Source organism: Pseudogymnoascus destructans (genome assembly GCF_001641265.1).
Source record: "Pseudogymnoascus destructans isolate 20631-21 unplaced genomic scaffold scaffold_24, whole genome shotgun sequence".
In the NCBI taxonomy this organism is placed as follows: domain Eukaryota; kingdom Fungi; phylum Ascomycota; class Leotiomycetes; order Thelebolales; family Thelebolaceae; genus Pseudogymnoascus; species Pseudogymnoascus destructans.
The window spans coordinates 249,661-359,450 of NW_020167543.1; the positions used below are offsets into that span (position 1 = coordinate 249,661).

Consider the following 109,790-nt stretch of genomic DNA (forward strand, 5'->3'; position numbering starts at 1 on the left):
CTAAATGCTCGAGGCCTCGTAAATAGTCCGATTGAAGAGCCTCTTGTTGTTTGGTAAACTCAATCAGAACCTAGAGTGCTTGACGAGCGCTCTTTACAGAATGTAAAGAGCACTCTAATTGCAGCTCTTCTTCATCATCATCTTGATGCTCATCAAAAAACTTCGTCCTCGCTTAGTATCCCATCTTGTATATCCTCTTCTTCGTCACTCGGATTTAGAAAGTTAGAGATTGTAATAACGTCGTAAATATTACCAGCCTGTATAACTTGGTTGTAGAGTTCGTTAATACCTAGAGGAGCGATTGGAATAGGAAGAGCAATCGGAATGCTAACAAGCGTAGATTTTCAAAAACAGTTGTAGATTGTTGTCTTTGTAACATATTGAGTCCAGCTCTATAGAACCCATCGGACTACAAAGTGTAGATTCATTAACGTAATGTAACGCTAACTTCTATTTAATAGAAGACACTGAGGTTTCTTGTGTAAGGTTGACTTGACAGAGGAGGCATAGGATTAAACACAAAGGCTTTCTAAGTAACATGTTACAGTATTGTAAAGAATACTATATTGAGTTGAGCACGAAGCTCCTATCTAAGGAAATACTATCTACTTATATAGTGGCATCGTGCCAAAGGGATATCAAGGATATTTTGGATAACAAATATCCATGATATCCTCTGCTATCCATCACGTGGGGTTGCGGAGGGGGGGGAGAAGGTGGTTGATGTGGAGAGGATGGAGGAGGTGCGGCTGGGGCAGTTGAAGTGCATGTAGGTTCAGAATGAGGAGCGGGGGTTGTATGGTGCTTGTGTAGGTTGGGTTGGGGCTGAGGGATGTTGGGAGGCTGCGATGACAGAGTTCATGCGAGAGAAGGCAGCAGGCGCGCAGATTACCCAATCCTGACACGGGGAGGTAGTGACAATAAATACTGATACAGGGCTCAGGCTCCCTCTCCGGAATAGAACCCTAATTCCCCGTTACCCGTTGAAACCATGGTAGGCCACTATCCTACCATCGAAAGTTGATAGGGCAGAAATTTGAATAAACCATCGCTGGCACAAGGCCATGCAATTCGTTAAGTTATTATGAATCACCAAGAAGCCCCGAAGAGCATTGGTATTTTATCTAATAAATACACCCCTTCTGAAGTCGGGTTTTTTAGCTTGTATTAGCTCTAGAATTACCACGGTTATTACCTAGGGCTTAGAGCAACTAGGAATATGATATTTGCTGCTGTCTGTAAGCTGTGGAGCCCACAGCTGCCCCCGTCACAAAGCTGGCTTACAAAATTTATACAGAATGAGCTTAAGGAATATCACTTTATTACTATGAAGCCAATTGCGTAGCAGCGTATGAAGGCCTAAGCCCTGAAATCGTATGTCTATTACTATACTTAAGGCTGTGTCTACAACTAGAAAAGTCATACTGCCTGTACTTATCATTCTAGGCAAAATACACATGGATTCTTAGTACCACACCAACCTTTAAGGCACAGAGCTCATGCTCTCTAACACTGGATTTTTAAACAGCTAGCTTGCCTTACGGTAGCTAGAGCACTTTGCAGAGCATACTCCCTCTAAGAAAACGAAGGTTTTACTACTTAACTCTCATGTGAGCCATACAAGCGATGATTTCATCATTATGGCAGAAAAACACAATATTATCATATACACATTCCTATCCCATCTTACTTATATTTTACAGCCACTAGATGTAGGGATCTTCCAGCTGTATAAGCACTGGCACAGAGAGGCTGTGCTTGCTGCCATACGTGATATAGATGTTACATATGACTGTTACAGCTATGGTAACGTGACGTCATGGTTACAGGGCTAGCAGGGCTAGGCTCTAGTAACGTGACCTGTGAGTCACAAGGCTAGCGCTTATAGCCACAACCACACGTGATGGATAGCAGAGGATATCATGGATATTTGTTATCCAAAATATCCTTGATATTGTAAGGATGCCTTCGCCATCAGTTACGGAAGGGATCTGAGTCGGACTAGTTATGGTCACGTGATAAGAGTTAAGGCAGGTTAGCCAAGTCGGACACGTTTCGGGTACTTAAGGGGATTGGCCCAACGGGGTTCCCCATCATCTTTTTTGTATCCTTCGTAGTAGACCTATAGGATAGCATCCGTTTAGCTCCGACTCGTGCTCCCATATGCTATTACTGTGAGCTGGGTGCCCTGTGTACTTACAGATATACTAAACCTATGAGTCACAAGGCTAGCGCTTACAGCCACAACAAGGATCTATTTCTTTATGGCCTGTGTCTATGCAGTAGAGAGTACAGTCGAGTTGCGCTAAGTCGATTCGCAATTAGTCGATTATTGCGATAACTCAGTATTTTTCTTTGGCCCAAATTAATTCCTCATACAAATCGCGATTCACTCGATATTGACCTCATTCACCAAATTATAGACTTATCGGATGAATCGATGCCTCCAATTCGACTGTACACAATGATGACTGAGCAGTGTCACGCGCTCAGAAGTTGGTTCTCTTGACAGTATCCTCGACCTACCCAGAGAGCCTGTATCGAATGGTTTCAACAGCAGTATAATCACTGTCTTTGTAATGGTGGGTGCACCAGATGTGAGAATCTAGCCACCCAAGGAAGGGATGAATTTACTAAGACAACACACTGTCTTAGGAAACAAAGCCAAAGGGTTCTAGCTTAGACTATTCCACAATGCAGCAATCAGGTGTGTGATGTAGTGAAGTGGTTCAGACAAGTTGTAACAAATGTTGAGTCTGAGAACTCAGGATAAGTCAGAGGTTAACACCTCACTGACTTTTCAGAAACAAGGAGTAACAAGATCAATTCTTGGAAGCTTGGAAAAGACGTGGAAGTATGTGATAGTCGATTTACTGTATTGTCTGCTTGACCTTTCTTAAGGAAAGGGCAATCCTATTTATGCTAAAGGAGTGTAGTTCTCTCATTTTCCAAGACTTTCCATGACTAACCAGGCTTGGTAACTGTAGTCGACGTAAGAGAACCCCATAGAACCATCTCTTAGGTTCGTAGCCTATAGGAAGTAAAAGGAGGTCCAAGGTCAGAGTACCCCTATAGACAAATTATGTCATAGACAAATTATGTCACAGACAAATTATGTCATAACTTAACCAATCTTGTGGGTAACTAAAGAGCGATGACATGTAATGAATCATAGAGGTTCGTAGGAGCTTTTAGAGCTATTGTTCATGCTCCTAGGCCTCTAGTTGGTAGAGATATGTCATGTGGTAGTATGAGTGATGTCATGTAATGAATCATAGAGGGTTGTAGAGATATGCTATGTGGTAATATCGGCCCAGTAACTAAGGAGCGATGACGTGTAATGAATCATAGATGGTTGTAGCAATCGTTGAGTAGTATTGCTCTTGTTGTTGGTGTGATAAGCCAAAATATGTATAGTGACTTGTAGGTTTGAGGAGGAGATTTCCAAGTTTGCTCTTGAGTTTGATAGCAAACTGAGTGCAACGAATGTCAGTATGACAGTCTTACCCAGTCAACGGTCTCTGATTTCTTAAGCTCTCGATTTACTAGCCTAGACAGCCCTGTTTCGAGCACCCCTCTTACTGCCAAACGACGTAAAGTGTCATACTGACATTCGTTGCAGTCAGTTTGCTATGAAACTCAAGAGCAAACTTAGAAATCTCCTCCTCAAACCTACAAGTCACTATACATATTTTGGCTTGTCACACCAACAACAAGAGCAATACTACTCAACGATTGCTACAACCCTCTATGATTTATTACACGTCATTGCTCCTTAGTTACTGGGCCGATATGACCACATAGCATATCTCTACAACCCTCTATGATTCATTACATGTCATCACTCCTTCGTTACTGGCTAATACTACACATGACATATCTCTATCAACTAGAGGCCTAGGAACATGAACGATAGCTCCAAAAGCTTCTACAACCGTCTATGATTCATTACACATCATCGCTCCTTAGTTACCCACAAGATTGGTTAAGTTATGACATAGTTTGTCTATAGGGGTACTCTGACCTTGGACCTCCTTTCACTTCCTATAGGCTAAGAACCTAGGAGATGGTTCTATGGGATTCTCTTATGTCGACTACAGTTACCAAGCCTGGTTAGTAATGGAAAGTCTTGGAAAATGAGAGAACTACACTCCTTTAGCATAAATAGGATTGCCCTTTCCTTAAGAAAGGGCAAGTAGACAATACAGTAAATTGACAATCACATACTTCCACATCTTTTCCAAGCTTCCAAGCATTGATCTTGTTACTCCTTGTTTCTGAAAAGTCAGTGAGGTGCTAACCTCTTGACTTATCCCTGAGTTCTCAGACTCAACATTTGTTACAACTTGTCTAAACCACTCCACTATATCATACACCTGATTGCTGCGTTGTGGAATAGTCTAAGCTATGACCCTTTGGCTCTTTTTCTAAGACAGTGTGTTGTCTTAGTAAATTCATCCCTTCCTTGGGTGGCTAGATTCTCACATCTGGTGCACCCACCATTACATAAAGCTCCTGCTTGGCCAGAGCTCGAGGCTGCTATTTTCGAGTGGCAAAAGCGCATTGAAGAAAAAGGAGGGATAACAACTGGGGATATACTGCAAGTGAAAGCGAAACAAATCTGGCAGTTGTTACCACAATACACAGATAAGCCTATACCTAATTTTAGTATAGGTTGGCTCGACAATTTTAAGAAACGACATCAGATGAAAAACCACGTTAGACATGGCGAAGCAGGTTCAGTTCCTACAACAGCAGAAGACGAGATGAAGGCAATTCAAACACTAGCAGGAGATTTCAAAGAGGAAGATATATATAACATGGATGAAACAGGGCTTTACTGGAGGATGACGCTGTCAAGGGGACTCTCATCACAAGGAAGGCCTGGATTGAAGAAAGAGAAGGCACGCATTACTGTTGCAGTTTGTACCAATGCTATAGGTTCAGACCGATTCCGACCTTGGTTTATTGGCAATGCAAAGGTGCCACACGCCTTACGACGAGTTAATGTTTCAACAATGGGAGGTGAGTGGAGATGGAACAAGAAGGCATGGATGAATCAATATATCATGGCGGAGTGGTTACAGGCCTTTTACCTCCATATAGGAAGTTCTAGATCTATACTCCTTACCATGGACAACTTCTCTGCACACATTGCAGCTATTAAAGATAATCCTCCTCCTCCGAACATACAGATTATTTGGCTACCTCCAAACTTGACAAGTCGATTCCAACCACTCGACCAAGGCATTATAGCTTCTCTAAAAGCTCATTACCGTCGACAATGGCTTGAATTCATGCTTACATCATTTGAGAACAACACCAACCCTCTTGATCTTATGTCTCTTCACCTTGCACTTTGCTGGCTAATTCGCGCTTGGTATCACGATGTTACGAATACAACTATCTATAACTGTTTCTGCAAAAGCACTATAGTTGTTCAACCGTTACAGCTGCCTCTTGAACCTCTCCCTACGCTAAGCAACCTATACAATCAAGTTAACAATGCTGGGCATATTCGCGACGCTATGGACCTTGCAAACTTCTTAAATCCAGCTGATGAATCAGTACAAGAGGAGGCAAGTAATAGTGATGATATATTACAAGACGTTGTTTCACAATATATTCAGGATACTCAAGATGATGAAGACGGAGAGCAACCTGAACAGCCAATATACTCTATAGAAGCTGCTCAACAGGCTCTGCAAGTTCTGATTAGGTATACTGAGTCTAAAGATGGGGTTGATACAGCATATCTACGCTCATTTGAGCGATTTGAGCAGTTGTTAAGGTCTGAGGGGGCCGCTCAGCTGTCACAGGGCACATTGGACCAGTGGATGATGTAATAGCTTGGCAAATTTGATATCTCGGTTTTCTTGATAAGTCTATATATTTTAGCTGCCTACAATGTATCGACTTAGCGCGACTCGACTGTAGCTTATTCTAGCCCCCTCGGTATGGGAGCTGCTAGGCTAGTCGGCTGATACTTAACTGTATCGTTGATTTAGGCACTTTGAAATCCAACTGGCAGTAGTTGCTGTTTCAGAGGGGTTCTCTAGGAGCCATTCACGAGCATTTGATAGAGGAGTCCCTTCCATTAAATGAATTGCATATAATTACTATCTAAATACTATGGACAACTATGGTGGAGGTTTTGTTAAGGAGTGGCGGTGAACAGACGCATGTTCCGACGAGCCGCATATTGCTTCCTCTCGGGTTGGGCAGCCGTGTGTTGCTTACTCCAACCTTTGAGCGAAGCGAAAAGTTTGGTCACGACGATTACCCACTATTCGCCTATTAACTCACCATGGAAAATCGGATCCATGAGCACCGTCGAATGGATTGTGTCTAGAGTTGTCATTGGGAAGCAGATTGACATGCGATAAACCAGCTGGTTGCATCTTGTACCACCCTGCCATGAGCTCGTATCAACGCCATATCTCAACTTCTTCAGCCCCGCCTCACTCCTTTATACCATCCTCACTACCTAGTGGTCTTACAGATAGGCTTCTGACCTTTCACAGCGCGCTGACTGGCTGTTGGCCTCACAAAGAGGCATCTAGACCATCTGAAACGCTAGATGATTACTGTATCTACAGAAAACATGTCGTAGAACCTTCAGCAAGGGATATACTATGATGTCGCGAATATGATTGGACTTAGCTTCAATTTGGTCGTTCCACGAGGTGGTACGGTGCTACGGATAAGGTCATACGTGCCTGACAAAAGGGCATGGGTTCCCCGAACATTTGCAGGTCGGATCACGTATCTCTCGTCTTCCAATATCTGTTGCTAATCTCGTATATCCAACGTTATATTTATCCGGCAACACTACTCGAATTGGGGATTCATTGAAATATGATAACGGATCAACCCCACAGTCCCATCAGCACACCACCAACGCACCTCTCAGAAAAACGCCTGCGCATTCGCATGACTCCCCACACCCCCCGGCACATTCGCCGGCGCACTACTAAAGAAGAAAGTCCACCTCCCCTTCCGCCGACACACCTCCGCCAACTTCTCCAAATCAAACAGCTCTCCCAGCGGCATCCCCCACAGCGCAAGAACATACTCATGCAGCATCCCCCCATCCGCCCTCTGACTCGGCCACGCCTCAAAACTCGGCGCATCCCCCGCTATAGCTGCAAAGTACGAATCGTGCAGCCAATCCAACATCTCATCCTCGGAGCTGACCCCGGCCCACCGCATCCCGTCCTCGGGGCCGTGGCTGTGTGGGCGAAGCGCCGCGGCGGCCCGCTCAGAGGGACCTAGCGAGTTGTAGGTTGACACGAAACCGGAGCGGATGAGCAGGATGTCGCCGATTTGGATGTCGCCGCCCTGTGCGGCGGGGCGAATGTCGATGCCTTGTGCTTTGCCGCACGCGACGAGCGAGGAGAGGGGGATGGCGTGGTATTCGTATGGGTCTGTAGGTCAGCATTGTCGTCTGTCTGGGGTATTTCGAGGTGGGCTCACCGTATTTAATCCCATTCTCCTGTGCGTATGTCCAGTAATCAAGCAGCACCCCTCTTCCACCAATTCCATGGTCAGACCAGTGGTGGATTGAGCAGCGGTGATTATTCGCCTCCGCACCATCGATATGTGCTCCCGTGGCGCCGTTATAGAACTGGCCCGTCTTGACGTAGGATATGTGTCGGAAGCCATCCCACTGCGTGCCACTCTGCGTGTTCAGCGAGTAGGTGTCATCGTAGACGAAGCCAGGGAATAGAGGCTTGATTGTATGCTGGAAGGGCTCACGGTTGAAGGCGGGAATGGCGGGAACGTTGAGAGGGAGGCTGGGGGAGAGGTTAGTAAGGGGTTGTTTGGGAGGAGGGCGGCGTACTTGAGGCTGACGATGTCGCCGTCAGTGATAAGCTTCCCGGCAGCTGCGACTCTGGCGGGGGAGAGGAGGTTGAGCCGGCCCAGCTGTATATCGTCAGACAGAGTTCTACCCCGAGCGTTCCTGGTCCTACCTGATCGTCACTGCCCCAAACCCATGCTCTGTTTCTGTCAGCGTATAATCGGGATATTTACCAAGAATTTCAAGTTGCAAGCAGGGCTGGCAGTAATATGTATCCAACTTACGCTCCATCTGGCGCATTCTCAATCTTTGGGAGGTCACTTCTGGATGGGAAGCTCGTAGCCTTCGGATCCCACGGAATACCGTTTATGGCACCGTCCTTCTTCACCGTAGCAGCTATCTGAGAGAGACTTTGCGAGGCAGATCCGGACATAATAGCGGGTAATAGTACAAATAATTTGTTGGGTTAGGTGCAATAAGTTTACACTGAGCGCGGTGTTATACAAATTTCAGTTTGTAGAAAGAGATGTCATGATAATAAGCGAGAGAGCAGCTCCTCTTACCTTTGAACAGATTTCCCACCCTCCGAGGCGGATATGTTTTATTGACGGCGCCCCAACTGTAATGATGTACGGTTACGCTCGCGCTACATTCCACTGAGCCAAAAATACTACAGTATTCCGGCTCGCCCGGAATACGCGTAACACGCTTTATATACCACATGTACTGTCACGCTGTAACGGCGGCACCCCGTTACACCAACGGCGTTCAAAGTAAAAGTGTGCTTTGACTACCCCAGTGTGGGGAAGAGGGGTTCGGTGGTCTTGGATCGCCATGCCGAGGGGGGGCAATTATATCGGTATTTAAGAAGCGACGACGTATTGCCTATCAACGATATTATATTGCTATATTATTTGGTGCAATTTTGCAGTTATGTATGATTTATAGCGTCTGTAGGGATATGTTAGCTGTTGAGGTTCGATTTACCTTTTCTTGGCGTAATATATTAGCAGATGGTTTAAACACGGTTTCAAATCGTCACCTTGACGTCAAATGGCGCGACATAAATAAGCTTCATATTTGATTAACACCAAACATCTATAGAGCTTAAACCTCGAATCTCAGATCCAAACCTTCTTCTCACCTCCAGTCTTCACGAGTCCCACTTTCGGACCATTTAGCGACGAAATCACGTTGGAAAACCCACGTCACCGCCATCTCACCTCGCCCACATCTTAAATCGCCACCTGTCACAGTGAACCTGCCATTGCATTCTCACACCACAGAAATAAACTTTCAAAACGCGACGGCCCAGCCCGGCCCAGCTAAAGACCACCATGTCAGTCCCCGCAGATGTCCGCCCAGACAGCCTCCAGGCCGACCTCCTCCGCCATGGCCTCCCCCATGACCTTATCCACCAAGTCACCGCCTATGTCAAGTCCTACATGGCCCCCTACGATCGCTCCCACGACTTTGCACACGTCCTCCGTGTCCTGGGGCTTTCGCAAATTCTGTGCGCCCAGGACCCCGCTCGCTACGACCGCGTCACCACCATCCTCGCTGCCCTCCTCCACGACGTAGGCGACAGGAAGTACCTTCTCCCCCACCAGGACAGCGCCACGATGGTACGTGATGTGCTCCTCTCTTTCGGCTCCACAGACGAGTTCGCCGATAAGGTCCAGACTATCGCATCAGCTGTGTCGTATTCCTCGGAGGTCAAGGATCCGCAGGTCGTGCGGGATGTTATTGCTAAATACCCGGAGCTGGAGGTCGTGCAGGATGCGGATCGCTTGGATGCTATTGGTGCGATCGGGATTGGGAGGGTGTTTACGTTTGGGGCCGCGAAGGGGAGGGGGATGGAGACTTCGCTGGATCATTTCGAGGATAAGCTGGTGAAGGTGGCGGGGATGATGAAGTCGGAGTTGGGGGGGAAGATGGCTAGGGAGAGGACGAAGATACTTCTGGCGTTTAGGAAGATGTGGGAGGGGGAGGTGAGCGAGGCGGAGGCGGGTTTGGAGGGTTTGAAGGAGATTATTGGGTGAGGGAGTTCGAGTCTGGGGACAGGGTGAGGTTAATGCATGACGTATGGCTAGGGGGGATGGTAGATGTATGCGGCGTGTTGATGCGGCAAAGTGTGGAATATTCGCCCCGTCTCCCGATAATAGGTAGTGAGAGGCAATTTGCATTTGGGCTAGAGCACCCATGTAGATTTCTGCACCTTCTGACACTATCTAATGAAAAAAGGAATGCTTCTCGGCGTCCTCATATTATATTCTGACAGGAAACTATCAGCGTATGCGGGAACCTAGTTATTTTGCACTAATATAATCACATTGAACAGGGGGTATGGCCCTTACGTATGCACCGCTTTCGAGGTAGGACTCAGCTACCCGGTTACAAGCAACAACAGCCCATCGTATTTATCTAGACCACATTCCTGGCATCATCGAGCTAGCCTCAACAACTTATCCTCATTGCACAAATAGATAGGCCGTGCTAATAGATAGGCGGTGCTCAAATTCTACGCTGGATCTATGCCCCTTTGTTAAAGGCTACAGCACTGCTCTTGTGAATTTCTAAACCTAATGGTATGACGAGCTAAGACCTAATTGTTGTAGAAAAGGTTGTGTCCTACGGCTAACAAACAAGCCGCGGATTGAGAATGGTATACAACTTGTGCCCTAGGGAGGTTAATGAGGGGTATAAACTCTTACCGCATCATGGGAGGAATGTGGGGTTCTCCATTTAGTACGGGATGGGGGGATGTGATTTGGATGGGTCGTTAGGTTTTGTGTTGGGCCATTGGCTAAATGGTTAATATACTCCATGCAATCCTGGAGTCTAACGAAACTGTAACTTAAGCAGTTAAAAACCGCACAATACCCCCTGCAGAAATGAGATCCACTGATGTGGCGCATTAGTGTTAGAACTACGTTCCTAGAAGTACGTACGCTACGTAAATCTCCAGCGCGTTGCGAAAGAAAACAGCAAAATAGTTTGGCATTTGGTCTGGAATTCAACATTATTGAGTTGGCACAAACAGGGTCTTGTGGAAGGGAGATCGATGGGCCGATTGAAGGGATGGATAAACAAAGCTATATTTCAACAATTAACTATTTTCAATATCTGATGTGCCGAGCGTAATATATAGATCAGAGCAATGCTCTGACTTGAAGATAATTATTTTGATCTATATTTAGTAAAATACAGGCTTGATCTTCCCATTCGCCCTGTCCATCAGGCGGATAGGCAACAACTCGTCGTACCTGGATCACCATTAGTAAACCACCCAGATCTGACATTCCTCGGATGCAAGGAAACTTACACATGCTTCACCCATGCACTCGTAATCCGCCTCGTCAGTGCTGGATCCACAATCTCCTCCGCCGCAAACGCATTCGCGCTCCTCACCGGATTCATCAGCCGGCGATACTCCTCGTCAAGCTCCTTATACCGCAGCTCCCTAGCCTCTTTCCCCTTCTCCTTCTCGATCTTCTTCAGCTCCGCCGCATGTCCGACTTCAATGCCACCTTCGAGCGGCAGGCTTCCCCACTCTCCACTGGGCCACGCAATACGCATCCTCGGGTCTCGACAATCGAGCATGAGCCCTCCGGCGACACCGTATACCCGCCGCGTTACCACGGAGAACACCGGCATAGTGGTGCTGAAATACGTCGTCCCAAGCGCAACACCATGTCGCATCGTTGCGGACCGTTCAGCCACCGTGCCGATCGCATAACCTGGCACATCCACAAACTGAACGAGCGGAATATTAAATGTATCCAAGAACTTTAGGTGCCGCGTTAGCTTCTGGCTTCCTAACGCATCGAGCGCCCCGGCGTTGACCTCGCAGTTCAGACTTATGATTCCGACGGGCCGGCCATCGAGCCTCGCAAGCCCGGTGATAGCAGTCGTGCCCCACAGGGCGCCGATCTCGAACCAGCTCCCTGCATCAACGACTGTCTCAATGATCGTGCGCGGATTATACATTCTCGTTCTCCTACGCGGGATGATAGTTCTCAAGCTCTCACAGCTCCTCTCCACCGGATCCTCGCTCTTGATCACCGGCGGTAGCGCTAGTCCATGGTTTGGAAGGTAGCTCAACACAGTACGCAGCTGCTCAAAGCACCCCTCTTCGTCCGCGGCAAGGTTGTCGATTGTCCCGTTCGTGCAGTGCATCCCCGGCCCGCCGAGGTCCGTGAATGAGAGGCCTTCTTCAAACGTCGCCCCTGCAACTACCTTTGGGCCTGCATTGAAGAGGGAGCCGATGTCCCCTGCCATGACGGAGAAGTGGCAGGAGACGACGCGTGCGGCCCCGAGCCCGATTGCGGGACCTAGAACGGCGCCGAGATTAGGGATGCCGAGCTCGAGCTGTTTTGCTACCTGCGAGAAGCTAGGTAGGGGCGGGATGTAACTGTATCCCTGTGTTCTGATCGTAGTCACGCTTCCACCACCAGACGAACCATCTACAAGCTTAACAATCGGGAGACGGAGCTCAATCGCCATCTTCTCCATATAAATCGTCTTCTCAACCAACGCGCCATCCGCATGGCCCGCACGAATTGAAAAGTCATCCGCGGTGAAGACTACCTTCCTCCCACGCAGCGCGCCAAAGCCCTGCACATTATTGCTCGGTGTGAAAGCCACCGGCTCCTCCTTGATCCCGGCGAGTTTCTTCCACTCCACAGTTCCAGCCACGGAACCTACCTCGTAGAACGTTCCTGGGTCAAAGAGCCGGTTCACCCGCTCGCGTACCCAGAGCTTCCCAGCTGCTTTCTGACGCGCGTAGCCCACATGGTTGGGATCGGGATTCGCAGAAAGATTTTGAAGAGTGGAAATCTGTGCGAGGATATCTGAGTAATCTGCTGGGAGGGCGGAGGCGGACTTTTGGCGGCGCTTTCGGGGGGTGTTGGGCGGGTTGATGTGGTTTGTGACTTGTGAGAGACGATCAGACGGACTTGACGAAATAGACTTCTCAGGTTTGGAACTCATGGTCAGTGTATGGCTAACTGCTGTTTGGGATTGAGATGTTGGTTCGGGTGGTGAGGCGGCGTTCACTACTGTGGGAGTCTCTATATCTATCCGTACAAGAATCCGATACAATGCCTGTGTAACAAAAGCAAAATAAAATAGCAAGAATCAATCACAGCGAAGCCGGCATTGTGTTAGGTAGATATAGGATATAGATTGCCGACTTGATATCCGTAGTTTGCTACCAGGAGTCCGTCCCGGCACCGAATAGATAGCCAGCGAACGTTGCGTTGTGGGTACCAGGAGGCTGAGCCTCGGCCCAACCCCGGATTGCGAGGCAGTTGGGTAATGGTGGGTGGGGTAATGAGAATAACCTCATCCGGCAACGGCGGCAGCTGCTAATCTATTGAATAACGGAGAGCATAACAAAATACATAACAGAAGGAATATATATATATATATATATAATCGAATGCGTAGTACTTATATACCGCGTATATAATTCCACATCAACATGGCAGAATCACACCCTCCCCTTCGCCCCATCAGGCGGCTTCTTATTGTTAATAGGCAAGTATGACCCAACCCTACTCCACCTACTACCAGCAATTGACTGGCTTCAGAGGCGAAATTGCAATCAGAATTCTATCTTCTGCCCGCGAACTCAACCTCGAAACGTATACCCTGTACACCGCAGATGACACCTCCCATACCCTTCACTCGACGCACGCCGTCTCGATTCCATCTCCCTCAACATACCTTGATATCACTGCCCTTATCGCCATTATCAAATCCCACAACATCGATTCCGTCCACCCTGGGTATGGCTTTCTCTCCGAGTCGGCCGAGTTTGCGCACCGAGCATGGACAGAGGCGGGTACAGTTGTCATCGGCCCGGGATGGGAAACTCTCGCCCGGACTGGAGATAAGCTTGCCGCACGTCAATTGGCGGAGGAATGCAAAGTCCCTGTGCTGCCTGCGCTACAGACGCCGACTAATAATGTCGAGGATGTAAGGCGGTTTGCAGCCCAAATAGGCTGGCCTATCATCATTAAAGCCGTTGACGGCGGAGGCGGAAGAGGCATACGCATTGTGAGAGAGGAAGGCGACTTGGCGGGGCTAATGGAAAGGGCGCTGCGAGAGAGCCCACAGGGACTTGTATTTGCTGAGAAAGCAGCTGTTGACGGTTACCGGCACGTGGAAGTGCAAATTGTAGGCGATGGAACAGGAAATGTCCGACATCTATGGGAGCGAGAGTGCTCCATCCAGCGGCGCTTCCAAAAGGTCGTCGAGTTCGCACCGAGCTCCATTAGGGACCGAGCAGTGGTTGGACGCGTCATCGAAGCCGCGATGCACATGGCAAGAAAGGTGTCCTACCTTTCCCTCGGCACCTTCGAGTTCCTCGTTCACAGCTCCAATCCCGAGCTCTACTTCCTCGAAGTCAACCCGAGATTACAAGTCGAGCACACCATCACGGAATCCCTCTGTCCCGGCCTGGATCTTGTAAAGGTTCAACTGTGTCTCGCCGCAGGACAGGAACTCGACACTCTCCTCCCGAATATCTCTCGCGATCCCCTAATCCCTCCCCCACTTCACTCCATCCAGCTCCGCATCACCGCCGAAGACGCTACCGCAAACTGGGCACTTAACACCGGAACCATCACTTCCCTTTCCCTCCCCTCCGGAAACGGTATTCGCGTCGACCATCACCTCACTCCCGGCCTCGTCGTCAAAACCGACTTCGACAGCCTCCTCGCCAAGATCGTCATCACCGCATCCACCTGGACAGACCTCGTCGCCAAAGCCATCCGCGCCCTTAATGACACCCACATCATAGGAGTCAAGACCTCTCTCCCAGCCCTCCGCGGCATCCTCGCACACCCCGCCTTCACAGCCCAGGCGTGCGATACCCAGTGGCTCGAGAGCAGCCTCCCTGCCCTCCTTGCGGCAGGTACATCCATCACCGCCTCCCTCCCTAGCCCGGCCACCCTATCCGCAACTCCCGCATTTGCGCCATCCTCTTCGAGCGCCCCTCTCCGTAAAGGCGATGCCTGGTCCCTAACTCTCACCCCCACAACAACCTCAACATCTGCCTCCACGCCACCACCAGCCCCTGCGCACCTCCTCCTCACCAAACTCCATCGCAATGATTTCCCCTCGTCGCTCACTGCCGATATCCTCTTCACACCACCCTCTGCACCACCGATGTCGTACACCCTTGCCCTGACATCCACCGCCGCTTCTGCTGGCGCCCTAACCTCCACACACCGCCGCGGCGAGGCAGGTAACGCGCGACACATTGTGTTCCCATTCCCCGGGCAGCTCGTGGAGCTTCTGGTTGACGTTGGAGATCGTGTGGGGAAAGGGGATGTGGTGGCGGTGGTTAAACAGATGAAGATGGAGCTGGAAATTCGGGCAGGGAGGGAGGGGGTGGTGGGATGGGTATTTGAGGGGGAAGACGGTGATGAGGTTGGAGAGGGGGTATTGGCTGTGGAGTTGGTTGAGGAGGAGGAGAGGGCAAAGTTGTGAGGTTGGAAGAAGTAGATGGTGATGCAGAATGGGGTTTCATAGCTGTTTGCGACATTTAGAACTGAATGGGGTTTCATAGCTGTTTGCGACATTTAGAACTGAGGATAAATAGCATGATAGATTTACACATAGATAAAATCACACAGAACCAAAGATATCTTTCAATCGTATGCTGTGTGCCATGTTAAGGCTGATCATTGATGAATTTCATGACTTCTCGTATAGGGATCCATACCCAAACTAACTTAAAACGTGACCATCGGCGCCAAGAGGGGACGACAAGGAGAGGAAAGAGAGTGTAGAGGGGCCCTTCGATCCTGGTGATTGATCTACACCAAATGATTCATCATATTCTGTGCTTTGATCACCTCGCCTACTTGAGTTAGTATATGTAACTTGTCCGCGGATGGGTTCAATTACCTCTCTCGGCATAGTCCACCAAAATGAAGTTAGGAGTGGCGCCATGCGCCTCTTGGCAGAGCCCTACCTGCGCCATGATCGATGCCACGCTATTAGTCTTCTCTGCCTCCAGGATATCTGGAACTAAGACGCCATCCTTGCCGGGGGTGAGAGCAAAGTCGAGGACGTGGTTGATGATCGAAAAGCGACCAGCTGATGATGCATTAGGCGGCCTATCGACAGAGCATCTATAACTGTCAGTACAGAATGTCAATACAGGTACATGGTATAGTCTTACTGTGGAAATTTTGGATCTGTTTGGGAGAAGGGCGTCTCAAAGCAGTATGCGAACTCGTCGAGGATATACGGGACCTTGGCGGTATCTGCGTGGTAATCTAACAAGCATTAGAAAGTGGTCGTCTGGAGGGCAAAACTTGAGCTCACCAAGGAACATAACGAGCCTCTTATTGGAATTAATCATCTCCTGCAGCGTCGGCCACTCGTTCGAGGCGAGTTTTTTCGGCGGCGTATATGCCAACTTTGCGAGCCCGCTGTTGATCATTGCCTTGCCAAAGATGGATACATCCGCATTATCCTGGTTGGTGAGGAGAAGGGTGACAACTTCATTTGGATGAGCCACCATCCACTTATTGATGCGCTCCAGATACTTCACGAGTGGGCCAGTGTTGAGGAGAAAGCACGACGTATGACACATGTACATTTCACCCAGTCCGAAGAGATTATGTGTCTGTCGAGTGTGAGGCCCCGAGGTAAATATTCTGAAAGGGGCTGTATGTTACCTGAGCTTGTAGGAAGCGGATCCCCATATCCAATTGCCCCTCGACCTCGAGCCCTTGATTCTGGGTAGGCAGCTCCCCTACGAAGGCGCTGCTCAGGGTTCAGTTTCAGCATTTCTCGTATTCTGTGGGGGCCCTTACCTGTTATGGGCGCCTATCTGAGTGACATTTGAGTATTTGCGGCCGCAGAGTCGGGCATCGCCATTGCATCCAAGAGCAGAAGAAGCAAGCGATGCGAGCAAAAGTAGAGATTGAATGTTAATCCGCATAATGATAAGAGTGTGCGACTGATTAGTCTGTAGTCAATGCAAGTGAGAGGGATCTAAAGGTGGCGGCTATTGCCAGAGGTATGAGATGCGTAGGTCAACTGTAGGCAGTATAGAGAATGGATTAAAGGAAAGGAATGATAATATGATAAAGGATACTGTGGCAGGTGGATATACTTATGTAGTTCATGAGATCTAGAATATTGACGCCGATGAGCCTCCAGTGAGCCACTAGAAGGAGCCACATCCTAGAATATTTAGGAAAGAACGACCGGGCAGCTGCCTCCTCATCCTGCACCTCATTGCACCTGCCAGTATAGGCCGGCCACTATAAGGTGGGCCCGCCAAATATGACCTTGCAGGGGGGGTGGTGACGGCGAAGCCAACAACATCGTAACAAGACAAAAACAAAGCACAGAAGGTAGAAAGGGAGGCAGAATGTGGTGGCACAGGTTGAGTGATATATACGCAGATGACCGCCTGGCTAGGCTTCACCTAGGCGCTTGATGAACCTTGGTCATAATATAAAGTTAAATGAGAGCATGGGATGAAGATCTTAAGATCTTGGGGATCTGTATACTCTCATGTGCCGGCATGTCTTGAGATTAAGAAATCGAAATGTCCATATTGGGCTTATGATTGGTGGTGGTGATAGTTTCATGATCCTTCGGACGGACCAATCATCTGCCTAGCCTGGATGTGGCTGTATCCACAGATCTAGCACGTGAACGAGTTCCAGTATACGTGTACGGACACCGGCGTCCGAATACTAAGCGAACGACATCGCGGACACCCCTGGATTTGTAAGCGGTTACCTAAGCAAACCCCAGCAAAGTAATTCATAGTAGAGTAGAATAGCTAGTTATCAGTGTTGCCCGAGTACAGTAAAGCACCGTTATAACGATGTATTTGCTGCCAGCAGAATATATCGTTATAATGATAATATCGCTATATTGATTCTTATGTAATCCAACTATCTAATGTACTCTGCACCCGTGACTCTTGATCTAATTGTAATGGTGGGTGCACCAGATATGAGAATCTAGCCACCCAAGGAAGGGATGAATTTACTAAGACAACACACTGTCTTAGGAAACAGAGCCAAAGGGTTGTAGCTTAGACTATTCCACAACGCAGCAATCAGGTGTATGATGTGGTGAAGTGGTTTAGACAAGTTGCAACAAATGTTGAGTCTGAGAACTCAGGGGTAAGTCAGAGGTTAGCACCTCACTGACTTTTCAAAAAACAGAGAATAACAAGATCAATGCTTGGAAGCTTGGAAAAGACGTAGAAGTATGTGCTAGTCGATTTACTGTATTGCCTGCTTGCCCTTTCTTAAGGAAAGGGCAATCCTATTTATGCCAAAGGAGTGTAGTTCTCTCATTTTCCATGACTTTCCATGACTAACCAGGCTTGGTAAATGTATTAGAAATCAAGTGCGACCCACAACTAGCTTGCTAATCATGTAGTGAACGTAAGAGAATCCCATAGAACCATCTCTTGGGTTCCTAGCCTATAGGAAGTGAAAAGGAGGTCCAAGGTCAGAGTACCTATAGACAAATTATGTCATAACTTAACCAATCTTGTGGGTAACTAAGGAGCGATGACGTGTAATGAATCATAGAGGGTTGTAGAAGCTTCTAGAGCTATCGTTCATGTTCCTAGGCCTCTAGTTGGTAGAGATATGCCATGTGGTAGTATTGGCCCACCCCCTTAAGGAGGAGATTTTCTTAATAACTTGTTCAATGAGTGTCCAAATGATATGCCGTGATGTATGTAGCATAAACAGATGTAGTAGAAGAGTTTGCAGCAATCGTTGAGTAGTATTGCTTCTGTTGTTGGTGTGATAAGCCAAGATATGTATGGTGACTTGTAGGTTTGAGGAGGAGATTTCTAAGTTTGCTCTTGAGTTTGATAGCAAACTGAGTGCAACGAATGTCAGTATGACAGATATTCAGGAAGGGAGCTGCGATATCGTGATAATCGGTAATTGTATGGTGGTGTTGTCGGGACCAGGAAAAATATCGCAATAATGAAGTTATCGCTTTATCGAGAATCGTTATAACGATGCTTTACTGTACTACTCAGAGTACTACTCAGAGATCTTTGAGTAGAGTACTGTTTTTTGGGCTCGAGTAGAGTAGTACTCGAGTATAAAAATGAAAACATGATTGATAGCTATATAGACTATGGAAATACAGTAACTATGCATCCTCATCTTCCTCTGAATCCTCACCTGCTGATACCACGCCCCCAATTCCTAAGACATATAAGATATCGTAGTGTAGATGGTGCTAATCTGTTCGTTTCTTTATAATAATATCACTACCAACACTAAACACTCGCTCAGATTCCGCTGATATACCAGGAATTGCTAAATGATCTTTGGCAATTGCGGCAAGTATTGGATATTGGTATTGCTTACTTGCCCAAAACTTGAGTATATCAATTTTAGGCCCAAGAGTTGGCTCGTTCATCCAGCGCTTCCATTCTGGATCTAAATCTAGCTGCCATTGTGAGACATATAGCTCATCCTCAGAATCAGACTCTGTCTTCTTAGAATTCTCATCTTCTAATTCCTCATCTTGGATACTTTCCATAACCTTTGCTGCTTGGATGTCTAATGCCTTGCCTGAATATTTATAATAACAGTCTTGCCATTGTGCTTTTGCCTGCCTTTTTCGTATACCTTGAATGCTTTTTGGCCAAATAATATCAAATACGTTAAAGTTATAACGTCGCATATTGTAGCTATAGTTGAATGACTCTGCTGTTGATTTGTTGCAAGTGTATAATACTCATTAAGCTTTTTTAATGCTGCTAAACAAGCATCGTATATTGTGCTATTCTCTGTATATCCAGCTTTAAAGACTTCAAGCTTTTGTGTCATTCTCATATACTGTATAACAGCATAATTTAAAGTAGGATAAGAAGAGCCTTGTAGCTTCTCTGTTGGGCGTATAAAGATATAGAAAAAATCTAATAACGCCTTCATTGTTTGCCAATCTTTTTCTGTTAAAGCTATATATTTTATACTTAAATCAAGCTGTTGAGATGCACAGAGAGCTGTTATTGGACCTTGTAATCGTAACGCTAAATGAAGCATATAATATGTTGAGCTCCATCGTACTGGCATATCGAGGCTAAGCTGCTTAAACTCAATATTTGCAGCTTCACATTGCTTTTTTAAGGCATCCTTCCATTGTCGTCGGTTGCGAAACACATATATATGATGCTGAAGTTTGCTAAGAACAGCTACTGACTCATTTTCTGGTAGTGATGGAACTCGGGCAGCTCCATACTCAAGGCGGTATGCGTTTGGCTCATCTGCTGGTACTGCCTTTAATGATGTTAGGTGTAATGGTGGGTGCACCAGATGTGAGAATCTAGCCACCCAAGGAAGGGATGATTCTACTAAGACAACACACTGTCTTAGGAAACAGAGCCAAAGGGTTGTAGCTTAGACTATTCCACAACGCAGCAATCAATGTCATACTGACATTCGTTGCACTCAGTTTGCTATCAAACTCAAGAGCAAACTTAGAAATCTCCTCCTCAAACCTACAAGTCACTATATATATTTTGGCTTGTCACACCAACAACAAGAGCAATACTACTCAACGATTGCTACAACCCTCTATGATTTATTACACGTCATTGCTCCTTAGTTACTGGGCCGATATGACCACATAGCATATCTCTACAACCCTCTATGATTCATTACATGTCATCACTCCTTCGTTACTGGCTAATACTACACATGACATATCTCTATCAACTAGAGGCCTAGGAACATGAACGATAGCTCCAAAAGCTTCTACAACCGTCTATGATTCATTACACATCATCGCTCCTTAGTTACCCACAAGATTGGTTAAGTTATGACATAGTTTGTCTATAGGGGTACTCTGACCTTGGACCTCCTTTCACTTCCTATAGGCTAGGAACCTAGGAGATGGTTCTATGGGATTCTCTTATGTCGACTACAGTTACCAAGCCTGGTTAGTAATGGAAAGTCTTGGAAAATGAGAGAACTACACTCCTTTAGCATAAATAGGATTGCCCTTTCCTTAAGAAAGGGCAAGGAGACAATACAGTAAATTGACTATCACATACTTCTACGTCTTTTCCAAGCTTCCAAGCATTGATCTTGTTACTCCTTGTTTCTGAAAAGTCAGTGAGGTGCTAACCTCTGACTTATCCCTGAGTTCTCAGACTCAACATTTGTTACAACTTGTCTAAACCACTCCACTATATCACACACCTGATTGCTGCATTGTGGAATAGTTTAAGCTATGACCCTTTGGCTCTTTTACCTAAGACAGTGTGTTGTCTTAGTAAAATCATGCCTTCCTTGGGTGGCTAGATTCTCACATCTGGTGCACCCACCATTACAATCAAGTGTATGATGCAGTGGAGTGGTTTAGACAAGTTGTACAAATGTTGAGTCTGAGAACTCAGGGATAAGTCAGATGTCATGATCGACTCAGTGTACAACCACGTTATAGTCATTAAGATATTAAAACTTAGGTCTAAAGTGGGGGCCAAAACTTAGTATCTTAATGACTATAAGCCTAATTGCTTTAAAATTCAAATAAGGCACTTTAAATGACTATAACGTGCGTGCATAACGAATGATACAACATAACGAATGATACACTACCTTGAATCCACACAACTCCTCTAGTAAACAGTAAATCCCTTCACAACAAAAGATGCCGCAGAAAAACGATGAACGCCAAGTTATATTAGCTCTTCAGGCGATGCAAAATGACCCTAAGCTAAGTGCTCGAGCTGCTGGAAAGCTCTATTTTGTCGATCATCAGAAGCTTAGTCGTCGTAAGCATGGTATGCATTCACGACGCGATATTTCTGCCAATTTGCGGAAAATGACTGACTTAGAGGAATCAATCCTTGTCCAGTATATTCTCGACCTAGCTGCTAAAGAATTTCCTCCCCGATTGTCTGTTGTGGGAGATATTGCAAATCGACTTCTCGCGACACGCGACACGTTACCTGTCAAGACGCGCTGGGCTTCCAACTTTGTTAAACGTCGCATAGAACTCAAAACAAGGTTCCAGCGCAAATACGACTATCAGAGGGCTAAATGCGAAGACCCAGTAATTATTCATAGCTGGTTTGAGCTTGTGCGAAACACAATTGTGAAGTACGGCATCCACGATGCGGATATTTACAACTTCGATGAGACAGGGTTTATGATGGGCATTATTTCAACTGCAACAGTGGTAACAAGCTCTGATGGACGTACGAAGGCAAAGAAAGTACAGCCTGGCAATCGTGAATGGGCTACAGTAATACAGGGTGTTAATTCCCAAGGCTGGGCGATTCCACCATTTATTATTGTTGCAGGCAAAAACCACCTCACGTCTTGGTATGAAAACAGCGGATTTCCACCAAACTGGGTAATTGCTGTTACAGATAATGGTTGGACAACAAATGAGAAAGGCATGGATTGGATCCGACATTTCGAGAAGCATACAAAACCTCGAACTGTAGGTGGTTATCGTTTGTTGATCGTTGATGGTCATGAAAGCCATCACTCAGACAAATTTGAGGAATACTGCAAGGAAAACAATATTATCACTCTATGTATGCCGGCTCATTCTTCTCATATCCTCCAACCACTCGATGTTGGGTGTTTTGGCCCACTGAAAATGGCTTATGGGCAGCAAATCGAAAACATGATGCAGGCTCACATCACGCATATTACGAAGGATGACTTCTTTCCCGCATTTCACGCTGCTTTCTTTATTGCAATGACTGAAAACAACATCCGAGGAGGCTTCCGAGGCACTGGGCTTTTCCCATTTGATCCTGATAGTGTGGTTTCTATGCTTGATCTCAGATTTAGAACCCCGACACCACAAAACTCCCGCCCTAGCACCGCTCAACCTTGGGTTTCCCAGACACCAAATAACCAAAATGAAGCCTTATCACAGACAGCTTTCATTAAAAATCGAATTGCACATCATCAAAATAGCTCACCAACCTCTATTTACAATGCTGTTGACCAATTTTCAAAGGGAGCATCACAAATGATGTATCAATTAGCATTGTTAAAAGCAGAGAACGAAATTCTTCAGCAAGGGATGGAACAACTTAGCAAACGCAGAAGGGCTAAAAAAACACGCCTACAGCAAGGAGGATCACTTACACAACACGAAGCACAAGAGTTACAAGATGAGAGGGGCCTTGCGCAACAAGTAAAGCAAGAAACACAGGCAGGGAGTGGTCGGAAGCCAAGGAAAGAAACACGCGCAAGGCGCTGTGGCAACTGTGGTGGCACAAAACACAATGCACGCACCTGTCAGATGGTAATAGAGGTATCTGAGGATGAGTATTCTACATAGCTTTAATTGATTTATAGCGTTGTAGTGGAATTATCATAGTATTTGTTAAGTGAGCACATTGGACTGCATCATTCGTTATGTTGTATCATTCGTTATGCACGCACGTTAAGCCTAATTGCTTTAAATTTCAAATAAGACACTTTAAATGCTTATAAAAGGCTAAATATACATTTTTATAGTTTACTACTAAATAGTTGTTGAGATGTATTTAGTTACAAAATTCATCGTTTTGGGTGTAAAATGGGGTGGGCAACTCGTTCGTGTGGGCAACTTGTACGTGAAATACGTTATTTGAATGAACTACTATTACAGTCCTTAACACCGTCCTTTGAAACGCTTAATAAATGGAACTATTATACAACATTGTCGATTTTATGCAAATCACACCTCAATGACACGCCTTGCCATACTTCCGCAGTCTGTGGTAATTATACGGCAATGGTGTCAAGAACCCGGCTGCTATCGATACAATAGCAGCGCCCCAGAACTGCGGCGAGTCAAGCTGGATGACCCCTCCGGTTAAATGGTAATCAACAAGGTTCTCGGCCAGTTCCATCGATACCATTGATAGCAGACTCATTCCTGCAGCCGTCTTGGCCGCCAACCTCCAGCCAAGTTGATCACGGCCGAGGCGGAGAAGAACAGTCTCCAGAAGTAGAGAAGTCGTGACACCGCTCGCCACTAAATCTCGTTAGCTGAGAAAATGCAAATCGATGACCAGGCTCTTACTGGAAATTGCCATGATTGCCCCAGTCCCAAGATCCGGATGGAAAGCTTGGAGATACCACATGGATGAGAAGTCGCCGAGAGTACAGCCAACTAGACATCGTAGTGTGTTTACACCAGCTCGATTCCAGACTGTCCTCGACGCCCAGAACTGCAATGAAAATACCGAAGGAGGCAGCTTCTTTCCGTCATTTTTGCTGCATGGAGTCTTTGGGGAACTTTGGGTGCATTTTGGCCGAAGCTGAAATGCGGTTGCACGGGTTATCTTTCTCAAGGAACTCGAGTAGATACGGCCCGGAGGGGGCAAACGAGTCGAGAATCTGAACATAATTGATTGTATGACTGACACTGTTGATAATACGAGTGCAATGTATGAATTTGAGAGCGAAACTCTGTGAGATGTTTATAACGATCAGAAAATGATAATAATGACGACGGGTCTGGTCGCCTTTTAATATCGGTGGGACAGGCTCCACTTTGGACCGTTCACCACCGCACAAATCACTCACACCTCACAGGCTACGAATCCGACTAATGATTAATGATGCGCATCAGACCTTGAAAATTTAAGAATCAGCGTAAAAGTCTCACTGGGTTATTGTAAATATTTTCAAGAAGTCTAAATGTCCCTTGTTGGGGAAAGTTCCAAGAGTACGGTGAACCACAGCCAATTTGTGTGGTAAGTTCGGTCCGATAAATCTTCCTTTGGCAACTTCTGGTGCGGCGAGGGCTTCGTGAGACTCCAAGCCATCCCCGAAATATCCCACTTTAAACGCGTATTATAACAAATTCCCACGACATAAGAGGAGAATGCCGCCACCAGCTACTGCTTCTGACCTCATCTTCTCGGAACAAGCGAACCATAACTTCTCCAAGACCCTGGGGGATATTAAACGCCATACTCTCTCCATCCACAACCGCCTCCAGTCGATCCTCGTTGATGCCTCTTTCGTTCAAAGTGTGTCAGAGGCCTACTGCCGCCCTCTAGTCGCCAATGAACGCTGTGGAAGCTGGTATATTAACCCAGAGGCTAAATCAGGGAGCGCATACTTCAAAAGCACCGATGGACATACAGGTGTTTGGAAATTTAGCACCCGGAGGTTGAACACACATCTCCTGGAGTTGATTGGAAGGGGTGATGGGTAGGCGCATAGGGAATACTTGGGTTTGGATACGATACTAAATCTTTGTAGATGCATCATTGTAGATTCTACTCGACGAGGAAAGAGTTCGTCAGTTCCTTCCATTCATTCAAGGGCGAGCTAACATTACGACAGGAATGCCAGATGCCCTGAGCAAGACAATTCCAATTTGGTGTAGCGTCATTAACCGCACCCTCTTCTCAGACAAGCCCGAATACCACAACCTCTACACGCTGCCACAGGCTGTCTCGAGCTCTGAGCATGCCCAGATAGCGGCACGATTAGATGGCTTTGCAGAGTCCTTCGCTGGCCTGGGCATCGACATGAAACCGCTCAGAGAGCACATATCTAAACCGATAAGACCGTTATGGGTAACACCAGAGTCGGCGCTCCCTGTTGAGGAACAAGTGTTCAGCGATTATCACCCCGTCATATGCTGCACCGCATCTCGGCGAGTTGCCGGTGGTGAAGTTAGTGAGGGGGGATACATTCAAGGCTCTGGGGATGATACTGAGAACTGGGCCTATGGATTGACTCCTACCGTGTTTTGGTCAAACAGTGAACTCCTACTTTCCACGCCGGAATCTGAGCTCACGAGCTTGATCACTGAGTTGGTATCAAGATTTTCCAACGCCAATACTGGCAAGCCTAGCCCTACCCTTCTGCCACCGACTTCATATCTTTATGTCACATCATTGACATCTCTCGCAGCGCAACCCGCTAGCAGTAGCGACATTATTATCACAATTTGCCCCGAAATTACAACCCCTGCAAGCTGGCAGAAAGATAAACATAGGCTGGAGATTGGAATTGGCTCTGGCAAAATTGGAAGCCGCAATCTACGATCTGCTTTGCATCATATGGTTGACTTCGTCAAGAGGTCACTCTCAACGGCCCCTGCTGAAACCAATTCTCCCAGGATTGTGGTGGCATGCCCCGATGGCAAAGATCTCTCCATTGGAGTGGCACTTGCTATACTTTGCATCCTGTATGATGACAGCGGTGGTTTGCTTGAACTGGGGCAGGAAGGTACAGAAATAGACAAAGCCTATATTCGGCGGCGCCTAGGGTGGATCATGACAGCTATGCCAGGTTCAAACCCAAGTCGCTCGACGCTCCAAAGTGTCAATAGCTATTTAATGACAAGACCAAGTTAAACTAGAAAGGCAGATAAACATTGTAAATATTTACATCTAGCTAGACTAGACTTCGATTATTATGTGCTTTAGTAGTATTATGTTACTTCCTAATATTAGGCAGAATCGTAGATCGGCCTATTTCAGCTTCATAGCCCGACAGCATGGCTATGCTGCTCAGCCTAGAAATCTGCCTAATAAAGGCAGTCCTTTTACAAGGCAGTTAATCCCTGCAAGAGGATCAAAATGACGTTTCGACAGTGACCACCACTCTTTCTAATCATTCGGCGATAAGTTAACAATAAACATAAATACTACGGAAGCCCCCGACTTGCAACCATCATCATCATCCACCCTGCACTTCTTCTGCGGAAACGGTTCTCACGATGGCCTCACAACCGCACCAAGAGCCGCCTTCGTACACCGAAGAGCCAGCGCCAGCCTCTACACAGATACCAATCGAGCCACCGACATACGACGATGTCGCTGAATCGCAACCACGCGACCAGCTAATGACAGAGGAGCTGCCATGCCTCATCATGGACGATTGCTTCATCTATGCGGAATCACAACCAACAAATTCACTCCACGAGTTGAGCAACCCTCCTACAACCGACAAGTCCGCAGCATTCGCTGTCGAGAAATTCATCTACCGTCTGACCACCAACGACGGCGAGGGTGCACTTCGCCAACGCAAGTGACATCTGTACGATTTCCGCGCCGGTCTCTCCGAGTTCGGTGATGTTGTCTCTCGCTTTAGAGTCCCAGTGGGCATACAGACGTTATATCACCTCCGTAGACGGTCTTTGCAGGAAAGACGCGCCAGCCGACAGCGCTTTTGGACTGATCGTGGTCTCGTCAGGAGATGGACAAATGCGTTCAATCAGACGACCAATGTGACAGTGATTTGTGAACAAGTGAACAGTGAACACCGCTTCCTTGACGACTATGCCAGCTGTTGTCACCGTACGTACTGGTGTTAGCTTGCGCTTTAAAAAGTGGCAATCTACTTCTGGTGCCTGTTACACTGTAATCCCACCGCTGCTCGAGCTTTCGCCTCATCTCGTCGCTGCATACTCAAAACTCGCAGTAGTCTACAACCGTATTTATCCACATGAACTCCCGCAACCTGAGCTACTCCTCCATATCTGGTATCCGTATTCGGCCCCACGGCACGCGGCTATACCCTTCTTTATCAAGGCTCTGTTATTTCATTGTCTCTCTGGTCGAATACCGCACTCGTTGCCACAAAAAATAACAAAGGATGATCGAGGCGCCTTATTGTGTTACCTTCAGTTTTCTCGACAGAATGCCCTTCTTATTCTATTTTGTTGTCTTGCCTTCTCTGAAAGAGGTGTTTCAATTTTCGCAACCAACCTCACAGCAACTCGGTTTAAATACGCATGGCGATTGACGATGATCCACTCACTGCCGGTTTTGGCAGCCAGCTCCATAAGAAACGCAAAACCACCAACCCCCCAGAACCAACCGGCGCGTGGCCTGGGGGAAAGAAGCGCAAAAAGAAAGCCAGGTCAACACGACCCAGATTCGCACCGAAAAGAAAATACAAGAAGTCCGCATTGGCTAAAGTATTTGGCGCTGCGCCCGTCTTGAATAATGGAGAAAGCGGGTGGACGCCGATAAACCTCCAGCATCGGCCTCCCTGGCGCCAATTCAGAACGGAGGAGGCAAAGAGAAATGAGCAGCGACGCAGGCTCTTTGGTTTCGATTCGAACCAGCTTCAAGCTATCGACGCGGTCCCAGCTCTTATCAACGAAGAGACGCCATTGCTGAAACTAGACAACCCAATCCATCCAATCCTTGCGCTTCGACATTGGAGGACTCGTGAATTAATGCCAGCAAATCGTGCGTTTTGGAGAATTGGCAATGGGAGGCCTGGGTACTGGGAGGTAATGTGCTGATGATATATACCGAGTTTCACAGAATTAATGCTTTGAATTACAGGCACAGAACCCGTTGGTTTGGGAAATATTGGAACCCATCCTCAAGTTGGCATCACAGTTTCTCACAAATTCTCACATTAGCCACTGGTATGGCAGCCATTGTTTTCGTAATCGTTATATTGAGTCTAACTGATGTAGGTGGGATTCACTACTACATGGAGAGCGCAGGGTCTTCAAGTCGCCATTTATGAACGGCCTGAGAACCATTCACAGGCGCCCTGCAGAGGTGTTCTACGCGAATCGAGCGAAAGTACGCCGTGAACTGGCTGAAGCAAGTGGTCTCATCAGCTTTGGAATAGAAAGTGGGGTTGTAAATACAGTCACTGGCCTGGGCCCTTCGCGGCATGATCCTACAGACAATGATCAATACTATCACGCCTTTACTGTGAAGCATGATATACTCGGCGTTGATCCGGTTGAGATTTCGCTGGCCCATCACTTATTTAAACCTTTTCTTCGAGCGAATTTGACAGTATGTTTGTTTCTATTACCTGTTTGTTACTCATTGCTGACTATTAATAGCAAGCCGAGAGATTAGGGTTGCAGTTTTTTATAGCGAGTACTATCGTTCATGAAATAGGGGTGCGTCTTTGGTAGATTACTGCCACCTACTCTCTCAAGGCAAAGCTAACACAAGGAAGCATGCTATAGGTGATCTATACCGGAGGCAGAACAGTGACATTGAGGGAAAATACCCCTGGGAAGAACTCTTCTTTGAGGATGAAGCTCTGGCAGAGTACGGCTATTCAGTAACCATGGCGGTAAGCTCCAATCATAACTCCCTTAAAACCACAACAGCCAATTTATAATCTAGAACATGAACTATATCATAGACAGGGTTCCCATGGAACCATCCCCTCTCAGTTACTTTGCACACAAGTGGCCCCGGCGCGATGGCGATGACATAAACCGCACGACCATCAAATACCCTCGCCCACTAGAGAGCTACGAAGAGTTAAAGACATACTATCCCATCCAATATCACTACTTTCACGACCTTGCACGGAAAGATTTTTGGTCCAGCTTTGTCCGAGTCTACGGCGAGACCGGACAAGCTTTGCACCTCGGTCAGCTTGCCTCCGGTTCCCAATTATCCACTGACGGAATCTCGCAGAGGTGGAGGTGGCTGTCCCCGCCCTCCTATGCACCAGCTCTGCCTCTCAACGGAAGTTCTCAGGACAGCATAATTGCTCATGCCATCCAGACGAGGCGAATACAGAACCAAAGCCTTGCGATCACGGCGTTAACAACAATTCGCGGAGCCTTGTCTGACTGGCGCGCTAAATTTCTCAGTAAGAAGGAAAAGCATGAATGGTACGAAACACAACGCGAAAGGGAGGAAATGGGCGTTGAAGGACTTCCCCCAGAACCAGGTATGCTCCCCACATATCCCCACCTACACGAGAGCTGACACTCCAGACTCCCCCCTCTCTGTCCTCACGGCCTTGTCCTCCGATGTTTCCGACCCTGAGGACCAATCTGGCAACGAATCGGACTTTTCACACGAACCGTCCACCTCCAATGCAGCGCCAGAGCGGTATGAGTATATTCACAGATCGCTTTGCAACCTACGTCTCGTTTTAGCGCTAGACAGTATGCACAACCGGGTGCCCATAAACCTACTTCTAGAATACCTAAACCGTGAGCTAATACGGCTGCGGCGCAACGTCGTCGGTCCGGAAGAATTTGAACAATATCTCCGCCACATCGCAATCGAGAAGAAGATATGCTTCAAGTATTCTCCACCACCCCCTGATCCTTGCCCGCTTTCGTTTCCTTTGTTGGCTTCGCTTCCGCATACATTCGCTATGAGACCTTGCTAACCCCTTAACCTCACAGTTTATTCATTCACCACTTGGGGGCAATTGATATTACCATCCTCTCCACCGGCTGGCCCAGCGACCAAGAACTCCTTCCGCACCCCCGACCCCCGCTTCCCCCACTCTATCGTGACCCCGCCTACTTCGCAACTGATATCTCCGACTTCCGCCTCCTCAGTCTTGATCAAGAGATGTGGAGGATGCGAGATGCGCCTCCACACGCACCCCGCTTCATGTTCGTCGATATCGATTCCGAAGATATACGAACGTACTTTAACAGCTTGGGGGATGAACAAATGGAAGTCGATGCGGACGTGTTTGCACATATTGTTGCTGCGTGTCCGGATCTGTGGGTGTGAGTTCCCTCCTTTGCTTCTCGTTACTATTTTTTTTTTCACACTTTGAGCTTTTGTGGCCCCTGGGAGATGTGGATAAGAAGCTAATAACAGGGCAGGGCCGGGCCGCCTGGGATATTAAGGTTTGTCGGACCCGAACAATGGGAAGGGGCAAAATTGGGGAAGTTTTGGGAGCCTCCCAAACCAAAGGATACAGAGATGGTAGATGTTAACCTTCCGGGTGCGATATTCGGGGGGGCGGGGGTGGAGACGGAGATGTAAGATGTGAAGGGGACAAGTAGTTTAGTCGGTTTGCTTCTGTTTCTGCTAATTATATATTAAAGGCCTTAAAACGGTTTCTTCGTTTCTGGTTAAGAGAAGCTTTCCGTGTTTATGAAACAGTCACCGTGTCGTCCATGCGCATCCACGAATGGCCGCAGTCGACTGTAGGAATTACACCATTTTATTCAACTCCTAAACGTTAGGCTTCCAGAAAGTCCGTAATATAATAACTATAGTCTGTAGTAATTAACTTCTTTTTTACCCCGTCTGTAATCGTTTTAGACTCTCACAATAGATGTTGCTAACTATGGGTTCTACGATCTATTCTAACTCTTTGATTGGCTGCGAAGCCCGGTCGCCAGGGAGTCTCTCTCTCGGGCCACCATAGTGTGGTAAACACCAACAAAATAAGGCGGACCCATAGAGCTTTTCAGTCAGTGGAGCATCGTTAGCTAAGCATCTCTAGTGCAGCGTCTCTGATGCAGAATCTCTAATGCAGCATCTTAATCGAAGTCTCCCACCGTTAGGATTAGGAATAACCCTTCAAACGTTAGGGGGAAAGATCAGCTATAGCGACGCGGCGGACCATACTGGCAGAAGAGAGAAGACTTCGTAGCCTACTTGCTTCAGCATACGCAGGAAATAGAAGCCATTGTATCTTGCTATCTCCGTCTTAAAGGCACTGAGAGATGCCACCTATCGCCTTTCGATGAGTGGGTCCATGGCAGCTTCAACATGTACCTACCAGTCTATATCGACAATTGGAGGAAACAGCCTGGTGGAAGAGTCATGATCCGATTCCCGCTCCCCTATAAGGTTGGCGAGTTGAATTATCCAGGCAATGCAAATGAAAAGGTCCGTTGCGAGTCAGCTGCTTATGTCTGGATCCTCGAGAACTGCCCAGACCTTCCCATCCCTCACTTATGGGATTTTGCATTTGCAGCTGATGCACAGGACACGAAGGGCTCTATCGTAAGTAATCTGCTAAAAAATATTATAATCAACCCTATATGGCATAGTTCGTCGCATTAGACGACGCGCCCGTACTCACACGGCTTTTTGCCAGTTCTATTCCCTGTTAGGCGGTACCAATCCCTGCAGGTATATATCATCAGGGCGCCTCTACAGTCTTGAGATAGGACACCTAGTTATTGATTACGTTGAAGAGACTGACGGAAGACTGAAGTCCATAGTTATAATTGAATGGTAATGTGCTGCCTTTGTACATATATTTCTCTACTATTTCACAATGGATTCTTCAACAATATCAAAACGGAACAGGAGCTACAAGACAGATGGTATTTGCTGCTATTTGTCACCTATGGAACCCATCACCACCTCCTTCTAAAAGTTAGATGACAAAATTCCTTAAGCATGAGCTTGTTTAGTTTCATACTATAACTACGAAGCCAATTTCAAAGTAACGGACAACTGCACATGCCAAATCAGTTGTCATTAATTGGTTTTAACGATATAAAGGATTCTTGCAAGAGCATAAGATAAAGTTGAAACAATTGAGTTAAGCCAAGTCCGTAATAAGTCTAGGTCTGGTCGGGAAATTCGGGAGTCATGGCGTAATATAGATAGTAATCATTATAGTAATTGCCATCTACTACAAATTACACATAGAAAATAAGTCATTATAAGTAATATTTACACGTGATTGTTAACCAATTATAGGCACGTGATGACAGTCTTGGCAGACCGACGGGGGACCGCGGTCCCCCGTGACGCACACTAGTTCTACTAAAGCGTAAATTCATCTCGTGGCAGCGTGTGTCTCTGGACTTAGGGATAGACGTTAATTCAATTGATTTATATACTCTATATTCTATATCAAACGGCAAAGACGCTCTAGTTTCCACCCAGAGCCTTGCTGAATCCAGCAGGCGCGCAGTAAGGAGAGTTGCCTCCCTGACAGCTCAAACCGTCAACACATGTAGCACGGGTGACCCACTTCCCATCCAGGCATTGCATGAGAGAGTCTCCGTTACATTCCCAGACGCCTGTTGCGCAGGGCGCGCTAGGTTCGCTGGTTGTGGGAGTGGCCAGCATCTCCAGGCCGCTAGTGGCGGTGGGCGTGTAAGAGGTGGTGGGAGCATCAGAGGTGGTGGAAGCGGCCTTGGCGGTTTGTGTTATCATCGTGGTTGGGACGGCAGCTTGCGCGACGTCGGCTGGGGAGTTGACGGCCTGGCTGGCGGAGCTTACGCTGGTGCTGGCACTGGATGCAGACTCCTGGGAGGCAGATGTAGACTCCTGGGAGGCAGAGGTAGACTCCTGGGAGGCAGAGGTAGACTCCTGGGTGGCAGAGGTAGACTCCTGGGAGGCAGAGGTAGACTCCTGGGAGGTAGAGGTAGACTCCTGGGTGGCAGAGGAAGAAGTAGAAGTAGTGGCCGTAGTTGCAACCTTAGCCGCGGCGCTGCTGCTGCTGCCACTGCTGCTGCCTCCAGACGCGGGTCCCTGGACGGTACCTGATCCGTCGGTGTCAAAGTTGTAGAGCTTCTCGTCGACGATTTCCCAGGTGATATCGATGTGTCCGTCAGCGCATGCGCTTCCGGACAGCTCATTCAGGACAGAGTAGCTGAAGTCGAGTCCAGGGGCGCCGTTGGCCTCCCACGTGTCACTGGTGGATGGGCCGGTGCCACAGCGCTCACAGCCGTCACCAATAAAGAGTGGTAGGCTGGAGGCTACGCCGTTGACAGAGACAACGACCTTCTTGCCGCAGTACTTGGCCATATCCCCGCGGAGGAGGGTGTTGTTCATGGCAACAACATAGTTAGTATTGATGTCGGTAAGGGGCAAGCTGGCGATGTGGCTGCACATGACTCCGCCCTGGTTCTGGGCGGCAAAGCTGGTGCCACAGGTTTCGATCTGTTCGACATCGAAGTAGTAGGTGCCGAATCCGGAGCCCTGGTTGAGAGACTGCTGCGCATAGGCGCGCGAGGAGAAGAGCAGCCCGGCTGCTGCGATGATTTGTGCCTTCATCATTTTCGTAGTGAGTGTGTTGGTAGCGTATAAAGAGATAAGACTGTTTCTCAAGAGAGAGAGTGTGTGATGTAGTAACACTTAAAAGAAGGAAGGAAAGTGATATCCGTCTAGGATGAAAGGAGTGTTGATAAAAAAGAATAAAATATCGAAAGTAATAAAGGCTCTGCCAGAGAGAGACGATAGAAGATAGAGAGAAAAAAAAGGTTGGATCGGGGTGGAAAAGGGAGAATTTATATCAGAGAAGCCAGGGCCCAGCACAAGCTTTTTTTCTGGGCCCATGTGGCGGCTTCCTTTGACATCGAGTAATGGAGCAACAAAAGGCTTGTCGTGATCCTCCCCCTCCCCCTCCCCCGGCGGCCACGGCCCCACGATTAGCGTAGGTGAAAAGCTTTGAGCCTAGAAGGTTCTAGGTTCTAGATGCCCCCAAAGTAAGACACCACTAACAAAATCAAAGCTTTTCACCTACGCTAATCGTCTTGGCGCTCTCTGGGGATTTAGTCGGCAGGTTCCTAGATGCGGGAAGAAGCCAAAGACGGGACATGACTAGAGAAGCAGGAACCCGTGGGCAATAAATCATCCTCGGCGTCATTGTCCTTGGCCTATGTCCCGTGTTTGAAATATGACGATCTCAGTGGTCCTCGGGGTCGTTGTTCCTAGCCGATGTCCCGTGTTTGCGATTCGTTATGTATCCTTTACCACACACCTTATTTTGTGAAGAGGTTTTAAAGAATTAGTAAGAACAGAAATAAAAAAAGAATTGAAATTAGTAGAAGAATTTATTAGCCACATAGTGGAACTGCCTGCATCTGTGACAGCTGCAGCCCTACCTACAGTACGGCGTACGGAAACTTGTGGCGCCGTACTGTACGCCCCCTGCGCTCCTAGGGTCACTACTCTAACGCCCCCTGCGAAGATCTTAGGAGTGTGCTCCTGCATGCGTTATTGGTCGTAGGAACGTATCAGGGAGGGGCCTCGGACCAGCGGCCGTCTGAGCATGTGAGTGTTGGTTGTAAGGGGGGTGGTCGTTGGAGTGGTGGACGTTATGGATATCATGTGATTACACTGCCGAAAAGCCGCCGCATCTTGGATCCGGCTCCATAATATTGTTTGGAGAGCCCACTATAAAGCCGCGTAAGCCCTTTCGCCAGGCTTTCGCTGGGGCCTAGAACAATGAATTGGGCCGGGTAAAGCCATGACGCGGGCGAGATTTAAGTCCAGATGATTACAGATACGGTATATGGCTGATTCGGGTGAGGTTTACGATGCCTGCCCCGCCATGAAACGGTTGAACGAACGAAGCGAATATCTGAGCAAGTCTGATAAAAAAATATCGTGTGGCGTTCACTATAGCATAGATTTTTTGAAAACCTCAATCGAGCTGCCTAATGTGCCACTAGCCTGGGTCGCCGTGATGCAGGCTAGTGGCGGTTTGGTGGCGGGCGGTTTGGACTAGTGTGGTCCCCTAACGGTCTGCCAAGACCTGTTATAGCGATCTCCTATTAGACGATTAGAACACAGGCTTCTACAGGCAGCTACTGTTCACCAAAAAGCTGAACATAAGGCTCTTATATTGCTATATCACCTACCTTACCTACGTAGCGATATAAAACAAGTGCTAGGGTTGGGCTACATACAGTCGCTGCTACCGAGCAGAATCGCTGAAGCCACGGTTGAGGTGGCACCGACGTTGCGACCGTGGGGGCTACGGCCCAATTCGGAAGGGTGGGTGCAGGGGTAGTTGCGGCCTGAGGCAGCGCCAAAATCGCTCATCGTGATTCCGGGGTGGTGGAGGTTATATTCCCTATATATCGAACGGTTTATTGGCAGACCCGTTGCGTATTGGCTTCAGACCAGACCGCTTTCTTTTGGCTCAGGTGACAATCTCTTTAAACAAGGTTGTTTTCATCGTAATTCATTCCTACTTACAGTAGTGACCGCCGTTACAACGTTAAAACTAATCGCTAACAGAAAAGGAACAACAGAAACTGAGATGTGATGAGCATCCTCCGGTATCTAGCACCATCTCCGTACACAACTCACCTCAAAATCTCGACTCCACCACTCCCCAGCCACTCACAACCTCTCTCCTCTCTCCTTCTTCAACCCCGCCGCCACACGCCTACTAATCACATCACTAATCGCCAAATTCGTCACCATGGGATTAACCCCACTCGCCGACGGAAACACACTCGCATCCGCAACATACAACCCCCTCGTCTCCCACACCCTCCCCTCCGGATCCACAACCCCCATCCCCTCCGTCGCGCTCATCCGACACGACCCCATCTGATGCGCACTCCCGCACGACAACCCCGGCGGCGCATTCCCCACCGCCTCAACCTTCCGCAGCCACTCCTTGAACTCTGGGTTAGCAGGCGAGCGCCCCGCAGAGGGATCGACGATGAAAGGCGGTGCGCCAGAGAGGTGGGGATGAATCTCCGCCGCGCCGCCGACGAGGAGGATCTTCATCATCTCCAGGAGGCCTATGAGGGTGTGGCGGCGGTCGAAGGCGGAGGGGGTGTATTCTACGCGCTTTGGGTTGGCGAGGATGCGGCCGGGGTCGCGGTCGCGCGCAAAGCTGGCGTAGGTGTTCATGTGCCGGTATTTGGCGGCGAGGAGCTTCCAGTCGGAGCCGGAGGTCCAGTTCATTTGGGAGAGGGAGAGGGTGGGGATCATGCAGGTTGCTTCCATTTTGGCGCCATGGCCGTGGCCGTCGAGGTTCTCGAAGGAGGTGCAGACTGTGGTTAGGATTGCGCCTTCCCAGGGGCGAACGTCTTCGGGGAAGAAGGCTGAGACCATGTTGGCGGGGTGCATGTAGAGGTTTCGGCCGATGTGTGTGTTCTGCGAGGTTAGTTGTGGATCGGGTTAGGAGCGGGATATAACATACCTTCAGACCGCTATTCAGGAGCAGGACAGGAGAATTCAGAGATCCAGCAGACACAATGACGCGCTGCGCCTTTACAACAACCTCCCTCTCCACACCATCCTTCGTCCACACCCCCTTAACACCCACCGCCGTCTTATTCCCACCCCTCGTCTCAAACAAGACTCGCTCAACCTGGTACCCCTCCATGAACTGCGCCCCCGCCCTTGCCGCATCAGGCAACCAACACACATTCGGTCCCTGCTTCTCCGCCGCCCCGCAACCCATCCCACAGCGCCCACACGAATGTTTGTGTCCCCCCGTATTCTGAGGCACCGCTTTCGCCTCATACCCCAACTTCCTCGCGCCCTCCAGCAGGACCCTATTACCATGGCTATGTTCGATATTCTCCGTGCTAACGCCCATGCGATCACACACCCTATCGAGCGCGTCCTGGAACTCCGTGGTTTCGAACAGCGGCAGCTTGCGGTCCCGGGACCACTCTTGACGGACGTATGACTGCGGCTGAAGCGATGCAGACCAGTTGATGGAGCCGCCGCCGCCCCAGTTGGCGCCGGCGATGAAGGTGAGGGAGGCGTCGTAGCTGGCGTCGAAGCCGCCGTTCTCAAAGAGGTGCGTGTACCCCGCTGCTTCGTTCATGGGGAGGCGGTCAGGGGGGTGGTAGTACGCTTTATCGACGACGAGGACTGAAAATCCTGCCTCCGCGAGATTCTTCGCCGACACGCCTCCGCCGACACCAGAGCCGACAATGACAACATCGAACTCAAGCGTCGCTGGCTCAGCGGCCGCCTCGAACTTCAGGAACTTATAGTCGAACGTTGGGCCAGGTTCGTAGCCCGTCGGTGTGGCGCTGTAGCCCGTGAGAGCCGGAAATAACTTAGATGTGCGCAGGTAGTTGATCTTAGCCAGGGAGGTTATGGAGCTACCCAGCACTCGTATCGGCGACAGATAGTGCGTTCGCCAGCCCTTCAGCACCCCCGAGCGCGCCTGCGCATCCAATGTGTCCAGCGTTCGAGTATAGCCTGTCAATAACAGTGCGCCTGGTCGCGTACTGCCGGCATATTAGCATGCTTCCGTGCCCACTCTGCATTTATAACTCAAAAAGAACCATACCCCAGCGCCGCCAGCACGAATTTCAATCCCTTAACCTGCTCCTCCGTCGCGTAATACACAAGCTGCCTCATCAGCAAATCCTGGAACTCCGCGCTATCACTCGGCCGCTCCGCCAGATACGCATCCAGCGTTTCCGTATCTTTAGCCTGAGCGCTCGCGCCCGCCTGTGTTGAGAGAAACGCGTACTCCGCGTCCGAGACGGTGTAGTCGAGGGACCCTTCAGTGGCGGCGGATGCGCGCACGATGCGCGGGACGGCGGCGTCCATTAGGGACATGAGGATGGCCCATTGTGCGTCGGTGAAGGGGGAGCCATTTGGGCTGGGGGGGAGGGGGGTGGCGAGGGGGGCCAACGCGGCGATAGGGCCAGATGGGGCGCTCATGGTTGGTATGGATTGAGGAGTGTCGTATGTGGTCGTATAACTCAGATTGGCATATCTGGGGTAAATTATGCCGCTGAATTGAGTTGAGGCGAGCTACTATAGTAGATAGCTTGATTGCCTTGAGTCTGGGGATGTGGAGCAGATTTATGGGGGCTAGTATGGGGAGGCGGGAACCCACAGAGCCGAGGACGCGGGGCAGTGGACCCTTCAGAACGCGGGGAACCCAGCGGTCTGGCTTGTGAATGCGCGAAGGATGTTTGTGAGATGCGGATTGATGCTGTTGTGAACATATGAATTCTCTTTGTGGCTGTTGGGATTTTTTGAGCTCAAAAATAACGCAAGGGCGCACTTGTATCTGTCTTGGCGCCCTTTGTTACCGCCGTATCTTACTACAGTAATCACTGCCTATAGCGGACGGGTCGGTTCGAGTTTTGCTGGTATATAGAGTTTCTGCTAAGTTATATGAAGTAGTTTGTTGGAACTACGTTCCTAGCAGTACGCTGCACAGTGTAGTCTATCTATATACTGCTAGGCGGTATATGATTCCCCTAAATTCTACCCTGTACCCCCTAACCGTGCTTCGTGTTGTGTGAGTGATCCTCCTTGCTATAGGCGTGTTTTTTTAGCCCTTCTGCGTTTGCTAAGTTGTTCCATCCCTTGCTGAAGCATTTCGTTCTCTGCTTTTAACAATGCTAATTGATACATCATTTGTGATACACTAGCGACAGAGACTAAGAATAGATTTATTACAGAGTATGAAGTCTGTATTAGACTATATTAGCCATGAACCGGTGTTTGCATGAATGCATTTCTGAAAACGCTCCAAGACTGTACCGATAAACCCTTACTCTTTCAAGGTTCAGGTCGGTTATAAAATCATGCTTCCCGGAAGTGTGGACACGGTAAATCTGCCACACTACTAAGAAGAAAGAAATTTATGAAAAAGGCAAAAACATACAACAGTGGGTATTCGCTGGTGGTCACCCACCCAACTACTAATCCACCGATCTCAAGTTTATGTATGGCAGAGCGGACGGGATGCCCAGTTCTCTTGAGTCTATGGTCGTATGTAATATTTATGTCCGTATTGGGAGATATATGCGTTATTCAACATATAGTTCAACTCAATTGGGAAAGGGGACGCCAGCCTGGCAAGAGTCTGTGGCTTCCACGTCTAGCCCGTTACAGCTCATCAAATTTTCTCTTAGCAGAAGTGCCAGTGGAGAGCTGCGAGCAGCCCTCGCCAACACCCAGCCGCCATCCCTCTTTCCACCAGGGAATACAGCCGCAATCAGCCGCTCGGCATGGCGTAGATTGTGGCACATTCACCATACGGCAAAGCATGCTTGCTGACAGTGGGGGTATTGCTACCCAGGCGGTTCAACCCACGGATTTTAACGTTGTGAAAGCCAATAGAGGGCCTAGATTAGGTTCTTCCCATGAATCGTAGAATGGAAGCTCAAAGTGCAACAAGCTAACGGTATGAAAGGCAACGCCTGCACTTCTGGCAGTCTGGATGGCGCTCGAGACGACTTGTAGATGGTGTTTGTAAAACTCTTCTTTTATGATCATGTCCGAGGTCAACAGCCAGTCGTCAACTTCTAGCACCTCACAGCAGGACAATCTCACCTCCTGCAACAGAGGCGGTGCCTTTTCTGGCACGCGACTGGGGTTGACCCAAATGTGCTACGGGTTTTATTAGGGGCAGCACACAGGTAGTAGCACTGCTCCCGCTCTAGAACACCTTGTGTGCTAGCACAGTTGTGTCAGCACGCGAGGCGTGATAAAACACATGTGCCAACCCAGGAACGGCTTTACCCCACTTGGGCTGTGACAGACGCTGTGCTATCGCACTTGCCGTTGTAGCACATCCGTTGTAGCCCCGTCGCTGTGCTGAACACACCCTATTTTCACGCTAGTATGTAATTATGTGCATGAATCTGCAGACTAAGTTTTATTCCAGAAATCTGGGGCCGCAACGCCACTATGGATACTATGTTGGCAAACACGCGGATGAACAAAGCTCTCTTTTATTTGAAGGGTTGAGCCATTTAAGGATTAATTTACTCTATATTCAGCATTCTCACTCCTGAATGGTACACCCTTTAAAACTCTGCCAAAGAGGTAGTTCTGTCTATCCAAAGCCATCTATACCTCGCCATCAAAGCCCAGTTATTCTGGCTGAAAGTCTAGTTCCTGCAGTTGTACTCCATCGTCCAAGTGTGTACGAACAAGGGCTCGAAGATGATCTCTGAGCTTGCATGTACCGGATACTACGTCTTGTAAGCATTGTCGATTAGTAATATAAGGTGTCTTACCCATGACAAGCATCTTGCCTCTCTCCTCCTGTGTACCGTCGTCCAGGGTGTCATCAGCTAATGCACTGTTCAGTAAGGACTCCGCTGCTAGGCCAATATCTGAATTTGTCAACTACGCACTGCACGAAAAGTATCTCCGTGCACAAATTTCAGCTAAAGAAACCAACCCCATAAGAACATCTTTCTGGTCACCATGTCGCAGAAGTGCATGCTGCTAATGTCAGCAGGTAACTCTTGGCTGAGAAGGGTATCGTACCTTTCTTAATTCGCGTGCGGACGCAGCCGACGTTGTCTCGGAAAGGAATGTGACGGCGTCGGAGTCAGAAGGCCAACGATCCAAATTTTCTACGCCGACTGCTCCATTGTCCTGCGTGTACTTCTGCATTAATTCCATCGTGATGATTCCGAGCGCTCTGACATCCTGAGGCTCCCGATTTCTCTGAGTTTTCTCGGTTTTCTCACAGCATTGTTGGTTTGCTATGAGTTCGCATTAGCAGAGAACCGCCTCCGATTATCCACAACTAACCAATTTTTACATCGCCCCCGGTGCTAAGGAGGATGTTCCGGCAATTGATAGAGCCATGTTCGAGCCCCTCGCTTTCGAGATAGATTAAGCCGTCGAGGACCTTCCGTGCTCCTTGTCAGCCTGTGACCGACGCGGCTGATGGATGTGACTCACCTGCCTGAGGATAGCTGCTAGTTCCGATTCCGTAGGATATTTAGCAATCTCTACGATCTGGTAGAGGGAGATGGGCATGTACTCGAGGACGAATGTAGAACGATGTCTCGGTAGTGAAGGCTTCAAGAGCCTTGACAATGTTGGGATGTCGTACACGACCATGCATATAGAGCGCCTTCTCGGCAGCTGCAACCGTAAATGTCCTCACGGCTACGAGTCCCGCCTTCCCTTGTGGCACAGTAACTGGGCCGTTAAGGTCGAGATCGAAATGTTTCTTGTAGATTTCCCATGGTGATGCTTTTCTTGCCGTAAATGGGCTGGGTTTAGATTCACTTATGCTTGGCGGCTTCGATATCTTGACACTGCTCGTATGATCTGTATCGTCCTTCGGAGAGCGAGATCTTTTCGGTTTTTTACTGGCGCTCTCGGGAGTGTCGCCCACTGGGGAACTTGAGAGTGCAGGTAGCGTAGCGGAAGCTTCAGGATGCTGAGTAGGCAGCAGCTGAGCTGAGCCCGCTAACATGTCGATTTTTGTGCCACGTTTACCTGAACTCATGTTGAGGCAACGTGAGCGGTAGGCAGGGTAGGTCTAGAGATCGAGGATTTGAGAGGGATAGAGGATGGACGACGAACAGAAGACGGACGAGAAATTGAAGAGTGACGACGAACAGAAGATGGACGAGGGTAGAATGACACAGACGGACGGGGATCATTCTAACCCATTCGGGGGAAGGTGAAAGGAGCTCACTGCGTAGGGCAGCACAATATGGATGTCTGAAGAACGCGCAACTGACCGAAACCTCTACCCTGCTTTTCATTCCTCCCTCTTACCTCCTCCTGCTCAAAACTTTACCTCAAGCCATGTTACATTGCTAAGAAAAGACATAGAAGATGCTACCATCGAGATATGCATGTCGGGAGGAGAGACTGGCGACAGAGGGCCGGCTCAAGTACAGAGGCACAGCTCGCGTCGGGCTCGAGGTCCTACACTTCACATGGAACGAGCCAAGGGAACCAAACCAAAAAAGTCTCAACAAGCTGAAGAAGTGCTTTGAAAAAGGGCAGTGTGACCGAGTGACGCGGAACCATATCCCAGTTGTCATTGATCGTCCCAGCTGGACGATGTCCTCCATGCTTCCTTCACAGGTCTCGGCTGAGATGCTGCTGACTAATGCCACTGACCCTCATCCCGAACTTCAATTCCCATCAGGATTCCAACTCCGCTGCCTCCATGGGCGACACCGAGTTCTGGCAGCGCGAGAGGTCCTACCTCTGCAGGAGAGATGCAGATATCGACGACGAGCTCAGGAAGGCCTTGATCGAGGAGCACTCGAACGAGCAGCCGCCGTCAGATGGCGAGATCTATTGCAAGATCCGAAAATATCAGCAAAAGCGGGATCGGTACTCGGAAATGCGATGGTGGGCTCGTCCGTCGGGCCATGGGACGAGGTGTCTCGACCAGGTCTCCCGTCATCCCGATTTTAAGGCCGCCTTCGACGATCTATTGGATATTCCTGGCCTCTGGGGCGGGATGCGAATCAGTACGTTGAATAGGATGATTAGCATGAGATGTGACGACGTGAGTCTGCCGAGATTGGCATATCTAGCTTGCACATCACTGAAACTAATCGAAACAGGAGGTCCTGTCCTATCTCACGCACATTAAGGATGTTTGGTCCCGGCTCCTCCATCACAACAAAGAAGCGATGCTTATAGTAGACCAAGCCACAGTAAAGGCCGTGGAGCTCATGGCCCCCAAATCGTCAAAGCGCGACGCCCAGGCGCTACATGGCCAATTGCTGAGCGGACAGATATTTTCTGGCTTTAGCCTATGAGGCCCGCGAGACCATCTGGAGTGGTTTGCGTACCATCAGCGGCCTGATACCATCCCTCTACACCTTCTTCGAGGATCTCAAGTATTTGGAAGCATGCGCAGGCAGCATGAGATACTTGGTTATGCCGTCTCCAAAACACACGATGCGCAGCGCCTTGAACAGTATTTTTTTTTGAAACGAACCAACTCGTCGTCCAGGATGCTCACTCCTCATATTCCACACAGTTGGGGAAGAGGTCGAAGAATTGGCACTTTACGTATCCGCAGTTATGGTTGTACACTATGCGGGACTATCCTGATTTGCCTGCCCCTCGGGAGGTGAAGACAACGAAGAAGAAGAAGCTTCTAGCGAAAGCCAGGGCTCCAAATGCCAATGAAGCTAAACTGTCGGACTTCGCAGTTCTTGCTGGCAAGTTACGGTTTAAAAGCGATGAGATAACGGCGTTAATGCTACGGTCCTCGGACAGAAAGATTGCACGTGATGCATTACTACGAGCGCGAAATCAGGATCGCTATGATTACGGTGATGGAGACATTGAATCTCATATCGACAAGATCTTGGGATTATTTGCAACCGCCAGACCTCGGAATACCGAGCAGTCGTGTCCCGCTCTTGTCAGCGACGGTCCAGACAGGGCTGGCCCCCGATGTGGGTTTCCAGACGAGGAGGCTCATGCGAGAGATAGAAGGTTTCTCTATATAAGCAATCTCCAGTCAGACCAAGAAGAGCAAGGCGAGAGCATCACTTCGTTTTTTGTCCGCAGATCAGTATACTTTGCATTCTTTGGTAGGCTGCCGAAGATAAGCACACACCGCCCAATGGTGGTGCGGAACGGGCAGCATCTGCTCCATTTCTCCAAACGCAAGTATCAGAGGTAGATCTCGAGACAGATGAGGAGCGGCTCAGACAGAACACACTAGAAGACAGGCTGGAACAGCTGAATGGTGATGGAAATGATGCACAAGAGGCGGATGACTCATTCCAAGTGTCAGAGAGGGATCGAAGGCGGGACACGCACATTGCCCTTGAGAGAATTATAGCAGAGGGACTCGCCAGCATCCCTGAAGGTACTGAGGATCCACCAGAGCACTCTGGAGAGCAGAACCTGGACATGTAGCTGCAGCTAGTACCTCCTCCCCCTTCCAAGATCCGCATTGAGTTCAAGATTCTTGACGAAGAGGTATGGATGACCGAGCGGAGTCTTCTGGTGGACCCTTCTGAACCGTCGGAGGTGGAGCGGGTGACGAAAAAGTACATGAGAAAGGGAATGAGGCCCTTTGATACCTCGTTCAACTTCATTGTCCCACAAACATGCTTCCAAGCAGTGACTACTGATGGGACGAACACCGTATTCTTGATCAAGGAGGATGGAATTAATAACCAGCTTGTTGTGTTTGATCCAACATCTGACGCAGGGCCTTCTGCAGGCAGTAGGCTGAAGAGGAGTCGACATTAAAATGAAAACGGTACCATTCAGTATGACTATTCATTTTTTTGGCCGAAGATAGAGCCCTACATATTTCGAGAGGGTGTACTATAGAAACAACGTAGGTGTCTTGGGGATAGAGGACTAGAAGGTATGACTCATACTGTGACTTACCCTAAGTTCGCATTTTGGGATCCTTTGCCTGCAGATTTACCCTTGTTTAATAGCTTCAGGGCGACGTAGACAGTACGTACCAGTAAGTAACTCTCCAGCGTGCCATCAGAACCATCTGTGGTGGATCATGGTGGTCCCGCGCGATCGACAGGGGTTGCTCATGTTGCGATTATAGTCTATAACTATGAAAGCTATAGTCAGAAAGCGAGAATAGTGGACTGCCGCTGGCATTTCATGGCAAGCTACGACTATTCGAAGATGTAAGAGATCTTATATCTCCAGAGACGGTTTGAGGGCCACCACACGATGGTCTCACCCGATGGTCTCAATGAACCCACACCAGGTATCCACCGAGTTATCCTTGAAATCGGCTCCGCTTTTGGGGACCTTGGTGATGAAGGAGGGATACTGCAGCTGGGATGGGCTGCACTACCTAGAGTACAATCAAGCGGCCTTCAAATATATAGAAACTGGGCTCTTCCCCATCGAGAGCCTTTATCGCAGGTCCCAGGTCCATCTCTTCGGCCAAATCGCGCGCCGTATGCCCATCATTGTCCACCGCTTCTACCACTGCCCCTCTGTCGACCAAGAGTTTCGTCGCTGCCCCATGCCCTAGCCAAGCAGATAGGTGTAACGGTGTACGCCCGAGTTAGTCCACTGTGTCAAGTTTGCGTCCTAGTCAATCAAGAGGTCAATAATCTCTAGGTGTCCGCCATCGGCCGCCAAATGCAACCCCGAGCTTCCTTCGAGGTCGCGAGCAGATATCATGGCTCCTTGCTCTAAGAGTACTCTCACCGTGTCGACGGACGTGCTCTGCACTGCCAAGTGCAGGAATGTCTGCTCTTTCTTATTCAAAGGTCGTCGACGGTGTTGGCTGGCGCCTGGTTCGCTTATCGGCCATTTACTTCGCTGGAAGCTGGCCCTTCTTTGGTTGGGGATATGCTACTGGGTGTATGGTATGGACAAACTCTAATGTTGGCCGGAGACGCGCGCACAGGTTAATTGCGGGGAGGAACCTATTTTGGCCCTGTGCGCCCGTGCTCGTCACCAGCATAAATGAGGGCGGTGTTGATACGTTGCTGGGACCTTCACACAAGGGTGTGAGCTCAATTGACTGCAACTCGATCATTCATCATGTCGAACCCCCGCTTGAGTTGCCAGAGATCCTAGCAATTGTGCTCAATCGTGTTTGGCAATTGACCGAAGTAGAACGTCTCGGATTGGCTAATAATATGAACAGCGTCGGAGTACAAAGAAAATTCAACGGCTTTAGGATAAGCCATGCAGCTTCGTTCGACTAATTGACAGATCAGGCGTAGGAGAGCATGTTTGCCATCTCTCCTGATCCTCTGAAATCATTTTCAAACTCCTTTCCAACCTCGAGGACGTTCTCTAAATGAGAATAGCATAGGTGTGTACCATCGCTGCTTGCTATGGCATGTGCTGAACGCACTGCGTTCTTAATCTGTGCGACAGTATCAGCAAAATAACCCTATTCGAGGGTACCTGGAACACTTGCCTGTCTACCATTGAGACTGTGCTTGGCCAGGATGTTCAACTGCTTGTCACTATACGCTGCATTCCCGTTCTCTGTCTTTGCCCTCTCGAGAAAGCTCCTCCAGATCGCTTTTCTCGTATCAACGCCTAAGGGGCTGTACTTAACACCAATGTGTATTCTGCTCTGCACTGCTTCATCAAAGTCTCTGACCCGGTTCGTGGTAAGTAACATAATGCCCTTATAATACTCGAGCTTCCGTAAAAAGACCGAGACGAGAGAGTTGTGATTAGAGTCCATACCAGCATATTCTTCTAGCAACCAGCTTGCATGCTTTCACCTCCAAATAGCGTCGTAGAGCTCGCAAAAGTGTTTTATACCTTCTTTCCTTGCTGCAATGACTACATTTCCAGGCGCTTACGCTGAACTGTAGTATGGTGTGCTCAGGCGATATGCATTGAGCTCGTTTGGGGTTAGAAGCAACACGAACTAGCTGAAAGTTCCGATTAGTCCAATATGCTCCGATATGCTCCAAGATGCTCCGCTGTTTGGATCTAAAAGTAGCAAGGCCAATTAGGCAGCCACACTGGCGAGGCAGATTGCAGAAGCAAAGCGTGACGTGGCCACGCAGGTATCCGAATTTCTCCAAGCGCCAGACAGGGGTTTCCACATGCATGCATGATGTTGGAACATACAAACTGCTCCAATATGCTCCAACATCCTCCTCTATTTAACTAATGCTGCATCCTGCTCCAATGTTCTCCAATTGCTTCATTTTGCCACATTCTTTGCTTCGAGAGTTCCGCAACCCATTAGTCCATAAATTCGCCAGTGTACAACAATCACTTCGGACGCCACGATGAAGCCTCTGCTAAGGCTTGTGGAGGAGATACGTCATGGTATCCCAAGCCACTATCACGTGGATCTCGAAAATCGTCTAGCTATAGCGTGGGGGGAACGGAAACGCAAACGGTTCGACATTAAACCACGGTCCAGAGGTGAAAATTTAGTGGCGACTCGAGAAAACCGTGCGCGTATCATTTACTTGCAAGCTCAAGATGAGGACTGCCTCCTCTTCCTGGCCTTCATTTTGGCATACTCTCCTAGGTCATGTGTGGATTTTAAAACCACGGAATTCGTAGAGCTTCATGATTATGCGTTGGACAACAAACAGCAAAGGGCGAGTCCTGAGCCTGAGAAGTTACTTAAAACCATGGCTATCAGGAGAGGTTTCAACCAGAACCTCCACTATTTAAACTACATGCAGAGGATGTTTCCTGAAGGTTTTGTTAATACCATATTGTGTTTTCTCTTAGTATCCGCCACATTTGCTGGATCATAAATCATGATCTCCTCGCCGTTACCCGTCAACCATCTTGTGTCTTCTGCTTCCTCAAAAAAAAATTAGGCTAATACTCCAGTACTCCTTGACTTGCTTTCTCTCCACGCTAGATATGACAATATTAGCTTTTGATATGCACCTGACTCGGGCACTAACGGACCTTTTGCGCACATGATGAACGGCTGTGTGATATTGTGTTGCTCAAGCTCCCTCAAGTGTGCCTGAAGATAAATGGGAGATCGTGAGTCCGTCTTGGTTCGTTTGAGACTGATATATACAAGCCAGATGCTACTGGTCTGCTAGAGGAGAAGTCGAAGATATACGACCGCCTTGAAGGGTCTGATATTGCCTCTCTAGCGACCTCAGATGCGGTTGCTCCAAAGCTTTGTTAATAAGCGATATGTTGTGGTGTACAGGTGAAGAAGGGCGATGAGAAGCGGCCTGCACCCTGATAGAATTTGTCGCGCTCAATATGCGAAATGATGGAGAGGAAACCCGCGGCAACAGCGACACGGAAACAAGAATCTAGTGAATTATTTGGCGGGCTCGACTTGTGAGAAAAACGATGGCGAGACAGCGTCCCTCGGGGTAGTGTGGATTGAGGGCTAATGGCGACACTGGTCAGATTGGATCAAAGTCATCCTTGTCGCTCGGGAGAGTACTTGGATGATGCCTGGTCGCGATGCGAGGATGAGGCTATTTATTTGAGGGAAGAAACTCGCTGTCTGCGGGGCCCAAGTGGTGGGGCTTGACGCCATGTGATTTGCTCGGCAATCCGACACTGACCGAAAACACCTGCAGTCAGGCAGTTAGGCTGCAATGCCTTTGTACGATGAATGCCTTCAGGCTGAAAGAGCTTTGACGACCTCACGAAACACAAAGAATAAAATATTTGAAACCCAGTAAAATCAATCGCTTCAGTTGCTCTCTCTTGATCGAACGAAATAGCGTGGACTCATGCGCATCGTCCCACAGTATATAAGTGCCATGACATCAACGTGGCGTGGCATCAAACGACGGTGTGGCCAACAGACTCCGCCAGCATACCACAGCGTATCGAAGCTGCAGCCACACATGTCAAGGTCACGATTGTGGCAGTATACAACAAAAGTTGACGGGACATAGCACCTCAATACTCATGAACACTAGACACAGTACATGTGTTTGGCTCTCAAGGTCAACGTCTACAAATCAGGACCCTACTTCGTCGTTGAATTTACACGATCATTGGAACGAGAACAAGATCGACGATGAGGGATCACCTACAAGCAATGCGGTCACATATAAAGCCAGTCTGCGCAGAGCAACACAGCAACACAGCTCAAGGAGACTTCGCAGAAATGTGCCACATGCCGTGGCGCACAGATTCCTGGAACAAGCAGTGCCCGGTCAGCAAAACGGAAATAGCAAAGGTGAAAGCAGCCTATGATTCGCGTCAACAATACATTACGTCCCATCATGGACAGTTACCGGAATCAACGACCTGCCAACTCAAAACCGAACCTCAATGGAAGCATCGACGGTCACCAGACCCGAGATCATAGATTGCTCCGTCTTTATACGACATCCTTGTGAGATAATTGCCGCTACAGGGCCTGATGGGGTTCGGACTTCCCATGTGCATAGATGCTAAGACTGAAGAGATCAAGGTACCCTCCAACAATGTCAAAAACATGCTCCAACATGCTCCATTTTCTCATACCAGTATGGAGGTCTATGTATAAAGGAGAAGCTGCAAAATGAGGCGACCAATATGCTGAGTGGTATCGACTTAATGACATAGTTTACCTCTACTGGCTAGGTCGTCACCATTGGACTCGATTTCATCAAAGCAACTTAAACCGAGCTTATCCGTCGAGCGCAAGCCTCCTCCCTATGCCGACCTCCTACCTTTCTATCCTGCTCTCCTCGATTGCATTGTGTATAACTACGGCAAAGTTTTCCATTTCTGTCTGGAGACAATACCACGAATACACTTGGAACTCTATGTCTACTACCAAAACGAAGTTATGGCTTCAGATGGCTATGTCTGTAGTTCGCAGCAGGTGATGTGACGGAAGGAAAGGTAAAGAATGTCTTGTGACAAAGTAAAAATATAGAGAGTCTTGGGGGTGATTGTACGCGTTCATGTGACTATCCTCTAGGATCATCGCGTTAACCCAGAGCCTCTAGCTATCCATGTTAAGCTGCAACTCCTATGGGCTAGTAGAGGGATTTTGTAGTGCCAAGTCTGTTGGTGTAGCTATAAGGCGGGTGAGGTATTCTATTCTAGCTGTGCGGTTAGCAGGTGGTGCTTGCGGTCTCTAGGGCCACTAGCGGAATTTAGAGGCTGTGGTAGTCTTCCTATAGTGCATGATTTCATCATTTATGCCGGGCATTTGAGAGTCTCTGATGACTGATTAGTAACTGGTCTAGACGATAATACCGCTTTCCGAGAGATAAATTGCTTGAAGAGTTCATAGTCCTCAGTGAGGTAGTCTTCGTTGTATTGGTAACCGGTATGCATGATTCCACGCGAAACGCCGTGGGAGTAGCCATCTTCAACAGCAAGGGCGTAGCTGTAGATGATATTGCGAATTTATATGCGCAATCTGAGGAAAGTGCTGCGATGATCCGTCGGAGGATTGCTGGCATGAGACTTGTCGTCCTGCTCCTCTTCGGGCTTTTCAGGGACTGTCCGACCAGGATTCCGGGCGCCAGCCTTCTCTTTTACCGACTCGGACTTTTTGGTGACTGTTAGCTTAGGTGCCCTACTCGGACTTTTTGGTGACTGTTAGCTTAGGTGCCCTAAGCTAACAGTCACCAAAAAGTCCGAGTAGACTAGACAACAGCGTAGATGAACTTTGGGAACCCATAGTGCGCACAGAAGCTTGGACGTGTCTTTCGTGCACTTAGACACAGGGGGGATAGTTAAGGTAGGTGGAGGTTGAGGAAGCATGGGAAGGATCACGGACCTTATTCCACTGTTAGGAGCTAGCCAATTACTCATTGGCAGACTGAAGATCTGGATCTTGACAGCTGATTTGGGATTGATTTCCAACTAAAATCTGGCCCTCATGTAGGCTAAAGAAAAGTCGAGTATGACGAGAAATAGGAACATAGCTCGAGGTTGAAGCATATCACCATAGTTGCAATAAAGTATATGGCGGCGTCATTGGACTGCTTCTATTCATACCTAGTAAAACACGCTATTACCTACTTTCCTCTTACGTAGTTAAATCAGATCAAACAACTCTTCCAGCCTCAATCCCAATTCACAGCCGGCTCTTCACCCACGACTTTATCATATCCGCGCTAGCTCCCAGCTCCGGCTCCGCCAACAATGTCGCCAGCAGCGGCATCTCATGCGCCTCGTCCTTTGCCGACAACAGCTGCACGCCCGTTCTCCCCTTCGACAACGTCGCGGCAACAGCCTTCACCCCATCAATCAGAATTTCGTCCTCTCCTCCCGTGATCAGAATATCATCAACTGGAATCCCATCCCACCACTCCGCCTCCGCCAGTGCAGGCTGCGTGTAATTCGTGTTGGCATCTACCGGGTGGGGGTAAGGGGTACCCAGGAAGCTTGTCGAGCACTTAACGAGGAAACCAGGCGTCAACTCGTCTTTGCGTTCGTTAAGGGCGTATCCGGGGTTAGAGGTGGAGAAGTCGGCCCACGGGCTGATGAGGATGGCGCCGAGGAACTTCGCGCCTTCTTCGAGCGAGACAGCGGGGACGGACGGATGCGGGTGCGCGAGGTGCGAGAGCAGCGCAAGCGAGAGGTTTCCACCTGCGGAGTCGCCGGCGAGGATGATGGAGGAGAGATCGACACGGAGGTTCGTGATGATGTGTGTAAGCAGCGCGGAGGCCTGGATGAGCTGGCGCGGGAACTGGGCACCGGGAGCGAGGTCGTAGGAGAGGAAGAGGACCGAGGGGATCTCCTCAGCTGGGACGGAGTCGCGGAGGGATTCGCGCAGAGTGTGAAGATACGCAAATGAGTAGGGCTCGGCGGGGACAACGTAGCCGCCGCCGTGTAGGTAGAGGATTATCTTCTTGGCGTTGCGTGGACCGATCCAGTGCGCACGGGTGCCATCCTGGAGGATCTCAGACTCGGGGGCCACCTTGTGGATTTTGCAGTAGGCGGCATAAATGTCGTCGGTGGGTGGTGCGCGGTATTGGTTTTGGTAGGGGGTGAGGCTGTCGACGAGGGCGCGGACGGCGGTGTACATCACATGCCTCTTGATGGTGGAGGGCGTTGTGGAGCGGTTTCGGAAGGGCGCGCCGAGGAGTGCAAGGATTGTTTGGGTGACTAGAGATGATGTTAGTGAGGTCTTAGTGGTGTCTGGTATACTTACGAATGCTGAGGAGCTTTGGGGTAAAGGTGAGCTTCTCGGTGAGGGGCATCTGGGCAAGAGCCGCCTGGTGGGATAGCTTGGACGACGACATGGTGCAATACCTTGCGGGGATGTGATTGGCGCTAGTAATCGTCGTAGAATATGAAGTGTAATGAAAATACAGACAGGATGATTAGGTTGTTGTTAGATGAATGAAGTCTGTAATGGAGATAATTGTCATATTAACGGAAGTACGTACGCCGAGGCTGATCGACAGCCGGGCGCAGACCGAGGTTCGTGGGTGTTAAGAGAAGAGCCTTGGCTGAACAGGACAGTGGGAAGTCACGTTGTAGATAAATACGTAACGGTTTACATGACCTCACCTCAACTTGGGCGTAATTTCAGGCATCTACTTTTTAGACAGAACAATACACACGTTAGTCAACAGACTCTGTATTGATTACGGATGAGTTCTAGTATAGGGACACCAGTACTCCGTAGAGAAATTGGGATTTGCTGTACGGAGTAACGCTGCTCCATTTTGTAGCAGCCCTATAAAACTAGCCGCTGTGTAGGAAATATAAAACCCTAGCAGGCTTGGCATCATAATTGCCTAATTAGGATAGTGACTGGTACACGGTAGCAGCTAGGGTTACTATCCATAGGTAGTTGGTTAAATTGAATTAGGTTATAACGTGGTTTATCACTAAGCAGCGCACTTTGAGCGATTCCACCACCCTATCAGTTTAACACGTGTTTTATTTTGTATTTAACATGCCCTACGGCGGATGCGATGGTGCGCTGTCAACGTGGCGCGGGCGGGTAAGTTAGGCGGTGCCGCTGGGTCGGGTACCTGCGGTGTGTGTGCGGAGACAGTCTTGGTCTCATCGAGGAGCACAGGATCATCTTGGAGTGTAGGAAGCAACTCCATCCTCGGCAGTGGCATTGCAGAACAAGTGTCACCCTCTACAAGTGTCACCCTCTAACTCGCCGCCTCTCGGCGTCGTCCTGTCACTGCCATGCACGCACTACCCAGTCAGCGTTAGTTCGCGCCGTTGTCCCTGTGTCGTTCCTGGTTGTTCGTGTTGTGCGTCCGCGATTGCGCCGGCAGGCCTTCACCTCACCTCTCGCGCCTTGTGTCCCTCTCTCCTCTCACCCCGTCCCTTTCGTGTCTCTCACCAAGATCCTTTCGTGTCTCTCACCAGCGAACTTCTAGATGCGCGGCGATCGTCCCCTTTTGCTGGTTGTCTCGCTGGCTTTTCCGCGGTTAAGGGGGGGGAAGTGCTGTGGAGGCGTTGAGGCTTGTAGAGGGGAGGTAGAGGAGTTGGGGATGCGTGTACTGTTGTGAGCGTGCATGTACCTTTTGTGAGGCACGACGGTCAAGAGAAAAGGGAGGAGGGAGGGGAAAGGGAGGAATTGGTGGAATTGGTGGAATTGGTGGAATTGGTGGAATTGGTGGAATTGGTGGAATTGGTGGAATTGGTGGAATTGGTGGAATGATGTGGGAGTACGGTGAGAGGGTACATGCAGGACATAGATGGTACAAATGACACTATATGCGGTACTTGTAAGACAAAGAAGACAAAGAAGACAAAGAAGACAAAGAAGACAAAGAAGACAAAGAAGACAAAGAAGACAAAGAAGACAAAGAAGACAAAGAAGACAAAGAAGACAAAGAAGACATGGAAGAAGAGGGCGAAAACAGTGAGTTAATAACAGGGCGAGACATTTCTTTTTGGTTGGGCTGGCCCAGGTACGAGTGGGCCGGTGGCGGGTTGGTGTGAGTGACTGCATGTATTTTTTATATAATAGGTACCAGTACATCACCTGCGGTTGGGTGCAGACTCAGGTACTACTAAGTTAAAGGTACTACTAAGTTAAAGTTACTTCTCGTATACTCGGTACTTCGACACACGTACAATTTACTACTGCATAATAAGTACTGCGTACCGTCTATACCAATACCAGCTTCGGTCGTCGCCTTCTCCTTCAGGCCAACTTCGTCACTCCTCCACCACCAACAACAACCAATTCACCAACCATACAATAATTAATCCACACGACCACAGCTATCACGACTACAAACTTCTTCTTCTTCTTCATCATCATCATCAACAACAACAACAACCTCGTCGTCGACCCCTCATCGTCGACCCATCATCAACCATCGACAGCGACCATCATCGACCGACCACCTGCGACACGAGACACCACCCGCTTGTTGACCTACTGCCCTACCAAAAACTACATAAAAAACTATACTACTACACACTACGGAGGAGAAGACCATCTGGCAGGTGCTACGTCAACCCTTTTCGCGCGTAACACCAAAACAATACAATACAATCCCCACAGAACCGGGCAGAACGCACAATATCAATCATCACGAACACCTTTCAACTGCCGACTTCAATCCAACCAAAAACGAATCCACTGACCACAAGTTGTCTCCCTCTCGTGTCGTCCGTTTCAGGCTGGAATCCACGCAAAAGCTGGTCCCGTTATAGATAACAAAAAGTTGATCAACTTTGCTCCTCAGATGGACGGCGAGCATTGGGGATCATCACCCGAGGAGACCCAGAAGAGGCGTGAGTTGTTATAGGAGAGGTAATCGATACCACACACACCGGCCCGTTCGGCTTGTAATTGCCACCGTCGCCGGGTCGAGACCGGAAGACGGCACGTCGAACACACACCACCACCACGCTGGCTGAGCCAAGTGAGGAGGACAGAATGGAGGATAAGCCGCTGAGGAATCCGAGCCAGGTGCCGGAGATGACACAGGCTACCCCGTCGAGCATGGCTTCGAAATCGGCCAATCCGTTGACGACGACGACATCACCCACACAGACACGGAAAACCTCGCACTCCCCAGCACCAGGCACGAAGAAACTCATCAACTCACAACCACCATCGAATACAGCATCACCGAAACCCTCTCGCGAACCGTCACCAGCGAGGCCGACAGTGAGATCCGCGACGGTTAGGACAGGAAATGGCCGGAGGAAGAGCAGCCAGGAACCGAGCCCGTCACGGTCGGCTAGTGCTACGGCTGCGAATATGCCATCGAGCGCGGCGGTGCAAAGGGCGCTGTCAACGGCGAATACACCTCTTCTGAAACCCTTATCAGACACCGCCATCGTGGCACCGCAACCACAGAAGATCACCGTCCCGACAGAACTCAAAGACGCTCCGCGATGGCCGATATCACCACGACTGAAGTCGCCGCCGCCAATCAACAGACCGACAGGCATGGCGAGGAAGACTGACCAGGAACTGCCACCGATCAGCACGCTGCGGTTCCAGACGTCGAATGAGAGCGCACAGTCGGCGAATACGGACACGGATTATGACGAGTCCTTAGCCATGTCTGGCATCCGCAGCCCGGGTCGCGGAGTCAGCACGAGCGCGACAACATTGGAGACTGTGCCGGAGAGCAGCCAGCCCGGCAGTCCTGGGATTAGGATGGGGCTGGAGCGCTCGCAGGAATGGAAGCAAGGAGGCTTGCCAGAAGAGCAGATCGCGATTGATAAGGCGTTTACTAAGAATATGAAGTCGTCACCCGCGGCTGCGACGACTGACAGCGGAAGCGAGAGCGGCGAGAAGAAGGGCGGGATAAAGCTGAGGCCCACAACAGGCGCGAATACCACACCGCGGCCGAATGCTGCGCAGTTGGCCAAGCAGGCTAGTTCCAGCGCTCTGGGAGGTAAAAAAGCAGCAGAAGCCTCTGCGACGAATAACATGACGGTAGAGACCGAGACGGTCAGCTCGATTCCCCAGGTTGCTGTCGGTGGAGGGACAGGCACCGTCAACGGCAGTCTGCGCACGAAGCCCAGCTCCGAGACCATCCGCCCCAAGAAGGAGAAGCGGAAGACGACGCGCAAACCCCAATCCGTCCAGAACGGCGTTGGTGAGACTCCCGATTCCTCAAGTCATCACCGATCCCCCAAGCCGCCGCGCTTACACCACCACCCTTCTCTCCGTTCCATTTCTACGATAGCAAGTGCGCACACCCCCCCAAGTGAAAGTTCACGCCCCGCCACGGCCCTAGGCCACCACCTCCCCCCTCCTCCTCCAGCCCCCCACTAACCCCGGGACTGTCCTCCGACTTCCGCATCCCCAGCCTCCTCACCATGGGCAGAAGACTAACGAACCCGCCCCGCGCAGCATCCTCAAAAGCAGATATCTTCGAAGCCAAAATCGCCTCCGCAGTCGACGAAGCAAACTCCTCCGACTCCGAAGAAACATTCGTCTACGAATCAAACCCCCCCGACCACGAACGCCCGCGCCGCTTCCACTCCCGCAGCCCCAGCACCACATCCATGGCCTCGCAATCGCAAGCTGATCTCCGCCCCGGCCCGCCGAGCCGCCTCGCGAATACACTAGATGGCTCGAATGGCCACAGCGTCGCGATGAAGAAGAGCATGAAATTCGCCTCTTCTTTCGCTCCACTCCCGCCTACCTCCGACGCCGCTACAGATGACGACGCGGCCCAGCGTGCGCTCGGCACAGGGCGTGGAACGATCCGTCATCATCATATTGGCCGCTGGGGGAGGAATAATAATACCAGTTCCCACGGCTCACTTTTTGATGCCGAGTCACCCTTTCCTCACGCCACTAAGCCGTCGAAATTCGGTAACTCGGCGTCCATGCGCCAATCCTCCCGCCCGACGAGCCCGCGCGTTGGCGCTAATGGGAGGGGGGTGAATGGGAATGGCACGGTGCGGAAGGGTGGATTCGCGCATGCATACGATATTGATGATGGTGCGGGGGCGGATGATGAACGAACACCCCTCATCGGGTCAGGGACACGGTCTACGCGCTCGCGACACCGCAGGAATCCACCCACGTCTTCTCAACAACGGCAGCGCAATTCTCGCTCCCCGTTCGGGGCATGTCTCATCCTCGGCGTAATGGCCGTCCTCGTCTTCTCCGGCGCCCTAGCGCTCCTTCTCGGCACCGCGCAGCCGCTCGGCGGGGTAAGGATCGCGGCGCTGAGGGATGTATTGGCGAGTAAAACGGAGCTGTTGCTTGATGTCGATGTTGTAGCTAGGAATCCGAATGTTTTCGCTGTGGGGGTGGATAAGCTGGATATTAGTGTTTATGCGAAGAGTCGGTATGCTGGAGATGAGGCGATGTATGCCCGAGCTGCTGGGGATGGAGCCGCGCTCAGATATGGGGCACGTGGCACTAGTGAAGAAGGGGGCGAGGTGGTGCACACCCGCGACTATTCGCCGTGGGATCCGTATCCGCCTCCTCCATCTGATACGCCGCTCCTATTACTTGGGCGGCTTACGAGTACGGATACTGCGCTCTCTTTTCCGGCGTCGCCGTTTAGGCACTCGGCGTCCTTGTCTACTGCTGCCCTCCGCCTACCCGATCCTGGAAATTCCACAGAGGGACGCGCAAAGTGGGAGCACATACTTAAGGGGGGACATAACTGGGAACTTATCCTGCAAGGTGTGGTTGAGTACCGGATTGGGTGGTTCGGAGGGTCGGGGGCGGGGAGGAAGAAGGTAGTTCCTATTGGGGGGGGTGTGGAAGTTGGAGGGGGGGGGGAAGACGGCGTGGTTTTTCTGCGGTGAAGGGGGATGGCGCTGATGTGGATGGCGCTGGTGCGCTTCACATATATATACTTACTACTACTACTCTTTTCTTTTGTTTCTCGACCAAACCAACGACGACGAAAAACGACTTTGATGACGGGGGACGGACAAACAACGACCCCCTTGGGCATTTTTTAGATTGGGAGCGGAGTGGCGCGGGTGGGGACTCTTTTTTTTTATTGATTGATGGGATTTAGTGTTTTGTTGTTTTTCTAGTCGGGGTGATGGGGGGTTTGGAGCTTGTTTTGTTTGTTTTTGATGAGTGTGAGGATGGGGGTTGTTGGGGGGATGATATTATTAAACTACTTTTTTTTCCTTGCGTCATGGTGTGGTTGAGGAGAAAGCAGGGCGATACTGCGAGTTGTAGTTGGCGGGAGAGGTTGAGGGTAGGGTATTAAAAGGGGGTGGATGGTGAGGGGATGGGGGAAAAGTAAATGGGGTAATAGGGGGGTAGGAAAGTGGGATATGTTTGAGAACAACAATTCCTACCTACCTAACGTACAGTTACTGTAATACGGATGGAATGGATGTAATATTCATGGATTCTTCACCCTTTGACAAGATGTTGATGTTGCCCATGTTGTGTGTTGAGCTTGTGCGGGTGTGCGGGTGTGCGGGTTGAATGTTTATAACTCCCATGTACGAACACCGCGTTATACTCTTATCATTTTAGCGGATGGTAGGGGCCGAACGCTGCAAGTTTTAGTGAAACAATTTACCCGTACGAACCAAAACAAAAGCTAGCAGCTGCACACAAAATCCTCCGTTTTTAATTAAGGTATTATGCAAAAGGCTTAAGTTATCTAAGTGGTGGTAGCTTAGTTTACCCATTTACAGATGTTTTGCTTACTTTGCTTTCCGGTCGTCCATCATCCTCAGAATTTGGTCCGCAAGAATCAAAAAAAATGGCTACAACTCCATGACATGAAGCAAAAACATATCATTCGCAGCAGTTGTGGGATCACCCGAAACCATGAGTTACAACCTCCTGGCGAACGAGGCATCACATAAGGATTCGGAGAACGACCCTGCCGATCGCACTCCTTCGATACATCGTTTAAACCACTATAAGATCTTGTTTTTCTTATGCTCTTCGTCTGGGTGGGAAGTTTTAGCACTTGGGCATGGTTACAATATACTAAACAAGCAGATCAAGAATCTAAACGTTCTCCCTTTCTGCCTGGTAAGTCGCTCTAGCTTTAGATTGGGTTATCTGACGCTGGTTTTTAAGTACCTCGGAGAGGTGCAACTTTCCAGTCGGATCCGAGCTTCCAGTTTACAAACGTCGATCAAGGGAATTCGTCTTGGGGGTCCTTATTTCCGAGTCCGTTCACGCTCTATTTTTGCCTTTTATATATGTCTAATTCATATACCAGCTGGTAGTGGCATGGTTACAACTGCGCAGCCCGAAAGATATAATTTGTCGCCAAGTTTCCCTGATCATCATAAAAACTCCACCTCCACGAAGGGCGAAGTGTACTCCATGTCTATGTATCACCAACTACATTGCCTCGGAAGCTCTATCAGTTTTGCACTACTACGACGTATCTGACTTTGTTCTACAGGCATCGATTAGGCAGCACTTCGGCTCGATAACTGGAATATTTAACAAGGAAGGCGACAAATCAACAGCCAGTGGGCGCGTTTTTCGTCCTGAATCGCATCTCGACCACTGTTTTGACTATTTGAGACAGGTATAGCATTCAAACCTTGCCATCATTCATTCGATAGCTAACTCTCTGGAACAAAAGGCAATTATGTGTGCCTGGGGATTTAGCACTCGAGTCATCAGTGGTGCCTAACGAGTTTGAATTTAATGGTTGGGGAACATCACACCAATGCGCAGATTGGCGTGTGATGTCGGACACTGCAACTGCTCATAGATATATGTACGATCCATATGAAGAAATGTGAATAGCGCATACTGGTTCAGCCCCAACTGCTGGTGGTGGTGTTCCCTCGAATGCGGTGGTAAACAGATGGGGCGAAAATTTAAGGTTGTGACCCAAGTACGATTAAAGGGTTTAACATATCCTTAGTATTCGCCGATTCTCTTACAAACCTGTTCCGTCAAATCAGATACAGTCTGCGAATTCGCACACACGGTGCCTCTTAATGCACCTCCGCACTCCTAAACCCCCTCACTGCCATACCCCACAAATCATTCTTGCTACGGAATACTTACCCGTTAGAGTATTTATAAATGAAAATGGCTCCGTTCATGACTGCAGGTGGTCACCTACTTGGCTTTTGACCCCTCATAAATGATATTCTTATGCATAAAAAGTCAGCACTAGCTTGGAAACTCGAAGCAATGATGTCCGTCAGCAAAGCAATACAGTATTTGGTACGGCTAAATACGACTGATTCAGGCTACAGGACATTTACGAACTCAAGATCAGCTCTTATGGACAGAACCAGCCACATCGGCAATGAACTCTAGGGTATAAATATCAACTTAATCTTCTGTGTTTAAGAATCACAACGCAACCAACAGAGAACACTTCGTACACCAGCTCAACCTAAAAGTTCAGTTCTATAACTCAGATAGCATGCCTTGATCACCGTCGTGAGCCTTATGGCTGTTACAAATGCTGCTCCCGATGCACTTGTCAGGAAGGCTCTTGATTCTGCTGTTATGCAATATCCGGGGGATCTCAGCATGGACTTGATCAAACGCTCCCAAGCTGCAGCTCGATGCAACGTTGCCTGCCCTTGCAACTGGTGCGGCATCACCATTTGCCGCCAATTCAACTGCTAGAGCTTAGTGTACTGTTGGACGACGCCATAAGAGCACCGTGTTAACTATTAAAGTGTAGACAAAACCTTGAAATGAGGAAGCTAGATTTATGCTGCTGAATTTCAGATTGTTTGGGGCCATGCTTGTCGAGCAGTTGTAGTACGGCTCATAACACTCATTATAATGCAGTTCTAGAGAAAGCTTAAGATAAATCAAAGTTTATTTCCAGGCTAAATATATTGTCAACAATCTCAGACGTGGATGTTTGTGATATAACATATACCTGGCCCGCTGAGCATAACGTAAATTAATCGCTGTTGTTCCTTTGATATTATAGAGATTATTTACATGTTGGGTTTAATATAGCCTGGATAGAGACTGAAATTATTATCTTGTCCGTATACGATGAGTGCAATAGGCTTCATTATACTAATTCCCTCACGTGTGCATTGTCAGCATTAAGACATCGCATCATCTGCTCTATTAGGACATCTTCCCAGCTTAGAACACTACCTTTGCCGATATGACAGAGGTCAGAATGGGATTTGGTCAACGCAAATGATAACTAATTAATCCACCATTTTACAAATGTGCGAGGTTATTTGAGGGGAATTATAAAAATTATTATTCTCCTATTGACAGATGTGACAAGAACAGCCACGAACATTAGATACTGCATATCTATAAGGCTACAATGAGCTAACATATTTGACACTCTTTGCCTTGGTCCCTAGATCAAAGCACAAGCTGGCCTTGTTATCGCCAAACTCTGTAACCGCTGAGATTTCATCTTGACAGTCCGGATCGCTGTAAAATTTCACCTGGGCGTCACAAAAGTTCGGGCCGAAGATCTGAGCAGATGTCATGACTTTTGGTGCAGCAACACAGGCTCCCGTAGTGACAGGGCCAGTAATAATGGTGCCACCCACGCACTCAAGGTCGGTATATCCGAAGAATTGGCGTGTATCGCACTGCTCAACATGTTGTCCTGGATGAGCGAGTACGACCGCAGCCAACACCACGAGCTTTAATATCTATATAGTTGTTAAAAACAAATCAAACTCTATCTTACAATGGAAGTAATCTTACTGTAGATTGTATTTTTAGCTGATAAAAGTATGTAGAACGAGATAAGTGGTGATTCTGTGTACTGGGTTTGAAAGTGAAGGTTGAAATTATCGACCAGATCAAGCCTTATATATAGCCAATCTTTTCAACCTGTCTTCTCATGATTACCCGCATTCAAACATCAATGTTCATACAGTGAAGATATGCCGTGCTTACTCTTCTCTTATAAATCTTGCCGTAAGGTAGTATGCAAGCAATTTCCGGCGCAGCACTACATCGTATTTCGTATTGGTGCCGTTTTAACCGCAGACTGTATCATTTAAAGCACACCCTAACTGCCGTATCTCCTCTCTCCACATTTAAAGCAGTCGACCCTTGTCATGTCATACAACCCCATGTAACGACCTTAATGTTACGGCTTTCAGTGGAACTATCTACCGAGTAAGTATTCGTGTGGTAAACGGCAAAACTAATACTGAAACACTGACAGCAGCAGACTCTTCCGAAAGTGTGTGTTGGAAAGGAAGGACGGAAAGTGCGGATAGAGGAGCGAGGGGCTGTAACTACTTGTAGTTCTAAGGTCGAGGTAAATAATACGCTATGAAATAAACATATTAATCCGGCACGGCGTAGTGTTTAATAAAATACTCGTTAATCTCCCCTGTGCCATGCTAGCCCCTAAATTTGCTGACTTTTCTCGCCGCAACCGCTGCCTCTAGGCCAGCTGTCACCTGAGATAGACGCTCCTCGGCACCAGCGGACCTGTGTGGTCCCTCACCAGCCAGACCGGCTGTGGAAGATCGACATCTCGCCGTCGAGAAGCAATTGGACAATCTCCAAATGCCCTAACTTCATTGATATCTGCATGACCCTTCCGCAGTGGAAGTGAATTGGTGTTATCAAGTTGAGACCGTCGTATGGCTGATTATGGTACACGTGGTAGCAAGTTTTGGGATCCGCACCGTTTGCAAGCAGACGCTGGACCAGACCTACGTTGCCAGCCCTGGCTCAGGAACCCGATCTCCATCCTGCGCGAACTCGATTCGCACCAATGGTTGATGTTCATCCTGGGATTCATATCGTGACAAGAGGGGGTATGAAGTCTCCCTGTTGGAGTGGTGGTGCCACTCCGAGAGTACATTGGTGAAAAAAAGGACTTGGGGGAGGAGGCCGATCTGATTCTTCGAAGTCACAGCGGACGCCGTTCACAAGTAGGATATTGACGATTGCTGTGTCCTGCTGATCCACAGCTAGACAAAGGCTTCTGGTCATTGAGACGCGGTTTGTTTTCGGATTCCCACGAGTTCCCGGTTCCTTCGCCTCACTGCCTTTATGAGGGCAGTCCCTGTGTCTGAAGGACTTTTCTCTAGGCAGTATCTTCATTTCCATCCCTAACCCTATCGATAGGATTCCAGTGTGTGAAACCGAAGAATTCCATTTTCTCGTATATAATACCTTTAGATTGTCGTCGCACTGCTGGGGGGTTGATTTTGTCGGGTTCAACTCTGAAGACCGTTGTGGCATTGATAGGTTTAAAGGGAGGCGTATATTTCCGCTCGAGTAGCTCATTCCAATCCACACCGTGGAAGAACTCGTGAGCTTTTACCTCGGAAGATCCGTTTGCCCCCAGGCGTTTTTCGGTTCTTTGTGGAGAACCCTGACTAGAAAGTCCCTGGCAGGTGGCGAAAGTCTGTCAGGGAGCTGTGGTAGGGGTTCACTGGTAATTCTACGTCGTCTCTCATCGGCCTCTTTGTGGTAGAAAGGGGGTAATCAGGTCAATATCTCATAGAGAATAACCCCTAAACTCCACCAATCCACCTTTCGGGAAGTCTCTTGGCCGAGAACGACCTCGGGGGCTGGATACTCAGGTGTGCCGGGTATGATGTGATCCCTATCCTTCAGCTCCAGTCCGAAAAGGTCGGGACTGCATAGACTGACATGGCCATAGGAGTCTAGAAGGATATTCTCCGGCTTCAGAGACGCGAGAATAATACCTTTGTCGTGCAGATATTCCAGCACACAGACTAGCTCAGCAGCATAAAATCTCGCAATGTCAACCTCAAAACGTCGCTCTCTTTGGAGGTGAGAAAAAAGGTGTCCGCCATTAGCCAGTCCTGAAAGAGGCTCAGCCCCTTAGACGACTTGAAAGCAAATTTGAGCGGTGCGATAAAGGGATGTTCAACCCGGGAGTAAAGGATGTATGTCAGGTCTAGTCCAGGAACTTCTTTGTCTATGGGGATGGTCTTCATGGCGTAGCATCGATTCGTGTCTTCCTTTTTGACATGGACAAGATCGCCAGTATTAACTTCTTCCAGTCCTCGAAGGGGAGTATCTCTTTCTCGACATAGGAAACCTCGAGTAGCACTTTTCCAGTCCCATGTTGGACATCGACCGACTTCGCACCCAGAGTGTGGGGTTCCAGAAATGGATTCAACTTGATCGACCCAATGAGTACGACTTGATGTCCCTCCGAAGCATCCGATCTCCTGACGAACAAGTGGACAATAAGCTCAGAGAGGCAGAGAGTCAAACTTGATTGGAGTGTCATTACCCATCCAATGAACGCTTCCATGCCCTCCCCAACATATGGACTCAATGGATATTTGGAACTTTTCATATTCCAAGACAGCATAAGGGAGCCATCGTTTCCGCATATCTGGATCAGCAAACCCTACTGAACTAGACCCTTCGTCCAGATGTGGTAGGCTCAGATTAATAGCTTGGAAGAGTATAACAGAATTCGTGTTCCGTGCGGACTGGACTGCTGCAAGGGAATGATTTCAGAAGGAGCTACAATAATTAGTGGGTACAGGCGCTTTCATAGTCAGAGGGCACATTCAAGCGTACCTTCATCTTCCAATAGACGACGAGTCAGCTTGGGAGCTGCCCACCAGCTCTTACTGCTCGTGCCCTCTCCAGGATCGACAGGGTCCTTGTCTAATGACATCGTTGGTGGTTCTAGTTAAGCTTATTTAATAGGAAGTTACACATGTGGGGCGTGTTCAACGTCAGGTACGTGCGTACAGAGTGGGTCATTTATGGACCAATAGCCAATTAGAGCTTTGGGCATAAATGTATAAGATTGTGCTCACAATATGAGAACTTGGACATAAGCCGGTTTTCAAGATAGTTAAATGGTAAAAGTATGGTCATATAGCTGATGCTGGTTATGGCTATTAGTTTAAATGTAGCCTGATCTTCTAGATCAATTTAAATTAGTATTCTTGATAGTTGCGACACCAAGATGGATTATAATAGTATCAGTAAAACCTAAAAGCGTCATAGAAGAAGGTCAGACACAGTACTCAGCCAGTTACTCTCATAAATCTATAATCTTATGATGGATCATTCATAAGGATCCTCAACTGTACCATCTCCTAACCTATAGGGAAAATAACGAATGCGCTGGGAATAAATGGTGCCTACTTGATCGTTTGCTTTTGGCTGTAAAAAACGGTTTATTCCGTTTTTTTTCTATATACCCCTAGCAATAGAGTCATGTCTTGTGCACGCATCACATACAATATACCTCCTAACGCCCGCTAACCCCACCAACGCTCCATTTAAACACCTCTCACGTCAAAGTAACTCTACGCGAAATGGAGTCCCTCAGCATTGAACCCAGCGAGCAAGCGGAGAAAGTCGTTCTCATCGCACTTCGCAGCGCGGCGATCCGCGAGTTCTGTCTCTTCGAGGACCCGCATGATCTTTGACCGGACGAGAGCCGCAACGCGGGTCTTGGGACGTTTGGACTTGGTTTTTTGTGGCGTAGCGGCAGATTTAGCGGCTAGTTCCTTGAAGAAGGAGGGCGTGTCGTCGTCTTCTCCTGCGTCGTCTGCCCCCCCATCGATGTCGCCGTCACCATCGACATCCATAATCCCATCCCACTCCTCTTGTGCTGGCCCGCTGTCTCCAATATCCATCTCCTCATCCTCACCATCCACGACGCCCTCCTCAAGCGGAACGTCATTCATAGCACACCAAACTCGATAATTCCTCTCCACCAGAGCCAGAACCTCCTTCCCACTCCAACTCGCTCTCATAAGGCGATTCTTCCTCACAAAGCATACCCTGAGCATTCCATCCCACTCCTCCCAGCTGACGCCTGGACGATCGCTGCCAGTCTTCGGTTCGATGCGCACCACAGACGATTCGACTTGTGGCGGGGGCTTGAAGTTGTTTTTCCCGACCTTCATGATGTGCGTTATGCGTGCCCAAAACTGGGCGTTCACGCTGAGGCGACAGTATAGGGCATCGCCGGGGCGGGCGGTCAGGCGGAGCGCGAATTCGCGCTGAAACATGAGAATCGAGGTTCGCGGCGGGTTGGGGAGGGAGAGAAGTTTGAAAACTAGCGGGGAAGAAATCTAGGGTATTTGTTAGCATGAGGGGTTCGACGAGGACGGAAGGGGAGGAAGGAGCAGATGGCGACGAACCTGATATGGTGTATTGGAAATGCAGACGTCGAACGGGGGGAGCTCAGTTTTAATCACATCCCCTAGTAGAACATCTAGGCGTTTCTGCATCGGGGTGCCCTGAACACGCTTCGTCACTTCGGCGGCCATGCGGGGATCGAGTTCCACTGCAATGACTTTGCGCGCCTTCTCAAGGATGCGGACTGTCAAGTTTCCTGTACCCGGGCCGACTTCAAGAACAACATCTGAGGGTTTCAAGTCGGCTTTCTGGACAATCGCTTCCGCTACACCGGGGTTCTTCAGGATATGTTGTCCGACGTTGGTGTTGAATTTGAAGACATTATTCGTTTGCTTTGCCGCTTTTTCGTATGGTGAGCTTGTCGCGGCGCTATTGCGCTTGCCACCCTTGAGTTTGCCCATTTCGCTCTAATGTGAGAGGAGAAAGGACGGAGTTCGGATTGCGGATTGTTTTAGAAACGAGAGTGCTCGCGACACTGCTGGAGAAAGAGGGTGAGGTTTCGTTTTGCGACATAAAAAATCGCGGATTTCTTTGGTGGTGGTTGTGACTTTTTGTTGTTATCTTAGTGTGTGGGGCTTATCGCAACTAGCTAAATAATTAAGGTGTGGTCATGTGATTCAACCTGGTCTTTTCTGGCTTCGCCTTGAAATTCAACGCCACGATATTAGATTTTACATTTCGAAACACAAGAGTCCTAAGAGGCAGTCGCAAAGATGTCCGGACGTCGCGACTTTCTCAACCAACCGGCCCCAGAGAACTACGTCGCTGGTCTCGGTCGTGGTGCCACTGGATTTACTACTCGCTCAGATCTTGGGCCAGCGCGCGAGGGCCCGAGTGAGGATCAGATCAAAGAGGCGCTCGCAAAGCGCGCGGCACAGCTCGGCGCAGCTGCCCCGTCAGCATACGGAGTTACTGAGAAAAAAGAAGAGGAAGACGACGACGAGCGCTTCCAGGATCCCGAGAACGAGGTCGGACTATTCGCTGGAGGGACGTATGATAGAGAGGACGATGAGGCAGACAGGATATACCAAGATGTAGAAGAGAAGATGGATAGGCGGCGGAAGATACGCAGGTTTGTCCCCCACCCCCCCTCCCTCACCCCAACCCTGCATAGCAGATGGTTTATCAAAGATGAACAGAATACCGACCAGGCCTACAGGGAAGCACGCGAGAAAGCCGAGCGCGAAGAATATGAGCGTAACAATCCGAAGATCCAACAGCAGTTTGCGGACCTCAAGCGCGCACTTGGTACCGTTACCGATGAGGACTGGGCGAACCTACCAGAGGTGGGCGATCTGACGGGCAAGAACCGCAGGAGCAAGCAAGCTCTGAGGAACAAGTTCTATGCCGTGCCGGATAGTGTATTAGCAGCCGCTGGGACCACGGGGCAAATGGGAACAACAATTATGGAAGACGGGATGGCATCGACGACAGAGCAAGGGGACGGAACCATGACAAATTTTGCGGATATCGGAGCAGCTAGAGATAAGGTCCTGCAGGTTCGATTGGACCAGGCTTCAGCGAGCAGTGGTGGAGATTCTGTGGCGGGAAGCGCTACAAATATCGATCCTAAGGGTTATCTTACCAGTCTGGCAAAATCACAAATTGGCGAAGGCGATGCGCAAGTGGGCGACATCAAGCGCGCACGAGTGCTGCTGGAATCTGTCATTCGAACGAACCCGAAGCACGCTCCTGGCTGGATTGCGGCGGCGCGTCTGGAAGAACTTGCGGGCAAGATGGTTGCAGCAAGGAATGTCATCGCGCGGGGCTGCGAGCACTGTCCGAAGAGCGAAGATGTGTGGGTGGAAAATATCCGACTCAACGACAACCACAATGCGAAGATTATTGCGGCAAACGCGATCAAGAATAACGATCACTCCATAACCCTTTGGATTGAAGCTATGAACCTTGAGGCAGAACCGAGGGCTAAGAAGAGGGTAATTCGCCACGCCTTAGATCACATCCCACAATCTGTTTTGCTATGGAAAGAGGCCGTCAATCTGGAAGAAGACCCAAACGATGCCAAGCTCTTGTTAGCCAAGGCAACAGAGATCATCCCGCTATCTGTGGAATTATGGCTTGCACTGGCTAGACTCGAAACCGCTGAAAATGCGCAAAAGGTTCTCAACAAGGCTCGCAAAGCTGTCCCAACATCTCATGAAATTTGGATTGCTGCGGCAAGGCTTCAGGAACAACAAGAAGTGGCAAGTGGCGTTCCGAGCAAGATCAATGTCATGAAGCGTGCCGTCCAGGCTCTTGCAAAGGAGTCAGCCATGCTTAAGAGAGAAGACTGGATCACCGAAGCCGAGAAGTGTGAAGACGAAGGTGCAGTTCTGACCTGCGGCAACATCATCAGAGAAATTCTGGGGTGGGGCCTTGATGAGGACGATGACCGCAAGGACATCTGGATGGATGATGCCAAGTCTAGTATTGGGCGAGGGAAATACGAAACGGCAAGAGCTATCTATGCCTACGCACTCCGCGTATTTGTCAACAGCAAGACCCTGTGGCTTGCTGCGGCTGACCTGGAGAAGAATCACGGCACAAGGGAGACATTGTCACAGTTGTTAGAGAAGGCTGTGGAGGCTTGCCCACAGAGCGAGGTTCTGTGGATGATGCTTGCCAAGGAGAAATGGCAGGCTGGGGAGATCCGGGAGGCAAGGATGGTACTCGGCAGAGCCTTCAACCAGAACCCGAACAACGAAGACATCTGGCTTGCTGCTGTCAGGCTCGAAGCCGATAATGGCGAGCCGGACCAGGCGAGGAATCTGCTCAAGGTCGCGAGGCAAGAGGCTCCGACCAACCGTGTTTGGGTGAAGAGCGTTTCTTTCGAGCGCCAGCTTGGCAATGTCGACGCCGCGCTAGACCTTGTCAACGAGGCCCTGCAATTATTCCCTGCCGCTGACAAGCTGTGGATGATGAAGGGACAGATCTACGAAGGCGAAGGCAAACTTCCTCAAGCCCGCGAAGCCTACAGCACAGGAACAAAAGCCTGTCCCCCTTCTGTACCGCTATGGCTGCTCTACTCACGCCTGGAGGAGAAGGCAGGAATGGTCGTCAAGGCCCGCTCTGTACTTGACCGTGCCCGCCTCGCTGTTACCAAGTCGCCAGAGCTGTGGGTGGAATCAATACGCGTCGAAAGACGAGCAAATAATATTAGCCAAGCAAAGGTTCTCATGGCGAAGGCTCTGCAAGAAGTCCCAAAGAGTGGTCTGCTGTGGAGTGAGTCTATTTGGCACTTGGAACCCCGAACGCAGCGCAAGCCTCGCAGTTTGGAAGCTATCAAGAAGGTTGACGACGATCCCATACTCTTCGTGACCGTAGCACGCATCTTCTGGGGTGAGCGCAAGCTGGAGAAGGCGCAGAATTGGTTCGAGAGGGGCATTGCGTTGGACCCCGACTTGGGAGATACTTGGGCGTGGTATTACAAGTTTTTGATGCAGCATGGAACGGATGTAAGTTTGCGAATTAACTCTCTGCAAAGACAGTCGCTAATATTAAATCAGGAGAAACGTGCAGACGTCGAGGCAAAGTGTATTCTTAGCGAGCCTAGGCATGGCGAGATATGGCAGAGCGTTGCGAAGGATCCGAAGAATGCGTCGAAGAAGACAGTAGAGATCCTGAAGGCTGTGGTGACGCGCTTGGAGTGATATGAATAGAGGAGTGTTACAAATAGGTCAAGATATGCATCTTGCAGGCGTTACTGGAAATACAGGTTGATAATGCCAAGGCATAACCTCTTACACGGTCTCATTTTACAATCAAACCATTTTTTTTTCAAAGTGCGAAATCCAACGAGAATATAACGTGGTCGGACACCGAGTCGACCGCGACACCGAGTCGATCACCTTTCCCCACCTTACTACCTACCAACTTCAACACCCGTTTTCTCAACAATAACTAATGGAGGTTCAAACCTAAGAAGGACAATCGTCCTAGCTATCGAGGCTATTCAAACAACTAAAAAACTGACTCTTCGTCCCGCTGCGAAAATATATAACGTGCCGTACGCTACACTTTATAATAGAATGGCTAGCCGAACTTCTTGACCTGAACTTAAGGCCAATTGTCTTAAATTGACTAAACTAGAGGAGGAGGTCATTATTCAATACAGTCAAACCCCTGTTATAACGATGTATTCTGTCCACCATTTCACTATCGTTATAACCAGTATATCGCTGTAACCAAAATAGAATATATTATGTAATCCATGTATCTAATGTCCCCTGAACTAATGATGCCTGCTGAATGCCCCCAACTGCTGATTCCAACCGCTCTAGTGTCTGTAAATAATCAGAAGAAAGAGATTCTTGGCTTTTAGCAAATCCAATCAATATATGAAGCGCTTGTTTAGCATCAGCCATTGAGTGCATAGGCTGTGGAAGCTGATCATCGTCTTCTTCATCACTTCGAGTAGTGGATAAACCTAAATGCTCTTGTAGCACTTCTTGTAGAACCTCATCTTCTCCTACATTCTGCTCATCCTCTCTATCGTTATCTTCGTTAACAGGGTTAAGAAAATTTGCAACTGACATAGCGTCTTGTATATTTCCTGCTTCCATAACCTTTTGATATAGCTCATGAGGCATAATTGGAGTAGGAAGTGAAATAGGCGAAGAGACAAGTGTTGATTTGAGAAAGCAATTGTAGATTGTTGTGTTTGTAATTTTGTTATTCAGCTTCGTAAGATCCAACGGATTGCAAGGTGTAGATTCATTGATGATAGAGGATCTACATTTGAGTCGAAGGATTGTAAGATATATTGTAGCCAATGTCGCCGGTAGTTAGTTTTGCAATTCTGAATAATCCCTTGATCAAGAGGCTGGTAGCGACTTGTACTACTAGCAGGTAGCCAACATATTCGAATATTTGATGGAGGAGGACAAAGCTAAATTGCAGTATAATGGGCAAAGAAGTTGTCCATTGTAAGAAGAACTTGTCGTGTTGTGCCAATATGCTGATAAAAAGCTTGAAGCCACTCTGTCATAATCGTTGTATTTATCCAAGCTTTCTTATTCCACCGCCATTGCCCTCCCATTGTATGAACTGATACAAATCGCAAAGCGCGTGGTGTTTTAGCTTTGCCAATGAACCAGACTGGAAATCGATCTGTGCCAGTTGCATTGACACAAAAGACAAGAGAAATCTGAGACTTGTCAAGAATTGTCATTTCTCTGATATGAGTTTCCACTGGAGCTAGCTGAGCTGTTTGGCCTTGTTCTTTGAGTTTCTGAATGTCTGGATGTAGCCTCGAAGGTGGTAGCAACACCTGAAGCTGTTGCTTTTGTCAATCATCCTCATCATTGCCTTCTGGTCTGTCACCAGTGTAATGGTGGGTGCACCAATATGAGAATCTAGCCACCCAAGGAAGGGATGAATTTACTAAGACAACACACTGTCTTAGGAAACAGAGCCAAAGGTTGTAGCTTAGACTATTCCACAACGCAGCAATCAGGTGTATGATGTGGTGAAGTGGTTTAGACAAGTTGCAACAAATGTTGAGTCTGAGAACTCAGGGGTAAGTCAGAGGTTAGCACCTCACTGACTTTTCAAAAACAGAGAATAACAAGATCAATGCTTGGAAGCTTGGAAAAGACGTAGAAGTATGTGCTAGTCGATTTACTGTATTGTCTGCTTGCCCTTTCTTAAGGAAAGGGCAATCCTATTTATGCCAAAGGAGTGTAGTTCTCTCATTTTCCAAGACTTTCCATGACTTACCAGGCTTGGTAACTGTAGTCGACGTAAGAGAATCCCATAGAACCATCTCTTAGGTTCGTAGCCTATAGGAAGTAAAAGGAGGTCCAAGGTCAGAGTACCCCTATAGTGTAACGCTGACTTCTAAACGATAGAAGACACAGAGGTTCTCTTGCGTAAAGGTTTACTTATCAGAGGAGGCAGGGGATCAGACACAAAGGCTTCAAGTAACACGTTACTAGTATATAACAAATACTGTATTGAGTTGAGCACGAAGCTCCTATCTAAGGAAATACTATCTACTTATATAGTGGCGTCGTGCCTAGTGGACTCTTGGGAACTCACTTGAGTCCTCGGAGTCCTGGACTCTTAGGACTCTTCTCATCATCCTGCGAGTCCATCACATGCCTAGTGGACTCCTGGGAACTCACTCGAGTCCTCGGAGTCCTGGACTCTTAGGACTCTTCTCATCATCCTGCGAGTCCGTCACGTGATACTTTCGGAACTACTATTCCCCGCTGCCCCTCCAGGTACCAGGGCCGGTCTCATGCGACCTCCCTCCTTCCTGTCCTGTAGTTGGCCAGCCTTCTTGTTCCATCGTAACACTCGCTCCCTTCCCCTGGGCATTCGTCTCGAATCCTATAAGTACGTCCATGTCCCCGGGACTCTGCTGCTCCTCAGCGAGTCCTTCAACATGCAACATGCCTACTGACACTGCCCGCAAACTCCAGGAACGCAACGATCTTGTCCGTCGAATAAAGAACCACGGATACGAACTACCCGAAATGGATTCTTGCTCGAACTGCGTGAGGCGAAACATTACTTGCGTGTCGTCTCCAAATGATTCACGGCGGTGCGCCGAGTGCGTTCGTCGCAACTTGAAAGAAAAGTGTGACTGTATGGGTCCTGAGCATCCCGACTGGGTGAAGCTCGAACGGGAGGAGGATCGCCTGGATCGCGAAGAGGAAGAAACCCTTTCGAAGTTACTTCGTCTGCGGAAGCAGAAACGCCTCATCCGAACCCGTGGTAAAGATATGCTCCGGCGAGGTTTGAAAACCCTCGACGAGCTTGATGCGGCAGAGGAGGCCGAACGTGTGGCTGCTGAGAAGCGTGACGCTGTTGAGGCCGAGGAACAGGCAGTTAGCGCTGCCTCCTCGTCTGTGACCGGGACCCCCGCTTCCTCCGATCCACTGGCCTACTCCCCTGCATCTTGGGATCAATGGCTGGCGGATGGCGGCGTCGATATTCCTCCAGCAGTTCTTTGCTGATGTTCCTTGTTGGTTCCCACGAATTATCCGTAGGTTCGTAATTTTCCCATTTTATCAAAAACTCTTCTCGACGCCCTACTAACCTTCTGTCTAGGATCGCTTCGACCTCATATTCGATTATCTCATTCTCGGGTTGGAGTTCAGTGTCGGTCGCAATTGGGGTATTTCCTCTTGCTGGTTCCAGTAGTGAGACATGAAATACCGGGTGTAGTCTAGACTTCCTGGGTAGCTGCAGTCTGTAATTAACTGAGCTGACTTTGTTCAATATTTTGAATGGTCCCAATTTCTTGAAGTCCAACTTTGTGCTTGGTCGTTTCGTTTTGATATGTTTCCGGAGTAGGTATACTTTATCCCCCTCCTTGAAGGCAGGTTCCATACTGCGCTTCTTGTTTGCGTATGCGGCGGATCGTTCATTTAAGAATTGGATGTCCGTCGCAAGTTGTTCGTGGAACGATTTCAGTTGTTCCACCACGATCAGGGCTTGTTCAGCTCGTGATTCATCCGGTCTTGGTTGCCTATATGCTTCTGGCTGGTAGCCATAATTGGCAAAGAACGGTGAGACTTTCGTTGCTTCTGTCATCGCGCTGTTATATGCAAACTGTGCGATGGGTAAGATCTGAACCCAGTTATCCTGTTGATGATTGACATAGCTTCGCAGGTACTGTTCAAGGGTCTGATTTAATCTTTCTGTTTGGCCGTCTGTCTGGGGATGAAAAGCTGTTGATAGCTTATGATTTGTTCCCAGTAGCGCCATCAATGATTTCCAGAATTTCGAAGTAAAGAGCTTGTCTCTATCTGAGATGATTTCTTCTGGCATCCCATGATCGGCTAATATGACTCGAATGAAGGTATATGCGAGCGCCTCGGCGTCGCTAGCTTCTAGATATGGTATAAACTTCCCATATTTCGTGAGTCTTTCCGTGATGACGAGGAGAGAGTCGTATTCTATTCCTGTTAACGGGTCCTTGGAGGGTGGAAGCTTGACGATGAAGTCCAAAGCTATTGATTTCCACGCTCCTTTTGGTACTGGTGTCGACTTGAGTTGTCCGTATGGCAGATGCCTATTGGATTTTGACTTGCTGCAAATGTCGCACTCTCTTACCACTGTCTCTACCTGCTTCCTCATACCTGGGAAGTAGTAGTGTCGAGTGATTCGTTCGAAGGTTCGTGTTACTCCCTGATGACCGTGTGCTGGTAACGAGTGTTGTTCTTGCACCAGCGGGCGTCTCATTTGACTTGGGACATACACTAACCCTTTGTATCGAATCAATCCTTGTTCGTCGATGGCGAAGTCGCCTTCGACTTTGGACAAGACTCGCTTGGCGCATTCGTCTGTTGCGTAAGCTTTCTTGAGTCTTTCCTCGAGTTCTGTATCTTCGATGACTGAGATCGTCGCTAGTAACTCGTTGTACTGTATTCCTGCATCTGTTTTCTTCAGAATTGCTCTAGGTCTTTCTTCCTTTGGGCCGGCGTAGTCGGTCCGTCTGCTGAGAGCGTCTGCTCTTGCATTCTCGGAGCCCTTGCGATAGGTTATCGTGAAGTTGTAGGCTGCGAGGGTTTCTGCCCAGCGGACTTGTCTGCGGTTTAAAACCTTGGTCGTGGTGAAGTATATGAGGTTCTTGTGATCCGTCCATACCTGCACAGGGTAGGTGGGTCCCTCAAGATATACTCGCCACTGTTCAAAGGCAACGACAATAGCCAGTAGCTCCTTGTCGTGGATGTCGTAATTGAGTTCCGCGGGTGACAGTTTCCTAGAGTAGTACGCGATTGGTTTGAACTTACCGTTCTCGTCTGGTTGATTCAGACATGCTCCAATTGCGAAGTCAGAAGAGTCCGTTTCGAGGATGATCTTCTTTGCAGGGTCAAATGTAGCAAGGATAGGTGCTTCCGTGAACTTCGTCTTAAGTTCCTGGAAAGCAGCCTCTGCCTTGTCCGTCCATTTGAATTCGAGATCCTTTCTGGTAAGCTCCGTGAGTGGTTGAGCTACCTTGGAATATCCCGAGATGAATCTCCGGTAGAAGTTGGCGAAGCCTAGGAAGGCTTGCACTTCCTTGACCGTGGTCGGTGTTGGCCATTCCAACACTGCCGTTACTTTTGCTTGGTCCATCTTGATGCCGTGCGTTCCAATAATGTAACCCAAGAATTCGACTTGGTTTTTATGGAACTCGCACTTCTCTGGTTTGAGGAGTAAGCTGTACTCCTTTAGTTTCTTCAGGACGAGTTTGACATGCTTGACATGCTCCTCCTTGGTTGCTGAATACACCAGGACATCGTCTAAGTAGACAATGGTAAAGATGTCTAAGTATTCGTGCAAAGCATCATTCATCAGTCGTTGCATAGATGCGGGTGCGTTTGTTAGCCCAAAGGGCATGACTTGATACTTGAATAGGCCATAGCGGGTGCGGAATGCTGTTTTCCACTCTTCCCCAGCCTTGATTCGGATCAGGTTGTATGCTCCTCGCAGATCTAGCTTACTGAAGATCTTTGCTCCTTGAAATCTATCGTGTAGTTCGTTGATTAACGGCAGGGCATACCTGTCCTTGATTGTGATGTTGTTCAATGCTTGATAGTCCACACATAACCGTAGGGAGCCGTCTTTCTTTGGTACGAAAAGCACCGGACTTCCTGCTGGTGATGTGGATGGTCTGATGAATCCTTTCGCTAGGTTATCATCGACGTACTCCTTAAGTACCTTCAGCTCCTTTTCCGATAGCTGATATATTGGTCCGAACGGTGGACTCTTGTCTTTCTCCAAAGGTATCTCGTGATCCCATGGTTGGTGCTTAGGAAGCGCCTCGTTCTTAGGGCCTTCCTGGAATAATTGCTCGTATTCCTTGTACTCCACCGGTATACTCGTCGGTGAGGATGCCTGGGCTAGGTCATCGAGCTCGGAGGTTGCACATAACTCCTTCCGGCCCTGGGAGGGTTTCTCCCGTTGTCGTGTGTCCGTCCGTTGTTCACACGCGCACTGGCTCATCACAACTTTCTCGTTCCACCAGTCGATCTGGGGGTTGTGTTTCTTGAGCCATGGCACACCAAGGATGCACGCATGGTTGTCCATGTGCACGATGTCAAACTGAATCGTTTCCTTGTGCCCGTGTAGCATGACCATTTCCAATGGGACCGTTTCGTGGGTCACCATTCCTTCATTAGTCGAGATGGGCTCTCCATCTACGACCATTAATGGGTATGGTTCGGTTTTCAATTGCGTCTTGAAACCTTGCGTGTCTGCTACTTTCTTTGTCATAAAGTTGCCCGTCGCTCCTGAGTCAATCATTGCTCGGAGGTGTCGCTGTTGTATCTTAGCGACCACATATAGTTGCATGCCGCCCGTCGTGGCGCATAGCTGGTCTGTACTAGGCCTCTTCGTGTCGCTCGCCGGTGGCCTACCGTCGAGGACTCCTAGTTTTTTGACTCGTCCGAGGAAGGATAGTATTCATCCGCTTCCAATGGTGGTCCTTGGGGAGATCGTTTCCCTCGCTCTTCTGCTTCATCTAGCAGATGTGGGTATTTCTCGTATACCTGTTCGCTTTTGATAGGCAAGTCCCCTTCAGACTGGCTTCGCCTGAGGGCGTGAACTTGCTCTGCGTCTCTGAAGTGTATCCTGGGCGAGGATCGGGGAAACAACTGATTCTGGTGTTTCTTTTTCCAGTGGAGCTTGCAGTCATCTTCGCTGCAATACTCCCAGTAGACATACGCGTGCCAGGGATGATCAGTCTCTGTTGTGTCTGTCGTTGATAGTTCCCGCTGTCCTCTCACCCATGCACTATCTTCCCTCGGAGGCGTGGAGAACGTGTCTAGTTGCTCCATGGCTCTCCTTTCGATGCGTGGAGTGGGTCTCGCATTTTCCCGTCGGAGCATATCTCTGGCTTTCTCGTCGTACTTCTTCAGGGCTTTCCTGCGGTCCTGGTAGTAAAGTTCGACGCTTTTCATATACTTCAGTTTAGCCATATGCTCGACATCCTTCTCCAGTTCTTCCGCTTCTTGGGCTTCCAACTTAGCTACGTCTTGGGACGTGCCAAGCAGCCTGCGGGTATTCGTTAGTTGGTCGTAGTATCTCCAGAGGTCATCCTTGCAGTTGTCCACCTTGCACTTTAACGGAAGTTCCTGTAACAGGTTCCCGTAGAGGTCTTTAAGCATGGGGATTCTCCTCTGGCCATTGGGCTTGTCTCGTTCGGCCCTAATCTTCGCGTGGGCGTGTTTTGCCATGCGTCTTACTACGCTCTTGCACCGTGGACTCATTGGTTCCATAGGTGCGAGTTCATTGAAGGTCTCCTGTTCCGAGACGGTGAACGATTCCGCCTCCGACCCTTCGTCTGAGCTCTCGTCTTCTGGGGTGCTTTCGCCGTTTATTCCCCAGTCCTGTTTGCTCACAAACGTTGCGTTCAACTGTCCTGTCCAGGTGGCATTGAGTTGTTTGCCGACTTTGCGTCCGCCGTTCCCTTTCTTTGGCTGTCTGCAGTCTCGGGCCATGTGGCCTGGCTTGTCGCAGTTAAAACAGAGTCGTTCCTTGAATTGTCTGTCTTTCTTAGGGTCACGGGGTCGTCCAGGTTTGAACGTGGCATCGAGTTCCATTGGGTCCGACCAACGGTTGTCTCGCGGGTGTTGATCCCGTCGTCTGCCCTCGTTTCCCCGGTAGGGGTAACTTTTCTTGGGCTTGTCATAGGTCCGACGTTCCTTCTGGAATTCGTATAGTCGATTGTCGATTCGGACCGTATGTTCGATTAGCGCTACCATGTCTGTTGGTTGTTGTTCCAAATGGGCAAGTTCCATACGTATATGGCTCTTCAGCCCACGTCGGTAGTGGCTGATGAGTGCGCTGGCGTCCCATCCTGTCTGATTGCCGTATCTCTGGAATTCTGTGGAGTATGTGAGGGCGCTGCCAGTCTGCTTAAGTGCAAACAGATGGTCTTCTGCGGTCTTAATCTCATCGATGTCTCCGAACATGCGTCGGATTTCCTTACAGAATCCATTCCAGCTGCCAAACATAGTCTGCGTAGTTGTCATGCTTCCATTGGTACTTTCATATTTGAAATAGTCCTTGAGGAATGGTTCGATCCATCGCAGGGCTTCCCCCCTAAGGTAGGACGCAGTCCACAGGGCATAGCTCTCCTGGGTGGGAAACTTCTCATCATTGAAGTGCTGGTACAGTTCGACCTGTAGCAAAAACACCTCAAGTTCCTTTCGGTTGCCGGAGTAAGTGTCGGGCAACTTGACGCGTAGAGTTTCCTTGAGTTCGTTGACGGTGGGTGCATCGGGCATCTCTTCATTCTCAGGCTTAGACCTCTGAGACGAAGTTGGCGTGGTGGGGGTTTTCCCCTTCGAACTGACGACAGACATGTTGCTTTGTGTGTAAGCCGGTACCTCGTAGAAGTGGTGCTCAAAGTGTAATGCTGACTTCTAAACGATAGAAGACACAGAGGTTCTCTTGCGTAAAGGTTTACTTATCAGAGGAGGCAGGGGATCAGACACAAAGGCTTCAAGTAACACGTTACTAGTATATAACAAATACTGTATTGAGTTGAGCACGAAGCTCCTATCTAAGGAAATACTATCTACTTATATAGTGGCGTCGTGCCTAGTGGACTCTTGGGAACTCACTCGAGTCCTCGGAGTCCTGGACTCTTAGGACTCTTCTCATCATCCTGCGAGTCCGTCACGTGATACTTTCGGAACTACTATTCCCCGCTGCCCCTCCAGGTACCAGGGCCGGTCTCATGCGACCTCCCTCCTTCTTGTCCTGTAGTTGGCCAGCCTTCTTGTTCCGTCGTAACAGTACTATACCTCTAATTTGCTAGCTAGCTCATTCAGAGAATAGTAGGTAAGGCTCTAGCTCTATCAGAGACCAAGTATGATGCCAGAGGGGTTGCGTACCAGATATAGTACCGAGGACCAAACGATTCAACTATACTTGTCCGTTCCTCAACCCAAGTTGGATGACCCTCTCCTACTCGAAGATCTTCTCGAGGAACAATACTTCGGTTAGGGCACGGTTACCGGATTTAGATGCGAATCCTGCAGCTCTCCCATGAGCACATGCTCCCTTTTCAGCGTTTTTGGCATGAATAATATTGTTATCATTTTTGTTGAAGGAGGAGGTTGCTCAGACTGATTGGTTGGGCGTGTGGCTCGCCAGCCAACCGAACCGAGTTGCGGACCACCCACAAATAGTTCTGTAGATAGCTTCACTCAGAATAAAAAATAATACAACACATATTCCAGTGAACTGTTGTTCAACTCAACTTGATGACTTATACTACCGCTGCAAGTGATATCATACACTTCAACAACTTTAAAGCGATTTTTGACGTACCCTTCTTGGCCGACCATGAAAGAATAATAGTAGGATTTTGATCCCGCTCCAGTCATTTACGCTGAATGATAGGCTCGCATCCGGACGTGTCTGCCAACAGAAGTTTTGTGTTCACACGATAATATACCACATTGGAGAAGGTGCGGATTCTGGTCATTACACTAGAGAGGTTCGGGAAGACCTCGGTGGGGAGGTAGGTGTGCAAAGATGACTCGCGCTTGGGTCCAATCGGAATTTACAAGGATGGAGACGCTATAATGTAAGTTGATTGATAATATTAGGGGCCAAGCTGTACTAACATATCTAAGTCCACATGATATTGTGCTCTGCTACCCCCATCGAAGGCGATTTGGGGAGTACGTATTGAAATCCCATCCTTAATCATCCACGCTCCCCTAAACTCTCACCCACCACTCAACCAGGACTTAGAATAACACGTTCGTGATGATTAAGTTTACCTAGATATACCTTAGAGCGTCGCTGCCTCTATCCCAACTCCATCTATCACCTTCTCAAATGCTCTCCACCTCTCCCCCATCCACCCCCTTCCACTCCACCCCCTCCCCCGCAACCGTCTCCCCCCCTCCATACCACAGCCTCCCCTCCCTAAGCACCAACTCCTGATCAACCACCCACTCCAGCCCATCCTCCCCCCAATACGTCTCCTCAAGCCACTCATTAATCTTCTCAATCCCCTCCACCCACCTCTCCATGTTCTGCCTACTATCATGATCCTCCGCATAAATAAACCTCCCCAGCGTCGCATGCGCACTAGGAACCACATACCTACTCCCCACCTCCACGCCCGTGCCGGATGTCAAGGTGAACAAGTCGCGCCGCAGGTGGTGGTAGGAGTATTTCCCATACACGATGGGGACGAAACTCAGTGCCACGGCTGCGGCGTCGAAGGAGACGAGCGGCTTGATGAGGCGGCTGGGCTTTTTGGCGGGGGCGGAGATGATGGTCGGGATGACGGGGCTGAGGGCCTTGACGAGGGGGGGTATGGCAGAGGGCGGGCGCGAGTGCGTGATTTCTAAAAGGGTGGTGTGCATGTTCTCGGGAGGCATGAGCCAGATGCCTGGGGGGTGTGAGTGGATAGTGCTATGGGGGTGAGGGGAGGTACGTACGAGGTGAGATTTCCTTGAGTTTGGCTTGGATGGTGGCGGCGAGGGTGCGGACGTGGGGGGGGGGACGACCCCAGAAGACGAGGCTGTTGCGGGGGTCGACGTAGCCTGGGGAGACGGTGGGGTCGACGCGGCGCAGGAGGATGCCGTCGAGGATTAGGCCTGGGAAGGTTGGGGAGAGGAGGTTTGCTTTTTGTTGGGCGTTGCGGGTTTGGCGGTGGTTGGAGTACTTTTCTTGGAGGAGGGCCTGGGGGGTGTTAGTGAGGGCATATTATGAGGGATGGAAGCTGAGTATAGAATAGAGAAGATGCGACCTGGAAAAACTCGAGTATTACACAAAAAGTGATCTAACAATAGAAATTCGATTGGAAGCCATGATCCAAAGATAGACGAGGGGCAATATATGCGGGGTAACGTGGGGAAATATCAACGAACCGGATCATCATTGCAAGCCTCAATTAGTGCATCATACGGATTCGAAAAGGCCGAGCCGTCCACTCCGGATAGGTCGACAAAGCTATTCTTTGCATCTGCGGATTCTAAGAGAACTGAAGCCATGTTGGACCTGTGATGTAGAAAAGACGGGGTTGTCCGGCTTCAGGGTAATTTTCCAGAGGGTGAGGTTTGAATAGGGAAAAGAAACTGTATAACTGGGCGTGCCAGGACTATTAAATAGAAAAAGTGATTCTCGAAACCCTCAAGTCTAATTTAAGAGACCGAAGTACTGCCTCCATTATGGTAAATTAATAGGGACTGCCATGAGCACTGCCACCATAATCTCTTCGGTTAAGAGGGGAAGCCAATTCGCGAGCACGAAGCTCGGTTCTAATCCGACGACAGAACATGGACCTGGGGAACATGGAACGCTATTTTTGCACAGAAAGGTGGAGACTTCATGGGCTAAAAAAATAGCAAACAAAAACAAAATATACGGTTGTATAATGAGGTATTGAACCACACCCGATTTGAACGGATAACCTTTCGCTCTGGAGGCGAACGCGCTACCGTTGCGCCAGCAGTCCCGGTAAGTTGAAGGTGTGAGCTAACAAAGCCTGATATAGCGTCAGAACCTCGGCGTGATTTACGCCGCTATGTGACTCGGCGGGGAACAGATTCCCGAACTCCATCAGGGGAAGTTGTACGAAAGCTCGAGGCAGCGAGGTCTTGATAGGAGGGGGGTACAGACGAGATAGTGCTCCTGATTATATCAGAATCTTCATGCGGCCCTCTGGCAGCCAATATTCTCTTCATCCACACGTCTTGCCCAGTCGAGAGGCGAAAATGTGTCGCCTAAATAATAAGGGTACCAAAACCCCTTTCGGCACGGCACGGACCAGGTCGCGTCGCGTCTCCCACCAATCAATGGAAATTGCACCCCTGACCGTGTTCTTGTTATTGAACCACGTTTGGTCAACCTTTTCAATTCCTTTTTCGGCAGTTCAAATTCCTCCCTCTTTCCCCATAACAAAGGTAAGAGATCTTTCTTTATCCCCGCTGTGGCAACCCTTCGGGGTCCCGCGGGATACCATGCCAATTGTCAGGTTCTTTTTATACTGACAGATGTGGATAGTTCAAGATACCAATTTGCTTCTTCCTCGGCGACCGTCTGTGTAGCTTGTAGCTTTCTGTATTATAACAGTTGAACCTCTTGCTCTGCTGCTTGCCATTTGCTTTGTACTGGCTCTTCATTGGACTCGGTGAGCCCCCTCTTGTCGATGCGCCCAATAACCACAAATCAAGGCCGCTGTGGCCCGGCCGCATTTCAATGTCACCAGATCATTTTGGGAGAATATGCTAACTTATCTGGAAAGACACCCGCATATGAGACCGTCGACATAACTGGCTCGACACGCCGGCCTCCATTCCCATACTCAGCGACACAACTGCTCGAATAATGCCTCGACTACAAGCCAGATCCCGCAATGTCGTGACCTCGGACTCAGAAGACGATTTGATTGTGAATCCTCCGCCACGAAGACAAATTTGGTCCGTCATCAGCAGCCCGAAGAAGCCACTGAGCCTGTCCCAGGAGAACTCAACCCCTGCTCAGGATGGCGAAGCAGATGACGAAGACGACGAGATAGATGTCTTGACAACCCAATCAAGCGTCCGCAACGCAAGGGCAAATGCGAGGACCCCAAAATCGAGGGGTATTTCAGCTCCTAAAACGCCCCTGGGAAGCTCACAGCGCAATGCCGGTAATAGGCAGACCCCGAGCAAGAGTCAGACCGCTGGGAACAGCTCTCAAGCAGCAACACGGCTAGATGCTGATGTTTCTGACTCCGAGTTGATTGTGCCTGGTTTCCCAGAGGGGAGAAGGTGGCTTCACAGCGTGCGAGGTATGTATAGTGTGATTGTTTGATTTGCTCTGTTGTCTCTGGTCAGCGTATATTCTTGTCCACGGTTCATGTTACTACACCTGATGGTGGCAAATCTTGGATTTATATGGTTCACAAGTGTGTATCTATTGGTCCATGGTTGTTCTGGCAGGCCAACCATGTGGTAGTGTGTGAGGAGGTGCATGGGTAGTCCCCAAGTTTCCGTCACTGCTGGTCAATAGGTAGTGCTTTGAAGGGCAGAAGAGTTTGGCCGTTGTGAGAAATTCCCCGTTCTTGAGGGTGCCCCTGGCTCTCAAATTCATGCAATGGAAACAATTTGGCACCGTCAATCATGGGCATACTCGTGCATGATATACATGCCAAAACAGTTGTCCAAGGGACTGCTTTGGAATAGCCGTGACTTGTGATCCCATGGGTGTTCCCTGTCCAAGCTGAGTTGAGGGAAGCGTGACAAAAAGCCGTATTGGCGGACGTCGCTAACTTACTATTCACTTCCTTTGTGGCTATTTCGGCAACCAACTTACCCATTCATCCTTCAAAATTTCTTGCTTCGTCCACCCTTCCTTCACACTCTTTTCAACCCAACACCTTGTTCCATTACACTCTTTTCAATCTTTCATTTTGCTTTATTACACTCTTTTCGATACTGCATCTTGCTCCATTACTCTCTTTTCAATCCAACACCTTGCTCGTACGCTCTTTTCAATCCAGCATCTTGCTCCACACTCTTTCAATCCAACACCTCGGCCCTACGGCCAATTACTTTTTTCCCAATCGTAACAACAATGCTCGTATGGATCCTGAAGCTTTGTGGAATTCTTACTGACATGCTACACAGTGCCTGTGAGGACACCCAGCAAGCAATCCGCCATATCTGATTTCTTCAAACCACACTCGCTTTTGCAGAAGAAACCCGCTGCACCCACCGTTGCTCCCGCAGTCCCTACTGCCATAGCTTCTGATAGCTCACCTTCCAATCCACCAAGTGACGACGATCCTGACGATGCCCAATTGAGCTCTCCTGTTGCTATATCTCCTTTGGCTTCTCGCTCACCCAGCCCAAGTGGGTCATCTGCCATGGCAAACGGTCGGCCTGGCAGAGCTGCAGCTATAAAAGGTAGGTTATTGTCACGCGTCCTCACCGCCCGTAAGGATGTAGACACAGACGAAGCAAGTGATGTGTCCGACTTTGCTGTTAGCAACGAGTCGTCCCTAGGAGGGTCATCATCGCACGTGGAGAGTGATGAATCCTCGGCATCACCAACTGGAGAGTCTTCCGGGGCTGATAGCGGACTTGGCTCCGACCCACCACCAAAGAGGAGAAAGCGACTCACAGATGCGTCACCACCATTGGCAAAATCAGCTCGTAAGTACTCTTTCTGTTCCGGCATCTTTGTCTCTCAACTTACTTTACTAGCCAAACAAGTCATCAGAAAGAGGCGTGTCGAGAACAAGGATACTACCTTCAAAGGGGCCGATAGAGTGCTTTTTCCTGAGTTGAACAATATCAAGAACGATGACGACAATGAGGATGGAGATGCGATGGAGGGCGTTCAGACAGAGGCCTCGTCTGACACATCGAAGCGCGCCAAAGCGCCCAAGAAGAAGCCTACGGGGACGCAAGTGATCAAGCCGGAGACATATGTCTACAAGAATGGTCTTGCACTGCACGAAAAGCCGATCTCCAAAATCGAGGATATTTTTGCCGACATGACTGATCGGGCTTTGACAAAGATGAGCAAGAGTAAAGATGACAAGACCTTTCTTGACTTCCTTGAGCACATGAATGGTAGAAAGCTTCGTGTTGCCACCATGTGTTCCGGCACAGAGAGCCCAATTCTGGCCCTAAACCTTGTCTCCGAAGCCCTCAAATCTCGCGGCCACAACTTTGAGATTGACCACAAGTTCAGTGCGGAAATCGTACCATTCAAACAAGCCTATATCGAGCGCAACTTTTCTCCCCCAATCATTTTCCGTGATATCAAGGAATTGTCCATCCCTGGAGCGGTCGATGCCACAACCGCATATGGGAGTAAGGCGAAGATCCCCGACAATATCGACATCCTGATCACAGGATTCTCCTGCGTCGATTTCTCTGGCCTCAATTCTACAAAAAGAGTCATTGAGGAGTGTGGTGAATCTGGCGACACATTCTTCGCGATGCGTGATTATGCCAGAATCTTCCGTCCAAAGATCATTATCTTGGAGAATGTTATGGGAGCTCCATGGCTGAGAATCAGTGACTACATGGCGGCGATTGGGTATGCTTGCAAGCATCATTTTGTGGACACAAAGAACTACTACGTTCCGCACACCCGCCAACGTGGATACATGATGTGTATTGATATGTACGATAAAGTGAAGAATGATAAGCGTACCAACACCGAGAAGAAACTTGTCAAAGACTTGGAATTTGGAGAGTACATGAAAAAGTTCGGTCAGAATGCCATCGAGACATACAGCCGCAGGATGGATTTTTTCAAACGCCCAGCCAGCTCATCAGTTGAAGCGTTCCTCCTCGATGAGGATGACCCACGTGTCATCGCCGGTCGCGCAGAGATGACGAAGGGAAACGCCGTCGAAGGCCGAAAGAGAGTCGTCGACTGGACCCGTTGCCAGGGCCGCCACGAAGATTACCGCTTCCGCATGGGGCTTGGGGCGAGACGCTATTTGACGAACTGGGAAGACGGAGGTTCCTGCACCCCGAGAGACAACTGGTGGCACGACTGGTGGAAGGCACAAGTCGAGCGTATCTGGGATCACATGGAGATGTCGTATTTGCGAGCCATGGTCAGGGGATACGATCTCGAATACAAGTTCCGCATCATCGACTTCTCGCAGAATATCGATCGATCTTTGGATACGGGAGGTTCTGGCCTCACAGGATGTGTTACACCAACTGGTATCCCGTACAGTTCTATGCGTGGAGGCCCGCTGATCGGTATCGAGGCACTCGCGTTGCAAGGTTTGCCTGTCGATTCATTGATTCTGACGCGCGAGTCTCAGGCGAAGCTTCAAGATTTGGCTGGAAATGCTATGAGTTCCACCGTCGTCGGAGCCGCTATTCTCTCAGCTCTGATCGCCAGATTCGATGTGTTTGAGCGTGGAGATGGCATCCAGGAGGCAAACCCAGCGCCGGAAATTACCCAGACTATCGATGACCCCAAGGCCGACTCTTTCACGACGAGATTCGATGCCCATGTCCCGCTTTCCGCTGCTGCTGCCATCAATGCTGCCAACCAAAGCTACCGCGCTTGTTACTGTGAAGGCCGCGCTGGCGTCACTGTTGCCGCCCTTCAGAAATGCAAGGCCTGCGGCCACACTACTTGCATCAAGTGTGGCGTTTCTCCTAAGCATGACTATGCCAAGTTCTCGCCGGATAGGATTGCACCTTCCGAATTCGAGCAGCAGTTAAAGAATACTCTGCCTATGAAGGTTCTACTTGCGGGCATATCAATTGATGATATAATTAAGGCTCGTGAGGATAGCGGTGTCTCGTTCAGCACCGCCGATAAAAAGGCGTTCGAGCTCTCCATGGATCATGTTGCACAGGCTTTAGAGTCCGAATTACGATTCCACTCGCTGAAGAGAACCGAAACCTGGGTTATCTCGTACGAATCAACCTACTCTCGCCTGGACCTTATCTTCTTTTTAAGATATGCGGAATGGCGTTTATATGCCAAACCTGACGTTGATCTACCTGCCAACGACGCTCTCCGCGAGGCTCTGCAATATCCAATCGCCCGCATGCGCCCTACCGGAGACGACCTTGTCACCGGACAGTGGCAGATCTGGATCCCAAAGGCATACAAGTTCAATGCGTCAGTCGAAGGTCTCGGTGTTCCTGTGCCATCATTCCACAATGTTCTTGGCATTGCAGCGGCGGCCGATTCGTTCGTATTCCCGCAATATGAGATTACTATGCCTGTTGATGCCGAGGACTATCTTGAAGTTGACCTCAGCGGCGTCTATACACTTCAAGAAGACTGCGGTATGTCTCAAGGCTCTCTCCACGTGAACGTGAATGCCGCCGATCCTGAAAAGCGAACCTTCCTCTTCCATGACCCGGATCGTCTTGGTAACCATGAGGATGACACTTTTGTGTTTTCCGAGGACAAGAGACGCCTGCAGCATGGAGTAGTCCGATCTCTCTTTGCTCGTGTTGACAAGAAATGGCGACAGACCAAGTTTGAGATGTCACTTGATGGAGATGTTGAGGTCATCAAGAAGGGCAACAAAAAGTTGAGCCTGTCCCAGGCCCGTCAGTTGGATCCGATGACTTGCTACGTGGATGGCCAGTGGCTTGACATTGAAAATGCCAGCTTAGACCTCGCCCATGGCACAGCCAACGGCCAGTTCAGCCGTGCTGCTGAGAACTTTTCCATCATCACATCCCTCAATGATTGCCGCGAGGCTCACGTTGTGCTGCAATGTGAAGCTGCTCTTCCCGAGGGAGAGTTCTCCAAATATCGAAAGGATCATTGGCTTGAGATTGGTGAACTGGAGCAGAAGCAGTTTTTCTCTGAGTATGCCTGGCTCACTGAAAAAGCTCGAACCATTCCCGGCCTCGACACTTGGCGCGAGATTGAGAACCAACTCGCCACTCACAGATGTGCTACGTGCGCTCCAGCAATTCCGAATATGAAGTGGAGACTTGACGAGAAGAGGAAGATTGTGCCATTCGAGGATCCCACTGAAGCTGCCCCATTCGAGATTGCCATGAAAGGCCGACCTTCGCCTCTTGTCACGCAAGTTTGCATTGATGACGCTGGCATTGTCGACTTGAAGCTGGCAGTCAACCCGCAGACTCTTATTCATAGAGCTGCAGCCAAATTGCTTGGTGATGATGCGACGAGTGCTACGCTGCAATGGCGCCTCGTCACCAATTATGTTGCTCCACAAAAGATGGTTTTCCCGGCTTTTGCTTTGAAGAACAATGACGCCGATACGCCTTCGTCGAACCCGCCTCGATTCAAATTTACTCTTCGCCCTGAACAGCAGAGGTCTCTGTACTGGATGGTTCAGCAGGAGGGAGCAAATGTCGAGCCCTTCGTTGAGGAAGAAGTTGAGGAGGCCAGTATCCCACTTCTGGGCTGGCGCGCTGAAGGTCGGGCATCCAGACCGAAGGTCATTCGTGGAGGTGTACTTGCGGATCAAGTTGGTTACGGGAAAACTGTTACTACCCTGGGACTCATCGACATGCAGCGAACCTCAGATGAGAAGTCATGCAAGGAGGACGTTCATGGCTTGATTCCAATCAAGGCAACTCTCATTCTTGTCCCTTCGCAACTTCCCGACCAGTGGTATAGCGAGGTTAGGAAGTTCTTGCCGGGCAGTTACAAAGTAACAGTCTTGAAGTCACTTGCATCCGTTGATAAGTATAGCGTGGAGGACTTCCAACAAGCCGACATTATCATCGCATCCTGGTCTATCTGTGAAGGGGACAACTACCTGTTCAAGCTCGCCCAATTTGCCGGTGTCCTCGAGTTGCCTGAGAAAGCACCTGCCAGAGCACAGTCTGCCTGGTACACCAACGCGATGACAAAGGTGGCTGAGAATGTGGAGGTCCTGAAGTCGAAACCTTCGTCTTTGAAGAAGCATATTGACTCCCAGCTTACCGACGAGGGGAAATCGGCCACTGATGTGGAGGCTTACGTTCCGTCGAAGCGCCTTCGAGGACAGGCATATCAGGATTACAAGGAGAGGCTTCAACTCCAGAAGACGCGACTGGAAACCGCTACAGATCTGTTCGGTCAGGATGCATTGAAGGTTGATGTGAAAACAGACAAGAAGCCCGAGACCAAGAAAGAATTCACCGTCAAGCCCCGAAAGGACATATTTGGCCTTACCAAGTTGACCAAGACCAACAATTATAAGGGCATGAGGAGTCCGATATTCGAGATTTTCAGGTTCAGCCGTGTCGTTGTAGACGAGTATGCCTATGTTGCTGGTGAAGAGAGTTTGACGATTGCCAACCTCAAGGCTGCCGCCAAATGGGTTCTTTCGGGAACTCCCCCACTTCAAGATTTCCTGGACGTCAAGTGCATGTCGAGGTTCCTTGGTATTAACCTGGGTATCGACGACTTCACCACCGGAGTGATGAATGCCCAGAATATCAAGACGATGACGAGAAATATGACATCTAGCGAAGAATTCCGCACCTTCAACCAGAAGCAATCCTTTGCTTGGCACGAGAACCGCCACAAGCTTGCGCAGCGCTTCCTGGACAAGTTTGTCCGCCAGAATATCGCTGATATCGAGGCAATCAATGGCTCTGTGCATATCATGCCGGCCATCCTCCCAGCTGCCGAGCGCGCGATTTACCTTGAGCTTCAGCAACTGCTTGCTGCTTCCGATTTCAAGATGACGAAGGGGAAGAGAGCTATGGAGAATGACCGTATGAAGCGCATTCGCGAGCTGTTGGGTCAGAGCGACAGTGTTGGGGAAGCACTCATGAAGTGCGCCTCCCACTTTACGCTTGACGAGCTGCACGATGGCCTCAACAATGCGCCCGACGCGTGCGCTGTCATTGTCGGGATTAGAAATAAACAACTCGATGCCTTGGAGATTGATTTGAACAGGACTCTGAGACAGGCCGAATACCTCCATCTGAGCTGTGAGGATCCTTGCGATCAATACATCAGCTTGAAGCGCCAGGTCGAGTCAAACCATTACGGCGATGTTGACGCATGCAATGCGATTTCTATGGCTATGAAGGAGGCCGCCAAGCGTAGCTCCCACGACGACTGGGAAGAGTTTTATATGACTCAGGAGGAGCGTGACATTGTTCTTGCGGCCGAAGGAAGAGCAAAGCCGGGAGCAAAGAAAGCCAAACCAACCAAGAAGCGAAAGCGTGCCGATTCTGAGAGCGACGGCATCTCGTCGGCTGATGCACCGGAGGATACCCAGAAGCTATTGCCATTGCTCCCGTACGGCCGAAATGGCAATATCGAGTACGTACACACGGCGCTGAGAGATGTTACGAATATTCTGCGCAAGATGGTCGTCGAGTATGTGAGCAGGAAGCGCTGCCTGCGCTTTTTCGACTATGTTAGGAATTTGCAGAAGCACTACACCAACCTGAGACTCGGGAATGAGGCCGGTGCAGGCTGCACGTGCTCGAAGTGTGAGAAGACTGGCCTTTCCCCTGAGGAGATTTCGATTCTGTCGCAGTGTGGCCACACTGCCTGTGATGGCTGTCGCGCGAAGCATGAGAAGATGTTCTACAACAATCTGGCCGCCAAGGAAGAGTGTCTTGTCGTCGGATGTAGTGCGATCAACAAGCAATGGCAGGTCATCAAAGCCCCAGAGCTTGGTGTTGAAGATGATTCCACGAGAAAGGGTCGTCATTACGGCAAGAAGATCGAGGATATTATCAGCCTTGTGAAGAATATCCCAGATGCCGAGCAGGTTCTTCTGTTTGTACAGTTTACAGATTTGTTGGACAAGATTGTCGGCGCGTTCAGAGACAAGGGCATCACATACCTTTCACTGGATAGGGGAGATCCGGCCAAAACCCTTACAAAGTTCCAAACCGAGACAGGCAAGGAGAAGTCCAAGGTTCTTATCTTGAACATCGGAGATGCATCTGCAGCTGGAAGGTAAGAATCCCAACTCCCAATTTATTAATAGACAACTAATTCGTCCCAGTAACTTGACCAACGCCAACCACATCATCTTCGTCTCCCCCTATCTCACTGATAGGGAGCAGACCTACAAGGCAGCCATGACTCAAGCTGTTGGTCGTGCACGCCGCTATGGGCAGACGAAGGCAGTGCACACTTACCACTTTCTGTCTCTCAAGACCATCGACGTGGACACATTTGAATCTCGCAACCATGTGATCCTCGACCACGAGAACACGACTCCGCCCGACTACATGCCCTACTCTGGCTTTGCGAAATCGATGCCCATGGACGGGACTCCACAGTCGGAAGGTCTTGGTTCGAAATGGGGTTCGACTGTTGTTACGAAGGGGCTTCTGGCCGAAGAATGAGGTGGATAGAAGGAGTTATTTTTGTTTGAATATAATATTTTGTTTGATTACGACTGTTTTATGGGAGCGGGGTGTTTGTTTGGTATATATACTGCGGAAGCACCGCATGTCAAAGTTAGTGTGTCTGGGGTGTTCAAAGTACTATGCGGAGAGGCTTTTCGCCATGTTTGGGTTCGGGATTATACAATGGGATGGAAATGATTCAACATTTTGTATGGTGTTCAAAACGAAGCAAAGAGGGTAGAATGGATGGATGGATTATACTTGTATAGAGTAGATACCAAATGTTACAATAATACCTGTAAACCTGAGTTCTCCTGGCATGCCTCGCTTTTAAAACACTCTTACACAACACTCACAACTTCCCCCTCTCCCCCCAACTCAACTTCTCTAACCCCCCCCTCAGCACCGTCCCCATCCCATCCCGCGCGGGCCTCCCCGTCCCCCTCTCCACAAAAACATGCACCACCCTCCCCACCGCCTTGATTCCCTCAACGCCCTCCTCCCAAACCCCAACCTCGTACGTGACGCTCGTCCGGCCGAGCTTGTGGACGCGCAGCCGCGTCTCAGCGACGGCGGGGAAGGCGAGCGAGGAGAGGAAGTCGGTGTGCGAGGAGGCGACGAGGCCGTATTGCGCGGAGGTGCGGGGGGATTGGCCGCAGTGCTGGGAGAGGTAGGTGTTGATTACTGAGTCGATGCTGGAGGGGGTTAGCGGGGGCATGGAATTTGGGGAGGAGGGGGAGGCACAGGAAGTTGTAGATTGAGTTGTTGAGGTGGTCATACATGTCGTTATCGCTCCAGCGGGTGCGGTATGTGAGGACGTATGGATAGTCGGAGCGTTTCCGCTGGCGGAGGATGGCTGGGGAGTCCATGGCGGGTGGGTTGAACGGCGGCGGAGGAGGTCAGGATTAGGGGAGTTTATGAGGTGACCCCGTGAGGGTATTTTGTGAGAGAGTTTTATAGAGCAATGGAGAGTATATTTCAGATATTCTAACTTTCCGCAGTCGCAACTGCAAAGTTTATAGAGTCAATTGGGACGGAAATCGCGGCAGCCGAGGTATCACGATCTGGGAAGGGGCATAGCACGCTAAACCAAATACGTCAGATTTATTATTCTGCCCTCTCCCGGCGCCCGACCGGATTATTTTCCTCATCCTTCTGGGGGAAGGCGCCACCAGCAACTCAAGTGCTTTCCTCCAGGTACATCCATATCAACGACCTCTCTTCACGATTCACACCCCCCCACAGAAACCCTGTCGCCCTCACCCCGCATCGCCGCGCTCCTCTACTCCCGCAAACCGGTCCTCGCCCTCGTCCCTGTCCGCCAACAAATCGGCTTGCCGACGCTCATCGAGCAACGCCCGATGGCCGCGCCGCCGGCAGTGGTGGTGACACCCGCCGACCCATGGCCGCGGCCTTATGTGTTTGAGGATGGGCTGCGCAGGGTCGCGCCGTATCACTTCACGTATAATACGAACTGCAAGATGAGGTGGAGGGGGAGGGAGTTGTTGGATATCTTTGAGAGCGAGTTTCGCGATCGGCCTGTGGAGTATTATGTGAGTTACTGATCTTGGGGGGTAGTAGGCAACAGGGAATAGATGAGGAAAGGGCTAATATAGAACAGAAAACTGCGATAGAAACCGGCATGGTCGTCGTCAACGGCAAACCCGCATCGACAACCGACGTCGTTCAGAACGGAGACGTGATCTCGCACACCCTCCACCGACACGAGCCCCCCGTTACAGCAGCCCCCATCACGGTTATAAGTGAAGACGAAGACATGATGGTCATCTGCAAGCCGTCCGGCATCCCCGTCCACCCCGCTGGGCGCTACAACTACAACTCGGTGATCGAGATCCTGGCGGCCTCGCGCCCTGGGTGGAAACCACTACCATGCAACCGCTTGGACAGGCTCACCAGCGGCGTCATGTTCATCGGCAAGCACCCGCGCGCGGCTGAGGAGCTGTCAACACAGATCTCAGGGCGCACAGTGCGCAAGGAGTACGTCGCCCGCGTCGCTGGCAAGTTTCCCGACGGAGACGTCGTGTGCGCCATGCCCATTCTCCAGATCTCGCCGAAGCTGGGCCTGAATCGCGTGCGAGCTAGCGGCAAGCCGGCACGCACGGTATTCCGACGACTCGCGTACTACGGGCCAGAGGAAGGGGCCGAGGAGACAGGAGCAGAGGAGGGGAAGGCAGAGGGCCGGCCGTGGGTGGGCAAGAAGGGGTACTCTATAGTGCGCTGCCTGCCTATCACGGGCCGCACGCATCAGATCCGCGTGCACCTACAGTTTCTGGGGCATCCGATCACGAACGACCCCATCTACAGCAACCAGCGGGTCTGGGGCGCCTCGCTTGGGGCTGGGGACGCGGATGCGATGCAGGCGGACGAGGATGTGATTACACGGCTCGCACGGATGGGGAAGTCCGAGGTAGCGGACGCGGTGGCGTATCACGACGAGATGGTGGACGATTATAACAAGCGTAAGGCGGAGAAGATGTCAGGGGAGCTGTGCGAGGTGTGCTCGACGCCGCTCTATACGGATCCAGCGGCGCGGGAGATGGGGATTTACCTGCACTCGCTGCGGTATGAGGACAAGGACCTCAAGTGGAGCTATAGGAGCGAGCTACCTGAGTGGGCGCTGCCGCCGGGCGGGGTGGAGGGGCCGCGGGAGGTGGGTGGGCTAGACGAGGTGGTTGATCTAGGCAGGCTGAGGGAGCTAGAGGAAGGGGAGGAGGAGGTGGCGGGGGGGGAGCGGAAGGAGGAGCACGAGCGTAAAATGGCGAGGCGGAAGGGCAAGAAGGGCGTGCAGTGCGAGTGGGAGGGCGGAGTTTCGGTTGAGACTGTAACAGTGCCTGTTACGCTGGTTGGCGAAGGCGAATCGACGAGCGCTCCACCTGCTGCTGCTGCTGTTGTTGCTTCTGCTGCTGTTGCAGTAGCAGGGCGTAGCACGTGACCATTTGAGACTTCATAAACGCCACGGAAGAGACCCAAACCGCATGCGCACACACGTGCATGCGAGATTGCAATGGGCAATCACAGTCCAAGGCGATATACGTACATAGCCAGCGTTACACGACGCCTTTGTGGTACTGGAGGCACCGGGAGGATTGTGTCACCATCCGTAGATATCTCCGGAGAAGCGCTCAGCCAATGAGCAGAGCATATATAGATCAAGGCGCTCAGCTTCCAGCTACCCCACCATCGGACACCCTCCCCCTTGCTGCATGGTGACTGTCGGTGGTCTCGGCGTGCCCAGGCTCTACTGGACGAAGTACTTTGTGCGTAGCGGCGGCGATGGCAGACGCGCACGAGAGGCAGATCGCCGCCGGATGCCCCGTCCCGTCCCGACGTTCGTTATCGCGACCTTACTGGATGGGCGCTGGGGGGGCGGGCGAGAGTGGCGACGGCATGCGCGGCAGGGGTTCAGGTGAAAGGTTTGGTCGCGTCGCGGGTGGGTGATGGGGGAGCGCTGGTGACTGGACGATGGGCGAGGGACGGAGGAAGGTTGGAGCGGCTTACTGGGTGCGGTTAGTGATGTGTTGAGGGTGGTTTATGGTCATCTACGGTGATGTACACAGTATGGTGGTGTGTGGGGTGGGTCATGATGTGGATGGTAATGTGGATGGTGATGTGGATGGTGATGTTGATGGTGGGCAATATGCAGGCGCGGCTCGATCTGTGGTGGTGGTGTTTCGAGTTGCTGGGGGAATGGTATGTGCTCCGCCGTGGCCTTGGTTTTAGAGTGGAAATGTGGTGTGGATGTGTGGAGGAGAGTGAGGGGGTTAGGGGGGTTAGGGGGGTAAGGGGGGTTGGCCGGTTTGAGACATATTTGGGGATGGTGGAGATGGTGGAGATGGGATATGGGTACAGGATGGAGGATGGAGGATGGAGGATGGAGAAGAGAATGGGCTTTTCTCGATGTGCTCGAATGAGTGCGTGCCGTTCTATTTCTCCATCTAGCCACGGTTTCTTTTTCAAGATTCTGATTCCGCGGATACATACTCTAGATGGAAGGTGAGGGCGGGGAGATGGTGAGTGGGACTTATAGTACGTATGATAATACTATTCTGTTGGATCGTTGGCGCTTGTATGGTACAATACAGATACAGCACACACAGAACAGTGATGTTGGATATTTAAGACTCTTTCTGTTTGATCTGAGAGTAGTTTGTCTCGTCTGTCTCGTCTTATATCTGAAGTATTATTTATACCCGCCATAGTTGAGTATCGGACAGTACAGTAGGAGTAGAATGCTAGACAGTTCATGCCAGAAGCTAGAACCGGTGGAGGTTGACGACGAGGTTGGGCGTTTATTGTTGGTGGTAGGGGTTGGGGGGGGGGGTTAGGGGGGGGGTTGGAGATGGATGGGGAAAGGAGGAGAATTAAAGTACCCGCGACTTGTTGTTCTAGTTTCCGTGGCGCGTGTCCACATACAAACTTGGCAACGTCGACGTGTACAAGTTACAAAGCTTCCCAGGCATCCCAAGGATTTCCCAAGGAATCCTAAGATCTATCCCCTCGTCTCTGCCGTCTTAGTCTACCAACTACGTAATAATGCATACGCTTCTTTTACTCCTTCTTTCCATTCCTCCGGGAGTACTGTACATACCAGTGGGTAGGAATTATAGAATAGATCTTTCATATCAATCATATCAATCGGATCCGTGAGCTGCATCATCAGACTCTTCCTGCCCGTGCCAACATTTTTGTCATAGCCGACATTCTTGCTGTATCGGACTCTTGCCGTGCCAACAATTCTTGGCAAGATGCTCCATCATCTTGCCGCTCACCTTGCCGCTTCGTCACCTTGCCGCTTCGTCACCGTGCTATATTGCTGGTTGGGAGTCCCGTATCATCGTCATCATCCATCCGTCACTACTACACTACCTCGCCCATTTACCAATTCCTGGACATCCCTCGCCACACGCCTTGCCGCCGTGACGGTCGTTCAGCTCTCCAGGGCTCGGTATCACGCCCTTGGCATGTCTACTCATATATTCCGAGGGATATCTCGATGAATATCCATCTCAATCGACGTCTCAATGCATAGTTCCGCATCGAGCATCTTAACACTTCGCCACCACGCCCATCCTGCCGTCTCTCGCCACTTTTTGTGGACATCTATTTATTATTCCAGCTGCCCGGTACCGAGCAGGTAAAACATCCACGGCTTCGAGTGCCGGCGCTGTACTTTAATACTCCGTTGGAACTCTCCTATCCTGTCCTAGCCTCGAGCTGAACTGCCGACAGACGATGGACTATTTACATACTGTGGCTCACCGTGGCAATGTCCGTACTTGCCAACCAGGAACCATCAGGAGGCGGCTCGTTCTTTCCTCCAATCTGCACGCTTTACAGGCTTTGTTCTCCCACCTTCCCTCCCTTCCCGTCTGCATCACCATTACCACCGACCAGTAAATCTATCCATCCATCCATCTCTCCACTGATCCTTCCAACCTTCACCTCACCGCTCTCGCTGTCGCTCTTGCTCTCACCGCTCCCATGGCCAGGACTGGCGGCTGACAGCCAACAAACTGACTCACTAACAAATGCCATTTATCTGTTGCATCGACGACAACTCTTGGAAGTTCCCATAATAGCAGATACATATACCCCCCCCAATCACCAACATCGGCGTCTGAGACACCCTGTCCTAGCTTTGTTTTCACAGACACTGCATAGAGCTTCTGCGGGTCAGGTAACTCTTAGGACTCTGCAAGGTGTGCCAGGCGTCTAAGGCGTCCATGCCAATCTCTGATGGATAGATCGACTTCTCCATTTTTGCTGCCCGCATTCTGTGCATTCTCCATTCTGCATCTTTGCATCACAATCTGTGCATTCTCCATTCTGCATCTTGCATCACAATCTGCCCATTATCATTCATTAACCATAATCCGACGATAATATGCATAGGCTACGCACTAGAGAAACGAGCAAGGATGCCTCCTGATGCCCCCTGCACACATCCTAAATACATCCTGCACACACATCTACTATAGTACACTCATTTACACACGTTCTCATCGAAGCTTCAAGATCCTAGTAATAATGCGGCAACAATGGGCATGCCGCTCTCTTCCCAACGAACCAACGGTCCAACTACCCTGAAGTAGATCTTGATCATTCGGGCTCTGCTTTTCCCCTTCTGCCCTGGTTAGGAAGGAATTCCAAATCTAGCACATGTCGTCGCGTACGACACTAACGGCCTAAAACACCCAAATAGTGTGTAAAATGAGACAATATATTCAACAAAATTCGGCGAAATGCCACGCATCTCGAACCTCACCCTCTTACCCTGGCCTCGGGCTGCCACCGAGTCTCCCCGAGATTCTCAAGGACATTGGTGGCGTTGACATGTGGAACTCACCCGCCAAAATGGCTGACCTAGCATAGAACTCCCGCTTCCCCCCCCCACCCCCCCTTCGCGCTTTCCTTCTCCACATCCCTGGTTCCGAGGACTTTTGGTCCCCATTTATCAGGATGCCCATGGCACTAACGATCGGACAAGAGGGCTAACTAAAAGGACGCCCTAGCCTCCCTGTCTAGCTGCTGGTCGAGACTTGCCATCATCATCTTTCCGACAAAAGGTTTTGGCTACTCGAATAACAATATACTATCAGATCCAAACTCAAGATTCTTCATTTTCTTCATCACCATCTCCCTTATATGAGAAACGCAAGATACCAGCGCCAGTTATCATCTTTACTGGCCACTGGCAGTATCAAGCTTTCTATACTCTCCACACCTGCTAGTCTGCCTAGTCCATCTCTTAAATGCGCTACCTCAACCCCGAACGGTCGCCACCCTTCAACGTCACTCACGCCACTATTGCGTCCCCGAACTACAACTATCTCCCTCCTTCCCCCGCACACTCTTTGAATTGCACTGTCGACGACTCACCCATTAACGACAGAATGACCAATGCGAACACACGGCCTAATGGCCGGCCCTCGACTGAGAGCGAGGATGAGCACTGGCAAACGAGAGATCAACCGCGCGGATCGCGGTCTCGGCAACCATCTAATGCCCACCCCCAGGTCAGGCATCGCGGTGAGTGATTTGCCTCTTGGCCCATCCTCCCCGGAACCTTCAAAAACATCACCCTCTAATCCCTCCCAGCCTCACGCGCAGGCACCCGCTCGGTCAACCGCCTCTCCGCCGCCCAGCTCGCGCGCAAGCGTGCTAATGATCGCGACGCGCAGCGTGCCATCCGGCAGCGCACCAAAGACCAGATTGACTCTCTGGAGCAACAGGTGAAGCAGCTTACGGACCCGGAGAAGGAGAGGCGCACATGGATTGTCCACATGCGCAACCGCCAGCTTGAGGACGAAGTCGCCACCCTGCATGAACGCATCAGCGCCATGGAGATGCGGAACACAGGCGCCATGGACTCTGGCGCCCCGCTCGGTGACCCCATGGGTGGCCTTAATCGTAACCTGCGCCCCCATGACCTTAGCATGGAGTGGCCTGGTATGGACATGGCATATGGCGGGGCCCATGACCTCCCTGGAGGCTTCAGCGGCTCAGGCATGGTGCTCCCGCGCGCAGACACGCCAGCTGGGGCGAGTGACATGGCGACGTACGCGCCGTCTGACGGGCTAATCTCACCCTTCCCCCAGACGGAATCTCCGGCAGCCAGCTTCACGGATATGGACCCCGCATCCCGGATCGGCTTTGCCGGTGGCGGCGGCGGCGGCGGCGGCGGCGGCGACGACCTAGGCATCAGCAGCGATCTGGCTTCGCGTCAGTACTTCCTGCAATTCCAACACCTGCACCAGCCAGTGCGCCGGACCTAGACAGATCAGAGAACTGACGAACTGGAACAGCGCAGTCATGGACGACGGTCACATCGCCTTTTGATCTCGAGGACGGATCTATCTTCTCCCCGGCGCCCTCGGCTTACATGTCTCCCTCCGGCATGCCATTCGCTTTCCAGGGCCAACCTGGCCAGACAGGACAACAGATGGCGCCGACGAGCGCGCCAAGTAATATTCCAAGCAGAACTACTTATAATTTAGGGACCGCCCCCTCGGCTCCACAACGACAGCAGCAGCAACACGCACAACCACCCCTCCAAAGCCCACAACCACTTCAACCCGCTCCTCCGCAGCAAATGCTCCAACCCAGCCCCCAACGGCCACTCTCCCAAGCCCCCCTCCACCCATCAACCCACCAACAACCTCCACCCTGGACTCTCACCCCCCGCCTCCTTGCCCCCACAACCCCCCTCGACGCACTCCTCCATCACGCCTTGACCGCCCACCGCGCCTATCTCTCCGCCGCCTCCACTGATCCTCCGAAGCCAATATACACAGACCTATATCCCTCGCCACCCGCGCACCCACCTTTGCCACCCCTATCCGCCGCACTTACCCGCGCCGTCCTCGCTGGTGGGTTCCGTACACCAGCTACTTGTGCTGCGGCGCTGTCGCTCGCGCACTCCGTCGCAAGATGGATGGCACGGCCTACAGAGGGCACGTACGCGGGTGTACCTACGTGGATGCGTCCCAGTCCCCGCGAACTAGGGGGCCTGCCGGCGTGGGCAGCGATGATGGTGCCGTTTGGTAGGGTGAGGGAAAATGCTGTGGCTGGGGGTGAAGGGTTGCTGAGGGACTGGCTTACGGGGGTGGAGTTTGAGTGGGTTGGGGAGGTGTGGGATGGTAAGGGCGGTGTGGTAGAGGGGTTTGAGAATGCGGTTAGGGATATGGGACGGTGGAAGGTTGGGGGACGGGTGGCGGAGATGCTTAAGGAGGGGGGTGGGATGTGAAGCGGGATTTCTTTTTTAAGGGCTAGCGCTATGGGAGCTGGTGTGGTTGGGTGTTTGCTTTTGGTGTTTTGTGCGTGCACGCGAGGGGAGGACGTGGTTTTATGAGTTTATGGGCGGCTTTTTTTTTATGCGATTACGATGACTATGAGGAATGGGATGGGACCATGGGGGCATAAACGGGCCAACAAAAGGATACTGGGGGAAATAGGACGGCGGTGTAAAGGGTATATACATACACATACATGATAGAGCATATATAACACGGGCTTTATATCGGGGTTGGGGAAAGGATGGGGAGGCTAGGAGCTTTTATCAGGTTATATTATTTATTTAATCCTTCTCGAAATTACCGGAAGGAGCGCTATAAAGTATTGTTGATATTTGGAATAACCCAGGCCTAGCACTTGACGGATTACTAGACACGGCTGTGCGTGCTTGACTGTGTGGCAATGATCTGCGCCAGCTGTTCTTTGCTCCATTTTTATCTTAAAAGGGCCCGCAGCCGAGACGCGAGAGTTCCATCTTAGTGGATAGAGTCTCGGGTGAGAGATCTCAGGTGGTATGAGAGGCTCCTCTTGACTCTGATCTGTATTAAGCTACGGCTGATCCGTGATACCCCCGTCCGTGGCGATCGCTCTGGAAATAGATATTACACCTTGGCAGTCTTTCATAATGCGAGCGGTCCGGGTATCGCTCTTCCGTGGAGGTGGAGGATTGTGGCCATCAGCCCGGCCCGGCCTCGGTCTCGGCTTCGGCATCGGCGTCGGTGAAGAGGTGGCCAGTCCACTTTAGGATGTAGTCAGCAGCATGGTGGGTTAGAAGTCCGTAGCCTGGGTTGAAAGCGGGAGCGAACATGTCTGCAGTAGGATTAGTATGTGAGATTTTGTCCTGGACATATTGATAGAAGACTCCTCCGAATGTTGACACTTACTCATATGCGCCGTGACCTCCTCTTTAGCATTATCATTCAGCTCCTCCTTCCACTTCCCTCCTTTAGGTAAATTGCAAAACGTCCTCCCTCCCGCCCCAGTCCCCGGCTCAGCACCCCGTCCCAACTTGGTATATAAATTTACCCATCCCACCTCCGCCCCTGCGCTCACCCCTTCCACCCCCGCAACCCGCGCCTTCAACTCCTCAGGCCTCATAAGGCACCCCACAAACGCCATATGGCTTGTTGCCCAGTTTACCCCCTCCCCGATCTCGCGCCTTTTGGCGTAGGCCGCCGCCCCGCCCGCAGCTAGCACTGCTGCACCTCCAATCACGGCCAGTTTTCCCCATGTCCCCCACCCCGGCGCCTCGTCGTTCTTCTCCTTCGCGCTGCTCTCCGCGGCAGGCAGTTTAAGTGCATCGGCACTCCGCGTTGTTGGGGACTTCGCGCCGCCTGCTGCTGCTGCTGCTGCTGCTGCTCCGCCGCCAAACATTCCTAGTCCAGTTAGTTGCGCTAAAGTACTGGAGGCAGCCTGGTAATGCGCTTCGGCGCCGTAGGCGAGGACGCCGGGGCTGATTCCTAGGTATGGCGTGTCCATGGCGAGGACGCCTCTGATATTAGGGAATAGGTTCGTCGCCGGCGACGGTAGCGTGTTTTTTTCCGATGCGTGGCTCGCCTCGCTAGGCAAGATGGTCTGCTCGCCCGCTATGCCGAGGAGGGCGTCCGCGGCAACGATGCCGCCCATGCTGTGGCCTATGAGGACGATGTGAACACTAGGCGCGACGGAGGGAGAGGGCGTCTCGGCAGCGACTTCGAGGTCGATGACGTGGTCAAGAAGCCAAGTGCGGAAGGAGGCGACGGCTACGGCAAGGTCACCGCGTGTTTCGTAGGCGGGGTAGACGAGGGGAAGGATGGTGGTATTGGGGAGGGAGGGGGAGAGGACGGCGGCGACGTGATCGGGGAAGGAGGCGAAGGTTTTGCCGTCGCCCTATGGGGGTTAGTTGGTGGTGAAGAGTAGGAGGGGGGTGTAGCGGACCTTGAAGCCATGGATAAATACAAGAAGAAGCGTTTTATTCTTCATGGTTGCGTTTACTGTTGGGATTGTGGTTTGGAGATGCCGATCGTACTTTGTGAGGGGAGAAGCTACAGCCTTGTGGATTGCGGGGACCGCCGGGGGAAGCGAGTGTCCCCCGGTAAGCAAGTGTCCCCTCTCAGGGCAAAATAAGTAGGTATCTTCACATAGAAAATTATATAGAAAGGTACTCCGTACTTCTTCTCATTTATTCTACAACGTGAAAACTACACTCTCCTCATCACTTTCATCAGAACCATCATCTCCTACCATATCTACTACCTCTATTTGCCCAACTACACCTTCTGCTTCTGATTGTGCCTTTGCTTGTGCCCGGATCAAGAATGGGAGTCAAGAGCTCAATTGGTATAAACTCTTTTACTCAAAGAAGCCGTGCAACCCCCCTTCTTTCGCTCTCGCTCTCGCTCTCGCTCTCTCTTCCGTGCTTTAATCCCAGCTTGATGTAAAGCCTTCTTTGCTTGTGATGCTTCTGCCTTTGCTATTCTAGCAACTTGCTTCTCTTGCTTGTTAACCTCCTTTTGTGCCTTTTGATGAATCCTAGCATGTGCATGAGCTGCAGTTAAAGCACCCCTAAATTGAAGTTTACGATGGCTTCTGCTTTTGCGATTTTGACTCCCTTGAACTTGTCCTTGTAGCATAGAATAATCAAATTCTCGTATTTGAGCACCTGCTAATACTCCCTCTATCCCCAGTGTTCGGCACGGATCGTGTATGACCTGACTGGTCTGGGTATTACAGGAGCTGTCTTTACCTATATAAGGGATAACGCCTTAGCTAATACTGTTATGCTTGCAGAATATGAGAAAATAGCCAGAGACTAGGAAGTTACAACAAAACAGCCGTGGAAGTTTAGAGTCAAGGAAGGAGACGTATGATGTATAGCCTATATTATTAATATCGCTGTTTAAGACGCTCTTAAGACTTTAAAGGCAGCCCCTACTAAGCAAGCTGAAAGTTATTAGTGTGAGCAAGGAGCTGCGCGGATTCCAGTAAGCTCTGAAAGTAATATCAAAGTTAAGAATACTCTTGGTAAGCTACGAAGACATATCTATGTATTTAGAAATCCAAGGCAATGGAAAGATGCTCTTCAAAAGCTGACTATTGCAGCTGGTCTTAAGAAGCTACAACTATAACTTGATATGCCAGTCTAGTGGAACTTAACGTATGAAATGGTTTCAATGGTCATTAAGATATAGACGCCAATTACAGTGATCTGTGCTACTTAGAAAATGGATCTAAGTATGAGAGATATCGCTCTTACACTAGAGGATTGGATAACGCTCCACACTCTTTAGAATTTCTTCTTTATATTTGTTAATCCATCGCAAAAGCTACAAGCAAGCTTATATCTAATGCTCAACTTCGCAATTCCTCAGTATCTAAAGATGATAAAGAAGCTTAAGGCTTTATAGAAGGAAGTTGGTATATCATCAACGATTGGCCTAGCTTGTATCACTACTCATAAGAAGCTTAATGAGTACTATACGCTTGCTATGAATTAATGATGGAGTCATTTAGGGGTAGCTACAATTTGCGATCCATGTATGAATCCTAACGTATTTAACAGTCTTTGGCCAAGCAGTACTAAAGAAGTCAAACGGAATAGGGTTAAGCAGCAGTTCCACGACGTCTTTATTTAATATAGAGACTGCTAATACTATCTTAAAGAAGAGAAAAGGGAAGCTGAGGCTGATTTACCACAATTACCTACAGAACCTGACTCTAACGACAATTTATATATCTGTAAGGACACAGGGCATCCAGCTCACAGTAATAGCATATGAGAGTGCGAGTCGGAGGCTAAATGGATGCTATCCTATAGGTCTACTACGAAGGATACAAAAAAGATGAAGAGGAACCCCTGTTGGGTCAATCTCCTTAAGTACCCGAAATGGGTCCGACTCGGCTAACCAGCCCTAACTCTCCCCACGTGACTGTAACCTGTTCGACTCTGATCCCTTCTGTCACTGAGGGCAGAGGCATCCTTACAATATCTCTCATAGTATTTACCAAGAACCAGAATGAAAGCGCTGGCTTGTTAAGCCCTAGCTAGGTCTAGCATATTAGGCAGCAAAGCAATATCAATATCCAATTATAGCTGCAATTGCTCAAGACCATTTGGCAATTCCTACAACATCGGCTCCATCAGAACGGGTCTTTAGTCATGGAGCTGATATTCTTACGAAGAAAAGGAACAGGCTCTCTCCTAAAACGCTTCGATATTTACTCTGTTTATGAGATTGGGGTCATATACTAGAGGTTGAAGAAAGTGAAGCTGAAGACGCTAATGATGAGGGGGAAGTCTAGTTATATAAGTTATTTTATCTATTCTATTATTATATTTTAAGCCTCATTATCCTAAAGATCTAGATATAACCTATATCTATCCGTCAGACCTTAGACGGATCATGATCTTACCTATAAGGGCTTAGGATCAGATCTAGATATGATCTGCTAAACACTGTCTATCCCTTGTAATGAAGTATGAAATTGCTGTTTTGACAATGGAGTAAACTTATCTTTCCATACTTGAAGTTGCTTCTCTGAATTCTTTAACATAGGTGTCATACTGACATTCGTTGCACTCAGTTTGCTATCAAACTCAAGAGCAAACTTAGAAATCTCCTCCTCAAACCTACAAGTCACCATACATATCTTGGCTTATCACACCAACAACAGAAGCAATACTACTCAACGATTGCTGTAAACTCTTCTACTACATCTGTTTATGCTACATACATCACGGCATATCATTTGGACACTCATTGAACAAGTTATTAAGAAAATCTCCTCCTTAAGGGGGTGGGCCAATACTACCACATGGCATATCTCTACCAACTAGAGGCCTAGGAACATGAACGATAGCTCTAGAAGCTTCTACAACCCTCTATGATTCATTACACGTCATCGCTCCCTAGTTACCCACAAGATTGGTTAAGTTATGACATAATTTATCTATAGGTACTCTGACCTTGGACCTCCTTTTCACTTCCTATAGGCTAGGAGCCCAAGAGATGGTTCTATGGGATTCTCTTACGTTCACTACATGATTAGCAAGCTAGTTGTGGGTCGCACTTGATTTCTAATACATTTACCAAGCCTGGTTAGTCATGGAAAGTCATGGAAAATGAGAGAACTACACTCCTTTGGCATAAATAGGATTGCCCTTTCCTTAAGAAAGGGCAAGCAGGCAATACAGTAAATCGTCTATCACATACTTCCACGTCTTTTACAACTTCCAAGCATTCATCTTGTTACTCCTTGTTTCTGAAAAGTCAGTGAGGTGTTAACCTCTGACTTACCCCTGAGTTCCCAGACTCAACATTTGTTGCAACTTGTCTGAACCACTTCACTACATCACACACCTGATTGCTGCGTTGTGGAATAGTCTAAGCTACAACCCTTTGGCTCTGTTTCCTAAGACAGTGTGTTGTCTTAGTAAAATCATCCCTTCCTTGGGTGGCTAGATTCTCACATCTGGTGTACCCACCATTACAATAGGTAGCAAAGGTTATGTTTTATTCTCTTGTAATGGCTTTGAGTATTTCTAGATTTTAGTAGGAGAAACTACACTATTCACAGGCAGTGTATTAAACAGTATTAGCAAAATGGGCTGTATACGGCCCATATACAGGTCTGTATCATATATGGCAATACTAAGTCAGTGTGTATTTCAAATTCTAATACAGATCTAGTGCGTATTCAGTTCTTAATACTAGCACAGGCCATATACTATAGTAGAACCCCGATATAAGAATGTGCTTGGGACTAGGATATAAATAAGAATATGTAGTCTATTCTTATATCAGGGTACTGTAAGGACACAGGGCACCCAGCTCACAGTAATAGCATATGAGAGTGCGAGTTGGAGGCTAAACGGATGCTATCCTATAGGTCTACTACGAAGGATACAAAAAAGATGAAGGGAAAACCCCGTGAGTCAATTCCCTTAAGTACCTGAAACCCATCCGACTCGGTTAGCCCACCCCAATGATCACACGTGACCAGGGGGAACCTTGTGAGTCATTTCCCTCAAGTACCCGAACCCATCCGACTTGGTTAGCCCGCCCAAATGATCACACGTGACCCGCAGCTACTCAGAGTCTGCTCCTTAGAGTGAGAGACGAGAAGGCATCCTTACAGGTACACATGATTGTATTATATCTATGTACATAGTTATCCCTCCTTTCAAAGTAGTTTTGAATAGTTGTCTGTTGTGTAGTTTAGTGCCTAACTTGTGCCATCTCATAGCCGACATGATTAAGGGCATGTAATAAAGATATGTCCGACTTATCTACGCCCTCTTGCTATAGCTTCCATAATCTGACTATATCTAAACATCATAAAGCTTCCATTGTAGTGATTTTTTCCTACCTAACATCACCTTCATCTTCACTTTCCCCTTCGCTTGCTGCTTGGGAACTATAATGCTCGACCACTAATGCAAATATGTCTCTATAATTATCATCCACAATTTTACTAGCAGGTTTGATGGACTTAGCAAGTGAGAGGGAGTTTATTTAAGTTTGTAAATCATCTCGATCAGCTTGTAAATTGTCATTGTCAATGACTGCGTTATTTGGCTTCTTAATAATTGTAGATTTCTACTATCATTTCTCGATGGTTGTTTTTGAAACCTCGTTATTCCATAATGTAATGTGTCATACTGACATTCGTTGCACTCAGTTTGCTATCAAACTCAAGAGCAAACTTAGAAATCTCCTCCTCAAACCTACAAGTCACTATACATATTTTGGCTTGTCACACCAACAACAAGAGCAATACTACTCAATGATTGCTACAACCCTCTATGATTCATTACATTTCATTGCTCCTTAGTTACTGGGCCGATATGACCACATAGCATATCTCTACAACCCTCTATGATTCATTACATGACATCACTTCTTAGTTACTGGGCTAATACTACACATGATATATCTCTATCAACTAGAGGCCTAGGAACATGAACGATAGCTCCAAAAGCTTCTACAACCGTCTATGATTCATTACACGTCATCGCTCCTTAGTTACCCACAAGATTGGTTAAGTTATGACATAATTTGTCTATAGGGGTACTCTGACCTTGGACCTCCTTTCACTTCCTATAGGCTAGAAACCTAGGAGATGGTTCTATGGGATTCTCTTACGTCGACTACAGTTACCAAGCCTGGTTAGTCATGGAAAGTCTTGGAAAATGAGAGAACTACACTCCTTTAGCATAAATAGGATTGCCCTTTCCTTAAGAAAGGGCAATGTAACGCTGACTTTTAAACGATAGAAGATACAGAGGTTTCTTGCATAAGGTTGACTTGACAGAGGAGGCAGGGGATTAGACACAAAGGCTTTCCAAGTAACACGTTACAGTATTGTAAAGAATACTATATTGAGTTGAGCACGAAGCTCCTATCTAAGGAAATACTATCTACTTATATAGTGGCGTCGTGCCTCATGGGTAATCTGGATAGTTGGCGGATAGCTAGATATTCAGGATAGTTCATGGATAGCTCAACTATCCAATATCCACTAGTTTCTGCAACTATCCATTAGCCCCGTCACATGGCAGCCTACCCCGCTTGCCCCCTGTGACTCACACGTCACGTTACTAGGCCCTGGTCCTGTAACTATGACGTCACATTACCGTAGCCGTAACAGGCAAGCAGACAATACAGAAAATCGACTATCACATACTTCCACATCTTTTCCAAGCTTCCAAGCATTGATCTCGTTACTCCTTGTTTCTGAAAAGTCAGTGAGGTGCTAACCTCTTACTTATCCCTGAGTTCTCAGACTCAACATTTGTTACAACTTGTCTAAACCACTCCACTACATCATACACCTGATTGCTGCATTGTGGAATAGTCTAAGCTACGACCCTTTGGCTCTTTTTCCTAAGACAGTGTGTTGTCTTAGTAAAATCATCCCTTCCTTGGGTGGCTAGATTCTCACATCTGGTGCACCCACCATTACATCATCGACACTGTCAAAATGCTTGCTGAGTGACTCTGAGACTGTTGATTGACTGAGGGAATGGTTGTATTTGTCCTTAAACCACCGCTGACAGGCCTTTTGTGAGGCTCTCGAGGGTATTGTTGAGAATGCCACTCTCTGAGTGCATGACGCTGCTTAATAGTGATGGGCTTATTTCGAGGCATAGCCAAATGGTCCAGTAGAATATTGGATAAGGCGATATTTAGGTGGTAACAGAGCAATATCATGGATATCGGTCGTTGTACGTGTTTTGAATCTGGACGAGAAAAAATATCGCACTATCGCGAACATCACCTTACTGAGCATCGGCTTAGCGGGACTCTACTGTATATGCCCCCGTCAATCATCTCATATGCTCTAGCCTCTCGATGTTGGCTGCTTTGGCCCACTTATATTATCTAAAAATATAATATAACGTGGTTTATCAGTACGTCGGACATATCAGTACCTCGGACACTTTTCATTGGCATTCTACTTTGAATATCAATAAATCAACCATAACATATTAAATTAACTATAACTAAGCGGAATCAGATGAACTAGACATATCTATAGCTTCTTGACAAGTTCGCGCATTATGACCAGCTTTTCCACAGATCCCACAGCATCGCCTAGACGGTTGCCCCTCCTTGTGACTACCCCCAACAGCACGTACGTCGCGTCGTACCTGCTCATCCACATCCTTCTGTGCGATAATAGCCTGTGCATCCTCTACTATAAGTGCACCTCCTTCACGGACATGAGCCTTTTTAGCCCTGCGGCGTTTGCTAAGGGCTTCGTTGGCTGCTCGAAGGGTACGTACCTCAGCAGACAGAAGGGTGTTCTCATGTGCTAGTCGCTCCGTACCCTTTGCCAATTCAATAACTGTCCCGAAGAGTGGAGTTGGCGAGCTTCCTTGGTGACGGGCAATTCGATTTCGAACGAGGGTTGTTTGTGAAAGAGCTTCAGTTGGGTTGGAAGGGGTCTGGGAGACCCAAGGGTTGGTGTTGGCAGTAGAGGGTCTAGAGGGAGTTGGAGTCTGTAACCTCACGTCAAGCTTTGAAAGCACTGCTTGCGGGTCGAAAGGCACTAAGCCAGCTCCGCGGAACCCGGACTGGGCGTTTTGGGCTGTCATGGATTTCAGATATGCTGCTCTAAAGGCGAGAAAGAACTCGACCTTGATAATGTGGTTGATATGAGCCTTAATGAAGGTCTCAATCTGCTGACCATATGCCCGCTTCAAGACACTAAAGCACCCGACATCAAGTGGCTGAGTTAAATGAGACGAGTGGGGAGGTAGTCCAAGAGTTATAATGTTGTGTGCCTTGCAGTACTCTTGGAACTCGGCCGATTCATGACTCTCGTGCCCGTCTAACACCAGCATTCGATATGGACCCCTTGCACGAACAGCAGTATGTTTGTCGAAGTGTTTCAACCATTCTAGACCCGTCTCATTGTTTGTCCATCCATTGCTTGTCGGTTTAACAACCCAGTTGTGTGGAAGGCCGCCGTCTGTATACCAATTTGCAAGATGATTCTTGCCTTTAACTACCAAAAATGGAGGAATACTCCAGCCGTCACTGTTGATACAAGCAATCGCTGTAGCCCATTCCCGATTCCCTGGCTGAACTGCCTTACCTCTGCCAAGTCGATCTGCACGGGTAACAACCATTGCAGGGCAAATCACACCCATCATAAACCCAGTTTCGTCAAAGTTATAGAAGTCGCAGTCCAAAACACCATATTTTGCCCTCATATTTTCCACTAGTCAAAACCACGCGCCAATTAGTTCAGGATCTTCGCACAAGGCCCTTTGGAAGTCGTAAACGCGATTAAAACGCGTCTTTAATTCTGGACGTCGTTGTACAAATCGGTGGGCCCAGAGCTTCCCGACGCGCCTCCCTCCACGCGATTCGAGTATAAAATTTGCCATATCTTCTACACCAGCAAGCCGGGGTGCAAATCCTCTTGAATCCATATCAAGTATATTCCGAATAACCACCTCCTCTTCTAGTATAGTTAATTTCATCATTGCAGGCCGGCGTTCGTAGACAGTAGTTCGGCCGTTCATTCTGTCGCAGAGTGTAGAATGAGGTACTTCATAGAGCTTAGCAGCCTTCCGACGACTTAGATTTTTTGATGTTCGGATAGCCTCGATAGCTAGAATGATTTTTGCTTCTTGGGTAATTACTGACATAATAAAAGGTGGAAAAAACGCGTTGTGAAGTTAGAGGGTAGGAAATTCGGGAAAAGTGTCCGAGGTACTGATATGTCCGATGTACTGATAAACCACGTTATAAACATACCTTTGATATATTTCTTCTAAAGCTTCTATAGCTTTATATTCATCTTGTTGTATATAATGTAGCTTACTTAGCCCTATTCTCTTTAAACAAGGGTCTAGTAGTAAAGCAATAAATAAAGGTTTATTCTTCTCTTCATAATGATTAGGAGAGTAGTATTTCCTTAATTTAGCAGTACCTTTCTTAATAGCAATATTTATTTTAGAGCCCTATATTAATATTAGCATTAAGTTAGATATAAAAGGGATATAAAACTTACTGTTGCTATTTTATCTTCTATTTGCTTTATTAAAGGTAATGAGTGATATAAAGTAGGGTATTCTTTCCCTTGTAATTTTTTAGTTGCTTTAATAAAGTCTTCGAATATTTCTTTATAGGTCTCTAAAACTAGGTAGTCTTCTTCTTTTAACCTAATGCTTTCATTATCTTTAAAAACCTTAGCTTTAGATGTTGCAATAACAATCTCTATAGGTTCTTTAAGATTTAAAAAGTTATTAAGCATATAATAAGTAGAAGACCACCTAGTAGCATTATCTATAAATGTTAGTATTAATATATAAATTTATCATGATCCTGGACATATCATGACCCTGGACACTTTTCGTGACCCTAGACACTTTTCGTAACCCTTCTACCTTTCAACTCCAACACACGTTATCTT

General features: G+C 49.2%; 27 protein-coding genes across 27 annotated transcripts; 12 read left to right on the plus strand and 15 right to left on the minus strand.

The window, feature by feature from the left end:
• Window positions 1-6,581: 6,581 nt before the first annotated feature.
• On the minus strand, window positions 6,582-8,381 carry VC83_08322 (uncharacterized protein). The gene is made up of 5 exons (XM_024471877.1): window positions 8,086-8,381; window positions 7,974-8,001; window positions 7,844-7,926; window positions 7,477-7,796; window positions 6,582-7,427 (listed from the first exon to the last, which is right to left on the minus strand). Exons 1-5 carry the CDS (start codon window positions 8,232-8,234, stop codon window positions 6,910-6,912), a joined length of 1,098 nt encoding a protein of 365 aa, XP_024320694.1. The 5' UTR covers window positions 8,235-8,381; the 3' UTR covers window positions 6,582-6,909.
• A 294-nt stretch (window positions 8,382-8,675) lies between these two features.
• VC83_08323 (uncharacterized protein) lies at window positions 8,676-10,145 on the plus strand. Its single transcript, XM_024471878.1, has one exon. It carries the CDS (start codon window positions 9,139-9,141, stop codon window positions 9,841-9,843), a length of 705 nt encoding a protein of 234 aa, XP_024320695.1. The 5' UTR covers window positions 8,676-9,138; the 3' UTR covers window positions 9,844-10,145.
• Window positions 10,146-10,876: 731 nt separating this feature from the next.
• On the minus strand, window positions 10,877-13,027 carry VC83_08324 (uncharacterized protein). The gene is made up of 2 exons (XM_024471879.1): window positions 11,127-13,027; window positions 10,877-11,067 (listed from the first exon to the last, which is right to left on the minus strand). The coding sequence occupies exons 1-2, from the start codon at window positions 12,791-12,793 to the stop codon at window positions 10,998-11,000; spliced, it is 1,737 nt and encodes a 578-aa protein (XP_024320691.1). The 5' UTR covers window positions 12,794-13,027; the 3' UTR covers window positions 10,877-10,997.
• Window positions 13,028-13,194: 167 nt separating this feature from the next.
• Window positions 13,195-15,301, plus strand: VC83_08325 (uncharacterized protein; the record flags this gene model as incomplete). Its single annotated transcript, XM_024471880.1, has 2 exons — window positions 13,195-13,342; window positions 13,396-15,301. Exons 1-2 carry the CDS (start codon window positions 13,287-13,289, stop codon window positions 15,299-15,301), a joined length of 1,962 nt encoding a protein of 653 aa, XP_024320692.1. The 5' UTR covers window positions 13,195-13,286.
• Window positions 15,302-15,630: 329 nt separating this feature from the next.
• On the minus strand, window positions 15,631-16,766 carry VC83_08326 (uncharacterized protein; the record flags this gene model as incomplete). The annotated part of the gene is made up of 6 exons (XM_024471881.1): window positions 15,631-15,674; window positions 15,722-15,948; window positions 15,999-16,095; window positions 16,145-16,448; window positions 16,501-16,588; window positions 16,639-16,766. The coding sequence occupies 6 exons, from the start codon at window positions 16,764-16,766 to the stop codon at window positions 15,631-15,633; spliced, it is 888 nt and encodes a 295-aa protein (XP_024320693.1).
• A 6,644-nt stretch (window positions 16,767-23,410) lies between these two features.
• VC83_08327 (uncharacterized protein) lies at window positions 23,411-24,445 on the minus strand. Its single transcript, XM_024471882.1, has 2 exons — window positions 23,864-24,445; window positions 23,411-23,815 (listed from the first exon to the last, which is right to left on the minus strand). The coding sequence occupies exons 1-2, from the start codon at window positions 24,186-24,188 to the stop codon at window positions 23,523-23,525; spliced, it is 618 nt and encodes a 205-aa protein (XP_024320746.1). The 5' UTR covers window positions 24,189-24,445; the 3' UTR covers window positions 23,411-23,522.
• A 112-nt stretch (window positions 24,446-24,557) lies between these two features.
• Window positions 24,558-26,324, plus strand: VC83_08328 (uncharacterized protein). Its single transcript, XM_024471883.1, has one exon. The coding sequence runs from the start codon at window positions 25,140-25,142 to the stop codon at window positions 26,157-26,159; it is 1,020 nt and encodes a 339-aa protein (XP_024320747.1). The 5' UTR covers window positions 24,558-25,139; the 3' UTR covers window positions 26,160-26,324.
• Window positions 26,325-26,524: 200 nt separating this feature from the next.
• On the plus strand, window positions 26,525-26,839 carry VC83_08329 (uncharacterized protein; the record flags this gene model as incomplete). Its single annotated transcript, XM_024471884.1, has 1 exon — window positions 26,525-26,839. The coding sequence occupies one exon, from the start codon at window positions 26,525-26,527 to the stop codon at window positions 26,837-26,839; it is 315 nt and encodes a 104-aa protein (XP_024320709.1).
• A 702-nt stretch (window positions 26,840-27,541) lies between these two features.
• VC83_08330 (uncharacterized protein) lies at window positions 27,542-30,539 on the plus strand (the record flags this gene model as incomplete). Its single annotated transcript, XM_024471885.1, has 9 exons — window positions 27,542-28,048; window positions 28,104-28,189; window positions 28,241-28,574; window positions 28,625-28,684; window positions 28,744-28,863; window positions 28,917-29,475; window positions 29,522-29,837; window positions 29,942-30,277; window positions 30,377-30,539. 9 exons carry the CDS (start codon window positions 27,542-27,544, stop codon window positions 30,537-30,539), a joined length of 2,481 nt encoding a protein of 826 aa, XP_024320673.1.
• A 1,790-nt stretch (window positions 30,540-32,329) lies between these two features.
• VC83_08331 (uncharacterized protein) lies at window positions 32,330-33,918 on the minus strand. The gene has a single exon (XM_024471886.1). The coding sequence runs from the start codon at window positions 33,525-33,527 to the stop codon at window positions 32,394-32,396; it is 1,134 nt and encodes a 377-aa protein (XP_024320705.1). The 5' UTR covers window positions 33,528-33,918; the 3' UTR covers window positions 32,330-32,393.
• Window positions 33,919-35,129: 1,211 nt separating this feature from the next.
• VC83_08332 (uncharacterized protein) lies at window positions 35,130-37,848 on the minus strand. Its single transcript, XM_024471887.1, has 2 exons — window positions 37,525-37,848; window positions 35,130-37,462 (listed from the first exon to the last, which is right to left on the minus strand). Exons 1-2 carry the CDS (start codon window positions 37,797-37,799, stop codon window positions 35,896-35,898), a joined length of 1,842 nt encoding a protein of 613 aa, XP_024320672.1. The 5' UTR covers window positions 37,800-37,848; the 3' UTR covers window positions 35,130-35,895.
• Window positions 37,509-38,983, minus strand: VC83_08333 (uncharacterized protein; the record flags this gene model as incomplete). Its single annotated transcript, XM_024471888.1, has 1 exon — window positions 37,509-38,983. The coding sequence occupies exon 1, from the start codon at window positions 37,902-37,904 to the stop codon at window positions 37,509-37,511; it is 396 nt and encodes a 131-aa protein (XP_024320704.1). The 5' UTR covers window positions 37,905-38,983.
• A 1,351-nt stretch (window positions 38,984-40,334) lies between these two features.
• Window positions 40,335-41,063, minus strand: VC83_08334 (uncharacterized protein; the record flags this gene model as incomplete). Its single annotated transcript, XM_024471889.1, has 4 exons — window positions 40,335-40,433; window positions 40,479-40,699; window positions 40,749-40,848; window positions 40,902-41,063. The coding sequence occupies 4 exons, from the start codon at window positions 41,061-41,063 to the stop codon at window positions 40,335-40,337; spliced, it is 582 nt and encodes a 193-aa protein (XP_024320675.1).
• Window positions 41,064-42,132: 1,069 nt separating this feature from the next.
• Window positions 42,133-42,736, plus strand: VC83_08335 (uncharacterized protein; the record flags this gene model as incomplete). The annotated part of the gene is made up of 2 exons (XM_024471890.1): window positions 42,133-42,480; window positions 42,539-42,736. 2 exons carry the CDS (start codon window positions 42,133-42,135, stop codon window positions 42,734-42,736), a joined length of 546 nt encoding a protein of 181 aa, XP_024320707.1.
• Window positions 42,737-43,017: 281 nt separating this feature from the next.
• Window positions 43,018-44,192, plus strand: VC83_08336 (uncharacterized protein; the record flags this gene model as incomplete). Its single annotated transcript, XM_024471891.1, has 3 exons — window positions 43,018-43,522; window positions 43,576-43,803; window positions 43,864-44,192. The coding sequence occupies 3 exons, from the start codon at window positions 43,018-43,020 to the stop codon at window positions 44,190-44,192; spliced, it is 1,062 nt and encodes a 353-aa protein (XP_024320674.1).
• A 1,453-nt stretch (window positions 44,193-45,645) lies between these two features.
• On the minus strand, window positions 45,646-46,131 carry VC83_08337 (uncharacterized protein; the record flags this gene model as incomplete). Its single annotated transcript, XM_024471892.1, has 2 exons — window positions 45,646-45,801; window positions 45,856-46,131. The coding sequence occupies 2 exons, from the start codon at window positions 46,129-46,131 to the stop codon at window positions 45,646-45,648; spliced, it is 432 nt and encodes a 143-aa protein (XP_024320706.1).
• Window positions 46,132-50,313: 4,182 nt separating this feature from the next.
• On the minus strand, window positions 50,314-51,934 carry VC83_08338 (uncharacterized protein). Its single transcript, XM_024471893.1, has 2 exons — window positions 51,508-51,934; window positions 50,314-51,461 (listed from the first exon to the last, which is right to left on the minus strand). The coding sequence occupies exons 1-2, from the start codon at window positions 51,596-51,598 to the stop codon at window positions 50,428-50,430; spliced, it is 1,125 nt and encodes a 374-aa protein (XP_024320703.1). The 5' UTR covers window positions 51,599-51,934; the 3' UTR covers window positions 50,314-50,427.
• A 1,228-nt stretch (window positions 51,935-53,162) lies between these two features.
• Window positions 53,163-57,483, plus strand: VC83_08339 (uncharacterized protein). The gene is made up of 2 exons (XM_024471894.1): window positions 53,163-55,396; window positions 55,654-57,483. The coding sequence occupies exons 1-2, from the start codon at window positions 54,220-54,222 to the stop codon at window positions 57,069-57,071; spliced, it is 2,595 nt and encodes an 864-aa protein (XP_024320702.1). The 5' UTR covers window positions 53,163-54,219; the 3' UTR covers window positions 57,072-57,483.
• A 5,662-nt stretch (window positions 57,484-63,145) lies between these two features.
• VC83_08340 (uncharacterized protein) lies at window positions 63,146-63,532 on the minus strand (the record flags this gene model as incomplete). The annotated part of the gene is made up of 1 exon (XM_024471895.1): window positions 63,146-63,532. One exon carries the CDS (start codon window positions 63,530-63,532, stop codon window positions 63,146-63,148), a length of 387 nt encoding a protein of 128 aa, XP_024320738.1.
• A 726-nt stretch (window positions 63,533-64,258) lies between these two features.
• Window positions 64,259-65,875, minus strand: DIM1 (Dimethyladenosine transferase). Its single transcript, XM_024471896.1, has 2 exons — window positions 65,334-65,875; window positions 64,259-65,264 (listed from the first exon to the last, which is right to left on the minus strand). The coding sequence occupies exons 1-2, from the start codon at window positions 65,730-65,732 to the stop codon at window positions 64,491-64,493; spliced, it is 1,173 nt and encodes a 390-aa protein (XP_024320715.1). The 5' UTR covers window positions 65,733-65,875; the 3' UTR covers window positions 64,259-64,490.
• Window positions 65,876-66,007: 132 nt separating this feature from the next.
• Window positions 66,008-69,527, plus strand: VC83_08342 (uncharacterized protein). The gene is made up of 3 exons (XM_024471897.1): window positions 66,008-66,403; window positions 66,491-68,786; window positions 68,838-69,527. Exons 1-3 carry the CDS (start codon window positions 66,045-66,047, stop codon window positions 68,979-68,981), a joined length of 2,799 nt encoding a protein of 932 aa, XP_024320713.1. The 5' UTR covers window positions 66,008-66,044; the 3' UTR covers window positions 68,982-69,527.
• Window positions 69,528-78,864: 9,337 nt separating this feature from the next.
• Window positions 78,865-81,031, minus strand: VC83_08343 (uncharacterized protein). Its single transcript, XM_024471898.1, has 4 exons — window positions 80,917-81,031; window positions 80,166-80,782; window positions 79,734-79,977; window positions 78,865-79,684 (listed from the first exon to the last, which is right to left on the minus strand). The coding sequence occupies exons 2-4, from the start codon at window positions 80,286-80,288 to the stop codon at window positions 79,119-79,121; spliced, it is 933 nt and encodes a 310-aa protein (XP_024320714.1). The 5' UTR covers window positions 80,289-80,782; window positions 80,917-81,031; the 3' UTR covers window positions 78,865-79,118.
• A 136-nt stretch (window positions 81,032-81,167) lies between these two features.
• Window positions 81,168-90,322, plus strand: VC83_08345 (uncharacterized protein). Its single transcript, XM_024471899.1, has 6 exons — window positions 81,168-81,200; window positions 81,301-81,427; window positions 81,542-82,069; window positions 82,908-83,435; window positions 83,487-89,670; window positions 89,720-90,322. The coding sequence occupies exons 3-6, from the start codon at window positions 81,625-81,627 to the stop codon at window positions 90,063-90,065; spliced, it is 7,503 nt and encodes a 2,500-aa protein (XP_024320712.1). The 5' UTR covers window positions 81,168-81,200; window positions 81,301-81,427; window positions 81,542-81,624; the 3' UTR covers window positions 90,066-90,322.
• Window positions 90,323-90,420: 98 nt separating this feature from the next.
• Window positions 90,421-91,078, minus strand: VC83_08346 (uncharacterized protein; the record flags this gene model as incomplete). Its single annotated transcript, XM_024471900.1, has 2 exons — window positions 90,813-91,078; window positions 90,421-90,763 (listed from the first exon to the last, which is right to left on the minus strand). The coding sequence occupies exons 1-2, from the start codon at window positions 90,935-90,937 to the stop codon at window positions 90,421-90,423; spliced, it is 468 nt and encodes a 155-aa protein (XP_024320735.1). The 5' UTR covers window positions 90,938-91,078.
• VC83_08347 (uncharacterized protein) lies at window positions 91,079-93,268 on the plus strand. Its single transcript, XM_024471901.1, has 2 exons — window positions 91,079-91,621; window positions 91,690-93,268. Exons 1-2 carry the CDS (start codon window positions 91,430-91,432, stop codon window positions 93,019-93,021), a joined length of 1,524 nt encoding a protein of 507 aa, XP_024320736.1. The 5' UTR covers window positions 91,079-91,429; the 3' UTR covers window positions 93,022-93,268.
• Window positions 93,269-96,520: 3,252 nt separating this feature from the next.
• VC83_08348 (uncharacterized protein) lies at window positions 96,521-98,835 on the plus strand (the record flags this gene model as incomplete). The annotated part of the gene is made up of 3 exons (XM_024471902.1): window positions 96,521-97,118; window positions 97,188-97,811; window positions 97,895-98,835. Exons 1-3 carry the CDS (start codon window positions 96,842-96,844, stop codon window positions 98,833-98,835), a joined length of 1,842 nt encoding a protein of 613 aa, XP_024320710.1. The 5' UTR covers window positions 96,521-96,841.
• VC83_08349 (uncharacterized protein) lies at window positions 98,827-100,901 on the minus strand. Its single transcript, XM_024471903.1, has 3 exons — window positions 100,800-100,901; window positions 99,767-100,751; window positions 98,827-99,692 (listed from the first exon to the last, which is right to left on the minus strand). Exons 1-3 carry the CDS (start codon window positions 100,842-100,844, stop codon window positions 99,559-99,561), a joined length of 1,164 nt encoding a protein of 387 aa, XP_024320711.1. The 5' UTR covers window positions 100,845-100,901; the 3' UTR covers window positions 98,827-99,558.
• Between the last annotated feature and the right edge of the window lie 8,889 nt (window positions 100,902-109,790).

Excerpts from the sequence above, each read along its gene's own strand:
- VC83_08342 (XM_024471897.1), top strand. The coding sequence starts at position 66,045 with ATGTCCGGACGTCGCGACTTTCTCAACCAACCGGCCCCAGAGAACTAC. Across the intron at positions 66,404-66,490 it reads AGGCGGCGGAAGATACGCAG|GGAAGCACGCGAGAAAGCCG; the intron begins GTTTGTCCCCCA and ends CCAGGCCTACAG. Across the intron at positions 68,787-68,837 it reads TGATGCAGCATGGAACGGAT|GAGAAACGTGCAGACGTCGA; the intron begins GTAAGTTTGCGA and ends ATATTAAATCAG.
- VC83_08349 (XM_024471903.1), bottom strand. The coding sequence starts at position 100,844 with ATGAAGAATAAAACGCTTCTTCTTGTATTTATCCATGGCTTCAAG. Across the intron at positions 100,752-100,799 it reads TATTTATCCATGGCTTCAAG|GGCGACGGCAAAACCTTCGC; the intron begins GTCCGCTACACC and ends TAACCCCCATAG. Across the intron at positions 99,693-99,766 it reads GGAGGTCACGGCGCATATGA|ACATGTTCGCTCCCGCTTTC; the intron begins GTAAGTGTCAAC and ends ATCCTACTGCAG.
- DIM1 (XM_024471896.1), bottom strand. The coding sequence starts at position 65,732 with ATGGGCAAACTCAAGGGTGGCAAGCGCAATAGCGCCGCGACAAGCTCA. Across the intron at positions 65,265-65,333 it reads TTTCCAATACACCATATCAG|ATTTCTTCCCCGCTAGTTTT; the intron begins GTTCGTCGCCAT and ends CAAATACCCTAG.
- VC83_08323 (XM_024471878.1), top strand. The coding sequence starts at position 9,139 with ATGTCAGTCCCCGCAGATGTCCGCCCAGACAGCCTCCAGGCCGACCTC.
- VC83_08327 (XM_024471882.1), bottom strand. The coding sequence starts at position 24,188 with ATGTTCAGATTCTCGACTCGTTTGCCCCCTCCGGGCCGTATCTACTCG. Across the intron at positions 23,816-23,863 it reads GGCAATCATGGCAATTTCCA|TGGCGAGCGGTGTCACGACT; the intron begins GTAAGAGCCTGG and ends AACGAGATTTAG.
- VC83_08324 (XM_024471879.1), bottom strand. The coding sequence starts at position 12,793 with ATGAGTTCCAAACCTGAGAAGTCTATTTCGTCAAGTCCGTCTGATCGT. Across the intron at positions 11,068-11,126 it reads AGTGCATGGGTGAAGCATGT|GTACGACGAGTTGTTGCCTA; the intron begins GTAAGTTTCCTT and ends ATGGTGATCCAG.
- VC83_08338 (XM_024471893.1), bottom strand. The coding sequence starts at position 51,598 with ATGTCGTCGTCCAAGCTATCCCACCAGGCGGCTCTTGCCCAGATGCCC. Across the intron at positions 51,462-51,507 it reads CCCAAAGCTCCTCAGCATTC|TCACCCAAACAATCCTTGCA; the intron begins GTAAGTATACCA and ends CATCATCTCTAG.
- VC83_08339 (XM_024471894.1), top strand. The coding sequence starts at position 54,220 with ATGGAGGATAAGCCGCTGAGGAATCCGAGCCAGGTGCCGGAGATGACA. Across the intron at positions 55,397-55,653 it reads ATCCGTCCAGAACGGCGTTG|CATCCTCAAAAGCAGATATC; the intron begins GTGAGACTCCCG and ends CGCCCCGCGCAG.
- VC83_08328 (XM_024471883.1), top strand. The coding sequence starts at position 25,140 with ATGCCAGATGCCCTGAGCAAGACAATTCCAATTTGGTGTAGCGTCATT.
- VC83_08345 (XM_024471899.1), top strand. The coding sequence starts at position 81,625 with ATGCCTCGACTACAAGCCAGATCCCGCAATGTCGTGACCTCGGACTCA. Across the intron at positions 83,436-83,486 it reads ACCATTGGCAAAATCAGCTC|CCAAACAAGTCATCAGAAAG; the intron begins GTAAGTACTCTT and ends TTACTTTACTAG. Across the intron at positions 89,671-89,719 it reads GATGCATCTGCAGCTGGAAG|TAACTTGACCAACGCCAACC; the intron begins GTAAGAATCCCA and ends AATTCGTCCCAG.
- VC83_08331 (XM_024471886.1), bottom strand. The coding sequence starts at position 33,527 with ATGATGAAGGCACAAATCATCGCAGCAGCCGGGCTGCTCTTCTCCTCG.
- VC83_08343 (XM_024471898.1), bottom strand. The coding sequence starts at position 80,288 with ATGGCTTCAGTTCTCTTAGAATCCGCAGATGCAAAGAATAGCTTTGTC. Across the intron at positions 79,978-80,165 it reads AGGCTTGCAATGATGATCCG|GCCCTCCTCCAAGAAAAGTA; the intron begins GTTCGTTGATAT and ends AACACCCCCCAG. Across the intron at positions 79,685-79,733 it reads ACTCAAGGAAATCTCACCTC|GCATCTGGCTCATGCCTCCC; the intron begins GTACGTACCTCC and ends CACACCCCCCAG.
- VC83_08322 (XM_024471877.1), bottom strand. The coding sequence starts at position 8,234 with ATGTCCGGATCTGCCTCGCAAAGTCTCTCTCAGATAGCTGCTACGGTG. Across the intron at positions 7,927-7,973 it reads TTTGGGGCAGTGACGATCAG|CTGGGCCGGCTCAACCTCCT; the intron begins GTAGGACCAGGA and ends GACGATATACAG. Across the intron at positions 7,428-7,476 it reads GGAGAATGGGATTAAATACG|ACCCATACGAATACCACGCC; the intron begins GTGAGCCCACCT and ends GCTGACCTACAG.
- VC83_08332 (XM_024471887.1), bottom strand. The coding sequence starts at position 37,799 with ATGTCCCTAATGGACGCCGCCGTCCCGCGCATCGTGCGCGCATCCGCC. Across the intron at positions 37,463-37,524 it reads TTCGTGCTGGCGGCGCTGGG|TACGCGACCAGGCGCACTGT; the intron begins GTATGGTTCTTT and ends ATATGCCGGCAG.
- VC83_08347 (XM_024471901.1), top strand. The coding sequence starts at position 91,430 with ATGGCCGCGCCGCCGGCAGTGGTGGTGACACCCGCCGACCCATGGCCG. Across the intron at positions 91,622-91,689 it reads ATCGGCCTGTGGAGTATTAT|AAAACTGCGATAGAAACCGG; the intron begins GTGAGTTACTGA and ends AATATAGAACAG.